This window comes from Alnus glutinosa, chromosome 5 (genome assembly GCF_958979055.1).
Source record: "Alnus glutinosa chromosome 5, dhAlnGlut1.1, whole genome shotgun sequence".
Classification (NCBI taxonomy): Eukaryota; Viridiplantae; Streptophyta; class Magnoliopsida; order Fagales; family Betulaceae; genus Alnus; species Alnus glutinosa.
In genome coordinates, this window is record NC_084890.1 from 10,142,981 (window position 1) to 10,287,159 (window position 144,179).

Genomic DNA, 144,179 nt, shown 5'->3' on the forward strand with positions numbered 1-144,179 from the left:
TTTTTATTTATTATATATACATAATAAATAAAATGATTGATTGATGACCTCATCAAACTAGTCATCCATCGATCCCTAGACCGTCGAGGGGTAGGAGTATTTTTTGGGACAATCAAACATTGAGTGTCGGTACCAAACGTACAATCACAAGGAGATAAAGAGTACGGAGTTCAACATCTAAAAGTGGATGGTGAAGATCCCTCTGGCTGAGTATCACTTGCAGAACATTATTTTCAATTTTCACTAGACACCAGAAATATCAAAGGTTGAGATAGCAATTGATACTCTTGAAGGGAAGGCATTATAGTTGTTTGATAATTGGTTGGTAGTGTGCCATGGAGAACCAACTTGGAAGGAATTTGTGGAATGGCTCCTTGTTTGATTTGGTTATTTAACATATGAAGATATGGATGGCAAGCAAGTAAGAATTTGGCAAACATCAATAGTTTAGGAATACATAAATCGTTTTGAGCAGTTATATGATCACACACATAATTGGTTCGAAGTATAGCTAGTGAGGACATTCATTGAAGGACTTCGGCCGAAAATTTGAGGAGAAGTCACGACTCAGTGACCTCAAACAATGGTAGTTGTTGTTTTACTTGCAAGAAGAGATGATGAGTAACTCAAGGAGGAAAGCTGTCAAATAGTTAAGGTGGTAGATCAACCAACAACAAGAAAAGAAACTCATTTTCTACCTTGCAAATTAAACTCCCAAAATGCAAGAAGAGTGAATAGTGACATGTGAATGTAAAAGTTTCAGAGTTGAAATTTATTTTATCAGAAGTTTTAGATGTCTCCGATATTGATAATTGTTATATTTTTGAGGAGGTCATGAATCTCGTGATGGATGAGGGAGAGTAAATTGTTAACCTTAGTAAGTGCAGGGTATACAGTGGATAAATAACTTGTTGAAATATAATCTCTACAATCTTAGGAAGAAACCAGTTATGATCAAATTTAGCAAAGCTTTATTAGAAGGGAATCGATTCTACTAAGTCAAACGAGTGTAGAGATAGTTGTTTGCTCCAAGTTCTGAGGTTCAATTATATGGTGGGTAATATTGATTTCGTGTTATGAATGCATTCATGCATTTGGTGGATGACCATTTAGTTTCATCTATTGGAATTCTACACATTCATGTCATCTTTTAGAATTCCATAACATTCATGTAATACATTGATGTAGCCTTTTAATTCATCCTATCCTTTCCTATTCCTTAACCTCCCACTATGATTCTATGTCTATAAAAGGGAGTATTGGGTACTTTGTAAAACACACAATTATAGAGAAGAATCATACATAGTTCCTAAAGAACTAGTTTCATATTTACAATCTCTTTATCTTGTCTTGTTATTTTCATTAATTTTACAACACGTTATCAGCACGAAGCTCTAGCCAGTTGTTGTGTTCTTTTGATCTTCAACACCAAAAGCTATCCGTGGGATATTCTTCAATCATTGTAAGTCTCTTTAAGATTTAGTAATCTTATTATCTATTTTGTTAATTAACATTCTAACATATGCTTAGAAATTTTTATTGTTTTAAGAATCATATTAAAACATATGAATCTTATGATCCATGTGCGATTAATATGAACTAAAATGTTATCATTTTATAATGCTATGAATATTGATGTTACGAATCTTGGAAATACACTATTAAGAATAAAAATCAAGCATCCTAGCAGGATCGTGATAAAGCAATGAATGAAAATCAAGCATCCCAGCAGGATCGCGCTAAAGCAATAATTTTTCTTCGCCATCATCTACATGATGAATTAAATAAAAATGAGTACCTTATAATAAAAGATCCATTGACCTTGTGGAATAATTTGAGGGAGAGATACAAGTACCAGAATATAGTTATCCTCCCAAAAAGCTCATTATTGTTGGATGCACCTGAAGTTGCACTCTTTAAAATCAACTCACAGTTAAAACTGTGCACTTATGATGATATATACCATATTTCATGCCTCGAATGTGCTCCTGCAGCAGCAATATCGAGAGCGTAATTTTACAAGATATTCTGAACTAATATCTTGTCTTCTAGTGGCTGAGCAAAACAACAAGCTATTAATGAAAAATCACCAATCTCGTCCAACGAGTTCTACACCATTTCCTGAAGCAAATGGAACCTCATTTTGTGGTAATAAAGGAAACCATTATCGTGGACGTGGATGTGGACGTGGTAGAAAATATATATATATATATATATATATATATATATATATATATATATATTATAGAGGTCAATGGGAACGTACTCATAATTCTTACAAAAGAAATGTTCATTTCCACCAGAAGTGGAACTACACTGAGGCGAAAGAATATAAAAACAAAGGTTTACAGAATAAACCTACAAAGAACTATGAAGATCGATAATTGTTACAGGTGTAATATGAAAAGACATTTGTCGTGTACCTGCCGTACGCCTAAACATCTGATCGACCTATATCAAGCATCCATAAAAGAGAAAGAAAAGTGGATTAAAATGAATTTTGTTAATCACAGTAATCTTGTAGTAATATATATATGTTTTCATTATGTTGTCAATTTTAATTTTATTTTGTTATTTTATTTTGATTAATGAAATTTAATATTTATTTTATTATGTATGGAGGTATGGGTCATATTGATGGAATGATTAATTCCAAAATGATTGGTGAAGATTTGTGTCTAGCAGACAGTTGTACAACGCACACAATTCTTAGAGATAAGAAATATTTTCAATACTTAATATTAAACAAAGCTAGTGTCAATACAATATCAGGTTCATCAAACCTAATTGAAAGCTCTGGAAGAGCAAATATTATATTGCCAAAAGGAACAAAATTTTGTATTGATGATGCTTTGTATTCTTCTAAATCTAGAAGAAATTTAATCAATTTTAAAGATATTCGTCTAAATGGTTATCATGTTGAAACCACTAATGAAGGCAATGACGAATATCTTTATATTACTTCAATAATTTCGGGCCAGAAACTCATATTGGAAAAACTGCCTGCTTTCTCTTCCGGGTTGTATTATACAACAATAAGAACAATTGAATCACATGTTGTGATGCACCAGAAGTGCTCTAATCCAAAAATGTTTATGCTTTGGCATGATCGTCTTGGACATCCGGGAACAATTATGATGCGTCGAATAATTGAGAACTCTCATGGGCATCCCTTAAAGAACCAGAAGATTCTTTTACAAAGTGATTATCCGTGTGCTGCATGTTCTCAAGGTAAACTTGTAATAAAACCATCCCCTTCTAAGGTAATTCTTGAATCTCCATCATTTTTACAAATAATTCAAGGGGATATATGTGGGCCAATTCACCCTCCATGTGAGCCATTTTGATATTTTATGGTTTTAATAGATGCATCAACTAGATGGTCACATGTTTGCCTACTTTCTACTCGTAATGTTGCATTTGCTAGACTTCTTGCCCAAATAATTAGATTACAGGCACAATTCCCTGATTATCCAATTCAATCTATTCGGATGGATAATGCGGGTGAATTTACATCTCAAGCATTTTATGATTATTGCATGTCAATCGGTATTAATGTTGAGCATCCTGTTGCTCATACACATACTCAAAATGGTTTAGCTGAATCGTTTATTAAACGAATTCAGTTAATTGCTCGACCTTTGCTTATGAAATCAAAACTGCCTGTTTCTGCTTGGGGTCATGCAATATTACATGCTGCATCATTAGTTCGGATCAGACCAACATCTTACCAAAAATATTCCCCTTTACAACTTGCATTTGGTCAACCACCAAATATTTTTCATTTTCGCATTTTTGGTTGTACTGTATATGTTCCAATTGCTCCACCTCAGCGCACTAAGATGGGACCTCAACGTAGACTTGGGATTTATATTGGTTTTGATTCTCCATCTATTATTAGATATCTTGAACCTTTAACTGGTGATATTTTTAAAGCACGTTTTGAAGATTGTCATTTTGATGAAAATATATTTCCATCACTAGGGAAAGAAAAGTCGTTGCCAGAAGCACGACAAGAAATCACTTGGAATAATTCGACGTTATCTCATTTTGATCCTCGTACAAATCAGTGTGAACTAGAAGTTCAGAGGATCATTCATTTGCAGAGTATTGCAAATCAATTGCCGGATGCATTTACTGACAACAAGAAAATAATTAAGTCTCACATTCCAGCTGCTAATACTCCAGCAAAGATAGAAGTCCCTGTAGGACAATTAACTAATACAGCAGCAAATGAGTCTAAGGCACGCCTGAAGCGTGGAAGACCTATTGGTGCAAAGGATAAGATTCCCCGGAAGAGAAAAGCACAAGGAAATGAAATCGGCGCTCCTGAAGAGGCCTTACCCACAAAACAGGCAACAGAAATTGATCCATCCAAACTTTCTGTACAAAATTCTCCTGGAAAGAAATCCCCTGAAGATGAACCTCTTGAAGAGGAATCTCCTGAAGAGTTACCCCCTAAAGAGGAACAGGTACCTGAAAATAATGAGATCTCAATAAATTATATAAGTACAGAAGAAATATTGGATAGAAACAAAATTGTTATCGACAACATATTCTCATTTAAAGTTGCATTTGACATTACCAGAAGTAATGATGATATTGAACCACAATCCGTCGAAGAATGTCGACGTAGAAATGATTGGCCAATGTGGAAGGAAGCAATTCAGGCAGAATTAAACTCACTAGCAAAACGTGAAGTATTTGGACTTGTAGTCCAAACACCAGAAGGTGTGTCGCCTGTTGGATACAAGTGGGTATTTGTACGAAAACGTAATGAGAAAAATGACATTGTGAGATACAAATCAAGACTTGTTGCACAAGGTTTCATGCAGAAACCAGATATTGATTATGAAGAAACATATTCCCCTGTAGTGGATGCAATTACATTTAGATTTTTGATTAGCTTGGTAGTTACAGAAAGTTTGGATATGCGTTTAATGGATGTGGTTACAACATATTTATATGGATCACTTGATAATGATATATACATGAAAATCCCTAAAGGATACAAAATGCCTGAAGCATATAATTCAAAATCCCGAAGTATTTATTCTATCAAGCTACAAAGATCTTTATACGGGTTAAAGCAATCCAGACGCATGTGGTACAATTGTCTTAGTGAATATCTATTGAAAGAAAAATTTAAGAATAATCCAATTTGTCCATGCGTTTTCATTAAGAAATCAGAATCTGGATTTGCTATCATTGCAGTTTATGTAGATGATTTAAATCTTGTCGGGACTCCAGAAGAGCTCACAAAAACTGCCACTTATCTAAAAAATGAGTTTGAGATGAAAGATCTTGGGAAGACAAAATTTTGTCTTGGCTTACAGATTGAACATTTTCAAAATGAAATTCTTGTTCATCAATCAACATACACAGAAAAAGTCATGAAGCACTTTTACATGGAGAAAGCTCATCCTTTGAGCACTCCAATGGTTGTTCGTTCACTTGATGTGAAAAAGGACCCTTTTCGTCCTCGAGAAGATGACGAAGAAATTCTTGGTCCTGAAGTACCATATCTTAGTGCAATTGGCGCACTCATGTATCTTGCAATTTGCACACGACTTGATATAGCATTTTCAGTTAATTTACTAGCAAGATACAGTTCTGCACCAACTCGAAGGCATTGGAATGGGGTAAAACATGTTCTACGTTATCTTCGTGGAACATCTGACATGGGATTATTTTATCCAAGAGGTTCAAATTCACAGTTAGTTGGATATGCAGATGTGGGTTTTCTTTCTGATCCGCATAAAGGTAGATCTCAAACAGGATATCTATTTACATGTGGAAGTACTGCTATTTCATGGAGATCTGTCAAGCAAACACTTGTTGCTACTTCTTCAAATCACTCAGAAATTATTGCAATTCATGAAGCAAGTCGGGAATGCATATAGCTAAGATCACTAATTCAACACATTCAAGAAAAGTGTGGTTTATCCACAATCAAAGACAGCCCGACAATATTATATGAAGATAATGCTGCTTGTATCACACAGATCAAAGGAGGATACATTAAAGGTGATAGAACAAAACATATTTCACCAAAATTCTTTTATACACATGAGCTCCAGAAGAGTGGTGATATTGATGTGAAGCAGATACGATCAAGTGACAATTTAACAGATTTATTTACCAAAACATTACCAACAGCAACATTTAAGAAGTTGGTGAATAACATTGGAATGCGCCGACTCAAGGATCTTTCATCATAAACAATTGAAGCTATTCATGCTAATGAGGGGGAGTAAAATGATTATGCTGATTGTACTCTTTTTCCTTCGCTAAGGTTTTTTCCACTGGGTTTTCCTTTGCAAGGTTTTAATGAGGCAATCCTAAAGCATATGACGACACACAAGAATAATGTACTCTTTTTCCTTCGCCACAGGTTTTTCCCACTAGGTTTTCCTTGGCAAGGTTTTAATGAGGCATATTCTTAGTGTATGGTCATCCAAGGGGGAGTGTTATGAATGCATTCATGCATTTGGTGGATGACCATTTAGTTTCATCTATTGGAATTCTACACATTCATGTCATCTTTTAGAATTCCATAACATTCATGTAATACATTGATGTAGCCTTTTAATTCATGTCCTATCCTTTCTTATTCCTTAACCTCCCACTATGATTCTAAGTCTATAAAATGGAGTATTGGGTACTTTGTAAAACACACAATTATAGAGAAGAATCATACATAGTTCCTGAAGAACTAGTTTCATATTTACAATCTCTTTATCTTGTCTTGTTATTTTCATTAATTTTACAACATTTCGGAATTTTTTATTTTTTATTTTTTTTTGGTGATATTTTCGATAAAATAGCGATATGGAAAAATATTTCTCTTTGCTGCACGCCAATTTTGAGACGTTACCTTAATGAAGACATGGTGGCCGCCATTACACTAAGGGACTATTACCTTGAGGCCAATATCCCTCGTTGCTGATAACTTAATAATGTTATGATGGACTAGTCCTCAAGATATGATCAAGCATTCTCTCACAACTAAAGTGACTATTATCTCACGGCAGGCATACATGTTAAGTAAAAAGATATCTTAGATAGTCATCGGGAACCGTTTCCGAGAGTGATATGAGAAAGAAAGAATGGAAGAAAAAAATACATTACCCCACCCTAAAAAAACAAAAAAAAAAAAAAGAAAGTTGTATTATCTTTTCACTTTTGCATTCAATGTTTAAAAATTGACAATATATCCCAATCAAGTCTTTGAAATTTTTAATATTGCCCATTCATTACTTAAGTATGTCTTTTATGATGAAAATGGATTCACGTGCAATACATGTGACTTTAAAAATTGGCCATGTACCTTAATAAACCATTGAATCGATCATTGTTTAAAAAAATAAAAAATAATATTGATTAAAATTACCGCATCAATCAACGTTATAAAATAATTATAAGATAAAAATAGTTTCTACCTTTGCTCTTTCTAACGATGGTGGATATTAGAGGGGTGAGTTGAGTTTTAGTTTTGACCGGGCTGAGTTATTTTGAGGGGGGAATGGGAAAGCTGCGGCCTTTACAGTCAAGTCAAAGAATCAATTAATCAAAGATACCAACCAAAATATCCCAAATTCCACGCTGACATTTCCTACACGCGGTCCAAACTCCAAAGAGAGAACAACCATGTCCATATATAATAAGTGTTGGAGCCTAGCTTGTGTATTTATTTATTTATTTATTGTTTTATTCTTTTGTGTACACAATTATCAAATACCAAAATGGGTTTTTTTTTCATTACGGCCAGTAACGACTTAGTTCTAAAGCTTTGCAACCTCTTTCCCCTTGTCATCTCTTTTCTTCTCTTAATCTCCGATGGAGGTCAAGCTGCTTCTGCAACCAAAATTACAAATATCGGTGGAATCATTGATGTCACGTCCCGAATCGGGAAAGAACAGAAAATAGCCATTGAAATTGCCGCCGAAAACTTCAACCGCTATTCAAAGTCTAACAACCTGTCCCTCCATTTCCAGGACTCCGGCGGATTAGACCCCCTTCAAGTTGCTTCAGCTGGTCAGTAAATTTTACGATGATATATATCATATATCTATTGCATTTATAGAATTAATCTCCTACTTTTACTGCAGCTGAAGAGCTCATTAAGGAGAAGAAAGTGGATGTAATTATTGGCATGAACAAATGGGAGGAAGCCGCGTTCGTAGCAGCTGTTGGAAACAAGGAAAAGGTTCCGATTATTTCATTTGCGGCTCCTGCCATAACCCCCCCGCTGATGGAACGCCGTTGGCCTTTCTTGATACAAATGGCTAACGACGGTTCTGCCCAAATCAAATGCATTGCAGATATTGTTAAGGCGTACAAATGGAAAAGGGTTGTGGTGATATATGAAGATGACGTGTATGACAGTGACTGGGGGATGTCAGCTCTTCTTCTATCCAAGGCTCTTCAGGATGTTGATTCAGAGATCGAGTATCGTTTAGTTCTTCCACCATCTTCTCCAGAAGAGTTTGTTCTGGGCGAGCTGCTGAAGCTACGGAAAGCAACCAAATCTCGGGTATTCATCGTTCTTCAGTCATCGTTGTCGACGGTGACTCATTTGTTCGGAGAAGCTGATAAAGTTGGACTTATAGAGAGAGACTCGGCTTGGATTATGACCGACAGTGTAACAAGTTTGCTGGACTCGGTTGACGACTCTGTTTTTTCCTCTATGCAAGGTGCTTTAGGGATCAAGACCTACTATTCTAATGCTACTGATTCTTATAAAGATTTCTATGCCCAGTTCTCAAAAAAAATCCAACTCCAGTATCCAAAGCCGGGAATTCATGCTCTACGAGCATATGATAGCATTAGGGCCATTTCACAGGCCATAGAGACAAGGACGAGTAACAGCAGTAGCGCAGAGATGCTGTTAAGGAATATAGTATCAAGCAGTTTCTCTGGTTTAAGTGGCGAAATACGTTTCGAAGCAGGAAAGCCGTTGCAAACTCCCCCATTGAGGATTGTAAATGTGGTAGACCAGACAGATAAGAGGTATGAAGAATTTGGCCCGGGAAGTTACGCAGAAGGTAGAGAGAAAACTGCACAACTTTTGGATGGCGCCTCAATAATTTGGCCCGGGAACTTAAGAAGAGGGTCACCAAAAGGGTGGGTAATGCCTACTGGCGAGAATCCATTGAAAATTGTTGTTCCCAGTAGAACTTCATTCCAGAAGTTTGTGAAGGTAAATGACAGCAACAAAGATGATATCAAATATGGTGGTTGGTGCATTGAAGTTTTCAAGACGGTGCTATCTAATTTGAGTTATATTTTGCCGTATGAATTTATGCCGCCCTTCCACGGCACCTACGACGAATTGGTTTACAGCGTCTCTAACAAGGTATAGACTTTGAAACTCTTTTTATTATCTTTTTATGCTTCATCCTTTATACGTTCCACCCAGCAACATGTGCCTTCTAGATATGACATATATTTTGGACAAATGAAATCAAATTTGATAGAGCTAGCGCCAATGGCGCCAACAATCAATTTGATAGAGCTGCTGGTTTATCTCTGTCTTGAATTTGAAATGTTGTTTTCATCTGCTGCATTATCTGCTCTTGCACTTGGAACTTGCAGGACGAGCAGCAAATATATGACCAAAACTAAAACCATTTGTATATAACCTGGAATTTTCTCATTTGATGATTGCTATGTTTTTTCAATTTTCCGAATACAATTTCTTGTTTCTGATAAAGACTAGCTACCCTTGTCATGTGGATCAAAAACAATGGAAGACATATGATGCTGTCGTTGGTGACGTGACCATATTAGCTGACAGATTGGAATACGTGGACTTTACTCAGCCATACACCGAGTCAGGGTTGTCCATGATAGTTCCTGCAAAACCTGAAGGGACAGCATGGATGTTTTTGAAGCCTTTCACGTGGGAAATGTGGGTGGTGACTGGTGCCATTATGCTTTACACAATGCTTATAATTTGGTTCTTGGAGCATCGATTCAATCAAGAATTTGGTGGCCCATGGAAGAATCAGATTGGCACCACATTTTGGTTCATATTCTCCTCTCTGTTCTTCGCTCACAGTAAGTACCAAATTTCTAGAATTATGACAAGAAATATTCTATGATGCTCACCACAAAAACATATGACTTGCATTCAATAATGTTATCTAAACAACTCAATATTGTTATTAATTAGTGTGGATGTCATTCAACTAAATTAGTAAAGTTTCTTGTTATTGGACAAAAGGGCATAGTACCTTAACAACACAAACTTGTTACTGCTCTATATAAGACAGTACTTCAGAGAAATTAGTCGGAGTTTAAGGGTTAATTAGGATGCTAGAATACTACAAAAATTACAAGGTTGCAGCCCTGAGTTTGTATGCATAGACACCGAGTTCAAATCGTATCTGACTTGAAAATTTACTTGTTTGTGAATCAAACACTGCATTATTTGAAGCAAGAATTTGCTGACCACATTGACCCCTGCAGGATTATGCTAAATCTAATATGATAAGGCTTTATAATCAACAGGAGCCCCAGATATGGACTTTACTAACGTAATGCTTCATCATATTTATTCATTTCTTTATTTAGTCTAAGATTTCTTATTTACCACTCGTAGCCTCTCGATCTATAAATATAGACCATTATAATACAGTTCGTCATAGTTCAATATATTCAAGATGTAGCCTTAATGCTTCATCTGTCTCTTTCTCTCTCATATTATATGATGTCCCATTATATATTTATATGATGACCAATTTGAAATATCTAATTAATGCTTGTGATCGAATCAAATCGTCGCCTTTTTTTGCTAAGTAATTAGAACTGCCGGTCATGAACTCCATGTTTTATCTTTGCAGAAGAGAAAATTAATAGCAACTTAACTCGAGTGGTGGTGGCAGTATGGCTTTTTGTTGTGTTGATCTTAACCTCGAGCTACACTGCTAGTCTGTCTTCTTTGCTCACCGTGCAACGACCACAAACAGATAATATAGATATCGAGTGGCTAAAGAGCAGCAACTCAAAAGTTGGTTGTGATAATGATTCATTTGTCAGGAATTACCTGGAGGATGTGATTGGATTCAATTCAGAGAACATCATCACAGTTTCCAACGAATCTGAGTACACAGGTCTATTTGAGAAGAAGAACATAACTGCTGCCTTTCTTGAACTTCCATACAAGAAAGTTTTTATCAACAAGCATTGCAAGGGATACATTACCACCACCACACCTACTACCTATAAATTTGGAGGATTTGGATTTGTGAGTAGTTACTACAACTTTGCTGTTTCAATTTTCAAGTTGATCGATTGATCATCCCAAATTTCCATAGTAAATATTGCCAAAAAAGATTTAAAATACACCACTTGAAGATGGTAAGCTAGCTCCCCAATAGCCACTTAAAAGAATCTTTTTCTCTAATAGGTATCGATTCTTATCTTTCATGCAGGCATTCCAGAAAGGCTCTCCAATAGCTAGGGATTTTTCAGAATCAATTTTAAGGCTATTAGAAGACGGTAAGCTCACACCACTTGAAGATGAATGGTTGACTCCTTCAAATGAGTGTTCAGTCAATGTAACATCCAATAGGACAGAACATTTGAGCCTCCAGAGCTTCTGGGGTCTCTATCTTATATATGGTGTAATTTCTACATTTTGTTTTCTACTATCATTAATCCGGCCACTAACTAATTAAAGAGGTATCAGAGGCATACGAAGGCAATGCAACTTCAAGCAATAGGGTTGCAAGATATGTACTTAATTTTACAATGGAGAGATCAATATTCCAGGGAGATCTTCTTTTTTGCTCCGGACAATATTCATGCCTCCGCACCTACTGAAATTGAAATATATGCCATAGAACTCAATATGTATATATTGAATGCACCAAGTACGAAAGCTAGGTATTAGATGAAAAATGTACGAGCTTCTTGTCGTATTTGTTATAAATACATTTCAATTTTATTTTATTTTTTCTTTTTTGATGAATAAGCATTTGTGCAAACTTCTTATACCGTTCGATCTAAATTAATGAGCTCCTTTCGTTTAGCTTGTGTCGAACTTCTTGTACGTACCGTTGGATCTAAATGTTTTGAATGTCCTCAATATCCAGTACTCAACCAAAGAACTAGGGTTGAGCAAAACAAATAATTAGTACATAGAAAAGAGCTCTTACAAGAGGATCGAGCTAGGGCATCGGCGTGGAATTTTGTATCTTTGAATTGGTCAGCTGAGAAGAAGCTAGTCGACTGAAATACGTACCTTAGACTAAGTCACCAACGAAAAGGTTATAATTAAGTACTGAAATAGGATTTGACAACATAACTTTCATCACTTGCGGAGTTACCGTGAAGTCTCTAACGCTTTGTTTGTTTCAACATTAACTGTTTTTCATTGTAAATTATTTTTAATGAAAATAAAAAATAATAATAATTTTTTTAAAATATTTTTTTAACATTTGATTATTACGAAAAAATCACTAACAACGAAAAATCATCGGTAACGAAATCTTGTCACTGGTCAACAGAATTCCAGCTACTTTTGTTAGATTCCGAACATAAAGGCTGGAATCTAGCGATAATGACCAGATTCCGGCCAATTTCTACAGAATATGGTTGCTGAAATTTGGCAACAGTGACTAGACGTAGTCGGATTCCAGCAAACCAGTGCCAGATTCCAGCACCTGTACGTCGGATGCCAAAATTCGAGGACCTTCGTCGATAGATTCGAACCACCAACAAACTTCAATGTCCTATAGTGGCAGATTTCCACAAACGACCTACAACAACGAAGAGTTTAAATCCAAAAAACTATTTACGGTTTTTAAAACTGATTTTTGTTGACCGTTATTTTCAGTTACACTAAACATTAATATATATATATATATATATATATATATATATATATATATATATATATATATATATATATATATATATATATATATATATTTTATGCCCTAACAAACGGGAAGGAGCATAAGTCAGAATTTTTTGGGAAATGGAAATTATTGTTTGAATGAGAGGAAACTTAATACTCGGCTGAGATTTTTCAATGTCATGCAACAGAATGTTTTGGATTTTTCAATGTCAAACGTCTCGAATCTTTGAAAATCAAAACTTACGATCCGAATAGAAAATGAGTGGTTTGCACGGAACTGCGGGCACAGAAGCAGTAGATGGTAAGATTGAAAACGAAAAGAGGGGAAAGCAAAATAGAAAATGATATTAGATAAATGTTACATACCTAGCTAATGTCACAACAGTACTATATCTTTTCTTTATTTTTATTTTTATTTTTTTTTTATGAAATAACATCCGATTGTCAGCTTCTCCTAAATTATCAATTACGTAAATATTCTACTCAAACTATCAAAAATTGTTAATCTACTAAATACCAAAAAAAAAATTTAATGCCCTAAAGACACTATATCTTGTGGTCTACTCTTTATAGAATGAGATGGTAGGTGATTACACCTAGCATCTCCCAAGATGGTGGCTGGAAATCCCTAGGATTGGTGGTGGCTGGCGAATGTAATTGGAGTTAATAGCAGCAACGATGATTGAAGATGCCCTTTAACAACCATAGGCCAAAAAGGGCCAAAATGAGAGCCAACAAGAGCTAAAATGAGGCCAATTATGGGATTTAAATGGTCATGAGTCATCAAACAATACAACAAAAGCCAAAAGATGAGTCTAGGTCAACAACAGGACCAACAATATACCAAATAAATGGGCCAACAAATTAAAGAGCCAAAATATGGGTAACTTTAATTGCCTCTCCTTTTTATTAACCGATTTATTTTTCTCGGGTTTCTCTTTTTTAAAAAAAATTAAATAAAAATTAAAAATAAAATAAAATAAAGATCATTATTACATAGCACTATACATCATAGAAAACCCTAGGAGAGCTCACACCCATTGAGCGACAATAGACATACAAACCCAATATGACAGACAAACCCGATATGACATCCCACAAAAATACTTCCCATGAAAAACAAGCTGAATGTTGTCAACGTGCATGCCACTACAATAGCAAATCCTGTAGATCCTCACTAGCGTAATTCGAGGGAGCTCAACGTCATGAACTCAATCGGGCTACAGCAACATATCCTCACCAAAGAAATTAAGGGATCTCAACATAAATAAAATCACTCACTCATTCAATGGCCACATACCTTAAGAGGATGAGGACTTGCACAGCACGACCTGAATGCGGTAGCAGTCTAGGCAACATCAATCTGTCTGGTAAGGAAGAAAATGACAATCTCATTTGAGCAGGATTTGATCTCCATAAGCGCATTGAAGCAAGGAACAATGTGTTAAACATAATGATGCAGCTGACACGGCAACAACATTTGTTGAAGATAGCTAGTTGCAAGACAGCATCTTGGAGAAATTGCAGCGGCCACAAATTTGTTAGACTAAATGCTTCAGCTGGTGATGACTCTACACCAGCTGACCAATCTGCCCCTGCCATAGCGTGCGGCTCACACTCAAATGGAGACAAATCCCCACAAATCAAGCTACTACCATACAGAGGCTAATATGTGCTGCCAACCGAAAATAATGACAGATGGCAAATCAAGCTATTGCCATACAGAAAAGCTAATATGTGCTGCCAGCCAAATAGAATGACAGATGTCAAATATCAATGTATAAAGGGAAAGAAGCTGCACACCAATCTCCATAAACCAGTCAAGCAATCACAAAGGCAAAGGAAAGGGAAATCACAATCACGATGATAAAGGAATGAAGGAATCAGTCTACAAGCCTTGTTTGGAAATATATTGACAATCACTTGTAATCAGGAAATCAGCACTTTAGTTTCTATGTCAGCATACTCTGCGTGTGTGTATATAAGGCCATTTGCTTCACCTGTAATATTATTGGATACAAAATATATTTCTCCATCTTTCTTTTCATGGTATCAGAGCTGTTACAGCCAACGCTTAACTCTCGATCCTTCATGGCTTCCTCTAGCAACACCCAATCCAACAATGTTTTCTCCCTTGCTAGTCCTGCTCCAACAGTTCAAGTCAAATTTGACAACCACAACTATCCAAGCTGGTTGTCTCAATTCATGCCGATTCTTCGTACTCATGAGTTCACGGGCATAGTTGACGGTTCAGAGCCTTGCCCTCCACAATATGTTCCTGATGATAAAGGTAAGGAAATACTCAATCCAGAATATGTTAATTGGACAAAGAATGATCAATGTCTTCTTAACATGATCCTTGTAACTTTGTCTGAAAATGTTTTGTCCACTGTGTTTGGACTTAACACATCTCGGGAAGCTTGGACTTCCTTGGCAAACCGATTTGCCTCACAATCTAAGTCCCGGATTACTCAGTTGAAACGATAGCTTCAGACTATTCGACAGGATACTAAGACCTGTGCTGAATACCTGCAAATTGCCAAAGGTTTTGCTGATTAGTTGGCCATTGTTGGTAACCCTATTGATGATGCAGATCTTATTTCTTTTCTAATTGGGGGTTTGAATCCTTCCTTTAATCCATTTATTACCTCATATTCCTTGGCTACTCGTGACAAAATGAAGTTTGATGATTTTCGTGATGAATTACTCAACCATGAAACTCTCTTACAGCAGCAGACAAGTGCTGCAGATTCTGCAACATTTGCACTATTTTCTACCAAACCTGCAGGAGACCGAAACTGGCAGCAAAGGAACAAGCCACACAAAACATGAAGTTCTCAACAAGGAGTCCCCACCAGAACTATCATCAGAAATTTTTCTCCACGACAGCATTCATTTTCCATGGCTCCAAGATCCCACAACTTTCATCCTCGGCAACACTCATACTCTCCAGACTTGGGGCACTCCAACTCTCCCATGCAGACATACCGCAACAGAGGACCTAACCACACCTCAAATCCAAGTCCAAATGGCACTCATTTTGGTCACAGCAGCAGGCCACCATGTCAAATCTATGGAAAGACTAGTCACTTGGCTCTGGACTGTTTTCACTGTATGGATTATGCATACTAAGGCAAACATCCACCACCTCAGTTGGCAGCAATGGCTGCCCAAACCAATGCTACAATTGATGATCAGCCATGGTTCGCTGATAGTAGGGCTAATGCCCACATAACCAATGATCTGGACAACTTGAGCAATCAACAACCCTTCCAGGCTGATGACACTGTCGCTGTCGGTAATGGTGCTGGGCTCCTAATCAAAAACATTGGTTTTTCTACACTTCACTCTTTGTCTAACTCTACTTTTCACCTTAAACAAATTCTGTCCACAAGCCACTGCAAATCTCTTATCTATTCAACGTTTCTGCATTGATAATGATTGTTATTTTATTCTCATTGCCGATTATTTTTATGTGAAGGATTGTCAGACTCATGCGGTGCTTCTGGAGGGCAGAAGTGAGAATGGCCTCTATCCCATTAGGCTGCGCAAAACATCTCTCAGAGATCACCACTCTTTTACTGCATTTCTTGGAATAAAAACCTCTTCAATGGGGTGGCACTTTAGACTAGGACACCCTGCCTATGATCTTGTTTCCCGAATTGTTAAGAACTTTGATTTACCTTTGTCTCTCAAAAATATGAATAAAGATGTTATTTGCATTTCATGTCAACAAGGCAAAAGAAAAAGACTACCTTTTACTCCATCTCAGCGTGTCTCAACTCAACCTCTCCAATTAATTCACACAGATGTGTGGACATCACCGGTTTTCTTTGTAAGTGGCTACAAATATTATGTAGTCTTTATTGATGATTTCTCCCGATTCTCTTGGATTTATCCACTTCATGCAAAATCTGGTGTCTTTGACCAATTTGTCAAATTTAAACTCATGGTTGAAAATCAATTCTCACTCACCATCAAACAAGTTCAATCCGATGGTGGAGGTGAATATAATTCTCTCCAATTTCAATCCTTTTTCACAAAATTTGGGATAATTCACAGAAAATCATGTCCTCACACATCTCAACAAAACGGTCTTGTAGAGAGAAAATTGAGACACATCTTAGAAACAGGTTTAACCCTCCTTGCTCATGCTTATCTCTCCAATAAATATTGGGTAGATGCCTTCCTCACTTCTGTTTACATCATTAACCGGTTACCTACTCCTCTTCTAGATTTCTTTAACGCCCCGCTTTTAATACCACTCTGTAAAAACTTGCATGAAATTGCAGTTATCACCACAATCTCATGTTGTGGTCAAGTGAGTCAACAGTCCTTGACCCAGTGAAATACTGCATTATTTAAAAGTACACTAAGCAATCAAATGATGACAGTTATATAAATACACAACCTTGTATACTTCTTACTTTAACCTTAATTGAACCTATGTTCCATCAATTTGAAGCCTATGCTTTGCTTATTATGAGCTTATGCTCCGTTAGATTGAAGCCTATGCTTCTTTCATTATGAGCCTATGCTCAATGCTTACAAATGGAAGCCTATGCTTCATTAAATCTCTCAGGGGCCTATGCTCCTTCTGGTGGCCTATGCTCACCCGCTTTGTTATTAATCCTTCAACCTTTGGTTTATCCGTCGGTCTTATCAGTGAATTGATGCCTTGGTACCTAAACTTCGTTTTACCCGCTGGTCTAGTCAATTACTTGACGCCTTGGTTTGTAAACCTCAGTTCATCCGTTGGTCTCCTCAATCACTGACGCCTTGGTACCTAAACCTCTAGTCTTTTTATTAACCCATTTATAACTCAGATTATGCAAACATCATATACATAATTCCAACCAGAGCATGTTAAACATATAAAATGTCAAACCATATGCATACAATTAAATAAAGCAGACTTCAACACATAATAAAAAACCACAATACGTATCATCCTCAGTGAGTAAGAAATACTCACAGCAATTCTTCTGGCTTCAAGAAATGTTTATAGATATAATCACTGCAATATAATTTAATACAGACAATAGTAAATTAGCATAATTCACTAAACATACATTTTAATCCTATTTAAATTTTATCTCCTATTTTCACTTGAACATTACCACGACATATAAAATTGATTAATTATAATGCCACATATTTCATGTGGGCATTATAACATTATTCATAGATAATGACCAAAACACCAATTTTAGTTAAAATGGCTTTATAAAAGCTTTAATATTAAAAATCATATATATTTATTTTTATATCAAATAAACATAAAAACCTTATTTTATTCTTATAAAATCCGGACAAAATAACAGCACTAGTATTAATAACGCCTAAAATACTTTAAAATATTTTAAAACAATTGGGCGGCATAACGATGCTTTTATAAAAATATTTATTTATTAATTAAATACTCCGCTTGAACCTGATTTAAAACCAATATTAAAATGTTAGATACTTAAAATAATAAGAACTGTAAAATCACAAAACATTAAAACAAGACTAATAAATCAAAGTCTTTCCAAATATCTCAAAATACAATTTTGAGATATTAAAGAGTCCCTTTATTCCATTACTTAGACAAAAAGTAGTGATAGATTTATATATCATCTAGCCTTATTTTCCTTATAAGTGACAAGAGAGTAATTAAGAAAAGACAAAAGAATAAAGAGGGAAAAGAGAAAGAGATAGGTCCACGTATAATGTAGAGAGTTCCAGTTAAAAACCTTATTTTATTCTTATAAAATCCGGGCAGAATAACGGCACTAGTATTAATGCACAAAAATATTTTAAAACAATTGGGCGGCGTAACGATGCTTTTATAAAAATATTTATATATGCTTTTTAATGTTAAAGCTTTTATAATGCCATTTTAACTAAAATTGGTGTTTTGGTCATTATCTATAAATGATGTTATAATGCCCACATAAAATATGTGGCATTATAATTAATCAATTTTATATGTCGCGGTAATGTTCAAGCGAAAATAGGAGATAATATTTAAATAGGATTAAAATGTATGTTTAGTGAATTATGCTAATTTACTATTGTCTGTATTAAATTATATTGCAGTGATTATATCTGTGAACATTTCTTGAAGCCAGAAGAATTGCTGTGAGTATTTCTTACTCACTGAGGATGATACGTGTGTGGGTTTTTGATTATGTGTTGAAGTCTGCTTTATTTAATTGTATGCATATGGTTTGACATTTTATATGTTTAACATGCTTTGGTTGGAATTATGTATATGATGTTTGCATAATCTGAGTTATGAATGGGTTAATAAAAAGACTGGAGGTTTAGGTACCAAGGCGTCAGTGATTGAGGAGACCAACAGATGAACTGAGGTTTACAAACCAAGGCGTCAAGTAATTGACTAGACCAGCGGGTAAACCGAAGTTTAGGTACCAAGGCATCAATTCACTGATAAGACCGACGGATAAACCAAAGGTTGAAGGATTAATAACAATACGGGTGAGCATAGGCCACCAGTAGGAGCATAAGCCCCTGAGAGATTTAATGAAGCATAGGCTTCCATTAGTAAGCATTGAGCATAGGCTCATAATGAAAGAAGCATAGGCTTCAATCTAACGGAGCACAGGCTCATAATAAGCAAAGCATAGGCTTCAAATGGATAGAACATAGGTTCTTAGTAAGTTTAATGCAAGAAGTATAAAAGGTTGTGCATGTATTTATATAACTGTCATCATTTGATTGCTTAATATACTTTTAAATAATGTTGTATTTCACTGTGGTCAAGGACTGTTGACTCACTTGACCACAGCATGAGATTGTGGTGATAACTGCAATCTCATGCAAGTTTTTGCAGGGTGAATCGAAGGTCAAGACTATTGGAATAATTATTTTAATATGAAATATTTGTTATGTTGGAGAAGACAATAATTATGTATTTATTAAGTGCCGCTTGTGGCACATATGTTATTATTTTGGATGTAATTATTATATCAGAACAAAAGGTTATTATATTTTTATATATTGATGTTATTTAGTCAGCTCTGATGTGTCATTGTTAAAGAAAAATTATATTCCGCTGCTAATTTATAACTCTGATGAGTTAGTAATGTCACGTGGAAATCGAAAAAATTTCACTTACGGTTTTTGTAAAAGCGGGGCGTTACAATTTCCAGTCTCCCTTTTCCAAGTTATACAACAAGGCACCTGATTATCAAGGCCTTCGGGTCTTCGGGTGCAAGTGTTATCCTCTTGTCCGGCCTCATGGGTTACACAAGTTGGAATATAGGTCCAAGCCATGCATCTTTCTTGGTTATCATCATGCTGGCTACAAGTGTATGGATCCTATAACAAATAAAGTTTACCTATCTAGACATGTGGTGTTTGATGAGAGTACTTTTCCAGCCAAAGAACAGGACACTCAGCTGCTGCCTTCCAAGATCACTGCACAGAATGATCAACCTTGGTCTCTTCCAGTAAGTTTTTCCTTTCCTTCTCATACTCATTTGACATATGCACCTCGTGATTCCCACATATCCAGCATGTCCCATCCCCCTACTGACCAATCTGCTCCTCCAGCCTTTCCTTGTTTACACATTACTTCTGACCCTCTGCCTCCACCTGACAGTATGCCTCAACCAGCCCCTATGCCTCTCCCTACTCCCCAACCCCCTCAAGTTCCTACTCCCGAACCTCCTTCATCACCTCCACCCTCCATTTCATTTGCTTCCGACAGTATCTATGCATCTCCTTCTCCATCTCATCTTCCTTCCCCTCTTGTCCCTGCACCATTACCTCCCACCCTTCCCCACATCCTTACCAGATCCCAAACCGGTTCCCTTAAACCCAAAACCTTCCCTGACTTCAAGCTTTTTAACTCAACCAAGCACCCCTTTCAATCTTTTCATACTATTCTTTCCGAGAAGGAGCCCAACAGCTTTACTAAAGCTGCCACTGATTCTAGATGGAGGGACGCTATGCTTCAAGAGTTTCAGGCCTTGGTCTCCAATAGCACTTCGACCTTGTGTCCTCGCCCGTTGCATCACAACATTATTCACAACAAGTGGGTGTATAAGATCAAACAAAAACCTGATGGTTCTGTTGAGCGGTTTAAGGCGCGACTTGTGGCAAGAGGCTTTGAACAACGGTGTGGTATCGACTATAATGAGACTTTTAGCCCAGTGATTAAACCTGCCACCATCCGGATTCTTCTTTGCTTGGCCATTCAATTTGATTGGTCTATCCGTCAATTGGATATATCCAATGCTTTTTTACATGGTTATCTTGGCGAAGAGGTGTTCATGGAACAACTTCAGGGGTTTGTGGACAAGGCTCATCCTGACTATGTTTGTAAACTCCATAAATCATTATATGGTCTAAAGCAAGCTCCAAGGGCCTGGTTTAATCGCCTTTCCTCCTTTCTGCTGGAACTTGGCTTTGTAGCTTCCTTGGTGGATCCCTCATTATTTATCTTCACCCATGATAATATTCGGTTGTTTATGCTTATCTATGTCGATGAAATAATCTTAACAGGTTCCCATGCTACTGCCATTCGGTCCCTCATCTCCACACTTCAGCAGGAGTTCCCTTTGAAGGACCTTGGCCCTCTTGGGTTTTTCCATGGCATCCAAGCCACCCGAACTGCTGCTGGTCTCCACCTCTGCCAGGCCAAATACATTTCAGATTTACTCCATCGTGTTCAGATGCAAGGCGCGAAACCATCCACCTCCCCGTGCTCTTCCAGCACCAAACTCTCCAAGTTTGATGGGGTTACTCTCTCCGATCCCTCCGAATACCGACATGTTGTTGGTTCCCTCCAGTATTGCACCCTCACAAGGCCTGAGATTGCTTTTGCCGTTAACCAACTTTGCCAACATCTCCACTCTCCCACGACAGCCCACTGGACAGCGGCTAAGAGAGTCCTCCACTACTTGAAAAATTTTGTTGACCATGGTTTACTCTACACCAAGGGACCTCGTACATTATCTGCCTATTGTGATGCGGATTAGGCATGCAGCACTGATGACCGTAAGTCTACCTTAGGTTCTGCTATCTTTCTTGGTAATTGTCTAGTTGCTTGGAGTGCAAAGAAACAGGCCATTGTCTCTCGCTCGAGCACGGAGGCCGAATATCAGGCATTGGCCCTTACCACTGCTGATTTGTTTTGAATAAGAATGTTGTTCAAAGACCTTGGCATCTCCCTCCCTTCTGTGCCTGTCTTATGGTGTGATAATGTAAGTGCCATTGCCTTGGCCTCCAATCTAGTATTCCATGCAAGGACCAAACACATAGAGGTTCATTACCATTTTGTTCGCGAGAAAGTTGTAAACCGTGACATCTGTGTTAAGTTCATTTCCTCCGGTGATCAGATAGCAGATGTCTTTACTAAAGGACTTGCTTCGCCTCAGTTCCTAGTTTTTAAATCCAAGCTCATGGTGGTCCCCGCCATTAGCTTGCGGGGGGCTGTTAGACTAAATGCTTCAGCTGGTGATGACTCTACACCAGCTGACCAATCTGCCCCTGCCATAGCATGCGGCTCACACTCAAATGGAGACAAATCCCCACAAATCAAGCTACTACCATACAGAGGCTAATATGTGCTGCCAACCGAAAATAATGACAGATGGCAAATCAAGCTATTGCCATACAGAGAAGCTAATATGTGCTGCTAGCCAAATAGAATGACAGATGTCAAATATCAAAGTATAAAGGGAAAGAAGCTGCACACCAATCTCCATAAACCAGTCAAGCAATCACAAAGGCAAAGGAAAGCGAAATCACAATCACGATGATAAAGGAATGAAGGAATCAGTCTACAAGCCTTGTTTGGAAATATATTGACAATCACTTGTAATCAGGAAATCAGCACTTTAGTTTCTATGTCAGCATACTCTGCGTGTGTGTGTGTATAAGGCCATTGGCTTCACCTGTAATATTATTGGATACAAAATATATTTCTCCATCTTTCTTTTCAAAATTCTGCAATATCAACCTCCACATACCACTCTATGATGCGTGACACCAAAGGAAAGCAACAAGGTCAATATATGGAAGCAATCAAGCCAACCCAATATGGATGCAATCAGACCAATATGGAATCCAACAGAGACGTGACACTAAAGGCAAACCAACAAAACCAATATGGATACAATTAACCAGCAAATCACTGCCTGCCTTGCTGATCAAGCATTTTGAGACACAGCCGTAGCGCACACATTATGAACTTGGAAAAACCTATAAGGAAGGAAAGTTTGGAGGAGACAAATCTCATATAGCAACGTTCAGGGATCATGCATTAATCAAATTAGCCGCAGCAGAATATGTACCGATTCTAGAAAAAAAAATTTCTTCAAGATAAACAAAGTTAAGTTATTTAAGTTAACATGTTCAGAGTACTTACAATGGAAATCGGCCTCCCCTAGGCTACTAGGGCCAGTTGACTTTGAAGCTTACATGTTGAATGTTGACTTTGACGCGTGAGTGTGGACTCACAACTTGAAGTAATAAAACTGTCTAACAATTGTATTTAATACTTCACTATAGCCATCTATTTATAGACTTGGGTTTACTTCTTCTGATAGAATTAGGAGATAATCTAAAGATGTAGTTAAGATAGCATAGGAGTCATTGGAGGAGTATAATTCCTCCTCCTAGCTACTAGGATACATAGCCAAGGTGTAACGATCCACCCCCAATGACACAATATTGTCCGCTTTTGGCTCCCCAAATCAGACTTCCCAGGAGGTCACCCATCCTGGTACTACTCTCGCAGAAGCACGCTTAACTGCGGAGTTCTGATAGGTTCATGGCCATCATTATGATGTCCCACATCGCCTGGGAATGAAGATGTGCTTATATGTATAAATGTACCCTTTTATGACACAACGCGTTTTAAAGCTGCGATGGTCATGAACCTATCAGAACTCTGCAGTTAAGCGTGCTTCTGCGAGAGCAATCCCAGGATGGGTAACCTCTTGGGAGGTCTGGTATGGGGAGCCAAAAGCGGACAATATTGTGTCATTGGGGGTGGGTCGTTACAAATGGTATCAGAGCCATTGCCCAGCCTGAGATGGTGGGAGCATGCACAAGCCCAATGAGGGACGCCAGAAGGGACGCTGGATCCAAAAAGGGGGTGATTGTGATGTCCCACATCGCCTGGGAATGAGGATGTGCTTATATGTATAAATGTACCCTTTATGACACAACACGTTTTAAAGCCGTGATGGTCATGAACCTATCAGAACTCTGCAGTTAAGCGTGCTTCTGCGAGAGCAATCCCAGGATGGGTGACCTCCTGGGAGGTCTGGTATGGGAAGCCAAAAGCGAACAATATTGTGTCATTGGGGGTGGGTCGTTACACAAGGAATATCTCCCATTGGCCATGCATTAACTAGCTAATGGGGAGATAATATCTTCACATGCATCTAGGGCTAGGTTTTTAACCCTAACACATTGCTACATATTTTTCAGCATGGGCTTGGGTTTTATACCTGAGGCCCAATGCTTATTTATCTCTTCTTAAGCCCATAGGAGTTAATTCCTAAGCCCATAACAATTAAATTGCTTAAGCCCATGGAAATTAATTACTAAGCCCAATCATCTCAAAGTAATAAGCCACTTAGGAATTATATTCTTTTAGCTCATGTTTTATTAAATAAAACAATCCAACATAAATAAATATATAACAGAGAAGCTTATAGTATCTGGTCAATTTACATCAGCTCAAAGAATGACCTAAAGAAAAAATACAATTAGCTATAAATAGGTCTGTGAGAATTTCACATGACCCATTTAATCACAATTGATTCCACTAAACAAATGTGATTGCACTCTAATATTTATTTTCAAATTAATGAATCAATCCCCGTGACATACTTATTTATTACATACTACTCTTCCATAGAATCATTTTGTAGTCGAACCAAAGCCAATACACTGTTACTTAGTTCACTACCTCTTTTCCTTGATAATCCTAATTTAATTATATGATATATCATTTTTTGTACCTTGTGAGTTTTTTATCTCACATTGCACAAAATGAAGTTTCAGTAAATATCACCAAAACACTCAAACCCGAATTTTAGAATAATTAACCTCATTAAATCTACATCAAGGGGAATATTCCTTATTGCTTTGTTCTTTATGACAAAGGATTTGGATTCTTTCTTGAAGAAAGTATTCCCACAATGCTACATGCGATCATTTGATCTCATTCTTGTACAGTAAAGTGACATACACTTCACATCTGAGTTTGCAATCTTTTCAGGATTTAGAGTAACTGTTATAAGTTGTCGTACACGTACATCATTCTTAATCACAGTGTTGAAAGAATGATAACTCACGTGGTCACCGTTTGGTGCATTGCACTACCTTGCGCTTACACCAACATATCAACCCGAAGCCGTATCTGTTTCTCCTAATCAAGATAAATCATTAAGGTTGACGTGTTATAGTTTAAATGGATTTTCCAGTTCTATTTATGACTACGAACAATCTTTTCTGAACTATAGGGTTAAATAGCCTATACACCCCTGTGCTTTACGACCTTTATTTTTTGCCCCCTCAGTTTTTTTTTTTTTTTTTACCAAATTTGGTACTTGTGGTATGAGAAAAGACGGAAATGATACCTCCGTCCAAATTTCCGTACAAAACTAACGTCTAGCCATGTCATTCTACAGGTGTCGGCGTGCATGCACGACACCTGTCCCCCTGGTACACCTCAGCGCTGAAGTGGGTATCATTTTTTTATTATTATTATTTTAATGATTTCTTTTATATATATATATATATATATATATATATATATATATATATATATATATATATAAATTAAAAAAAAAATTCTGGGGTGGCCCAGCCACCCCCAAGGCCATTTTTGGGGATGGCCGAACCACCCCTATGGCCCTTGGGGGTGGTTCGGCCACCCCCAGACCGGCCGGTCTTGAGTTGGCCAAGCCCTCCCTAGAAATTTTTTTTTAAAAAAAAAAAAACCTTAAAATTAAAAACCACAATTTTTTTTTCTAATATATACCCTTGTGGTTTTATACATTTCATAATGTGTCCCATGTGATTTTAATAAGTACCAGAAACGGTACTTTAGTTTTGTAATTATATTACAAATGGTACTTTATACACAAATAATATTTGGTATGCCTCTTTTGAACTAAAAGTAACATGAATGCCTGTCGTGTATCAAAATAATATGTTGACAAGAATTGAACCCTTAATAAAAAAATAAAAAAATAAAAAACAAAAAACAAAACACAATCGGTCATGTGTAACAATTGGAAACACAAAATTATATGTGTGGCCAATTGATATAACCCAAAAAATGACAAAATGTTTGTTACTTAAATACAAATTTTTCTAATATATACCCCTGTGGTTTTATAAATTTCATGATGTGCTCCTTGTGGTTTGAATAAGTATCAGAAATGGTACCTTGAAAATGGCTCAGCTACCCCCTTAGCCAAAATAGGGGTGGCAGCCACCGCAGATATATATATATATATATATATATATATATATATATATATATATATATATATATATATATATATATATATATATATATATATATATATATATATATATAAAAGAAATCATTAAAATAAAATAAAAAATGGTAGCCACGTCAGCGCTGAGGTGTGCCATGGGGATAGGTGTTGCACATGTACACCGACACATGTAGGATGACGTGGCTGGACGTTAGTTTTGGACGGGAAACTGGACGGAAGTTCCATTTTCGTCTTTTCATATACCACATGTACCAAATTTGATAAAAAGTAAAACTGATCGGGCAAAAAATAAAGGTCGTAAAGCACAGGGGGCAAATAGGTATTTAACCCTAAACTTTAAAGACCTATGACTATGATATTGTGTATGATAATCTCATTACTCCCACATAAGTCAAATACAATATAACTTAGGGACTTTACATGTATATCATATAATAAATTCAAATATATATATATATATATATATATATATATATATATATATATATATATATATATAATGTTCAATATTATATAATTTTGGAAAAACAACTTAATGCAATTGGAGTTTTGGACACCAGTTCCAACATAATCTTGTACCAATTCTGATTGATTGTTAATCAGAATTATTTGTCCCTTACTTAGTCTTATGTAAACTAGTATATAATGTTGTAAACTTGACTTGGAATATATTGAAGAACATTTCCACACATTACATCTTTTACAATGACTTAATAAAGATATTGTGCAAATATCCACCTAAATAATAAACGAATAAATGTACGTTTTACTCGCAAGTGCATAAGATCAAAACGATAGTATAGAGAGCAAGTATGAGATCATTCCCACGATGATTGGTAAATTGTGTTCAAAGAGAATTTCCTAAGATAAATATTTTGAATGAAGTAAAATATGATTGCAATGCAATAAAGTAAACAACATAATTGAAAACAATAAATAAAATGGTAGGATTCTGATATCACCACTAATCATACTCTTTTTAGAAAACGATATGCACAATGCTACAGGATTCGGGGTTCTTTCATTACTCTATTATGCTCAGGATTTGGCCATCCAAATTGACATAAATAACAAATCCATACTATATGTATATGATCATAGACAGAGCTAGAAATTTATCCTAGTAGGGGCAAAATTAGAATAACAAAATAAATTTTTATTCTCCTTATATATTCATTTATATTATATATAAAATTATGGTGAACACAATTCAAAATACGAATAATAACACAATATGTATATGTGAATCATAATCTATCAAACTTCATAAATATGTCATAATTAATATATTAATAAGTTGTCATGTAGGCAATAGTACATAATTAAACAAAAATACGAAGTGTCTAAAATTGCATCCTCCTCTTTTTCAGAGAAACAAAATCATCAAGTATCAAAACTGAATTGAAGTTCTCAGAAATTTCCTCTCATTAATATAGACAGCTAAAATATTTGGAAGAAACTCATCATCCATTTGTTACGAAGTCTTGTTTTAACGACTTTCATAGCTGCAAATGCTCGTTCGGTAGTTGTTGTAGACATTGGAAGAGTCAAAACAAGACGAATCAATCTGTCAATAAGATGATATCTCTTTTTGTCTTTATCAATCCTCGACATAATTCTGCAATGGAAGACAAATTTTTTAATTTCGGATCATTAAGCATATCAAGTTGAAAATGCTTCAACTGAAATCTCAAATTAATTTTCTCCTACTTTGAAAAATCAAGAGGATAATACTTCGCTGCAAGCATACATATATCATCAATGCTAAAAGATTTATAGGCATCATTTGGATCCAAAGCTCAACGAAATGTCAAGAGTTCTATTGCCCCTTCACTAAACCTATTATCAAGCTCTTGCAACCGAAAGTCTATGGTAGCATTAAATATGTCAAAATGATAATGATGTTCCACTGTGATGTGATCTTGTTGATGACGACCTTGACGTTGAACATAACTGTTAGTTTGTAATTGGCTGCATTCTGTTGGATAAAATCACTTCTATGTAATATTACTTATTAATCAGGGATACTGTTATATTCAGAGTCTACACTTCAATTATGTGCTTCAAGAAGACTCTGTGCAGAATTCAAGACAGTGAAGTTCAAGTCCCTTGCATCCGTCCGGACGACGTGGTATTTTGTCCCGACGCTCTTCAGTCAAGTAACATCCATCCAGACGACGAGATCTTTAATTCCAGACTCCCATCTGTGTCCAAAAGCTTCAAATTGTTCCAGGTTGCATCCGTTTGGATGCTCAGCAACACGTTCGGATGCTATTCAGTGTTCGACAAGTAAAAGTATTTCCTTTCCAAACACAAATATGAGAAGACAGCTGCAACCGCCGGACGACGTGGTTATTCCGTCCGGACGCTATCCTTGATAAGGCAAGATGTGCAGAAGATTTGCAATCGTCCAGACGTCAATCTACACTGTCCGAACGCTCAGTCCTTATTATGAAAATTGCGTGTAGCAGAAGTGCAACTGTTCGGATGCTACGACAACACTGTCCGGACGCAGCCCTATTCAGGAAAGAATATTAGCGAATTCGAAAAGTCGGTTGCACAATTAGTCGTCCGGATGCTGTCAGCTATCGTCTAGACGCCGCATAGAGAAAATCGATTCATACTCGATTTAGGTCTTCTGTAGCCTATAAATAGAGGCATCTAGGCATGTACAATTTACAGAATTCAGTATTGAATTCTTTAGAGCTTAGAGAGTATTTTTTGGAATTGTTGTACTGATCTACTCGCTCTCAAGCCGTTGCCATTGTGTATTGTTGCTGCGCTACAATTGAAGTCTATCTTAGGGAGAAACCCTAAGGTAAAGAATTTAATTGGAGACCTCTTCAAGTAGGTGACTTGGTTGAGAGGCGTTCGCATTGGGTTATGCGTCAGAGTTCAAGGTACCACTACTGCATCAGGGGTATGTGATTGCTAATGCTTTGTAACTAGCTTTGTCTTCTGAATAGTGGATATCCTGGGTTTGGCTGCTCCAGAGTGATTTTTCTCTTTATTGAGTTTCCACTTCGTTAACAAAATACTTGTGTCATTTAAATCCCACTTATACATTATTTTGTTACACATTGTGCACACACAAACGGTTAATTAGAAGTCATCTATTTTTCAATAACGAGCACCCAAATCTGGAATGTCAATTTTAAATTTATTGCAGAAAGAAACTACTTCCTCAAGCAAACTATCTCAATCTTCATCTCTCAACTTTTGGATGAGTTTTTTTTGTATTAGCAACCAATTGCATATCAGTCAAGATATCTTGAGATTTTTGTTGCAAATGTTGACAAAGACCATCAGTAATACCCATGATTTCCTTCATCAAATGTAAAATAAATATGAATTGAAATGAAGTAATCATTTTATAAGCAGCATTAGTATCCCCACGTTAGGAGTAAGTGAATCCTTCACTTATAATATTTTCAAGCGCTGAACAAGTAGCATTAAACATTCTTACTAAGCTACAAATAGATTGAAAATGAGAACTCTAGCGAGTATCACCAACTCGTTTCAAAGTGCCAATTTGGTTAGCTCATTTTCCAGTTTCAAGATTATCAATAGCTAACAAATGTGCAATTTCTGCTGCTTGAGTAGCTTACAGTTCATCATGACGTTTACATGAAGAACCAACAACATTGATAATGAAATTCAAATTTGAGAAGAACTAATGAACATAAACTACCTATCTAGATGTAGTAACTAATGCTAATTGTAATCGATGAGTGAAACAATGAACATAGTATGAACAAGGACAATCATTAAGAAATAATGCTTCATCATTTTCATTCACCACACATATTACTAGCATCATCATACCCTTGTCCACGAATATTTTGAATATCAAGACGGTGTTGAGAAAGAACAACATATATTTCATTTTTTAAAGTCGATGCCGATGTATCTTTAACATGAACAATTTCAAAGAAACGTTCTTGTATAAAATCATCTTTGTCAACAAATCTTAAAGCAATAGCCATTTGTTCTTTTTTATACTCATCTCGTGCTTCATTTACAATAATGCAAAATTTTGAATCACCAATTTCTCTACGAATTGCATTTCGTACCCTTTTTTCCAAGACATGTAAAAATATCTTTTTGAATATGATGTGAAGTATATTTAGCATTTTGTGGAGCATTTTCTAAGACAATCTTAGTAACTTTCCCATTGTACATGGATACAAGTTCTATAAACTCAAGGAAATTACAGCAATTTTTTGAATCTAGACACTCATCATGACCTCTAAAAGCATATCATTGGGATGTTAAATAACAAATACAATCGTTTGAAGTCTTCAATTGCAATCAATTGTTCAATTTTTGTTGCGAAGTATGCTTATCAACTGCCTTTTCAATATGTTGAAATTGATTCTTCAAAGTATCACAATACTTAACAGCATTATTATGAGGTGAACACAGATCCTTTCCCATATGGACTGAAAAAGCACAATTTATACTATTATTAACCTTTTTTCCAATTACAAAATCCTTCAATAATAAATGCATTAGCTCCGGGTCATCTCATTGACTTTTTTACCAAAGAGATAGCAGGGCAAACAATAAGCATCATCTTTTGTAGAAGAGTATTCTAACAAATTAAACATCTTATACCAAGATGATTGAAATTTTCGATGATTTTTTTAAGTTCCTGAAAACGGATATTTAGAATTGTTAGAAGGATATGGACCATCTTTAAGATAAGGACATCTAATTTCATCTTGTTGATTAATTGGATATTCTGATATTTGAGGACGTAACCCTAGATCATGTTATATAGTAGAAATGTCAACTAACTCAATTTGAGGATTAGATGTGGAAGAAAACATTTTAGAATTGGAATCTGCATCTTTTTTCTTAAAATATGCATTAGTTTTTTTTTGGCTTGCCCATGGTGTAATCTAAGATTTTTCAGAAACTTGAAAATTTATTTAGGGGAAAAGACACTTTGCCCCCCCTGATTTATCCACGTTGTGGTAATATACCCCCCCAATGTACCAAAATTTAGATATGACCCCCCCAAACTTGCCAACGCGTGGCAAAAAATACAATCCGTTCATTCGCCCATCTCTTTGGACTGAAAATCGGTCACATGCGTTGCACATGACCGTTTAAGACATATCTCCTACCCAAAATACCCCCGCCTCATCCCTTCATCCCGTGCGTGCATGTCTTTTTCCCTTTGTCTCATGCGTGCATTTGGTCCCCACTTAGCACTGTCGAACATTCTACACGAAGGCTAACCCACCGAGACTTTGTCGCCGAACTCCACACCGACAACAGGGAATCTTTTGGAACCTATCAATTCCAAAAGGCGTTCAATAAAGGTCAGTGCCTTTTTTTAAATGGTTAAAGTTTTTTTTTTTTTTTTTTGTAGGCGATTTGGGGGGTTTTGTTAATCTAGGCTTTCGGATTTGGAAGTTTTTGTTAGTTAATGGTTGTCAGATTTGGTGTTTTTGTTAATGTTGTTTGTTAAGTCTCATGTTTTTATATATAAATTGACTGCGACTTAGGTATAAAAAAATATTAGGGTTTGTCGGGATTTGTGGGTTTTGGTCTATGGGTTTTATATTCATTCATAGTGGTACCGATATGTCATTTTTTCAATATTTTGATATGCTTGGACTGAGACAGTGATCGAAATAAAGTGGTCCTGATCTGTAATTTTTTCACCAAAAGTGCTTTGCACTATGGTTTGTCAGGATTTTGGGGTTTATATGAAGTGATGTATATGCTACTTTATAGCATCTACTTTATAGTAGTTTGCATTTAAAATAACGCATTTTTAAAAGTATACCCCCTTACAATTTAAAAACATAGATTTTTTCATGTTCTAAAAAACAAGACGATTTTCGTCATTTTGTCTAAAAATGTACTTTCAACCTAGAAAATCACAAGGCCAAATGGACTCTAATTATCCCAATATTGCCAATAACATTAATGCATAAAGACTTTTCAGATTTTTGTTATATCAAACACTTTTTCAGACCAGAAACAAAAATCATTCTCCCAAAACACATTAACGAACATATCCCACAAGTTAAGTCTTTGAGATTACAAAATATCAATGACAGAATTTTCTTTGAGATTGCAACACCCCGAAAAAGTTAAGTCTCACATTTTATATATATATATATATCACATTACATGGATGAATTGTATAGATACTATATAAGTGCTAATTATCACATTGGGTTTTTAGTAATGCTTTGTTTATTTCGGCGTAAAATAATTTTTGGAAAATGATTTCGGTATTTTCCGGTGTTTGGTAGGGGCGAAAATAACAGTCAACCGGAAAATGATTTATGTTTGACCAAAAATGCTTAGTAAATTTCGGAAAATGATTTATGCTTTTTAAAAGCGTAAATCATTGCAGGTATCGGATTCCGACAACATCCGGTTAATGTCGCCGGAATCCGGCGTTGGAATCCGGCCACCTTCGCCGGAATCCGGTTAGCTCAGATTCCGGCCACCAATCTGGCTGGGATCCGGCCAGATTGGCCGGATTTCGGCGATCTGGCCAGACCGGCCGAATCCCGGCGATCTGGCCAGACTGGCTGGATCCGGGCGATCTGGCCAGATCGGCCGGATTCTGGCCATCTAGCCAGAGAGCAGAGATGCCGGATCCCGACCGGCCTTGGCCAGTTCCAGGCCGGCTCTGGCCAGAGAGGCCGGATTCCGGCCAGATGCCGGACGGATCTTGCCAGATCTGGCCTGTTGGCCGGAATCCGGCCATCCCAGATTTTGACGAAACTGTCCGGATTCCGGCCATTATCTCAAATTCTGGTTGTATTAGCTGGAATCACGTAAAAATGGTCAGAATCTTGTCGGTCAATGACGAAATCTCGCCATCGATGATTTTTATATTATTTTATATTAATATTTATATGTTTTGAATAAAAATTAATTTTTATAGGTTAATATGATTGAATAAAAATATAAAAAATATTTGTGATTTTCTGTACGCGCCAAACACCGAAAAATGCTTTCGGCGAAAAATATTTTTCAGAAAAATGACTTCCCTGAAACCATTTTACGACGGAAAGTATTTTACGTCGAAACAAACGGAGCATAAATGAGAATTATTTTCATGTTGTACTAATGTTGGAGCATTATGTAGAACCATTATTTTGATGTTGTACTGTACATTGGGCCCTGATGCTATTGACATGTATTGTGTATATTAGTTGCAGTGACTTATTTATTATAGTGGTCCCCTTGTCCCATTGATAATGTATTTTGTTGTGTGCATTTGTAGGATGAAGTTGGTGTTTGAGATAAACTATGGGGATAGGTTTGACAGAAAATGTGGATGCATTTATGTGGGGGGTCAAGTGGATGTTCATCCAGAACATGTGGATCTGGATAATATGACATTTGTCTTGATTGAGTCTATTTTGGGACAATATGGGTACAGTCCAGGTGATTTGATTTACGTTAGGGACCCTACCAAATATCTAGTGGATGGTTTACAACTAGTTTCCTCATATTATGATGTGGCTTATTTGGTTGCCAAACATGTGGATACTCCTATTGTAGAGCGTTATATTGTTTCTTTCCAAAGTAATGTAGGTGAGGATGGGGAAGATTGGGAAAATGATGAAAATGGAGATGATGGAGGTAGGGTTGATTATAACGACACATGGTGGGATGATAAAATAAATGATGATGAAGATGTTTTTGATTGTCTGGTGGATAGTGGTGGCCCCCCAACAATGCCAGAAACAGATGAGGGTGTGGAGGGTGATCGGGAGGATGGGGATGAGGATGGGGATGGGAATGGGAATGGGGATGAGGATGGTGATGATAGTGCTGATGTAGAGGGTGGGGGTGAGAGTGAGGATATTTTGGGTGATGGTAATGGCGAGAGTGGGCCATCTGGTAACATCAAAATGACATCATTTGAAGATGTTGAGGTTGATGAAAGAGACTCTGACATTGGTAGAAGTGACATTCTATTGTCACTAACTGTTAGTGAAGATGAGGATGGTGGGATTTCATTTCACCATGGTGTGGAGTTCCAGGAAATTGACCTAGGCAATCCAGAATTGAAGCTTAAAATGAAGTTCTCTAGCATACAACTTTTTAGAGAAGCTGTTAAGCAGTACAATGTTAGAAGGGGAAAGGACATAAAGTTTTGTGAAAAATGAAAGAGCAAAGTGTGTAGTAGTATGTAGAGATCCATCTTGTTAGTATAGAGTTTACGGTAGACATATGGCGACTGAGGCATCAATTGAATTGAGGTCTTTAAGACCTAAACATACTTGTTCTCGAGTATACAAGAGCTCAATTGTCAATTCAAGGTGGATATTAGATAAACTATATGATAAGTTTAAAATTCAGCCGGACATGCCACTGCAAGTGATACAAGATGAAGTGAAGAGGAAATGGAATGTTGAAGTAAGTAGGAGTCAAATGTATAGAGGTAGGAAGAAGGCAGGGAAGAGGTTGTACGATTGTTTGGGTGAGCAGTATGGCAGGCTATGGGATTACTGTGAGACTTTAAGGCATATTAATCCGGGCAGCTGTGTAATGATTAAGGTTGAAAAAACAAACCCTAATTTGCCTGCTAAGTTTCATAGACTCTACATGTCCCTTGCAGCCATGAAGAAAGGGTTCTTGGAAGGTTGTAGGCCTGTCATAGGCCTAGACGGGTGCTTTTTGAAAGGACCCTACAAGGGAATATTATTGGTTGCGGTTGGTCGAGATGCCAACAACAACATGTACCCGATTGCAATTGCCGTTGTAAAATTTGAGACAAAAGATAGTTGGACTTAGCTCTTAGAATGCCTAGTTTCAAATCTTGGTTCACATGAGAGGCACACTTCTTCTATATTCATTTCTGATCGGCAAAAGGTTAGTTAAATTAATTACTTACATAGTTTTATATATTATGATTTCCTGAATTTTTTTTTTCTACATGTAAACTTACCCTTTTGTACATTGGAATGATGCAGGGTCTTATTCCAAGTTTTGATATTGTTATTCCAATGGCAGATCACCGAATATGTGTACGGCATTTATATGCCAACTTTCGAGATAATGGGTTTCGAGGGGTGGCCTTGAAGGAATTGTTGTGGAAGGCAGCATCGTCTTACACTGAGGTTGGCTTCAGAATACATATGGAAGAAATTAAGAGAATCAATCCTGATGCATTTGACTACCTAGACAAGGTTGACCCCAGTGGATGGTCACGAGCATGGTTCAACGAATCTCCCAAATATGACCTCCTTGTCAACAATATCTCCGAATGCTTCAATTCATATATCTTGAAGGCTCGTGACAAGCCTATTCTAACAATGCTTGAGATGATTAGGAAGAAGCTAATGAGAAGGTACCAACTGAAAAGAGATGGCATCAGCAAATTGAAAGGTAAGTTATGCCCTAAAATTGTTAAAAAGCTTGAGGCCGTTGGTGAAGCGGCATTGGACTGCCTTTCCTGTTTTTTTGGTGATGGTATGTTTGAAGTGGAGGAAGGAAGAAGGCAATATGTTGTTGATATCCGAAATAGGAAATGTGGCTACAGGAGGTGGCAGATGACTGGGATCCTATGTGCACATGCACAATCTGCCACAACCTTTCATGGACATCATCTTGAGGATTATGCGAATCCATGCTATACCATTGAGACGTACAAAAAGGCCTATGCTCCACTCATATATCCAATGCCTAGTAACGAACAATAGATTCGGACTGAGCATGATATTTTGGATCTGCCAAGATCAAGATTGATGTCAGGCAGACCTCTGAAGGCTAGAGTAAGAGGTCCTGATGAGTCAAGAGTTCCTCAGAATCCTTATAGGATGAGAAAGTTCGGATTGAAGGGTAGGTGTGGGCTTTACAAGGTGGTTGGACACAACACCAGGATTTGTCCAAAGAAGAAGGAGCAAGCATCTAATTATATGCAACCCACAGCAGAAGTTTATTTGCCTACTCCATCCGGAGCAAGTTTGCCTACTCCACCCACACCAAGTGTTAGTTTCACTAAGCAATATGTTTATATTATATTTGATGTGTTATTTGATTTGTAACTTCAATATTTAATGTGTTATTTGATATGTTATTAATGTTGGCCTTCAGACCCAAAGCATTGGATGTAGCAGTAGTACAAGGGGAAGTGCACAAATAGCAACCAACAATCGAAAGGGAATGGCACAAGCAGCAGCTAACAGTCAAAAGGGAGTGGCACCAGCAGCAATCAACAATCAAAAGGGTGGTGCACAACCATCAACCAAAAAAGTATGTGGGATTCAATTTTTGACCTAAAATGCATCTTTAATTACTTGGGGATGATATTGATTAATCACATGTGTTTTGGTTCTTAGAAGAGTTTAAGGACAATTACTGGTGATATACATCAACCCACTGCCCCACCTACTGCAACAGTTAAGAGAAATTTGGTACTTATCTTACTTTAGTTTAGTATTTAAAATACATCTTACCTACCAGCTTATTTATCAATCTTCTTTGGAGTAAACTTATGGCAGGAAAGTGACCTTGTTGGACTTAGATTGCCAAGTTGGAACAGGCAACCGGCAGCACCCAGACCACCACCACCACTACTCAGGAGAGAATCTAGCAAAATCAAGAACATGTTTCGGACAGTTCCAATTAATCCTCAACCTCTTGTTTTTATTGACCTGATTGCTAGGTCTATTGCTGCTGGAGACACAGGAGGGAAAGTAGTTGGATTGACTCCAAGAACCCCACAAGTTGCTGACAGTGGTGTAGTGGCAACATCCTCAACAGCGGCCAAAGGAAAAAAGGATGGTACACTCCATTGAAAAAGGATTACAAATTATAGAGTCAAAGCAGAAAAAGAAAAGGCCAGAATGGAGGCTTCGATTTTTTTTTTTTACATGCTTTTTATTTTTTGGAATGTAATGATTGGTATGTAATCGGTGTTGTAATGGTTTGTTTTTGGATTGGTTTGTTTTTTGGGAGGTTTGTTTTTTGGACTATATAGTTTTTTTGGGAAGTTTGTATGTGACTGGTGTTGGACTTTTGGTTTGTGTGAAGTAGTTTATGGACATATTTAGACAGATTTGGATAGACTTCGACAAATTTGGATCATGTAAGTTTGACTTGCAAATGTTGAAATGTTGTTTATGTAAATGGTCGTGTATGTTTGTTAATGATAGTGGTTTTGGATGTATATTTGACAGATTTTTGGACAAGTTTTGGACAAGTTTTGGTATACATGTTTGGACACTTTTGGTGCAATTTTTGATACCAATTTTTTTTTTCAACCATTTTGATTATTTTTGGACAGGTTTTGGTATGCATATTTGGACACTTTTGGTGCAATTTTTTATACCAAAAAAAACTTTCAACCATTTGGATTATTTTTTGACAGATTTGTTTATGCATGTTTGAACAGATTTGGACGGGTTTTGGTATGCATGTCTTAAAACACTTTTGTGGACACATTTGTTTATGCATTTTTGGTGAAATTTATGATACAAAAAATTGCAACTACAAGTGAATATATGTTGACAAATTGGTTATTTGCTTCCTAATTTAAACCTTACATCATTGGTGCATTCAGGTTGTCCATTTTAGCTCCCACCATGCATTCCATACAAATTTGTCTACGCAAACAACATCATAAACACATACAAAAAAAATGGATGATGTTTACAAAACAAAAGCACCCTAAACATCAACATAAACACATCACCATAAACACATACAAAAAATGGATTATGTGTACTAAACAAAGCCACCCTAAACATCACCATAAACACATCACCCTAAACCCTAGACAAAAGCATCATTGTCTTCATGGTAACAACATACGATTACGACTGGAATTGAACACACTTTTCAATTCTGATCCAGCCATAAACAAATATACAATCATCAATATCCATGTACATACAATTACTATCTTACAAATCTTCTTCAATGCTTTGTATTTGATCTTCCAAATCTCGATTTCTTTATGAAGGGCGGCAATTTCACACTCCATATTTGCCCTCAACTTTGCAACTTCTGCTTCAACTACAAATTGACATCGTTCGGCTTCTTCTGTCTCCATCTTTGCTTTCAACTTTTCAACTTCAGTTTCCACCATTGCACGACATCGTGCAGCTTCTTGAATCAAACTTATATGCCATTCCGCAAACGATGTACCACCCTCTTTCCATGTGAACACATTTTGGGATCAACTCACTCCCAAAAATGACAAGCCCGATTAATCTGCAACACCAAAACAAAAAAAAAAAAAAAAAAAAAAAAAAAAAAAAAAAGAAGAAGAAGAAGAAGAAGAAAGATCCACAAAAGGTACTCAAATTTCAACCCACATACCCGAGCTTATATTATCAACCCACGAATAAATTTCCTCGGATGTATTCAAATTTCTTCAACTCTTAATTTTTTTTTTCATCATTAAACAAAAAAAAAAAAAATTAAACTCAAAAAGGTACTCAAATTTCAACCCACACAAACCGTACTTTTACTGAACTATCATTATATAATCAACTCATACCCGAGCTTACAACACAGAAAGATTCAAACATTATTTCCTCAAATGTCAAGCTTTAGATTTTTTTTGTCTAATTAATATGCAATATACGACATACCCAGCATTAAATTACCTAAATGCACCATATATGCGACATACCCAGCATAAAATATATACTTAAAAATCTAAACCCTAAATTACCTTGTACTTTTCGCATTTTATAAATCTTCTACCAAAATTTCGTTCGGTGTAGGAGGTTAACGTACAAACCGGTGCCCCGCAATAACATAGCCGTTTTGCATTCGAAGTTGCCCCACTCCTTGAAGACTCCGAGTCCGTTGAAGCAGTGCCCGATGGTTGGGTAGAAGCAGTGCCCAATGGTTGCATCTTCGAGGAATGGTGCGAAAACAAGTCAGCAATGTCGAAAACCAAAAGCCCACTTGGAAAACCCTAGTTCTTGCAGAGCTGTTGGTGAAGGAGATGAGAAAAATGGTTGCAAAAACTGGGGAGTGGGGACCAAATGCACGTTCGGGACTAATAAAAAAAAAAACAAAGGGAAAAAGACACGCACGCACAGGATGAAGGCTGGATGAGGCGGGGGTATTTTGGGTAGGAGATATGTCTTAAATGGTCACGCGCAACGCATGTGACCTATTTTCCGTCCAAAGAGACGAGCGAATGGACGGATTGTATTTCTTGCCATGCGTTGGCAAGTTCGGGGGGGTCATATCTAAATTTTGGTACATTGGGGGGTATATTACCACAACGTGAATAAATCAGGGGGGCAAAGTGTCTTTTCCCCATTTATTTATCTATTAGTTTTAAGTGTTTTTACACTAAAAAAAATCATGACTTATAACACACATTCCAATGATATTATAATTAAATTATTACAATATTATGATCACTATTAATCTAACCAATCTTTAAAAAATATCTTAATAAAATGACCAAACAATAACAAATAACGTACTTAAAAGTGGTAAAAATTTACTGACATTTGTTGACACTAGCAAAATCCCAAAGTATGAAGAAAACCTTCTCAAAATATGTCAATGTTGTTCTTATCTGAATAAGAAAACAATTATAATAAAAAATAATAGTCAATAAACTTATTTCTAATCACGTAAATGTAAAGTAAATAATCCAAAAAATTGTTAGCATAAAAATATTTCTAAATTTATGACACACCACAAGTGGATAACACATCAACACTAAGATTATTCAAATAGTCAAATCTGATAAGTGAAAGAGACAAATAAAATAAATAAAGGATGGAAAAAGAAAAAAGAAAGAAAAAACCAAAACATTTCTTGATCTAGCTTTCGATTCCTCTCCAAAAGCTTGTTTGTTTCTTCTTTGTTCAGAAGCTTATTTATAGGTATTAAGAGAACCCTAAAAGCCATAAAAACTCAAAAAATCAGAAGTCAGTCTTTTAGTTCAAGTAGGAGACTAAAAACCCAATCCGAGAAGGAAAAAGATTCCAAATTCGTCCAAATTTTTAGTTTTATATTGCAGAGAGATTTTGGCATAATAAACGTCTGAATTAGAAAAAACCTATTTTAGACATATTTGTTGCATTTGTATTAGTTGTCCAACGCCGCTAATTTTATCACAATTTGATACTTGAACAGAAAGTTATGATTAAAATACAGAGACGTGCTCATTTTAGATCTTTCAAAAAATAACAGATTTTGCCGACTTCTATTTTCTACAGCAAACAAATACAAAATTGAATTGGATTTAGATATTTCCAAAGAAAACAGGTTTGCCGACTTCAATATTTTGCAACAATCAAATTCAAAATTGATTTGGAGTTGGATCTTGCCAAAAAGTGAGTTTGTCAATTTCAATATTCTGCAGCAATCGGTTCTAAGCTTGGAACTTGATGGATTTTAAGTGTTTTTCTTCCAAATCCTGCAAAATGCAAAAAAACACAAAAACAACACAAAACATTAACCTATAACAAGACTAAGAGATTAACAAAACTCCTAAGTAAAGTAAAGAATATGTTTTTCGGATTATGAATATATGTATTGTCCTATGAGCATGTTTGATTTAAATGTTAGTACACATTATTATCTGCTAGTAAGTGAATTGAAAATGTATACTATGATATGATATTAAAAATGAAAATTCTTAAGGATTTCCAATTTTAGTATTTAATATGAAAAAAAAGTCTCTCGCTAATTTTTATATTTAGAAAATAGTTTTACACTAATATTTCTGTAAAGGAGCATTGTTGTGACAATTTTCAAAAACAAAGCGCTTTGGATTTGAATTAATGATGTAATTATAATTAATGATGTATGGAATTTAGGTTTTATGTTTTTTTCATTTTAAGTATGTATTTATTTTGACTGTTGTTGTAATAGTTAAAATTTCCAAATATTTTTGGACTTGAATTTGTATTGACTTTGGAGATGAATTTAGGATTTTGGAAATAGATTTGATATTTTGTTGTATTAGGTATTTTTTTTTTCAGAAATTAAATATATGTATTGGGAAAAAAAATTAAAAAAAAAATTCTGGACGGTTTGGGCCCAAACCGTCCAGATTTTTTTTGGTTTATACAATCTGAATTGCAGACGGTTTGGGCTCAAACCGTCTGGAATTTTACAGACGGTTTGAGCCCAAACCGTCTGGAATTTTACAGACGGTTTGGGCCCAAACCGTCTGGAATTTTACAGACGGTTTAAATAAAACCGTCCGCAATAGTTTCTAGACGGTTTGTAAAAAACCGTCTGTAATTGCGGACGGTTTTACTAAAACCGTCTGCAATTTTAAATGCCGACGCATTTTCATGGACGGTTTTAAACCGTCTAGAAAAAACCGTCTGGACCCTTTTCCAGACGGTTTTATCCAATTTCTGGACGGTTTAAAACCGTCTAGAAACTGGGTTTTTTTAGTAGTGAGCGTCTATTGTGAGAGAAAGTGTTGCTTTGATTTTTAGAGCCAACTTGTGTTTAAATAACTTGACAAACAAAAGGGAGAGAAGTTATTAAAATAAAGGTAAATGTCTAATAAATTCCTGAGTCGGAGCGCCATTTGAAATCGATCCCTCACCTTTTAAAAATCAACATTCGCTCCTTAACTTTTTCGCGAATTTGAAATCTATCATTTTAAAAATCAACATCCCTCACATATCATATCATACTATGATATGATTTTTCTAGCCATTTTTGCAACAACTGTTAGTGTCACGTTAACATTTTCGCCACATCATATTAAAATATATTTTTTTATTATATTATAAATTTAAAAACTTAAAATTTTATTTATTTATTTTTTTAAAAAAAAGGAAAATAGAGGGTGGCTCACGGCCACCCCCTAGGGCCAGGGGTATCAGTCGAAGGTATTTTGCCTAATGAGTAGTAGATTCACTTTATTCACTTGTAAAATTGTCTAATCTTACAAATATAACTGTGGTAGGCAAGGAGAAATCCGACAATCATTTTGACTACTACCCCTAGAGTTTGAGGCAGGTTGGATTTGGTGGATGGCCAGCCAAGTTTGGGGTTTAGTCGTTAGCGACGTCCTTTTTGAGTTGTGTAGAGTAATAGTTATTTAATGATCAATATGATGTACTTAATGATTGTATATGGAACAATTATTAAGTTATAAATGAATGAAATAATGTTTATATTAGAGCTAGGGTGTTCTATTTTATAGTTTATAAAATGATTTTGTGGTTTCAAAAAAATATATATGGCAAATTACCTTGCATATTTATGGTAATTGTATTATTATGAGAAATTACGGCATTATATGTTTAGTGGAGTACTGTTACATCAGCTTATCACTCAAAGACTAAAAATAGGAAAATGAAATAGAAAAAAAAGGAAGGACGTCCCACAGCACAAGTGGGTCGCAACCTGCGACCCATCCTCTTTCACAATTTTTTTTTTTTTTTTTTTTTTTTTTTTTTTTTTTTTTTTTTGAGATGTCCATACAAGAGGGGAGAGGAGATTCGAACTAGTGACTTTCGCTTTATGAGACGTGATCCCTAACCGATTGAGCTACCCCTTAAAAATCTCATATCCCACTGTTGGGTGGTGGGGAATGTCTCACCCTGCAGGTGGGTTATAACCGACAACCTTTCCTCTTCCACAACCACAGGTGTGTCGCAGGAGACGTGCTGTCAATCTAAACAACATCTACAAAATGTCTAAGAAACCCGCAGTTCTTGTTGTATAGTGCAAAACGATGAGGAAAATCCATATAATTTGTTTAGATCTGCACGTTTTCAACTTATCTTCAAGCAAGGATGAGTTTAAGATAAGCGATAAGAGGCTTAAGAAGCCTAAATGATTCGTTAGTGAAATCAATCTTCCTCTTGTTATGAAAAAAAGCACGTACTGAGAGTTCTTCTCATGATAGTAAAGTTGAAGCCAAAGGGGTGAGACATCGATCCCTTGCGACTCACCTGCGGGAAGGAGGGGTCACAGACCATGACCCACCCGCGTGAAGGGATACCCTTCGTCCCTTCCTTTTTCTTCTATTTTTATTTCTTTTTATTTAATTTTTTAAGTGACAGACTGATATGGCAAGAATGAACACATGACAGTGTTTGAGTGGTCTTATGTGATGGTCTAAGCACATGGCACAAAATCCATTAGCATTTTTATTAAAGGAATATGAATGGAATGGGTAAAACGATAAACAATGAAAGCACAATAACCATTTATGTTAAAGGAGTTTTGTAAAAACACAAAGCACATTGATCAAAAAGCAATTTAGCTTTTAAAAAAAATGGTTAACTACCTTTAACCTCTATTCATTTACACATTGCTCACATTGCCCACATTGCCGCTTGACACACTTAACCTATTTCAGCCACTAATCATTAGCTAAAGAGCATGCTTCATTAGCCGAAATCTTTAAACAAACAAAAGAAATAAAGAGGAGCAGTCGGCAAACCACCATAGGGGTGGTTGATCCACCCCTTTAGAGGGTTGATCAACCACCATTCCCACACCATGCTTGGGGTGACTGATTCACCCTCATGTGATTCAGGGTGATTTGGCCACCTCAAATTAATGGGAGTGATTCAGCCACCTATAACTTTTATTTTATTTTATTTTAAATTTTTTAAAGGGTATTCATTTCTAAACTAAGGGTATTTTGTCATTTCATATTAAAAATAGTATGTACATTGTACATGTCAAAAGTGCTGTTTTCTATTTGATATAGGGTGTATTTGTGATTGTGATTGTGATTTCATAAATAAAAAGTGTAATTTTAAACTAAATTGAAGAAAATGAATCATTTGAAAATTGCATTTTTGAAAAATTATGATTTGAAAACTCATAAATCTGCATTTTCAAATCACATGCAATATGATTTTTTTTGAAAATGTAAAATTTTAAAGGCTAATTTGTGATTTTAAAGGCTAAATTGTGATTATGTCAAACGCTTAACTGTATTTTTTAAAAATCAAATTTTCAAATCACACATTTAAAAGCGTTATTTTTAAATTACATTTTTTTAAATCACAAATCCAAATAAATCATAACTTTTCAGGTTTTTTTTTTTTTTTTTTTGAAATCCTTCAAAAAATAAAAAAAAATCTTGGGCTTCTGACTTGTCTTAAGGTTTTCAGCCTCTCAGGCTGTCAACCCGGGCTGACGTTTGTTCTCACATCCGCTCCATCTCGGGACAGCCCACAATTCTCTTTATCCCGAAAACCCCGATCTTTCGCCTACAGTGCGAGCTGGCTAAAAGCTTCTACGAGCAGCAGCGAACCAAAACGAAGGCGTAGAAGCAAAGCACGACCAACAATGTCGCAGTTCTGGAAGCCAGGCACCGAGAAGCCTCGCATAGTCGACGACGAAGAAGGCGGAATCCTCTTCCTCTCGGCCTCTGCCTCTTCATCTTCCTCTTCCAGGTGTTCTTCTTCTTCTTCATTATGATTCTGATTTACATTTTTTTGGTGTTTTTCGCTTATTTAAATTTGTTTTTGAATGTTATATTTGAGTCGTAGATTCGGGTATGCGAGTGTGGAGAAGCAGAGACAGAGGCTCCCTGTGTACAAGTACCGCACATCCATTCTCTACTTGGTTGAGACTCACGCCACTACCATTATTGTTGGCGAGACCGGTAGCGGCAAGACCACCCAGATTCCTCAGGTTCGCTTTCCTTAGCTTTATACTCAAATGGGTTTGTTTGTTTCCTGGGGAAAAAAACAGAGAAATCTAGGGCGGTAAATGTACAAGTCCGTTCCACAGCCTGATACTGCTAGTAGAAACTCGACTGGAATTCAGCTCGTTTAATAAACGAGTCATTGTGAACACAAAATAAGACTCGATTATTAAATGAGCTATACTTGTATAAACTCGGCTTGAGTCATATAAACTCAAAGAAACTCGTATAATTTCATTTTTATTATTTTTATAGTATTATTTTAATTTCGTAAATAAAACATTTTAAGTAAAAAGGAATTCTCCTATAGCTTGAATTATTGTTATTGTGAGTCTTAATGTAAATATATGTGTTTGTGTGTGCATAAGTGTGTTTGTGTATGTATAAATCTATATGTGTGCATAATGAATTTATATACATACTATAAAACATACATATAAACTCGAACTAGGATTATTTAAGATTCAAGCTTATTTGTTTAATTAATTCAAATGATAAAATCTTAACAATAATTAATTTGTATGGATTTCCGAAAAAAATAAGCAATCGTGATATTTATTTTATATAAGAAATGAATAAGTTAATTGAATAGTTTGTGAACAAGCTCAAGTCTGCTAAAAAAATAAATGAGCTAAGCTTCGACAAATTTTCTAGATCGGTGATTAGCTCAAGCTCGGCTTGTATTCGAAATAAAATAAAATGAATAGAGTTTGGACATTCAAAACTCGGCTCGATTACAGCCCAAGAGAAATCCATTGAAAATTGTTGTTTTTGTGTGTGTGTGTGTGTGTGTGTCTATTTTATGCTCCTTCTTGTATCAAGTGAAGTTGTAATCTATGTTTAGAGAAGGTATTTGTTTTATATGCATGACTTGAGGATATTGGTTTTTGTTTGGTTGCTGAGAAACCCTAGGATAATAACAGAAAATGGAAGTTAAAACTATATAATTGTCAATTTTTTGTTTTCCACCCAATTTTTAGGAATTCTTTACAGCTCATTTATTTTACATTTCATTATCTTTCATCTGTTTGTTTACGGAACTAGGTGTTGGGGGTGTGTTTGATGCCTTGGAAGTTGGGTTATTTCGATGTCTTTTATGTAGGTACTCGAAGTGGGCGTTGAATTCTTTGATTATAACATTTCTAATTATCATATTTAGAATTTCATGAAATGACTTTAGGGATTTGTGCTTTTTCAATCGCACGGAATACAAATAATTGGTTGGTTGATTTTCATCAAATGACTCCAAGATCCCTAACCTTTTAATATCAAATGTTTTGCATGTTCTTTTTTAACTCTACAGTTAAAAATATTAGTTGGGCATTTTGAAATTCTTCCAATGGATTAATATACTGATAAATTTGAATGCTAACCTATATTTTCTCAAACTGCAGTACCTCAAAGAAGCAGGTTGGGCTGATGGTGGGCGGGTAATAGCATGCACTCAACCAAGACGATTGGCTGTCCAGGTGAATTTCAGTTTGTGCTACTGCTTTAAATGCTATCTCATCATATGTACAGAATAACTTGTTTACTTCTTTTAATTGAGTTCTATTTTCAGTTGCTTCTAATGCTTTTAAAATGGATGGTTGTTAAATATTGTCAAACTAGCTCAATCTGGTTGTAGTTCAGAAATTAAAATCTTTAGATTCGCTAATTTAATTTTTTTAGACTGTGACTTGTTAGTCCCATGGTTTCCTGGAGGCATCATTTCTGGCTGTGGAAAGAAACCTTTATTGAGGATGATAGTACTTCATTTTCTTGGGCCATACCGTCCGCAACGCCCTCACAAATAGGGGTGGGCATTGACTCTGATGGAGTCGGATATGCCCTCTTTGACTTTGGTGGAGGCGAACTTCCCCCGAAGTAGGAAGCATTGGAAAACCTTATACACCACGTCTAATAGAGGTAATTTTGGTTCAGAAAGTCAGTGGCCTTTGAACGTGGGTGGCCACCACAGATCAAGTGGTGGCCGTTGCACATAAAGCAGTGGTCGCCATCATCAAGTGGCCCAAACTCAAGCGCGGGGGGGGGGGGGGGGGGGGGGGGGTAAGCGCCTGCCATAGTTGTGGCTTATCTTCTTTCTTCTCTCGTTAGTATTTCATTGAAAGAGGTAGAGCGTTGTGGGGGCTGTGTTGTGGTAATCAATGAAGGAATATGGCTTATTTGGCTGAATTAGCCGTTGAGTTTGAGCGAGCGCAGAAGGTGAAGATTGTAATTGTTGATACAAAAAAATCCTAACCGTTTGTTGTGCACTTAGCTTTTTATGCACTGGAATGATTGACATATGTAAATCATTAATGAAGGTAAGTTGTGTACAGTTATTGGCAAGTTATGCTCGTGCCAACCGCTCAGATTATTTATTTATTTTCTTTTTTTAAGGTCGGGTTGGGTTAGAATTATTCGGATATCTTATTCTCATTATGACTTCTAACCCGACTTGGGTCGGAAATCAAAGAAGGATTCCGACATCCAACCCCACCCTCCATCAGAAATTGACCCGAGTGGGTTGGAATCGGGTTGGATGTCGGATTTTTGAGGATTTGAACACCCCGTACTCACAAGTAGGGGATATTTGGACCTAAATGCCACATTGTGGCCACAAGGCCACTTTTTTTATTTATTTATTTTTATTTTTATTTTATAAGCATATAGAGTTCATTAAAAACTAAAGGGCACACTCAAGTACACAAGAAGTATATAAGAGAAATACCTAACCAGAAAAAGAAAAGAAATAAAGAAAAGTCATGAAAACTAGAAATATCTATCCATTGAAAAAGGGTATGGAAAAAGAAGGCATTTAGCTTTGCCATTGTCCTCTTACTGTCTTCAAAGCTCATGTTATTTCTTTCTCTCCAAATGCACATCAAACAGAGCGGAATCATCTTCCACATAGCTTCACTTTGAGAATTACCAAATTGCCATCTCCAACAAATAATGAGATCTCTTATCTGACGAGGCATGACCCACGCTAAACCGAATAACTTGAAAATAGAGTACCATAAGTCAACAAGGCCACTAGTAGGAATAGATATCAAGTTTCTCTTCCCCTCTCCTATACTTTCTTAGTCTCTTTATTTGACAGTTTTCTTCATAATGGGAACTCTTTTTTTTTTTTTTTTTGATAAGTAATAGAATTCATTTTTTTTTTTTAAGTGTAAGGTGCCTCTACATACACAGGCAGTATACAACGTGAACATCTAACAAGAACTAGCAAAAGAAAGAACCAAACAAACCCAACACCAGAAAGAACCCACCCAAAAGTCAAAAGAGGGAACTCTTGATGCTTTCTAGATTAATAAAAGTCAAAAGAGGTTAGGAATTTTTGGCTTAAATTAATGTTTAATCATTTTAGAATCACATTCCTAGGTAATAGTAATGAGCATATTTCATAAATTACTTTGCATATTCTTACTTATCTGATACATAAGATTGGACACTTTGATTTAAACCTTTTTTTTTGATAGGTAATAAAACTTTTATTAAAACAAAGTGTAAGACGCTCTTAAGTACACAAGAAGTATACACTGGAACCACCAAATCAGCTCCCCCCCCCCCCCCCCCCCTCCCCTAAAAAAAAAGAAAAAAGAAAAAAAGAAACCCTCAAACCCACTAGACCCTAAAACCTCAAGACCCACAAAAGGCACACTTTGATCTTTAAACCTTTTTCTATGGCATCTAACTAATTGAAGAGTGATGGGGGCATACTACAAGTATTTTCTCTTTTTTAGAGGAGGACAATTGTACTTTTTGTCAAGCTAAAGGATCGGTGAAGTTCAGTATTTTGTTTGCAGTTATGGTTAGGGCTGCCACGACCCAAGATAATCGCTAGCTACATCTAAGCTATTACCTTGGAAGGGTTAGTCAAGTTACAATTGGAGTTCCCTAGAGTTATTTATAAATCCTAGTCTCACCTAGTAAGGAACCAATGTGAGTTTTAGTATCCATGCAACACCTTCATAAGCCGCCTACCCAATGTGGGACTAACTTCCTACGGTGTCACAAGGGCTACTAGTATGGTGGTCTTGCTTGTGGTTGATTTAGTTTAAATCAATAATTAGATAAGCTAAGATGAGTTGCATTGGGATGGTTGTGCTGCACCTAGGGTTCTAAGATAGGCCTAGATTTGTCGTGGGGGATGGCTCCAAGATCTGCTTTTGGCATGATTTGCCGTGGGGAGACACGACTCTCAAAGTAGCTTTTCCAGCTTTATTTGGTATTGCCTATGTAAAGGATGCTGCTGTTGCGGATAATTTTGAGCATTTGGGCGACTCAATCCAGTGGAACATGAGCTTCACTAGGGAGGCTCACGATTGGGAGGTGGATGTCTTTGTGTCTTTCTTTCAAGTGTTGCACTCAATCAAAGTGAGCAGAGACAGTGAAGACAAATTGTGGTGGGTCTCCTCCAAAAAAGGAGTGTTCAAAGTTAAGTCCTTCTTTTACTCCTTAGCTAGCTCCGGTAGTAGCCGCTTTTCCTAGAAAAGTGTTTGGCGCACTCAAGCTCCCTCAAGGACTGCCGCCTTTGTGTGGACCGCGGCTCTTGGCAAGATTCTCACCCTGGACAACCTTAGGAAACCACATGTTATCGTGATAAACAGATGCTATATGTGTAAGAAGACTGGGGAGTCCGTAGATCATCTCCTTCTCTACTGCGATGTGGCTTCTTTTTTGTGGAGTTCCCTCTTCAGTCATTTCGGGATGTCTTGGGTTATGCCCAGACGAGTTATCGATTTGCTTGCATGTTGGTGGTCCTCTGGAAGATCTAATACACTCCATTACGCTATCTTATAAAAACTACTAGCAAGGACGATGACGCTACGCTCCACCTTCAAGGCCCTAACGGTCCTTTACGGTGCCCCCAGTGTTGTCGGACAACCCTGGGCTGCGCGAGCCTATCGCCTCGCTTGTCGTCAGGGGGGCTAGTAGTTTTTATAAGCTAGCTCCATTCCGCTTCTTATAGCTCTCCTCGCGAGTTTGCTTTCACTGGAATCGCGTAAGTGATCACTGATCCTTCCTCAGTTTCGGATTAGCCAGGAAAGTATTGCATTCTGTGATCCTTCCTGTGTGCTAAAGAATGTCGAAGACAAGACGGCAGTGGTTGTTTCTGTTCAATACAGGAACTAGGCTATTAGTAGCAGAGATCACTTCATGAGAGCGCTGTACGCAGAGGCTTGGGGTAGGCTACGAAGAGTAGACCTGCCTGTGGTGAATCCTACTTCTGGTAGCCTAATGCTATACTATGAACGACGTGGCTCCATACGGTAACGCTGGCATGGAGTTCTCTTTAAAAAATTAAAGAGAGCTCCATACAGTTACCGGAGGTGAACGGAGTGAGTAGGCAGCCCTCGTAGGAAGAAAGAACAAATAAGTACGGGTGTACACGCGCGCGCGGACTATTACGCGCGCATGCGAGTACGCTCGTACACGCGCGCACGCGCGCCACGCTTCATCTTAAACGGACGTTTTGGACCCCTCATGATAGATTGTTCATGAGGGGCCCCAAACTCTCGTTTTTCTTAAACAAAAATGCCATTTCCGTTCGCCTTTAGGTGTTTGTGAAATACCTTTTTTGCGATGTTTGATGTTAGATGTAAGGATCGTTACCCCCCTTCGCTACGCTCTTCCCCCTCGGGTGGATATTGCTCAGCTGCCAGAGTGCGGGTTGAGCTTCTTTCTTATTTATTTCCTAACTCTAACTCATAACTCAAAGATTGAATAAGCTCAATAATACTTTCAGACCAATGAGCAGAAGGAATCAACTTCCTCAAGAGTTCATTTCGAGTTCCTCATGCAATCTGCTTATGCTTAACACATGTGTTTTCGAAGTTCTTTTGCTAGATACAATCTATCGACGGCTACCTTCCTAACGGTTTTATTACAGAAAAATGCCATTTCCCTTGATCCTTGGGTTTTGATGAAAGTTGTTTTTCTTGGTTAAACTATTTATTTGCTTTATCCGCTTTCAGTGGGGGAAGCCCGTGCATACACGCTATGTCTCTCGCGCGCGTAAGAGTAAACCCCTTCCCCCCCTTCGCTTGGTATAACTCATGCCTCCTACCCAGGAGTCCTGAGCAATACCTGCACTCGTCCCCCCAAGGGGGGAGTATGATACGTTCACTCAGTATGCTACCTGTCTTGGATGCCCTCCTCGCCTCTGCTTTTATGGGCGACGGCGGGAGGGCTCGGGGGACAGGTAGCTAGTTCGCTCACTCATTAAACAAATAGCTACGCTGTATATTAATTAGTTACTCTGTTTAGTATTAATAATTTTATCCTTTTATTAACTATACTAATACACTCCATTACGCTATCTTATAAAAACTACTAGCAAGGACGATGACGCTACGCTCCACCTTCAAGGCCCTAACGGTCCTTTACGGTGCCCCCAGTGTTGTCGGACAACCCTGGGCTGCGCGAGCCTATCGCCTCGCTTGTCGTCAGGGGGGCTAGTAGTTTTTATAAGCTAGCTCCATTCCGCTTCTTATAGCTCTCCTCGCGAGTTTGCTTTCAGTGGAATCGCGTAAGTGATCACTGATCTTTGTAAAGTCTCTATTCCTTGGTAATCGAATCCCAAAGAGCTATGAACTAGCCCATGTTTGACGAGCCAAGCAGACAAACGACCCTGCATCTTTTTTATTTCTCCCGCATTTTTATTTGTATAAAATTTTTATTTGTCTATTTAAGTATTTCACATTTACGATGAAATTTATGAAAATTATTGACCGGTTGTTTTGTTATTATGTAAAACAAAAATGTAAAAAAAAAATCCTGCCTAATTCACTAATTCGTGGGAAGAGACTGAACTCTTGTTGTATTTGAAAAATGTTCCAAGAGGGATCCCCGAAGTAGATGGTGGTTGATAGAGTAATCCTCGATCATAATTTCCAGTATGAGTACTTCGCCCAATATGAAACTTGTGGCTGATAGTAAAACACCGCCTCCCCTGTTGAGACCTAATTTGATCTTCATAGATTTCTCGAGATAGTTTTTTACGAAGTTTTGTTATAGCATCTATAACTGCTTCCGGTTTAGGTGGACAGCCTGGCAAATAGACATCTACAGGAATTAGCTTATCGACTCCCCGAACAGTACTATAAGAATCGGTACTGAACATCCCCCCTGTAATTGTACATGCTCCCATAGCAAGTTATGATATGAATATACCACACTAATTCGTTATGTATGGATGATGAGATTCCATTGATACAGAGCCAATTCCAATAGACGTATTGGAGGGTCCCATTGGCGTGCATCCAGTAGGAATTGAACCTACGAATTCGCCAATTATGAGTTGGGCGCTTTAACCATTCAGCCATGGATGCTTAGCGGGGATCCTCGTACATGGTGAATAACCAAATTCCAATTGAAATGAAATCTTTAGGATAAATCAATGCAATTTAGGAGGACTCAATGAAAGGCTGGGGCTATTTACAACTAGCCAATTAAGAATTCTCAGATGTAATAGTACTAGCAAGTACATCTTTGATGCAGTCATCGATTCTCTCAAGTCCCGAGGGCTTGTGTCCGCCGAAAGCTGCCTTTTTTCTTGTTTGCCTTTCCTTGCAATGAACCGAAAGGTGAGAGGCAGGGCTCGGTCTCAAGGTTCAAAGTCACTAGTCAGTCCAACTGCACGAGTGAAAGGCGAAAGTCAAGATTACGTGCAACCAGGTGTAACGTGTCAAAGGTCACCGAGTTGTCGGAAAGGGGAATAGGTTGTTTTGCGCATCCAACAACTGAAAGAGTTTGCGGAGAAGGGTTGAGTTGCGTAATAGCAGATTCGTAGGTAAATAAATCGTTGGATTTGAGTTCAGACCAGATTAACCCCTTTGAATTAGCCGATCTTACAAAATCGATCGGGCGGGCTGGTTGGGAAGGGGTTATTAGCGGAGAAAAGAATCGCTGAGAGATAGATTCTACTATTTGGTCAGGACGAATGAGTGGCTGTGCAGCATGCTCCAGAGGAGATTGACCCTTCCCCGAGTCAGTCCAGTCAGAAAGGGGAGGGCCCGCTGTCTAGACTGCATTTCGGGAGTTTGAACACCATCCCATTTCAACCAAAAATACAACCCTGTCAAAGGTATCTAACCTTCCTTCCTTATGAGTGGAAATCCAATCCCGTTTTGTCTTTTTTGCATAAAAAGAGCGCTGCGGTTTGGAAAATGACGCGTATTTGCCTCTTTTGGTGCTTATGGAGGGAAAGAAACAATAGGAGCTTTGAGGACTTGGAAAGTTCCTTAAAAGAGATTCTTTCCTCGTTCTACCATTCCTTGTATTTTTAGACTATGGCTTATGTCCATTCTTTGTCTTTTTCTTTTCTTGACTCTCTCACTCGCTTTTCTCTCTCTAGCTAGGTGTTTTCCTTGTATACTTCCAGTGTACTAAGGGGTGCCTTACACTTTTTTAATAAGATTGGTTTCTTACTTTATCAAAGAAAAAAGATAGGCCTGGTTATTCATTTGAGTCCTGCATATCCTACCTAGTGCTTGGCTTAAATGTCTTGGCAGGAACTTATGATCATTGTGCATATGTTCATATTATTAATTTGCATCCATGTGGCATCATAACCTTTATGGAGTCAAGGATTTCTCAATCCTTGTGATTAATTTAATTCTGACTGAAATTTGACTTATCGAACATGTAGAGACACATACATTGAAACACCAAAAGTGTAAGCAATTCATGTATGTTGGGAGTATACAAGAGAAAAGCTCCATCAGTAAGGCTTAATTCCCAAAGATTGAAGCATCTGAATAATCTAAGAGGGATTTTCCTTAAGCTTATATTATTTACACCAAACAACCAGAATGAGAATGAGAAAAGTTATTCATCTTGGAAACATCTTGTGTTGAGAGGACCTCAGGTATTGCCAGGTGTATCAAGCATTTAAATTCTATTAATTGAAACGAATGCCCATCAATGACAATAATCATCATATCATAGATTCTGTTGATTGAACTTATATTATTTGTGGGTGAATATCAAGGACAAAGAGGCATAGTGGGTATAATTCATGATAACATCCTAGCTCATTTGTGAACAGGGGAAGTATGCGTATGCCACTAATTCTATTGTTCTTGTGCATCCTTTCATCTTTTTCTTCAGTTGGTGGGATATAAAAAAGTAACTTTGATGGGCTAAATGGGATAGAATAGGTGATGCTTACTGCAATCCCTTCACTTAAAGGCCTTCAGGGAGAAGAGTGTATCTTTGTAAAATATAAAGGCATTCAAGGATAATTTGTTCTTTGTTAACAAATTGGAACTTCCAAGGTTGAACATATAGCATTAACACAAAATCCTCTCACTTTTCACTTCGGGTACTCAATCAATCCCTGTATGTCTAAATGATGGTGAAAACATTTTGGATTTATCATTTTTACCATGTGGGAGGGATTCGTATAATTTCAAATGAATCAAGAGGGATGTAAACATATGGGGTTACTGATTTTTTCTTGTGACTATAAAATATCAGATGTATTCCTTTTTTGGATTGAAAAATTAAGCCCCCAATGGTGCTGTTGGTTCTGTTGTAAATCTCAAATGCGTAATTTTAATTTTCTTATCAGCTGCAGAAACAATTTTAATGTTTTCATTATAAATCTCTTATAAATATTAGCTGTATTGCTACTTAGGCAGTTGCTGCAAGGGTGGCCGAAGAAATGGGGGTCAAGCTTGGAGAGGAAGTTGGCTACACAATTCGATTTGAAGATCTTACGAATCCAGTGAGACCTTTTACTTTCTTTTCAAGCTGTCAATAATTCTTTTATTGGATTATCTTGTAATGTTTTAAGGGCGTAATCTACACCAGAATACTGCATCATGCATTGATATATCATCTGATTATTTGGAAAGTTCTGGTCTATAAGCTTGGCTTTGTGCAATATCATTTGTTGCTCTTAGTTCCTTACTGAATGCTGAGAATTTTGCTGTTATGGCAGCACAGGGTACAACTATGATAAAGTTTCTAACAGATGGGGTGTTACTCAGGGAAATGATGGATGATCCTCTTTTGACCAAGTATAGGTATTAGTTACAACTCTAAATTTTATGCTCTTTGATTTTGTAAGCCTATCGTTTAACTCTATCTACTTTCCTTTCTTTGTTTCTTCTGTATTGCTGCTGTGAGAAATTCATGGTTTTAAAAACTAACTTACTACCTGATATGCTTGTTGGTTAGTTTTAGCTGGTCTGCATTGGCAGATGCATGTCCATAGATAAGTTTACATGTAAAACAAAATATTAACATTAGAAAAAGAGAAAAATTCTTTGATTGAGTTTAACTTGGTAGTCTGGAAAGCAATGCCTCTTATTTTATTATTTTTTCTCGTTTTTGTTTTAGAGAGTCAATATGATTCAACCAAAACTTTGATTTGTCTTATATTATTATTAATACTGTTACTATTATTGTTATTGTTATTTTTGTTACCATAACATTTTCCCCTTAAAATTTGACTACTGTTTCAGTGTCATAATGGTAGATGAAGCTCATGAAAGGTCTATTTCAACTGACATATTACTTGGTCTACTGAAAAAGGTAACCAGGACATATTTTAGATGGTTTAGGAAACTAAAGTGTGTAATTTTTTTTTCCTTTCCCTATTTTTGATTTGGTTCCTACCTTTTTATACATTTGCTTATTGCTGAATTTCCAGATTCAACGGCGTCGACCTGACTTGCGTCTGATTATCTCATCCGCTACAATCGAAGCGAAATCAATGTCTACTTTCTTCCAAATCAGGTTCCCTTTTTATTTCCCCCTCAAAGCTGTTCAGCGAAGTTACATTCTGTACTTTCTTTGTTTGGTTGCTTGTGCCATGCTTTTGGTTTTGGCATACTGACTGATGTTGAGTCACCTGTAATAATCAAATTCTTTTTTTCTTAAAGAAGAAACCAGATTTCTTTTACAGAATTGGGAAGTTTGCACTTTACATTGCACCTCTTGTACATTATAATTGATTTATGTAGCCTGGTGTTTGATTAAAAGAACATAATTAATCCGACTGGTTCATCTCCTTGGCACTTTGATATATCTTAAGGGAAGTTATAGAATTCTTTATATATATATATGTTAGTTTCAAAAGTCATAGATTTGAAGTCATAGAATAAATTTGAATTGGAATTATATTTACCTTTGTATATAGTTTACTTTTGGATGTGCCATTTTTTGACCTTCCGTCAAAAGCATTGGTACAAGTTAGGTATGTTAAGGTTATGGTGTGCCTTTCATCATCGACCTGTCTCTTTTTGTATATTACATGTTTGAACATTTATTCGCAATTTTACTTTCTTAAATTTTATGTAAATTCTAGCTGTATTTAGTTCTCCTGAACTTTCAGCAAAACTATTCTGCACTTTCCTTGTCTATCTAATTGATGATTTCCTGAGTTTATTTTCCTGTATGTTTTCTTCATCCATTGAAGCAGATGGAATTGTCCTTTGTGTATTTGGATAGGTGTGCTTGACTCATTGCTTTTGGCTTTTAGTCATTTATTAATAAGCCTATTGTTCATTTATAAGTTCCAATATATATGCATGCTCCTTAAAACTAGCATATTGACCGATTTGGTGCTTTTATGGCTGGGTTCGTGGTATTTTCGGCCGTTTCTTCTTTTTAAACCAATTTAATGGTGTTTTACCCTGCAAACAAGTGTTTACAAAGTGTTTGTGTTAATAAGAGTTCATTTGTTCCAAGCTGGGCTTATATAATATATAAGCTCCAGCTTGTGTGGAAGTGTTAGAAAGAAAGGGATAAGTGTCTCTATTCTAGAAGGTAGTGAGTTGTCCTATGGTGAGGCGTCCATTTGAGGTGTTCCCTATGAGTTGTTCTATGGTGAGGTGTCCCCTATTAGTTGTCTAGTGTGAGGTGTCCTAAATCTAGAACATAGTATTTACTCCTATAAGAATTAGAGTATGAATGAAATGTAAATATGTGAATATTTTTTCGGTGAAATACACAAATCTATGTCATAGATAATGCTAGCAAGCTCTTGGGTGTTGGTAAGGACTGATGGCTATAAATACTATAGATTTGGTTCTGGTTAGTCCTTTCATGGGCATGATTGACCTTTTATCCTTTTCTCCTGCATATACTGGACAAAAAGATCTTAACTAGTTATCAGTACATATCATTTTGGCAAAATAATTGTACATATTAGCATTAAGAGCTTGTAGGCTATATCCTGCAGCAGGTTGATCTAGATAACAAATATTTATACTTATTTACTTGCTCCTGCATGCAAGAGATGAAAGCTGATAGTGAGGAGAGGAGAGAAAGGCTGGATGTTTAATCTGCTAGGAAGACAGTTTACATGTTGGTTTAGTAGCGATCTCATATGTTAAGTAAATTTGGAGGAAAGCCATCTATGATCATTGTAAAGAGGATAAGTGCAAAAGAAAGAGAAATTGTAACAAAAGATGGGTGCACAAAATCAATAATGTTGCCAACCACAGATAGTGCAAAAGTTGTTCTGGGAGTTGCTTGTTATCCCACCAGTGGCTTACACCCATGAAAGGGAAAAATAGAAGCCTTCTTCGAAACCAAAATTAAGACTTTTTTTATTTGGGGTAAGTGACTTCAATTATTATCTCTCTCATTTTTTCTTTTTCTTTTTTCGGGATAAGCAAACGAGATATCATTGAAAAGTGCAAAAGGCGCAATTCAAGTACTTATGATGTATACAAGAGAAACTCTTAGCTATAGAGAGATAGAAGGTTGAAAAAAATCATGAAAACTAAGCACATTAAGATCTAGAGCAGCAGTCATGTGGAAAAGAGTTTTGAAAAAGAAAGAAATTAGTTCCACCACTGGTCTCTCGTGGTCCTCAAAACATCTATCATTTCTATCTCTCCAAAGACACCAAAAATGACAGGACGAAACCATTTTCCAGACAGCTGCATCCTGAGGATTGCCGCACATCCCTCTCCAACAAGTGAGAAGATCTACTACTCTTTTAGGCATAACCCAAGCTAACCCAACACGGCTAAAAATAGCATTCCATAATTATTTCTAAAAGTTGAAAATTCATTCTGGACTGTACCTCTTTCTTTTGTTTTTATGAAATATACAAGTTCCTGTTAACCTTAGAATTATTATTATTATTTTTAAAATTTTAGCGGCTGTTGGCTTGCACAAAAGTTATTAAGTGAAAATAAAAATCTTGCACGTTGTTACTACCAAATCATGGCTTTGCTATTGTCATTGTTCATATGTTTTCATCAACTTCACATTATCACTTCCAATTTTTGCCTAGGTGTGTAGCTTTTCATTTATGAATCTGGAAAGCTATCTTGATTTTCCTTTGGCTGGCATCTCATGTTATGTTGACCAACATTTATTTTTTACTTAGTAGGTTGCCAACAACTTTACTGTCTTTCAGTAGCCGAAGTCGATACTAGTTTAAATCTCTCTTTTTTGTTGTAAATAAAAAGGCGTCGAGCATTGGAAGCTGAGGAGAGTGGACCAAGGATGGAGCCTGCAATCCTATCAGTTGAGGTATGTTGTGCTGGCAATTCTCTCTCTCTTCCCCCATCCCTTCAAACAGTGTTTCTAAGTTTATGAGGTAGCTTCATTATTTTGTAAGTAAAGTTATCTTCAGGTAACATTATCATATAACATGAATATTACAAAATTGAGGTATCATTGAAATCTCTTTACTTTCAGGGTAGAGGCTTTAATGTACAAATTCATTTTGTCGAGGAGCCTGTCCAGGACTATATTCGGCATACTGTTTCAACAGTATTGTCAATCCATGATCAGGTACTTGTAATTCTTAAGGGATCTCTTGTAGACTACCTTTGAACCAGAGGATCTCAATTTAATAATAAAATTTTTCTAAGATAACAAAACAAAGAACATGTCCAATTCAGATGTCTAACCAGCTCTATTTCTTCTATAGATTTCCTTGATTCTTTACATTTTTTTTTTAACTCCCAATGTCTTAGGCCCACCTTTCTTTATGCTTCTTGCGTTGTTAGATGGTCTGTACTTGGCATATTTCTTAATAAATCTCTAACCTGTCAAATGACGTGTGGCATAGCCCCTTGCTTCTTATTCATTAACTTTGTAACATTGATTTGATCTATCATGACATCTCATATGCAGTTGGATGTACACTGCACCTATGCTTAGGGTGATGCTCCTATAGCAGGGAACTTTTGAAGAAAGTTTATAACTAAAATATAAAGTAGAGGAACTAAACAGTTTTCTCCCCGTCAAGTGTTAAGTCTTTTAGTTTTAGAAGTGAAATGTGGAGTAAACCCCCTTGCCAAGGAGTCACGAGTTCTTTGATTTACCTTTTTGGCCATTGTTAAATTATTGAATGAAGCATACATTGAGGTGTTATGTCATCTTTCTTGAAAGCTTGTTTTCTTGTTTCTTGACCATAGGTATTTGTGAGTGTTTGTGTGTTCTGCGACCATATGGCATTTAACCAAATGGTTTAATGCTATGTGCTTTTACATCCCTTAGATCTTGAACAAAACGTGTTAATTTTTTTACAAACTTTGATGTAAAACTTGCTTTTCTCCATTTTGAAGATTACCTAATTGTTTTCTAAGTTGTGAAATGCAAAAAAGGCCCTCTCTCTCTCTCTCTCTCTCTCTCTCTCTCTCTCTTCTGCGCGTGAAGGTGCGTTCCAGCGTCTTTCACTGGTCTATTTTGGCATAGGCGTTATTTTAGCTTTTCCATTTTTGGTGGTTTGCTATGGGTTTTGCGAGTTTTTTTTACGCCAAAACAAAAACATTCGAGCTTTCAATAGGAGAGGGGACTTTAGTTTTACATTTTGTAGAAAGGAGCAAACGGGTATCTTAAGCGGTGTTTTTGGGCAATTCTAGCGTGGCGTGGTTGTTGACCACTATAGAGGAGATGCTTAAAGGGGAGAATTTGAGGGATTTTATAAGGCCATCGAGGGTTGGTAGCGAAGCTTATATTGCGTCTTCATGCAGGGGAAAAGTGGGTTTTTCAGAGGATGGAATATTGAGGGGTACAGATGGAAGGGGTGAGGCTCGTGCATTACCTGGAAGTCTCGGGTTCTCTTTGCTCTCTCTCTCAGTTCAGACAAACGAAAGGGGAAGAAATAACTTCCCCTTCAAGTCTCTCTCTCTCCCTCCCTCCCTCCCTTAGATCTTGAACAAAGCGTTTTAATTTTTTTACAAACTTTGATGTAAAACTTGCTTTTTCTCCATTTTGAAGATTACCTAATTGTTTTTGAAGTTGTGAAATGCAAAAAAGGTCTCTCTCTCTCTCTCTCTCTCTTCTGCGCAAGAAGGTGCGTTCTGGCATCTTTCTCAAGAATTTGCGTCTTCATGCAGGGGAAAAGTGGGTTTTTCAGAAGATGGAACATTGAGGGGTACAGATGGTTCTGGAGGGGGTGAGGCTCGTACATTACTTGGAAGTCTCCGGTTCTCTTTGCTCTCTCTCTCGGTTCAGACAAACGAAAGGGGAAGAAATAACTTCCCCTTCAACTCTCTCTCTCACCCTCCCCCCCCCCCCCCCCCCCCCCCCTCCTCTCAAACTTTGATGTAAAACTTGCTTTTTCTCCATTTTGAAGATTACCTAATTGTTTTCTAAGTTGTTAAATGCAAAAAAGCTCTCTCTCTCCCTCAAACTTTGATGTAAAACTTGCTTTTTCTCCATTTTGAAGATTACCTATTTGTTTTCTAAGTTGTGAAATGCAAAAAAGGTCTCTCTCTCTCTCTCTCTCTCTCTCTCTCTCTCTCTCTCTCTCTCTCTCTCTCTCTCTAGAAAATAACTTCCTCTTCAAGTCTATGTTTTGAAGTCCCATTTTACGCTTGGAAAAGTGATCTTATTCGATTGATATTTTATGTCGTTCGAATGCGATGCGCTAAACCGCATTAAATGCGCATCGAATCTCACCTAACTCGCACGTGCAATCATTCCTGGCTGTTGATCTTCACCTACCGGTCACGTGCATGATGAGACGTGGAGATGCCATCTCGTTCGAACGGGGCGCTTTGTGTGTTTGAACGTGGTTGATCCAACTCAGTGACACATGGAGATTCCTTCCATTCGAACGAGCTCCAATCTCGTTTAAACAAGACACCTCAAATCCGACATTTCTATACTTTTCTTAGAAATTTTATCCCTTTTTGATCAAATGCCTATGAGCCTCACCAAGAACATTTTTTTTTAATCTATTTACATGATTTAGGGAGAAGGATGAATGGTAAGCCAATTTTTGTTGCTCAAGAAAGAAGAAAAAAAGAAATACTGAATAAAGTATGGTGAAAACATAAAAAATTAGAAAAGAAATGATATGAATGACTGCAACCTTCTACATTTCTCCATGAAATAATCATAGTGAACAGCCCTTTATTAATCTACATATCTTCCAGCTTTTTATGACATAAACCTTCCTATATTTACTAGAGTAACTTTGGGGAAGATTGAGTAAAAATTAAACTGTTTGGGCAATGCAGTGAGATTGGCTGAGTAATACATCCACCACCTATTAGGAATGTCGCCATCATTGAATGCTGTCAAACATAGCTTTCCAATCAGTAGTCATTCTGCTATTCAGATAACAACTCATCCTAACTATGTTAAAAATTAGTGGAAATTGACAGATTGATTGGCTTATTTCTATACAACCTTAAGTAGAACTAGAAGCTAACTTTCTTTTTCAAGGAATTTTGTTTTCTAGGTGTGTGTGTGTATATATATATATATATATAAGCTTTGAATGAGTTCAAAATGAGTCTACTTGACTTCTTATACAAGCAGTTCCTGAGCCTAAATCGATTAGAGCCAAGCTTATAGAAGTTTGGTTTGTTTAATAATTGAGCCATAATTTTTGTTTAAACTGGGCTCATTTATAAACAAATAGAACTTGAGTCGTGCTTGAACTGTTCATGAACAGCTCAATTTTGTAGTCCTACTAATATGAGTACGGAATTGCATTTCTTTGATTACTCAAATATGTAACAATTGTTTCATGAACAAGTCTTGTATATGTTATGTTTGTTGCTTATAGGAACCCATGGGCGATATTCTGGTATTTCTTACTGGTCAAGATGATATTGATGCTGCTATTCAGTTACTAAATGAAGAAGCTCAAAGCAATGGAAAGAACTCTTCAGGTTTGAATGACAAAGCAATTCTATCTTGACTAGTGGTTTTCTACATTTGTACATCTCAAAGTAGTTTCGATTTGCTAAAACACATTTATTCTGACACACATGTATGTGTTACATGTGTATGTTTATATCTATATGCATTCATATAGCCATACGTGTTTGTGTTTGTTGATGTATATTAGGTGCTCCATGTTCCATAGATGGTTTGGTATTTGACATTAGACATAATCATGAGTATACCTTCATTTTCAGGATTGATTATTTTGCCTCTGTACTCGGGACTTCCACGTGCAGAACAGGTTAGTGATATATTAATGTGTTATCTGGGTGCAGTGAAGTGATTTTTGTGGAGAATTGGTTCATCCATTTGTGATTTATTGACTACCTTTTCGCTTTCTTTTTAGGAGCTGATTTTTTCTCCTACTCCTAGAGGGAAGAGGAAAGTAGTGATAGCAACAAATATAGCAGAGACATCGTTGACTTTGGAGGTAACATATCTGCACTCTAGAGAAATTTTTTGTTGGATGTGACTAGTTAAAAGCAACCAGACAGTGTGTTGTCATACAACCTTATTCTTCTGATATGTACAGGGAATTGTGTATGTTGTCGATAGTGGATTCTCAAAACAGCGATTCTACAATCCGGTAAGGAATTAGTCATTTGAATGTTCAAATTTATTTGGTGGAATGATTAGTTCCCATTCTCATATGGTATTATGAATGTTTTTACCAGACTAAATTGTTTCTTATAACTATATTGATCTTGAATAAAGAACTTATCCAAAAAAAAAAAAAAAAAACAGAGATCTTGTCTAAAGTTATTCATGACTTCAAATATTCATGACTTCAAATTACTACCTGAACATCTATGGTTTATTTAGTTATGGAGTTCTCCTAACAATTTTTCTGGGAATATAAACTGCTATGCATTACTAGCTTTATCTGATTTCGTTTTGTATTCTTAGTTGTTTTCTAAAGTGGTTGATCAAAGTGTTGATTGTTGTTCTTCGATTTGGATGGGCATTGGGATAATTTCATATTTTTTTTGAATTGTTTATAAGCATGCTATGCTGTCATTTTTTTTTTTTTTGATAAGTAAATAGATTTATTAAAAGCGTAAGGCGCCTCTTAGTACATTGGGAGAATACAAAAGGAAACACCTAACAAGAAAAAGAAAAACGAACAAGAAAATCAGAATAGCTAATCGACACGGGTGACAAAAATGCCACCGTCCAAAGATACAGCGTATGAAAAAAACGAAGCTAAAACGTGCTCCATAGAATTCTCCTGATCTTCGAAACACCTAAGATTTATTTCCTTCCAAACACACCAGAAAATGCAGATAGGCACCATCTTCCAAACCGTAGCACTTCTTGGCCTTCCAGACTTCCACCAAGCAGCAAATAAATTGATAACTCTTCTAGGCATAACCCAAGACATACCAAACCGAGTAAAAACGTGAATCCACAGAGTGGAAGCCACATCACAGTGAACAAGAAGGTGATCCACAGTTTCCCCATCTCTCTTACACAAGTAGCATCTATTCACAATGATGTTATTCCTCTTCCTGAGATTGTTCACCGTAAGTATCTTGCCTAGGGCTGCAGACCATAAAAAAAAAAGCCGCCCTCGAAGGACCCTGAGTCCGCCACACACTCTTCCAAGGAAAGCGTCTACCTACAGTGCCAACCAAGGAGTTGAAGAAGGGGTGGATCACACGTTTCCCTCTCTCCTGTTGTGGAAATGCCAGCTGGAAAAGTTGAAGGAGGACGTGGACCAGGCTCTTAACAGAGTTTGTGAGGGGCTTTATTCGTTTGGGCCTGGCTGTAAGTCCAAGCGGTTTGGGCGGAAGAACAGCAACAAGAATAAGAAGAGGAGGTTGCGTTGGGCTCCGGTAGCTCAGAAGCCCAGAGATGACCCGTTAGTTGCAGTGCGTCCTGACGTGGGTCCTTCGTCGGCGTCGGGTGATGGTGGGTCAGAGACAGTTCCGGCCGTTTCTGAGCTTTCCGGTGGGGTGTGTCCTGCAGTGCGTCCTGACGTGGGTCCTTCGTCGGCGTCGGGTGATGGTGGGTCAGAGACAGTTCCGGCCGTTTCTGAGCTTTCCGGTGGGGTGTGTCCTGACGTGGGTCCTTCATCGGCGTCGGGTTATGGTGGGTCAGAGACAGTTCCAGCCGTTTCTGAGCTTTCCGGTGGCGTGTGTCCGTCGTTATTCTCGTCTGTTCCTTCTGTTTCGGAATTTCAGTCCCCCAAACCTGGGCGAAATCCTCTGCCTGATTTCGGGACAACGGCTCAGGAGGTTGGAGTGGGTTCGCATGGGTCGATGGCCTTTTCTTCGGTGAGTCCAGGGCCTTTCGTTGGCTCGGCTTCTTCCAGTGATATGGCTAGCTTGGCATCTCAACCAGAACTGAATACTGGGTTTGCGCAGTCAGTGCCCAGTATGGAGACCAACCTTGCTGTGTTTGAATCTTCAATGCATGTAGATGGTGAGCAGGCTGTCGGGGCTGGTTTAGACCATTCGGACACCTTGGTTGCTGCGGTGCTTTCTCCCTCTAAATCTGCGCTGGTTTCTGACCCATTTCCTCATAAGTCTGCTGCTTTGAGGGTTTGGAAGGGGCTGGATATGGTCCCGGTTTTGGAGGCTGAGGGAGCTTTTTCTGGGGGTATTCCTTGTGAGCAGGAGGGTTCAATTGAGCTTGTCGTTGCTCAATTTGCGCTCTGTTTTGCTTTTGTGGAGGGTGGTGTAGGCGATGAGGTGGAGGATTTGGGCCCGATATCGGTTTTGCCTTTGGCAGTGGAGATGGACGAGGATTCCAGTTCGATTGTGTCTCCTAGATGGGTGATGGAGAAGGTGAAGGGTTACTACAAACTAATAGGAGTGTCATGTGATCAATTTGAAGACAAACTGTTGGCTTTGTTCGAACTAATCGAAGCCAAGCGGGACCAATCGTTGGCAAGGGTTTCCTCAGTATCAGGAGTGAAAGGTCAAAGAGAAATTAAGCGGCTGGATTGTTCCATAAACTATGACAAGAAAGGGGTTCAATCGTATAGTAGGAGAGGAAAGGGAAGGGGCTTGTTTTGTGTTAATGATGCTTAAAATTCTATCTTGGAATGTTAGGGGATTAAATGAGCTAGACAAGAGATTGCGTATTAAAGGGCTCATCAGAGATTGGAAGGCTGATTTGGTGTGTTTGATGGAGACAAAAATGGAAGTCATTTCTAGAGAGGTGGTTCGAAGTTTATGGGGTTGTCAACATGTGGATTGGTGTTATATGAGGGCTTGTGGGGCGTCAGGTGGGATTCTAATTATGTGGGACAGGAGGGTTGTGGAGAAGGTGGATGAATGCGTGGGGCGGTATACTTTAGCTGTTTCGTTGCGTAACGTTAATGATAACTTTTTGTGGGCGTTTGGGGGTGTGTATGGGCCTAATGATGATGGGGAGAGGAGGGTGCTGTGGGATGAGATGGCTGGTTTGATGAGTTGGTGGGATAGGCCGTGGTGTTTTGGGGGAGATTTCAATGTGGTGCGGTTTCCAAGTGAGCGTTCTGGAGTTGGTGGTTTTTCTGTTGCTATGGAAGAGTTCTCGGAGTTCATTCAGGGGCAGTGTTTGGTGGATCTTCCTCTCAAAGGAGGGCAGTTCACCTGGTCCAATAATCAGGTTTGGTCTAAAATTGATAGGTTTCTGTTATCACCGGAGTGGGAAGAACATTTCCCGGATGTGTCACAAAGTCGTTTGCCTCGGCTTTTTTCGGACCATTTTCCCTTGATGTTGGATTGTGGAGTGCATAGAGAAGGGAAAGGATATTTCAAATTTGAAAACATGTGGCTCAAATCTGATGGTTTTGTAGATCTTGTGCATCGTTGGTGGGAGTCTTATGATTTTCAAGGTCTACCAAGTTTTGTGTTGGCTAATAAGTTGAAAGCTTTAAAGGTAGATTTGAAGAAATGGAATGCGGAGGTTTTTGGTGATGTGAGGAAGAAGAAGAAGGAACTATTGGAAGGTATTAAAGAGTTGGAGTGTTTTGAAGAAGATCGGGGGTTAGTGGAGGAGGAGAGGGTTCAGAAGTCAGACATGATCAGAGAGATGGATAAAACACTCCTGTGCGAGGAGATTAATTGGAGGCAAAAATCTCGGGCTCTGTGGCTAAAGGAAGGGGATAATAATACTAAATTTTTTCATAGGGTGGCTAATTCCCATCGGAGGCACAATCATGTGGGAGTCTTGAGGATAAATGGGGCTCTGTCTTCTGATCCGTTGGAAATTAAGGAGCATATTGTGAATTATTATGACTCTCTTTACACCGAGCAGAGTTCGTGGCGGCCTAGGGTGGATGGGATTTCTTTCTCCTCCATTGATGCGGATGAGTGCCTCTGGTTAGAACGAGGCTTTGAGGAGCAGGAGGTGTGGGAGGTGGTGCGAGAGATGAATGGGGATAAGGCTCCGGGTCCAGATGGTTTTTCTATGGCGTTCTTTCAGCAATGTTGGGGGGTTCTCAAAAAAGATATTTGGGGGTTTTTTCAGAATTTCATAATAGTTGCCAGTTCGAGAAGAGCTTGAATGCTACTTTTGTTTCCCTTATTCCTAAGAAGGCTGATGCGATGGAAGTTAAGGATTTTAGGCCTATTAGTTTGGTGGGAGGGGTCTATAAAATTATCTCTAAGGTCCTTGCTAACAGGCTTAAATCAGTGTTGGGAAAAATTATCTCGAGTTCTCAGAATGCTTTTATTGGTGGAAGGCAAATCTTAGACTCAGTTCTTATTGCCAATGAATGTTTGGATAGTCAGATACGGTCAGGGGAGGCTGGGTTATTATGCAAACTGGATTTGGAGAAAGCTTATGATCACGTGAATTGGGATTTCCTTCTTTACATGCTTCAGAGATGTGGGTTTAGGGAGAGGTGGAGGGATTGGATTAAATGTTGCATTTCTACAGTAAAATTTTCCATATTGATTAATGGTACCCCTCATGGTTTCTTTCAGAGTTCGCGGGGGATTAGGCAAGGTGATCCTCTTTCTCCTTTGCTGTTTGTGGTGGTTATGGAAGCGCTTAGCAGGATGTTGTATGCGTCTATGCATCAAGGCTTGCTGTCAGGTTTCTCTGTGGGCATTAGGGGTAATGAAGCTTTAGTGGTGAATCACTTATTGTTTGCGGATGATACCTTAATTTTCTGTGGAGCACAAGCCGAGCACGTTCGAAATTTGAGGTGTACCTTCTTATGTTTCGAAGCGGTGTCAGGGTTGAGGATCAATTTAGGCAAATCCGAATTGGTCCCTGTTGGCGAGGTGGAAGATGTGGAGTCTTTGGCACATATTCTGGGGTGTAGAATTGGGTCTTTGCCGATGACCTATTTGGGTATGCCGTTGGGAGCGTCTTTCAAATCTATTTCTATTTGGAATGGGGTTATTGAGAAGGTGGAACGAAGGTTGGCTAGTTGGAAGAAACTTTATTTATCCAAGGGAGGTAGGATGACTTTGATTCACAGTACTCTTTCTAGCATTCCTTCTTATTATTTATCTTTGTTCCCTATTCCTGTGAGTGTAGCTAAAAAGCTGGAGCAGCTTCAAAGGAATTTTCTCTGGAATGGTATGGGTGATGAGACTAAATTTCATTTAGTCAATTGGCATCGTATTTGTCTTCCAATTAAGGCTGGTGGACTAGGAGTTCGTAATGTTATTAATTTCAATCAAGCCTTATTGGGGAAATGGATCTGGAGGTTTTCTCAGGAGCGCGATGCTTTGTGGAGATCGGTTATTGAGGTGAAGTATGGGAGTGTGAGGGGAGGTTGGTGTTCTTTACCGGTGACAGGGCCTTATGGTGTCAGTGTTTGGAAGTTTATTCGTAAGGGGTGGGATAATGTTGCCAAGTTTTTGCGTTATGAGGTGGGTGATGGGTCCCATATTCGCTTTTGGCATGATCTATGGTGTGGGGACAGGCCTCTCAAGCTCTGTTTTCCAACTTTGTTTACCATTGCGCGTTCTCCTGATGCTTGGGTGGTGGATAATTTGTCTATGGTTCGAGGTGTGGCTCATTGGAATGTTCTCTTTACGCGCAATGCTCAGGATTGGGAGTTGGAGATGGTGATGTCCTTTTTCGAACAGTTATACTCTACTCGGGTTCGGCATGGGGAGGTTGATAGGGCGGTGTGGATTCTTTCCAAGAGGAGGAATTTTGAAGTGAAGACCTTCTATAAAGCTTTAGTTTGTCACGAGACGGCTTCTTTTCCTTGGAAGGGTATATGGCGTGTTAAAGCTCCGAAGCGGGTTGCGTTCTTTGTATGGACAGCAGCTTTAGGGAAGATTTTAACTCATGACAACTTACGAAGGCGTGGAATTGTGGTGGTCGAGTGGTGTGTTATGTGTAAAAAGCATGGGGAATCCGTTGATCACCTTCTTCTCCATTGTGACGTGGCTCGAGTTGTTTGGAGTTTTTTTTATGGTTTGTTTGGGGTGGAGTGGGTTATGCCTAGGAGCGTCTTGGACTTATTGAGTGCTTGGGGTACTTTGCTGGGTCGTGGTCCTGCTCACCGTGTTTGGAAGCAGGTTCCTCTTTGTGTTTTGTGGGGCTTGTGGCGGGAGAGAAATTCTAGGCTTTTTGAGGATGTGGAGGTTCAGGCTGGGGCTCTTTGTAGAATTATGCTTAATATGTTGTTTTTTTGGGTGTCGGCGAATGGCATGGGTAGTATGTCGTACGCTGATTTTTTACTTTCTTGTTCGTTTCGGTCCTCTAATTAGGGGCTCCTTTGTATACTCCCTGTGTACTAGGGTTGCGCACCTCTGCGCTCTTTAATGAATTCTTACTTATCAAAAAAAAAAAGGTCTTAACCTTGAACACACCTTTCTTGGAAGGGACCCACCAAAGCCTATCTGCACGATCTCTATTCACTGAGTGTAGCACCTGGAAAAAGGAGGCAAAGACACCTACTTTCCAATCATGTGCCTCTCTAACAAAGCTCACGTTCCACTGAATAGAACCGCCCGAAATCTCCATATTATCCACTACGGAGGCATCCTGCACCCGAGCAATACCAAAAAGAACAGGAAAAGCTTCATTCAAAACCATATCCCCGCACACAGATCATGCCAAAATTTTGTCCATCCCCCACCTCAAATCTAGTAAAACCAGAGAAAGTCTCCCACCCTTTCCTAATATTCTTCCACAAACCCATCCCAAAGGCACCAACAGGCTCGCGTGAGCACCACCCACCCCATAAACTGCCAAACTTGGATTCCACCGCAACTCTCCACCAAGCATCTCTCTCTATACCAAGCCGTTACAACCATTTGCCTAACAAAGCGTGGTTGAACTTCAATAAATTTTGAAAACCCAGCCCCCCTTCTGAAATTGGGGTACAAACCTATGCTGTCATTTTAATATCATATTTATTTTTCCTTATGCCCTCTATATAAAAGTTTGCATTTAATTATATTTTGATCGACTCTAATCGCATCATTATATCACTATAGTCTATCATGTATATTCTTTTTAATTATATAATCTTCTTCTTCTTCTTCTTTTTCTTCTTCTTCTTTTTTTTTTTTTTTTTTTTTCTGGGTTTACTTCACTACAGATTTCAGATATTGAGAATCTGGTGGTGGCACCTATATCCAAGGCATCTGCTAGACAAAGGGCTGGTAGGGCTGGAAGAGTTCGACCTGGGAAGTGTTACAGGTGCGTTTTCTACAGGAACTTACTTAATACCAGGGTCAATCGGTTTCTTTTAACTTGTATGATGCGACATGTCATTTATGTCACTATTGCTGATTATTTCTTTCTTTCTTGCTTAGACCTGTGGCATTCATGTCATTATAAATGCACCAGTCAAGCATTCAATCAAATTTTACATGTTGATTAGTATGTTTTCCTACTAAAGCATTAAGAACAAGGCACCTCTATGTTCTTATCTTGCTTTGATTCTGTTATGCAGTCAGGCATTCCTGAAGCATATAACCAATCAATGCACCTTCACCAAAAAAATTTCCTCTAGCCGATGCTATACATGTACCTCCAACTAACATTTTTTAGGAAAACAATGGTGCACTTTTAAATGAAGAAATATTTCTACTTGTTAATTGTACAATAGTCCGCAAAAGGTACAAAGGGTTTTGTGTGAAATGAGTCTGGAAAAAGCCATGTTAGTTGCAGGTTTGGTTTGTAGAAACTGCTGTATTTGAGTGTGTTTATGTCAAAAAAAATTCTTTCTCATTATCTTTCTCTCACTGTTTCTTGTAGTGATGTTTATTTTTAAATGATTTCTATTATTTTGATGTACCTTGTTATTTTTTCTCAAACACCTAAGTCCAAATGGTACTGTGGTTAATGCTGAACTTTCATTTTGCAAAGTTTTAGCACAGTGATATGTGTCTGATTGCCAGTTCTATTGTGGTCTTCGTTGCTGAATAACAGCATAACTGAACTCTTAGAACACGCTTTATAATATATTCGTAATAATATGGGTGTACTCTTATTCTTAGGTGCAAATTATAATGAACTGTACATGGTCATGAATGTTCAGGAATTCAATCATATCTTTGATATCATCAGTTTCTTTAATTAGTGTTTGTAAACTGCCGATGAAACATTGTCAACCCTTTTTCCATGTAATCTTTTAGGCCCATCGTTTCTTCCTTTCTTTCAAATCTTTTATGCCCTTTTTTTTGTCCTGCATTGTGCCCAAGTCTATAAGTTGCTATTCGAAGTTGTAGAGATGATAAGCTAATTGTACATATCTTTGGCTGCCATTCATTGTTTCCTCAAAATAAATCGTATAAAAAACTTCTATGTGCACATTCCCACTGGTTTTCCGGTTATTTATGACAAAGTTATATCTTGACCTTTTCATCTTGTGGCTGCAAGGCTATATACTGAAGAGTATTTTGTCAATGAAATGTCTGCTGAGGGTGTTCCGGAGATGCAAAGATCAAACCTTGTTTCCTGTGTGATTCAGGTGTGAAGTTTTTGTGTGCTCACTTGCCCTTGTCTTCCACTTTATTGGTTCCAAAATGATTGGGTTGATGAACTGTTGTTTCTGCAATAATTGCTCGTCTTTGAAGAATGCATTTTTCACATTTCTTAAAATGATAATCTTCTAATTTATTGTAGTGGTTATAAATTGCAGTGGCATAAAAAATGGAGTGACATAGCTCAAACTAGGGTTGCCTTCTGTTTTTATAATGAGTTACCCGTAGCACTCCTCTATATCCTTCATGCATAAACTGTTACAGGGATTCATATTTCCTGAAGCTACTTGCGATAATGTTCATTGGTTCTCTAGATTGTCATTGTCATCTCGTTTGTGGAACACTTGTGATAGGAAAAAGATTAGGGTGAGATAGGTTGAGTTGGAATTCTATTCCAACTCATTAGGATTAGATTATTTAAATTAGGTTTAGTTTATTTGAAATTAAGATTATGTTATTTGAAATTAGGATTAGGATTAATGAGTTTTATCAATTTAGGTATTATCTTATTGTATTTCTGCTTAAAGATCATTTTGTTGTTAATGAGAAATCAGAGAAAGGATTAGTCAAATGGTGGTATTCTCATACCCGGAATGGAGTATTCTGGTGTTTTCCTACCCTAAGTGGAGAATTGTAGTCTCTCTTATCCGAAAGAAGCTACTCAAATCCCATCTCAACCTCGGGTACTCATCAATTGGTATTAGAGCCAACCAATCCTATAATGGCAGAAAGAATCCGTATTTTACAATTGTTTTGACAAGCAATTCAACAAGTGCATGAGCTATCTGTCAATTTTAACAAGTACGCATGCTAGCCCGAGCCCATAACACCACTTATCCCAAAGACCTGCCCAGATCAAGATCCAGTAGCCTCATCTGGAAAGGCGCCGAAGCCACAAAAAACCAGCAAAACAAACCGTTCCACACTCGTACCAGCAACCCAAACCGGCACAAACCCAGCTATCCACCGGCCTTCCATGGCAGCCGCCCCACAGTTTTCCCGTCAACCACAGAAAAACTAACCCAAAATCACCCAGAAACACCGAAAACCACCCCAACCAACCCATTGGCGCCAACCCAAAACGACCTAGAGTTGCCGGCTTCCTAACCCACACATAGACCAGCTGGAAGCACCGCCATGTGCGGCCGCTTCGGCGCACGACAAAGGCTCCATACCCACACACTGAAGGCTCTAGCTCCGGCACAGATCTGACTGTTCCGTTCGAAAGAATCGCTGTGTGTGGAGATCTGCCATCGAAGATTGCCTCCCAAACCTCCAGACCTTGCGACTCCAGACCTGAATTTGTATAGAGGAGGAGGCCGAGAAGCTTCAAGCAAAGAAGACCAATGAAAGTTGCTGGGAGCAACAAGAAAAAGAAGGGTTGCTTCTCGGGGAGAAAAAAAAATAACAAAATAAATAAAAGTCAAACTTGCGTAGAAAAGAAGCAAAAGGACATTATGTATGCTCTTTTCAAGTTTATGTCAGCTCTTTTTTTTTTTTTTAGTTTGAATTTGTAATTTCGTTTTGACCGGACCTTGGGGACAAGGTCCTTTTAAGGGGGAAGGAATGATAGGAATAAGATTAGGGTGAGATAGGTTGAGTTGGAATTCTATTCCGACTCATTAGGACTAGATTATTTAAATTAGGATTAGTTTATTTGAAATTAAGATTATGTTATTTGAAATTAGGATTAGAATTAATGAGTTCTGTTCAATTTAGGTATTATCTTATTGTATTTCTATATAAAGATCATTTTGTTGCTAATGAGAAATCAGAGAAAGAATTAGTCAAATTGTGGTATTCTCCTGCCGTGAGTGGAATATTGTGGTGTTCTCCTACCATAAGTGGAGAATTGTGGTCTCTCCTACCCGAAAGGAGCTACTCAAATCCCATCCCACGTCGCATCCCAACCTCGGTTACCCATCAACTTGTTAACATCGCCAACAATGCTACTTATCAATAAAAACATCACCAACAATGCTTTAAGCTTCAAAGCTATGTAGTGAGAAGTATAAACATTATTCTTGTCAGTGAGGGAACTCCAATTATTTTCAACCCCAACAAACTAGCTACCCTTTCCTTGTGTTACTTGTACTTACCAAATTGATTGTTCCACCAAGACTTGTAAAAAATGTTCTATGGATTTTCTTATTTACTAGTGGTTGAAATAAGTAAAGTATTATGATGGCTTTAAATAGTTTTTTATATGTTATAATTTTCTGTGAACTTTTTTGTGCTTCTCCACAAGCAAGAACTTAATACTATAATGATTAATCACAAATTCTTCCCTTGGAAGAGTATTTTTTTCTTCTTCGTAACAATAAATGAGATGCTAATTATTTTGTCCTAATCCTCAGTTAAAAGCCTTGGGCATAGATAATATCCTGGGCTTTGATTGGCCGGCATCTCCATCTCCTGAAGCAATGATTCGAGCACTTGAAATACTTTATTCACTTGGAGTCTTGGATGATGATGCCAAACTTACTTCACCAGCTGGATTTCAAGTAGCAGAGATTCCATTAGTATGTTTCAATATACTATTGTATCATAATTGACTCATATTATTGCTCCTCTATTTAATGATTTAAATCGTGTTAGTGTTTTCTGAGCCTGCTGGAAGTGGGAAACAGATGTTACAGCGAGTCTAAATGCTGGCACACCTAGTGTTCTACCCCCCCCCCCCCCCCCCCCCCCCCGGGGGGGTCCAAACACCCACTCTCCAAGCAAACCAGAAAAAAAAAAAAAAAAAAAAAAAAAAAAGAAAAAAAAAAGAAAAGAAAAACCCAAACCTATTTCAGAAGCTCTTTCCTTTTATTTTTTGGTTGCTTTGTTCTTTATTTCCTTATGTTCGGTGAGCCTATTCATTTGTTTATATTCTAGGTTCTTTATTTTTTAAGATCTGTATTTGTTAATCAGTTTGAAATCAACATTTATGGAAGCCCGAGGCCTTGAAAATATATTGTTTATATGCATCATACATCTGGATGTCGTTAGTCATTCTGTCATTCTTTTTTTTTTTTTTAACCTAACATTTTCTTGGTGTGCATTGATTATTAGCTGGGATGTGTTTGTTGTATTAGGTTTGTTTGAGACAGGGTTGATCTTTTACCCTATTATGTTTCGCATTCTAACTAAATAATGTTGAAAACTTGTACTTTGTAGGAACCAATGGTCTCAAAAATGATCCTTTCTTCGAGCGAACTTGGGTGTTCAGAGGAGATTATTACTATTGCTGCTATTCTCTCCGTCCAAGTAATTTTTTTTTTTTTTTTTAATATATTATCAGTTTCTCAGGTTCAACAAGTATGAATAGCAAACACTGAATTTTTAAACTAAAAAAGCATGTGAAAAAAATACTCTTAAGTGAGAAAGTCATGTTTGGCCTTATTTGCTCTTCTACTTCTCTAATTACTTAACAAAATAATAAAAAAGAGGGAAAAAAAAAATTATTTCCTGTGTGCATTATCCCATATTACTAAGGTGGGAGTTGAGTAATGGCTTTATTAAGTGCCTAAGCTATCTTGTAAATTAGGGTACTCTCTCTTGGGTGAGTTTGAGGCTTATGCTTAATGGCCTCATCTACTTCTCTTCTTCCTCTAATTACTTAAAAATAAATAGAAGGAAAAAAAAAGTATAGGGAAGATTTCCGTTCAAACTATCATACAACTTATACAGCAACAGAATTAATGTGCAAGTAAGTTTTGTTTCATATCTAACATGTTTTTTGGCAGTCCATTTGGGTGTCTGGGAGGGGAGTAAAAAAGGATATGGATGAAGCCAAGTTGAGATTTGCTGCTTCTGAGGTACTTGATTTATATTTTTAACTCTCTTGGATAACTTTAAGAATTCCTGGTAGATTTACTTTACCTTTTGGGCGTCAATATTTTATCAAAAGAATATTACATTAATGTGGTGTTTGGTTTGAGGAATCTAATATATGTTTCGCAAAATATCCTTATTGTTTTTCTCTTCAAGTTTATAAGGCTGTTTGATACAAAAGTGAATCTAATAGGATTTTTGTTTTTGTAGAATAAAACAATTCCTGACTTTCATATACAGATTTTACAGAATAGTAAGAATTTAATAATTCATACTTATTAAAGGTCAACTACTCTACCATATGAAGCATATTATCATTACTTTGTGGTTTCTACAAATCATAAATAAGAAAAATAATGAGTCATGAAATCAATGACTTTTTTTTTTTTTAATAAAACATGGAATGAATGAGTAAAACATCTGAACGGGAATTTTCAATTATTAATGCATTCACAAACATTGTTTATGCGGAGACAAAGACTTGCAAGAACGTGACGTAGATGAAACTAAAAACATAAACTAGCAGCACCTTACATCATCAAATGGTCACTATCAAACTCAAAAGGCAGCATTAAAAAAATAACTACAACAAAATTCTCACATGGCAACTTTTTTTATACAACCATAAGAATATCTAATAAAAGATAGAAAACCAAATAGTAACATCAAAAAGTTAAAAACTTCGTTAAGTAGAGACCAATGTCACCTAGTACACAGCCTAGAGAGTACGAGGATTATTAATAAATAATAGCCTAGGGAGTACAGGGATTGAGAATGCCTAGTTGTTTAGCTTGCTTATTAAAAAAATATGGGTAATGTTTTTCGTTTAGAGGGAAAAAAACTTTTCCAGGATGAGGGGAATGTGGATTCTACAAGGGAATCCACATTCCCAAAGGGAGTTTGTGGGGGAGTAGAGATTACCCTAAAAAATGGATATATTTATGGTCACTTACTGCTGCAAGTTTATTCCAACTTTTGAGTTCCCCCACACAGATGTTTCCACCTTCTGAGTGATCAAATTTGAATTCAAATTGCATGTTAAAGAAATGCTTTGGTTTCATAATCATTGAGCATTCATAATCTGAAATTTATTATCTTCATGTGAGTTTTAGATCTGTTAAATATCATTGCTTTTTGTACTTTGGCATGTGTACTTTGCCTTTTGGTGTTATATATGATATCTTTCTCTGCTGGATAATCATTGTGTAATAAATGCAGGGTGACCATGTGACATTCCTAAATGTTTACAAAGGGTTTCTTCAATCTGGCAAATCTTCTCAATGGTGTCATAAGAACTATGTGAACTACCAAGCCATGGTGCGTAGCTGCTTTAAAATATTTAAGAATGTATTTTATAGGTAAATGTAACTCATGCATCTAATAAATATTTGATCGTTGACATCACACGTCCCATGTATTCGAGGAGACACCATTTGGTCACCGATGGCCAATTTATGAAATGGTTTACCTTCTGTTCTTTTCAGTTCCTACACCTTAATGGCTGTAAATTTAATTGCTTTGAAATATTGTCACCTTGTGCACTTCCTGTGTATAGTGGCTATGTTGATATTGGTGTAAATATTGTGCAGAAAAAGGTTATTGAAACTAGAGAACAACTCAGAAGAATAGCACAGAGATTAGGCATAGTCTTGAAATCTTCTGAAAGAGATATGCAGGTAAGTTTATAGGCCAGTTACTGAGATGATAATACTGCCCTCTAAAAGATTTATTCTCATCTTAAAATCAAGCATTAGAACCAACAAATATATCCATCCGTGGACCACTATGTGAAATCTTACAGTTTTTTCCTTTCTCTGCCCCTATCCCATTTGTCACTGAAAGATGCCATGCTATTTTTACCTGTAAACAATTAGAAGCTATGTAGTGTTTTTAAACCATTACAATATAAGGATATGTTGGCCTATATATATATATATATATATATAACCTGCATAAGATTATATGTATACATATAAATGGTTAAAGATATTTGGTCAGGTTTGAGGATCTCTAAGGCTAATTGCTCCATTCTTCATTGGCTTGTCCTCATTTCCAGAACATTTGTGCCTTGGAACTTTGAATTAGTTATTGATTTTAGAGCAAGCAACCTTGTGTTGTTAATATTCTGAACAATTTGAGATGGTTAATGTTCTATTGTTTTTAATCTCTTCCAGGTGGTAAGAAAGGCAGTTACTGCTGGCTTTTTCGCTAATGCGTGTCGTATAGAAGTGAGTATTTTCCTTATCTTGAATGATCACTAGTATTCTTTTTGGAATATAAATTTATCTTCATCTTCTGGACAAATCCATTTATTCTCACACTTTCGCTTTAACAATTTTCTAGTGAATGTCCCAATAAATTTTTGTTTTTTATTTTGTCAAAGGCATTCACCCACAATGGGATGTACAAGACTGTCAGAGGGTCTCAAGAAGTGTATATTCACCCATCATCTGTGTTATTCAGGTTCGTACAGAAATTGGACTGATATTTGACTCGATCTGTGATCAAGGAACTTTAAGTATTTTATTTTTTTTTGGATAAATTACAACTTCCCCCAAAACTATGACACTATTTGCGTTTACACCTCCAAAAAACTATGACTCTGCAACTTGGATCTATAAACTATCAAAATGTTTCGAGTTGCCCCTTGTGTCAGATGTGCATGTGCCTTACATTTTTGTCTCTAACAGTTTCTCTGTTTTCTCTCCTTAGATATTGCTACTGTTTCCAATATAGGGTATTCATTTCACATTTTTGTGTACCAAGGTGCATCAATTCTAGGAGGCCTGTGCACCCCCGATGTTTTCTTTTGTTTAATCAGTCTAGTACATTTTTGTATATGTCTGTATTCTCGTTTGTTTTTCCTACCTGATCCACTCTGCAGCCTTATGGCTGTTTCTCCTTTTTTGTGCTCCATTCACAATGTCTTATTGTTTGGTCGGTATGTGGTTGGTGGTGCGCATGCAATAGCTTTTCTTATTTCGTCTAAAAATATATTTATCATGCAGAGTTAACCCAAAATGGATTATATACCATTCTATTGTCTCAACTGATCGGCAGTACATGCGCAATGTGATCTCCATAGATCCTTCTTGGCTAAGAGAGGCTGCTCCACATTTTTACCAGAACCATCGTCATAATGCTACTGGCCACTGACCTTGCTATTGAGGGAAGCAATTCCTATGGCCTAGATCAGTTAGGTTAGGAATTTTCTTGTAATTATATGTATTAATCTTGAGAACTGTGCAGTCATGGATGAGCTGCTTGCATTATTTATTTCTCGTGTTGAAATATAGGATACGAAATTTTACGCTGGATTCATTTACACTCTAATTTTTATTTTTATTTTTTTAAAAAAAAATATTTTTTCTTTAATAATTCTGCAGCAGTGAGATCTTGATTAGCTGTTGCATGAGATTTGTACGACATAGTGGTTGATTGAATGTTAACCATATGTTAGAGATTTCTAGCAAATATGAGAGATCTCTTATGGAGATCACTTGTTCAAGCAGGTCTCGGGTAGCCTGCTCTTTTGTTGGGGCAAGAGACTTCTCATTGATGCTCTCTTACATTTGTTATTCGAATCGCTAGCAATCCGAACAGTAAATTACTGAGTATCCAAATCCTCATTTGATTTGATCCCTTTTATTTTTCCGAGAGGGAGAAAAAAGTATTGCATCGAGCACATGTTTATATAACTGAAAATGGGGGGGTAGATGGAAGCCACATGCAAATTGAGATCTTCCATTGTCAGCTCATCTTGAAAAATTAAACTAAGTTTAATCTGCTTACATCCCACATGTAGTGTTTTGTCATTACTCGAGAATTTCTCTTCATTTGTTTAGAGCCCTGCATTGGCTCTCCACTTTCATATAATATTTATTCAACACCTACTAAATAATATAAATATATATATATATATATATATACCTTGGAAAATTCCTCGTGCACCCATCTACTCACCCAATGGACTGTTAGCTCATTTTGTTACGCATTCAATATGATATCAAAATCTTATTAAACTCAATTATTTCTGTGTCTGTGGGTTATAAGAAATAAGATCATGTGCAATGGCTGAATATTCACGTCTTGTGCCTCTGTCCTGTAAGGATCCATGACCCATTTATGCAGTCTAATTTAAGCAATCTGGCTTAGATGTAAAAAAAAAAATAAAAAAAAATAAAAAAAAATTGTATTATGTTTTGTTTTTTTAACGGTCAAGATTTAATTTCAAGCTTTCATGAAAAAAAAAAAAATGAAAAGAAGAAAAGAAAGATTAATTCTGAACTGTTAAAAAAAATCACAGAACCTAAGCCAAATTCAAAGAAATGTAAATTGAATCAAATAAGTTATAATTATTATTATTATTATTATTATTGATAAGTAATTTTACTAAAATCGTACACTTCTAAAAGGGAAGTGGAGGCAAGGATAATGTGAAATCGTTTTCAAAAGTTTTGGTACACACAAGATCAAGATGTCCTCAAAACCAGATAGCTATGAGATGGAATTTTTCTTAGCCTTCAAAGTCATATGTTGAAAGCTGTAATACAGTGTGTTTTTGACCGAGTATTGTGAAACGACAAATTCAAACTCTCATTGCTCCAATTCCCATGAAAAAATGCTCATGCTTCAATTAAGACCGTTAAAGTCAATTTGTAATACTACAGTTCCATATTGAGAAGATGATTAGTCCGTATAGAATGAATGAATGAATTGTAAATAAGTTAATGAGTGTTAGGTCAATTGAACTAGCTTTATAAACGATTTTAGAGAGTTCTAATTACAACTTAACTAATCATTTTTAGAATGATAATGCAAATGTAGCAAGCGTTTTACCTTGATTATTACAAATGGCATTACCACACCCGCATGACGTGGTTAATTAGTTGACCTTTGGTTACAAATGCTCGTTATCCAAATCTGAATGCTTGCACGCTACCTCAATTATATATATATATATATTAACTACACGTAGCTTTCCTTTTGTTTTGTTTTTTTTTTTAATTTTATTTCATTTGAAAACTAGGGGGGAAAGCCGAGGAGGACTGCTCTCTGTAGACTTTACAAGTTGTGCGTCCAAAAACCTTTTTAAATTGGCCAAAGTTGCTACCAATTAAGTCCATCTTCAGCTTTTCTTCTTCTTCTTCTTCTTCTTCTTCTTCTTCTTCTTCAAGAGCTACAATGTCAAGAGTCTCTCAAATCCTTCTCTTAACCCTACTAATAATAACGACCCATTTAGGAGAGAGCCGTTCGTTGAGCAATAATTCGAGCAGCAGCCTGATATCCGATGGCATGCAGCATGTAATTAGCCTGCAGTCTGATCATCCAATCATTGAATTGGAATTCAAAGCAACAACAGTGACTTGCGAGCCCATCTATGGCTTCCTGCCTTGCACAACAGAGGTTTGGGGGCAGCTGTTCATGATAGTGGTATACGAGGTCTTGCTGTCCATGGCAGGGACGTATGTTTCGAATGGGTCTAACCTTTTCTTTCAAATGTTTGAAACTGGTGTCTTCGGTGCCAGCGTATTCCAAATCCTTGGCACTATCCCGCAGGTCGTTTTGATACTAGGTAATCAATTAAGCTTCCACCTCGATCACTCTCTCACCATTTTTTTATATGTTAACCCTTTAATTTCTTCTACAAAGGGTGCAGATTTTAATCTTTGATTCAAAGTACAATGAACTAATACAGATGACCAATGATCTATTTGCAAGCAATCAACTTAATTCTTAGGAAACATATATAATTAGAGAGATCTAGGATTACTCTCTAAAGTGATCCCATTACTTAGATCTATATCTGAAAATGGTGTTAAATATTATAGATTGCTTTATATCGCTTTAGGTTGAATATAATTAAAGAAAGAAAATATACCCTTTAAAATATGATATATTATATATATATATATCCACATGCAATGTACGTACGTGAGAAGATTATGTCTGCTGATCTCTTATCTCGATCTCTCTCTTTGAAAATTGCAAAATGGACACATTAAGTCAACTAAAACAATGATAATTAAGAGTTGGGAAAAAAAAAATTAGAATATTAAATTACCATATTGATTGGTCATGCTTTTTCCTTATCTTTTTGGTTCTAGTCTTTTATGTTATATATTATTATTTTTCTTTACTTCCTCTTCCTCAATGGGGGGCGAAGTACTTTCTTCTTAGCAAAGAAATCAATCTGTATAGACGAATGTACTGGAAAGTAAATCAATTGAAAATTATAGAAGTTGGCTCAGAATGATCTCTCATTTTTTAATCAATTAGGTCCTCTTTTCTTAAAGAAATTTAGACTCGTTTCGGTGTGCAATTTTTTCATATTATATTATATTATTTTTTATTATAATAAAAATTACAAATATCAAGAAAATTTACTTTTTGAAATTATATTTGGATGGTTTAGAGAACGTAAGACAAGATTGAAAAAAATTGGATAAAATTTAAGTAGAATTTGAATTTTTTTTTTTTTTTTAAAAAAAAACATATTTTTGAAAAAAAAAAAAAAAAAAAAGAAACAAGTATTACCCAAACATGGCGTTAGAAATGGAAACTACTACAAGCAAAATTTTGCGTTCCTAATTAAACATTCTACATCCACCAATTAAGTTCACTTTCTTCCGTGGAAAAGAAAACTCTTTGGATAATAATTAATTATGCTATTATGAAAACTATTTGGGGGTATTACAATCTTTTACAATAATTTTATTACAAATTTAGTAGTCTTTAATTGGTGAAATGATTAAGAGTATATAATTTACAAGTCAACTACTAACTAATTAAATTGACAAGTCAGATTTTTTACTTAATCATTTAACTAAGAGTAATGTTATTAGTAGACTGTTATACAATGCATATAACCTGATGATATAATTGTGAAAGTCTACCTTAGATCAACAATTTTAAAAGAAAAAGTTAATTTTTGCTGTCATATCATTCTAATTGTATAGACAATTTTTGTATAGCAATCTATTAAATAGTATTACTCTTTTACCGTTATAGACTCTCACATTAATTTGTAAAGAAATTTATAGTAAAAATCATAGTATCCCTAACCGTACTTATTCTGTTATTTCTGACTTTATTCTTAAAGAACTTGTTAGTACATCCTCAAGGCATTGGAATAGACAAATTTGAAGCACCTCTTTTCCAGTAGCACGCGCGTAGAGGATTTGCTATTTTCCTAACATATATATATATATATATATATTAGTTATAGTTATTAATAGTTCTGGACAAAAATTGCTCAACATTTATATCTCTAGCTAGCTAATAAGTTCTCATTTTTACTCTTTGGAACATCTAAATTGTTAAATTACATTATTATTAATTAGTATGATATAGAGCTATAACTTTCCTGGGTTCAGAACCAAACACTACTGTAATCTCATTAAGTGCTTGTTTGTTTGAAGTGACTGGAGTGACAGCTAGTACAGATACGGTTGAAACACTGGTAACAATGGGAATGGGCTTACTTACAGGATCAACAGTCATGCTTCTTACTTTAATCTGGGGTTCTGTTGTTGCTTTTGGAAGCTATGATCTTTCACAGCCTTCAGCTGCTGATTCATCAGATGTGGAGGAAAATAAGACACCATTCAGTTTAACTGGTTTTTTTCTTTACCCTTGTGAATTGCATAAACTAGAATTGAGATCCATAGAAATTAGCTATGTGCGAATATATTGTTAGCAATTTGAGCGATTAATATGAAATAACTTATATGAGATTCACCTGCTTAAATAAATTTTAAATTTTTCAACCACTTATCCAGTCAGGTGAATTTTATATGAACTTTCTCACATTAACCGCTAAAATTACCGATACAAACAGTTAATTATCATCGATCCTTATTCAAATAAAACATCCTTATCACTGTATTGATGCCTCTCTCTCTCTCTCTCTCTCTCTCTCTCTCTCTCTCTTGTGCAGGTTATGGTGTAAGCATTGATATTGAGACCTACTATACTTCAAGAATAATGATTGTATCGATGATCCCATTTCTCATTCTACAAATGGCAAAAGTTCTCAATTCATCTTCAGGGACACGAATAGTAGTCTTAGTTGCACTCCTTGTTACGCTTTCTTTCCTCTTCGTTTACTTCACCTATCAGGTAACACAAAATTCCATTAGCGTGAGAATTGTTCCCCAGCGGATATATATATATATATATGTGTGTGTGTGTGTGTGTGTGTGAAACTGTAATGGTTATGCTGATCATTTATCTAGTTAACTCGTTGACTTTCATATTTGTAAGATGCATATCTATATTGATTACCTTTTTCTTAGAAAATGGACGACAATATTGGTGCAGGTATTCCAGCCATGGATTCAGAGTAGAAGACTTGAATACTCCTTGCGTAAGCATGTTCAGAAAAACCTACTTCCGAGCCTTCTCACTGCTGGTGGCAGACCTAGCCTAACACTTATAAGAGAGTAAGCTTCCTAAATTCTACTCAAAGGTCCTTTACTCATTGGGATTTTCAAGGATTGCTGTTCTCTCATAGTTAGCTAGAGTTAAATCACCACTTATTTAATCATTCAATATTCTTACACTCACCGTCATGTATAAATTCAAATTCTCATTTAATAAGTGAGATCCAACACGTAAAATATTCAACTGAAATAAGATGAATTGTAGAGTTATGATTTGAACTAAATGATTTGACTCTAATATCACGTTATATCACCATTTATATATCCTAAAAACTTAGATTGATAAGAGGATACGATCAATTTAATCATCTAATATTCTAACGGTTAGTCACTTCATATATTTGTAGGCTTTTTCAGAAAATTGACAAGAATAATGACAAATATATATCTCCTAAGGAACTGAGAGCTTTAATCTTGGGACTACAAATAAAAGGAGGTTTAAAAGAGGTTGACCTCGAAGGAAAGGTGATGGAGGAGTTTGACATATCTGGTGATTCTAATATCATTGAAACTGAGTTCGTCAAAGGAATCTCAAACTGGCTTTCTGCTTCTCAACAATCTGCCAGCAATCAAGATCATGACAGGCCAAAGTTTTCTGGCAGCACATCCAAGGTAAAGATTGACCAATAGCAACGTCTGTTTTACACTAAACATAACAATATATATATATATATATATTATCGCCATGATCGTTGAGTCTCTGTCGTTGCAGAAAACAAGTGAAGAACAGGTGAGTCTAGTGGCTCAGAAAAAGGAGAGTACTAAGGGAACTGATAAAGGTTGGTTGAATTATGTTAAGGCAGCTTTTCTGATTGTTCTAGGAACTGCTATCATGATTCTGCTTGCACAACCCCTTCTGGAAACTCTCCAGGAGTTCTCCAGTGCTGTAAACATCTCCTCTTTCGGGGTATCATATGTTGTCATACCCTTAGCTATGAACTACAGACAGGCACTGAACGCAATTACTTCTGCCAGAGAGAAGACAGGAAAAGCTATCTCCTTAACCTTTTCTGAGGTTTTTTTTCTCTCTCTCAAACTCATATTTGATCATTTGATTATCTCTAATATATATGTATAGCACCTAAAAGAGACTCAAGATTTTGGCTCAGGAGAAAGATTAAAAGAAAGAGCTAAAATAAAATTGTTTGTCAAAAATATTAAATAATATAAATATAAAATTAAATATTATTTAATTATCATTTAAAACATATAAATGTAGTTTGTAATTTATTTTTTACATTAATTTATTTAGTTTTTTTTTTCTAACATAGTTTTTCATATTTTGAAACGTTTATATATTCATCAACACATTAACTACAAGTATATATTTTGTAAAATTAAAATATATAAAGAATGTCTATAAATTCATCAACACATTATACCTTAAAAGAAAAATCCAAATATAAAAATTTCGAAAGATAATTTGACTACTTAAGAGTAAATTGAGAAAGTAAATTCTCATGTGAAAGTTTGACAACATATCTGAAAATTTTCAAGAAGCAACATATATAGAAATTCCAAAAAAATTAAATAAAATGTAGTAGCATTGATGATCAGAGGTTTATTTTTTTAAAAAAAAAAAGAAAAAAAAATCAAATAGAAAAAGTTAGATGCCTTTTTTGGCGGTATGATCGATCCAAATAACTATACCAATTTGAATTATTATTATTTTTTTTTTTTACTTTCTAACCAAATACCCTAATATTAAATATTTTTTGAATGTGTTTTTGGAGGGGGCCACTATTCAAGCGACACTAAATAATATTTTTTTTAGTCAAATTATGAAAAAATATAATTTTATTTTAATTTTTTTTTTATTTATTTATATGTATGTTTTGGAGGGAAAACTAAATGGGGGAAAAAAAAGAGAAAAAAGTAGTTGACCTAAGTAGAGAGGCATTAATATTATGAATTGGGAGGGAGAGGGAGGGGCCACTTTGATTTACATAAAGTTAATAAGTTTATTTATTTATTTGTGTTTTGAAAAGGAGACAAATAAATAGTGGAAAAATAATAATTCTAAGTGAGACACGTTATTTTGAATTAGAGGATCAGCAAGACATTTTTATTCATTGTTTTCTTAATTTGGTAGCATATATTAATTTTAGGTCAGTAACTTGTAAGTTGTCTTCAACATTTGTTTATATTGATCGATTCATTCTTTTTGAACAGTAATTATAAGATAATATTATTTGACAGTTGGAAAGGTTTTTTGGCAGATTTATAATGGAGTATTCATGAACAACATGATGGGCTTAGCCACTTTCTTGGCTCTTGTTTACATACGGGATTTGTCGTGGGATGTCTCAGCTGAAGTTCTTGTTGTTCTACTTGTATGCACTGGGATGAGTCTCTTTACCAGCTTCTGCCCCAAATTCCCATTCTGGACTGGAATTATAGCATATCTTCTCTACCCCTTATCTCTGCTGCTCATTTATATTCTCACCACTCTTTTGGGATGGTCCTAAATATTAGAGCTTCCGTATATGCAAATAATCCATATATTATGGGAAGAAATATGTATTTGCATGAAAAATCCACAAAATTAGGATGAGCATCTTTAATTTCAACCTTCTCTTTGTATTTCTTCGTGCTTTTTTCAATTAAGCTACAATGTACTTAATTATATCCACGTTTTAGATTTCAAACCGTTCACTCTGCACAGCAAAATTGGAAATGTTGCAATCCAAGGCAGAGGCAGAAAGTGACTTCTGCCATTTTGATTAAGCAATTCAAATATAGACATATACAAAATTAATAATAATAATAATAATAAAAGGCAATTAATTAGCTACTAGCCCGACCTTTTCCTCATTTCTTCCAACAAGCAACCTATGTGAAAGTAACATTAAATTAGGGATAACTTCACTTAGTCCCTGATGTTTTGGCATTTTTGTAATAATAGATTTAAAGTTTAAAAAGTTGCAATGTTGAATTCTCATGTTTTAGAATTTTTTAATGTTATTCTTGCCGTTAGAGTTTACCGTTAAATCAAACGGTAAACATGTGAAATATTCTTTATAACTCTGTAAAATTTATAAAAATAAAAATGTACTCTTTAAGAAAAATTATTTAGAAAAAATAAAAAAAATAAAAAATTAACAAAACAAAACAAAACTTAAGTCATTGGAATGATGCCGAAGTATATGGTCGCATGCCTGGTCCAAAGCCTGGTCATGGGTCATCCGCAGCAAAAAAATATTAAAAATTAAAAATAAAGGTATATATTTTGGATATTCTTGGAACTTTCATTAAGATTTAACAGAAAATCATAACGAATATGTGACAATATAAAATTTTTAAGCATGAAGACCGAATATTACAATTTTTAAACTTTTAGTATATAATTACGTGAGGTAAGTGAAGGTTCTCCATTAAATTTCTTTGCCAACAAGAACCTATGTAGGTTAACGAGAGACTAAACCTAAGAAATGTCAATAAAGGCAATAGTACTATTATGAGCCTCGAAATCTGATGGATGATAATTTGTAAATAAAGAACACTATGGCACTTCACGTGCCAATCCCAGCCTCCTCTCTCTAGCTCACGGGCTAGGAGATATCCAACATTTATTTGAAGAGGAGTCGGTCTTTTATATATAAGGGCAGAATTATAATTTTAATATATAGAGGACCGGCTCCATTCCAACTGAAAGCAATTGAAGAGAATCTTGGTCCAACTTTTTGGATACATACTTCGTTAATCTGAAATGCTGACTTAAATACCACAAAGATGCGTAAAATTATAACTAGCTAACGTACAGCCCACTAAGTTAGTTACAGACACACTACTGGCATAAAGATAACTGACCCAGTCACTACCTTTAATAACCTACTTTTACTGATCCATTACATAAGTAGTTAACCACCCAGTTCATGTCTCACAAAGTTAGCCCATTTCTTTACCAACTTACACCCACACGTACGTCTACTCCTATGCTTAGAAAGGTTGCGTTGAAACATGAAGATACGTGGTATACTGGTATCCATCCAGGCAGATAACAAATAGTTCATTAATTTCAAACCAAGTAGATATTTCAAAGCCTTAATTAAGGTTTTGTCGTATGCGAAAGCAATATTAAGTTACTTTTCGTACAAGAACTTATGTAGGTTAACGAACGAGAGATCATGTTTGTGGACACCGACAGAACCATTTAACCAGGGGTCCCCCCCTGATGTAATCATTATCGATTACATCTCGCCATGAGTAGTTTTATCTAAATAAGAGTTTATTTCTTATCTTAAGAGACAGGCAGTTGATTAGTAGTAGAAGGAGTCTTTTAATAAGAATATCTAGATTAGTATGTTATCTGATTTAGTAGCAGTCCTATTTAATAGTTATCTAAGTAGATGATGAGTATGTTAATAAGAAGTCTTATCTCTTAGGATAAGAGTAGACGATCAGATCATTGTCGATTGAAACCAACTGAGTCTCTTCCTTGTATTCTAGTAGGTCTCTAGTCATGTAGAATGACACTTCTACTTCAGTTGGGTTACCTAATTGTATATAAGGAACAAGTCAGTAATTATATGGGGAAGTTGAATTATTATTTGATAAATACAGTTTACTGTGTTTTGGGAGTTTCTGTTTCACTCGAAACAGCCAACCTACCTATTTCCTGTGTTCTTTGTCAATTGGTTCACACCAATTGGTATTAGAGCCAGGTTTTTCCTCTTGAATAGCAAGAAGTGGTTACCCAAGAGGACCGGTTTCCCTCAAAAGAAACCAGATATTAGAAAACATAGGAAAATCAAAGAACAAGAGTTGGGCAATTCATGATTTTGCATTACAAACCCGTCCAGCAACACGTTCAGTAACAAAAGAGAGACAAGAAGAAGAGATGGATCAACGACTGGGAAACATCGAGCAATTAATAAAGAGCTTATCGGATAGCCATGAGGAATTCCGTAAGAGTCAACAGATCGACTATGCAAGATCGCATGACAGAAATCTACGAGATGCTTGCCAAACTATCCAATGGTGAGAATTCACGTGGAAGAAATCATGAATTCGAAGGAGAAAATTCTTTTCAGGGAGGACGTCAACCAACAATCACCACACGGCATGTGAAGTTAGATTTCCCACGATTTAACGGAGATGAAGACCCCACGATGTGGATTTACCGAGCTGAACAATTCTTTTGGTTTCAGGGAACATTGGAGGGCGAGAAGACATCCCTAGCTTCCTTCCACCTAGAAGGAGAGGCTTAGATGTGGTTCCAAATCTTAATCAGGGAAGAACGAGAAATTGGGTGGCCAGAATTCATTGCAAGTTTACTTACCCGCGTTGGACCCAATCAATTTTACGATCCTTTTGGAGAATTGACAAAGTTACAACATGAAGGAATTGTACGAGAATACCACGGGAAATTCGAGTCTTTACTCTCCAAAACTGGGGTGCTATCCCAAACTTGTCAGGTTAGTTGCTTTATAAGTGGCTTGCGAGAAGTGCTCATGGTTGATGTCACTGCAGGAAAACCTGAGACGTTGACATCTGTAATCGGGCTGGCTAGACTTTACGAAGCACGACACAGTGCTATCACAAGAAGCAACCAAGTGGAAGAAAGCAAAGTAGATATGGGAAACTAGCAAACCTCAAACCTGCCATTCCTACCCATCAAGAGGTTGACGCCGGAGGAGTTAAAGGAAAGACAAGCAATGAGTTGTATTTTAAATGCAACGATAAATATGTACCAGGACACCGATGCAAAAAATTGTTCATGATTGAAGCTTACCTAGGGGAAGATGAAGATGGAGACATGGAAGAAGTAGTGAAAACTCAATTTTCTTGTTTTTCCCTTGAGGACAAGGGAAATGATTAGAGTGGGGTAATGATGTAATCATTATTGATTACATCTCTAGCCATGAGTAGTATTATCTAAATAAGAGTTTATCTCTTATCTTAAGAGATAGGCTGTTGATTAGTAGTAGAAGTAGTCTTTTAATAAGAATATCTAGATTAGTATGTTATTTGATTTAGTACCAGTCCTATTTAATAGTTATCTAAGTAGAGGAGTATGTTAATAAGAAGTCTTATCTCTTAGGATAAGAGTAGACGATCAGATCATGGTTGGTTGAAACCAACTGAGTCTCTTCCTTGTATTCCACTAGGTCTCTAGCCATGTAGAATGACACTTCTACTTCAGTTGGGTTACCTAATTGTATATAAGGAAAATGTTAGTAATTATAAGGGGCAGTTGAATTATTATTTGATAAATACAGTTTACTGTGTTTTGGGAGTTCCTGGCTCACTCAAAATAGCCAACCTATCTATTTCCTGTGTTCTTTGTCAATTGCTTCGCATCACCTCCTGTTTGTCTCATTGTGGATCATGACCTTTCCTTTTTTTTCTTATAATTTATAATTGGTTTTCAAATTTCACTTAAATAGTGATTGACAATTAAACGTTCAATCTCGCACTCTACATTAAAGAGTTCATGAAAATAGACTAAGAAGAATAAGGGTAGATCAAGTGCCAAATTAGCTAGAGGTGAAAATGCGGGCAGATAATAACCGTTCGCATTCGCTATCCGCATATGTGAATGCGGATGCATTTATGTTAGGTTTTTTTCACTATCACTTTAAAGTCATACATCACTACATTTTTTTTTCTTTTCTTTGGATAATCCAAATCCTGATTACTCTAAGAGACAATTATCATCTATGGTTGATAATCATTAATTGTGTAACAAGTGAAATATTAATTTTATTTATGCTTGCATTTAATAATAACCGCATTATTTAATTTGCACATAGATTTAGATAGTAATCCAAAATGTATAGTACCTCATATGCGGATAGCGGATAATTACCGCACTAACTACGCGGATAGTAATCGCATGATACGGATGCTGATGCGGATACCTAAAAATGATAATTGCATTATGCGGATGTGAATATGGATATTGCTAATAACTGCATCCGCATTCACATTTTCACCTGTAGGCCAATTGATGCTTTCTCTATTGCTAATTCCTTAAATAAGGAATCAATAACTAATTCTTAGAATATTATTTAAATGATTAAATTAATCATTTCTTATAAACTTAATTAAGTTTTGAGAATAAATAGTAATTTAATATTTATCATAATGTTACAAGGTTTTGAGTTTGAATCTTGTTTCCATCGTTCACCTTCCATTTCAATTAAAGAATTAATGAAAATGGACTGCGAAGAATAAGAGTAGAGTGCCAAATGATGCTTTCTCTATTGTTAATTAATCAAATATGAAATAAATTCTTATTCCTTAGAATATTAATTAAATGATTAAATTAATATTTTTTTTTTATATAAATTTAGGGTTCGTTTTTGGATTTACGATTTCAAAAAGTGAGATTTAAAAATAGCGATTTTAAAATGTGCGATTTGAAAAGAAAATGCAGTTAAGGATTTGGCAAAATCACAGTTTGACATTTAAAAATTAGTATTTTCAAAAAAACACATTTTTACCTGGGATTTGAAAATGCAAATTTTCTACTTTTCAAATCGCATTTTTTTTTTTTAAAAAAAAAATACAACTCCAAACGATTTATTTTCTTCAATTTGGTTTACAATCGCACTTTTTATTTACAACATCGCAATTTCAAACGTACCCTTAAGCTTTTAGAATAATTGATGATTTAAAATTTATCAGAATATATATTATAAGGTCTTCAATTTGAACCATGTTTCTGTCATTTCAATTAAATCTTTTAAGTATTAAACTTTTTTATTAAGGGAGAGTTTAAATTCACACATGAAAAAGAAGTGTTAAAATAGGATATAATGCAGTGACATTAGTTGATGACCGTTTTTCTCACCGTTACATGTGAAATCGACTTCATTGGAAGAATTGGCTGAGTCAAGGTCCACATGAATATTACATTATTCATCAGGATTTATATCGGTCCATTAATAATTAGCAAGTACCTTTGTTTTGTGCCCTAGCTCCTAAGCCAAATGCAGACATGGTACCTTATTTGGACTAAGAAAAAATAGATTTGAATCTGTAAAAAAATTGTAGTATATATGCTATAATTTTTTCAACCGGCCCAAAAGAAATTAAAAAAAAAAAACGAAAAAAGAAAAAGAAAAAGAGAAGATAATAGCTTTCAGTATCCTTCATTTGCACCATAATGATAATATTTAATTATATATAAAAAATTAAAAAGAAAAGAAAAGAAAGAGAAAGAAAGAAAGTAATGCTAGCTAAGCCCACAAGTGATGGGAGTCACATGTGTCATCACAAAAACAAATTAACACCAAGCAATCATGTCAACAAATTGTAAAAGTGTTTTAAGAGAATTATAGCTCTAAGCTTGTTTCTGATAAGAATAAATACATAAAAAGCAACCAAGGTCCAAAGAAAAGTGGGTCCTACTTGTCGGATTTACGTTCATCGATCAAAGATATGTTGAAAATTATTTCATGAAAATTTAAGTTTATCTTAAATTTGAATATTTCATTTTTTCCTTTATTTCTTTTATTACTCTTTGTCCCACATCGAAAAGCTATGAGTATTTTGTGTGCTTTATAAGCATTTATCATGCTCTTATACTAGATAAGATTTTTGAGAATACATGTGCTAGTTGTGCTAGTTGCGTCACCGACCAATGCGTCGCACGCACGCATGTCGCTTTGACGCTTTAGATGCACTTAGCACTTCACATCGTAACACACGAGATTATTAATTGTTTTTCTAACAATAATATTTTTGAATACTTAACTGTTTTTCTAAATTGTCAGAAACTATATTTTCTAATTGCTTTTTCAGCAATCAGAAACTGTGTTTTCAACAGTTAGAAACTGTATTAAAACTGCTATAAACTGTTTCTGAAATTTAGATAAAACTGTATTTTTCCAGCATATTTTCGGTATCTTTTTTCTTCTCTTCTTTTTCATCTTCTCTGCTGTTACATAATTTATGAATTTAGAGTAGTGTTCAGAATTTGCAATCTGTACACTACATTCGGGCAGTATTGTATCCTGATGACAAAATTGTTATATTCTCCTTTGCAAAACTTATTGTTAAAGTGAGAGGCAATATTTGTCTAAGAGACAGATTAACATTCGCTTTACTGTCTAGTTTTCTTTCTATACAGTTTTTATTTTTTATTTTCTGCTTTCTTCAATTTTCTGTAGTTCCATATCTTTATTTTCCAACAATTCTTAGACAAATATTCTGCATTTTTTTTTTTTTATGGCACATTCAGCTATGAATTCTATGATTACTTCTTTGAATGTGATGCCACAAGACCTTTCCAAACTGGATCGTTTTAATGGCAACAACTACAAACACTGGAAGGAGAAAGTGGAGTTTTTGCTTACAACACTGAAAGTTCGTTATGTGCTCGACACACCCTCTCTTGTCGTGCCTAATGAAGGAGCCATTGTTGAACAAATTGATGTAAAGTTCAAATGGGAGGAAGACAACTACACATGCCGTGGGAATATTGGTAGTCAACTCGACTACGTGAATTTTAAATTTATTTGTTTTACCACTTGCAATAGTACGAATCAATTGGGGGTTGTTTACTTAAAAATAAAAACAAAGTAAATGTTGTAGAATTGAAGCTACAACGAGTAAAGTAAAGGAAAGCGAAAAATGAAAACAAACTTAAAAGAAAACTTAGGGTAGTGATCTTATCAAATCCTCAACCAATGGAATATTTCACGTCTATATGGATCTTCCTAATGTGCATGATATGAGCGCGTAATGGGCGTCAACCATTACGACGACCTCGACATGAAAATACTTTCGTTATGACGTAGTTATAAAGCACCTAGTTTCACATCAAACACTTACCACGTAAATATTAATCTATAATTGAAAAACGTTTATACTACCAAAGGTGTGGGGGATTGATGCCCCCTAGATTACTACTTTATAAAACATCCTAATAACCATATACGATACATGAAAACCCTAATTAGGCCACAATGATAAGGTATTTAGTTTCACAGTGATCTATTCCATGTAAAGATTATACTACAATAGAAAGACGTTTTACACTACCAAAGGTATGAAATGACCGGTGTTCCCTAGCATACCATATAAAGTGACTCTAATAAGTAAACACATATCATGTCAAATAGAACCATTGCAAAAGACATCGTTCTCTTTCAAGAACGTTGGTTTTATTCAAGAAATCAAGAAAACTCATAGACAAGTATAACTCTTTTTCATGAGTAAATGGATTGGAATATTGAAGACAAAACTTTTTAGCATGAGTTTTGAAATCCTCTAACCTTACACAATCATCAAACATATCAAGAAAAACTCAAGAACATCAAGAACGCTCCATGGCTTTTGGAAAAGATTTGATCAAACCCTAAGATGAGATTTAGCTAGACATGAAATAAACTAATCCAAGCATGAAATCAAAGGAAAACAATAAAGAAAACAAGATTTAAATAAACTAAGAACACTATATTAATCTAAGAGAATTCGGACTACAAAAGGAAATGAAAAGCACTAAAGTTAACTAAGAAGATATACCTGAGAAAATAGAACCCCCAAAAGATGCATAATTGAATCTAATCTAATCATGAAATCTATGGAAAACAGGAAATAAACAAGAAGAAAATGAACTAGAATAGTAGATTAAAACTTAAGAAATTCGGATTACAAGAAAGACAAGAAAAGAAAAAACAAAACTAAACTAGAACATGAAATTTAAAGGAAGAACAACAAAGGAATTAAGCTCTCTGGATTTCGGTCCAGAGAGTTGCATCAAAGGAAACTAAAAATACAAGAAATTAAGCTGATACACCTGAGCAAATCCGAAATCCCCAAAAGATGCATGTTCAAACCCTAAATCCTAATCTCATAGATATAGAGATTTAATTTACAAAGGTGACATCAAAGATCGATTTTTGGCCGCACAAAATAGTGTCGACATCCTCTGTGAACCGCCCAAATTGGATTAATTTCATCCACAAAAAGCATGTCGACATCCGAAGATTTTCTCGGAAAATATCTAGGTTCGATCAATCGACTTCGTGGCTGCATAAATAATCAATCGATCGACTTTGGATCGATTGATTTTCTTCGATTGATAATGCGATCGATTGATTTGCCTTGGTCAATTTTTCATCTTTTCAGGATCAGCCTCAAAATCTAGAAATGACCAAATTGCCCTTGATGTATTTTCAGGTCTAATTTAAGTATTTTGAACTAGATTTCAACTAAGACCTGAAAATAAGACATAAAACAAAACTACAACAAAACGTTATATATACAACACAAACTAGGTCTAACAAATGCAAATTAAGGGGTCTTGAATCGAATTATTCAAGACTTATCAAATATCCTCAACACCCTCATTGATCCTCTATTCAACATGTATACACCAAAGAAATATGCAAGGGAGATATGGGAGGCGTTGGAGAACAAATACAAGACTGAAGATTTTGGAAATAAAAGCTACCTGGTAAGTAATTATTTTGATTTTAAAATGGTGGACAATAAACCTATTTTGAATCAGGTTTATGAAATTCAACTGATTGTCCAACAACTTAATTCTGAGGGCATTCCTATTGATGAAAAACTTCAAGTGGGTGTTATTATTGCCAAACTTTCACCAACCTGGAAGGACTACCGTAAGTCATTGAAGAGGAAAGTTGATGATCTGACTCTAGAAGGTCTTCAAAGACAACTTCGAATTGAAGAAGAGTCAAGGCTTCGAGACAAACTCGAAGATAAGGCTGAAATGAACAAATCTACCCATGTTGTTGAAATAAACAACAAAAAAGGGAAAAATCCCAAATATGTCCTAGCAAAACTGGTCCAAAGAAAAAGAACAACAACTTCAAGAAGAATGTGATTTGTCATTACTGTAAGAAGCCTGGGCACTTCATCAAGGATTGTAGAGTTCTGACGAAGAAAGAACAAGCCAACAATGTTGAAGAAAATCTTATTGCTGTTATTTCTGAAGTGAATATGGTAGTCAATGCTTCTGGTTGGTGGGTGGACACAGGTGCAACTCGTCACATTTGTGGAGAGAAGAATCTCTTCAAAACATATGAGAAAGTTGGTAACGAGATTGAACTATACATGAGAAATTCAACTACCACCAAAGTAGTTGGGAAAGGTACCGTGGAGTTGAAGTTTACTTCTGGCAAAGTAGTTACTCTAGTTGATGTATTTTATGCACCAGAAATTCGAAAGAATCTGGTTTATGGCAGTATTTTGTCTGAACATGGCTATAAGCTTTGTATTTGAGTCAGACAAATTTGTCTTGACCAAAAATAACAAGTTTGTGGGGGAAGGGCTATGCTGAAAATGGAATTTTAAACTTAATTTAATAAAGGAGAATGCTTCTGTTTATATTGTTCACTCTTTTTCATTATGGCATGCTAGATTAGGTCATGGGAATTAGGATTCTGTTAATCGCATGGTTAAATTAGGCTTGTTGCCTTCTAATTTGCATGATGATAGAAACAAATGTGAAACTTGTGTTAAAACAAAATTAACTAGAAAACTATTTTCAAGTGTTAATAGATCATCTTCGAATTTACTTGAATTAATTCACTCTGATGTATGTGATTTAAGTGGTAAAATAACAAAGAGGTGGTAAAAGATATTTTATTACTTTTATAGATGACTTGTCTAAATGCGCATATCTATTTTTACTTAGAACAAAAGATGAAGCTTTAGATAGATTTTTAAACTGTTTAAAACCGAAGTTGAAAATTTACTTAATTGGAAGATTAAATCATTTAGAAGTGATTGAGGTGGAGAATATTTTAATAATGATTTTGACTATTTTTGTGAGGATAATGGTATAATACATGAACGCACAACACCTTATACACCACAACAGAATGATGTAGCAGAAAGAAAAAATAAAACACTCATGGATATGGTTAATGCATTGCTTAACCCTTCTGGATTACCCAAAAATATATGGGGCGGAGCTATTTTTTTTCTGCAATTCACATTTTAAATAGAGTGTCTTCTGAAAGAAATCATATGTTCCCATATGAGTTATGGTTTAAACGTAAACTAAATTTGAATTATTTAAAATTGTGGAGATGCATAGTTTATGTAAGGTTGCCTGATCTTAAAAGATTTAAATTAGGACCAAGAACTTCTAAATATGTTTTTATTGGTTATGCTTCACATGTAAAGCTTATCGTTTTCTAGAATTTGATTATAATATTATTATCGAGTCAAGAGATGCTGAATTTTTTGAATCCAATACTATTAAAAACTCTAAGTTTTCTGAAGTAAGTACTTCTAATAATGAAAATGTTTTGAAAATGTTGTTTCAAAAAATGAAGAGAATTTTGAAATTAGAAAATAAAAAAGTTTTGGTTCTGATTTTTTGACATACTTTATAGAAGGCAACTCTCAAGTAATTGTGAATGAAGTTGGTGTGTATTGTAATCTGGAATATGAACCTTCTAATATTAAAGAAGCTATGAAATCTAGGGATGCCACATTTTGGAAGGAAGCTATTAATGATAAAATGGAATCTATTATGTTTAATAAAACATGGATCCTTGTAGACTTACCTTCAGGTTCCAAACCCATTGGATGTAAATGGATCTTTAAGAAAAAGATGAAACCTAATGGATCTATTGACAAGTTTAATGCTAGATTAGTAGCCAAAGGGTTTAGACAGTCTAAGGGTATTGATTATTTTGATAGTTTTGCTCTATAACTAGGATTTCATCAATTAGAACTTTCGTATCTTTGGCTTCCATATATAACCTTGAAATCCACCAAATAGATGTGAAAACAACATTCTTAAATGGTTATTTGGATGAAGAGGTATATACGGAACAACCTGAAGGATTTCATAATTCCAGGACAAGAAAACAAAGTTTGTAAATTAGCTAAATCATTATATGGTTTAAAACAAGCTCCAAAACAATGGCATGAAAGATTTGGCAATATAATTAGTTCTTATGGTTTTCGTTTGAGTGAAGGTGGTAAATGTATTTATTTTAAAATATTTGATAATGATATTGAGCTTGTTTGGCAAAGCTTTCCACTATTCTTATTTGTCTTTTTTGCCCATCAAACTACAGTAAACAAGGACATTAAAGTCAAAAAGGCCCTGCAATCCCTCTTATTTTAATATTTTTTTTAACATCATCCATTTCAAACCTACGTTTACTGTAGAAGAAACCAGAGGCGTGCGACCGATACGCGGCCGAGATCGTAGATCGGTGGAAGAAAACCAGGGTCTGCCTCGGGACGTTCGACTCGGTGGAGAAAGCAAAACTACCCTACGACGCCGTGACAGTGTGGTTGCGGGGGCCCACGGCGAAGATCAATTTTCAGGTGACCGCCGCTCAAATGGCCGATTTTTGGGTCCGAGACGGGGTGAGAGTTTCGGTTCAGCAACACGTGGCGAGGCCGAAGACGAGTAGTATGAGCAGCACGGTGGAGTCCTTCAGTGGGCCACGAGTGGCAGTGGTGGGCCCCCCGGGCCAAGGGTGGTGGTGGTGGCCCCCCCAGTGGTGGGCACCAGTACCACCTGTGCACCCAGCCTTACCCGATGAATTGTGTAGCGATTGTGACTCCTCGTCTTCGGTCATCGACGACAACGATGAAAGAAACTCGTAGGAGGGAAGTGCCTCATAGGAGGGAAAGGCACTTCATCTTCCATCTCAACGAATGCGTTCAGATGGATGGGTTTAAAATAATATTAAAATAAGAGAGATTACAGACTTTGAAGTGCCTTTTTTGACTTTAGTGTCCTTGTTTACTGTAGCTTGATGGGCAAAAAAGGCAAATACAAATAGTGGAAAGCTTTGCCAAACATGCTCATTGTCATTATATCTTTATATGTAGACGACATGCTAATTTTTAGTAATAATATGTTTTGTATTAAAGATACAAAATATTTTCTTTCATCACATTTTGATATGAAAGATATGAGTGTTGCTAATACCACTACAAAAAACTCTACATTTAGTGGCGTGTCTACAGTAAAGTACTTTTTGACACCGGTGGCGTGTTAAAAAAAAACACTTTACTAAAATAATTAGTGGCGTGTTTGGCAGACACGCCACAAAATAAGACCTCATTTCCCGTGGTTGGCCCCTCCCCCTCCAAAAATTTTTGACTCTCTCTCACTACTCTCTCTCTCATTGACTCTATCTCTCTCTCATCTCTCGCTCCGCCCACACCTAAGTTCGGCCAACTCCGGCCACACCCAAGTCCGGCTAGCTCTGCCTGCGGTTAGTGCATTTCCCTTTTTTTTTTTCTTTTTTTTTTTTTTTCTTTTTCAGGTAGTGAATGTGGCTTTTAAGTTTGACTCCTTTTCAGTACCATTTTTTACTGAAAAGTAGATGCATTTTCCATCCACGCAAGTTTCTACCCCTTTTTTTTTTTTTTAAAAAAAAAGGGATAATTGCACCGCTCCTTAAACCCGTTTTCCGTCCACCAAGTAAACAAAGTCCGTTAGTAGATTACAATACAAATAATATTTAGAGATTGTCTCACTATTTATATCACCATGGAATTTCTCAATTCATTTGGCTAAGATTCATAATTACTATAATCGCAACTCTGTAGCCAAAGCAACTTAGACTCATCACTAAGGCTAAGCATCAAATTAAAATCACTATGAATCGAAATAAATGCTAACTCATTCTCAAATTTATCATAACTAAAATTTGGGGAATCGAGAGTTCCAAAATTAAACCAATTTCATAGCTCAATATATTTCAAAAGTCTTGGTGAGTACTAACTTTAAATGAATCATGCTAATACTGCACTTCTTAGGGATATAAATTCTTAATCCAAAAAGTTGAGTACTAGTTCTACTCAATTTTAAATATAACCAAGAGGGTTTATGTACTTACCTTGTACGTTTAACTGATAGCAAACTTGTCTCGTATTAACTCTTGGTCTTCTCGGTGTGAGCATAGGTACTCGTATTAAGGATGCGTGATTCTGATTTTGTTGACCCTTGCTTCCTTTCGGTGTTTCTTTAGGCTAGTCTCTAACCCAGTGGTTTGTGTGTTTACGAAGATTAAGATAAGATTACCTTTTTCAAGGCACGGCTTATCAAGACGTAAGAGTTTCCGTTATCTTTCAATGATGTGGGAAATCTTTCTTGGCTTTGAACGTTGCATACCTTTGTCGACGTTGTTCTCCTTGTCATCGTTGTTCAATTGTGGCGAAGAACAATCAATCAGTGAATCAAACAAACACAGTGGCAAGGATAATTAATCAACCATTCAAGGGATAGGAAAGAAAACAATGAATCTAATGTCAGTTATAAAATGAGACCTATCATCTTACTATTTTGTATGACTTAGGACTAAAAGTAAATCAATCTTAGTCATCATATGCCACGTATATCAATCTATACCTCAAAAGGAAAGGTTTGGATATCAATATCTCTTCAAATAATTAATTCCTTAATTATCACAAAATTCTTATTTCAAAAATTAAATCAGCAACCCATTACCTTTATAACTTCAAAATTCGCAAATCCAAATATCCTCCTGGGTATCATATACCATTATTCTTATCAGAACTTTAGCAATGTAAATCTAAAATGCCCGAATGATCAATAATCCATACCTCAAAGTATTGCGGCCCTCTTTGTGAGTTCATTACATTACCCAAATCACATTTAATCAATCTTATCAAAGATGTGCGAGGAAATAACATGGTCTCATAAAATCATCCTAAAAAATCACTAGATTAAATACTTAATATTACTCCAATTTAGTTATGCAGTCAATCAATACTCAAATTTGATAATTAAAACACATATCCATCAAGCAAGGATTTCTAAGAGAATAAATGAATCACGTATTCAAAATTTTATTTAACCTAAGCTCTAGAAAACCTCAACAATTCATCAATTAATAGATTCAAACTTCTCCAAAGTTTATCAGACGCATAGGAAGGTAATCCCTTCAAATATCATCAAATTATTAAATCAACTAATTTCCTCAAATATATATATATATAAATCAGTACTCTACAATTTATGCACATATCTTCAAAAGATACCAGATTTGGAATACTTGATACTCATTAGTCATAACATATATTTTCTTACATTCTAGGGTTAATCGGATAAACCTCAAAGCCTCAATATTTATCTTTTGATCCTCAAGTTATCCTTATTATGGTCATAGAAAATATTATCACTAAGCACATGAAATATTTATAGAGTGCTTAATAAATTTATCAACTTAATATCCATAAATTCTGTCAAGGTATTAAGTATCTGGATTCTGTAATCTATATCTCCATAGAGCATTTCATGACTATACCTCAAAATAATACTAGATATCAGATTATTCTAATCATGAAATTACTTCTATTCACATACCTCAAGTGTCTTATCCATCTTACACTCGGATCGTCATCAGGGTGGGAGGTCTCTGCACTAAGATATCTAAATCTATTAGACATTGATAATATAATGTTTACTCTACACTAATGCTTATCAAATGTTAATACAATCATCTATCTAGTAGCTTTGTAGATAGATCAAATAAACTCTCAGTATCCATTCAATATCTATAAAATTTCTAGATTTTAAACTCGAGGTCATATACGAAAAACTGATGACATTTATTTATAAATAGAATCAAAGTGGCACTATGTGCCATATATATTTTAAAAGCTTCTACTTATTAATCCTTTGTTTTCATAAAACTCCATTGTGTTCCAAAATCTTTTTTAAGCATATTTCAAAATCTTTTTGAACCATATTAGTAGTACATGAAAGAGTGTTTCTTATCCAGATACAAATATTTAATTCTTAAACAAAAATACAAATATGCATATTTTTATTATTTTCACAAAACTTTTTAAGATGTTTTTATCACATCTAAACCTTATTTTTGCAACCAAGGTAACAAATATTGAAAGTTTATTCTTAAAATATTTTCCTCATTTCAAAATCATTTTTTTTAGTACAATTTTCATTTAGTATGCAAATCAAATTAATATGTTTTCTAATATATAGCAAAACATTGAGATGCACACATTCATGACTCATCCAAGAATGGAAGCATAAATATGCATACATCACACAACATCAAAATTCACACAAAGTATTTTTTCAGAAAATTGGTTTATACCTACAGCTCTTGTGTCATTTTTAAACTTCTAAGGTCAAGTCCATCAGTCCTCAGAGCAAACTGCTCTGATACCAAACTGTAACACCCCGCCTTTTACAAAAAGGCGTAAGTGAATTTTTTTTTTTTTCTATTTTCACGTGACATTACTACAATCATTATCAAAGTTAAGATTTGGCAGTGAAATATAATATATCCAACTGACTTGAAATTAAATAACACATCAAAGCTTCTAACTAAAATACCTCTAGACATCCATTAGAGAATACTTAGAACAAATACATGGAAACATGTGTCAATAGTGATACAAGAGAATACATGGAAATTATTAGCAATCTTGTCAACATAAAATGTTATAAACACAGAAAACTTTAAACAAAAAACAATCTATGCATCCTTAGCTTTAAAACCTCTTCGGCACTAATCTTTGTCTATAAACCTGCACCAATATATATATATATATATATATAGAAACAAAAAACACAAAATACTAAAGTGAGTCCAATGTTTCCAATAATAATATGAATACTGATTTATTTAATAAATGCAACATAATGTAGATATATGTATATGCAATATATAATAATAATAATATGAGAGTTTTATATGCAATGTCTTAATTATTTTCTTTTGCACTCCTTTCATAATGGAACCTATGGTCCGTATTAGCATGTTGTGGGAACCTACGGTCCCAGCTGGCAATACCTTCACCCCCGTTGTATTAGCCAACTCTCACTTAAAGCTTATTTTATCTGGGGCTAGGAACCTAAGGTCCCAGCTGGCCTGTAAACCTATGGTTACAGCATTTGATTATTATTATCTTTACGGGAATCTGCGGTCCCACTGGCAATACCTTCGCCCCCCGCTGCATTCACTAGCTTTGTTATTAATCTGTTTAATTAAAATATAAAACATGTAAATTTCACATGCACAAACAAATTAAATAAAGCAGTAAACACAATATTATGAAAAAATCACCCAGCTTTGTCCTCAATAAGTATAGAGATACTTACAGCCTTTTGGTGCAGTTCTCATAATAGTTCATTCTTTGCAATAAATATATATTTACATACAAAGTGTTAACATCATTACTCAGGGATATTACTTATTTTCACTTAACATGCTATATTCCAGCCTTAATAATAATCTTAGTAATAAGATCTAAACTCTTTTTCAGTAAAAATACCATTTAACTAGAAATTCCTACTGCAGTCCTAAAACCTTTTTCCTCATATTAGAAATACCAGTAAAACTAGCATATTCAAATCTCTAATTCATCTGGTAAAAATACACAAGATAAGTTCACACAAATTTGACCCATAAATTAAAGTAGATAACATCTTTTTCACATTTTCATTCCTAGATGCTCGGCCAACATAGGCATTCAACCCAAAAAGAACTTGCTTACCACAACTACCTCTACTGCCAGAACTTTAAACTATTTACAACATAGTTACACATGAATTTACCACAATCACACAGATACACCCAATCGGATCCTCAAAACAGGGTAGATCATCATTGACCAAAAACCCATTAAATCGGCTAAAGATCAGTAAAACAGAGCATCAAAATTTGATCAAAAGTCTATCAATAATCACCCACAGTAAATCAAATACAAATCCATCCAAAATATCCACAATAAATCAAATAGAAATCACAAGAAATCATAAGGAATTTCTGTTTAAGGCTATAGAAATTCACAGGAAAACATCTCTAGGCTTCACTGGAAAATCACCATTGGCGGTCGCCGGATTTCGTGTCCCACGTTCCACCGGAGTCGACCCATCAGAAATTGGCCGGAAATCGTCACTGGGACCGGCCGGAATCGCACCTCTGGGTCTTGTCGGAGCGTCTTGTTTCTGTTGGGTTTTTGGTTTCGGATCCTTCTAGGTCCGTCGGGTCCTCTGGCTCCACCGGAAGACCGGCCTCCGATCGGGTTCTTGTGGGTTTTTGGGTCACACGGGTTCTCTCTCTCGGCGATCTCCCTCTCTGTTTCTCTCTCTCTCTGGCTTTCCCACGGTCTCTCTCTCCCTCAGTCGACTTCTCTCTCTCTCGGGTCCCTCTTTATCTCTCTTCTCAATTTCTTTTGATCTCTCTCTCTCCCGCACTCTCTGTTTCACTTCTCATCTCTCACTCTCTTTGTTTCATTCAGACAGTATCAAGAAAGAGCGATGAAGAAAGAAAGAAAGAAGAAAGAGATGTGATGAAATTGAAGGAGGAAGTATCTGTTATATGAGTAATGATTCAATGCCACCCAAATATACAACTTTTCACCACCTTGCATATGTGGCAAGGTGGTCCCCCACTACCTTTTGAGTTTTTTTATTGGAAAATGATTAAAACACTCACACTACACAACAATGACACAACACCAAGGCACAATGGAGTGGGACCCACACATGGGCCCCACTCCATTATGCCTTGGTGTTGTGTCGTTGTTGTGCATTGTGAGTGTAAGGATCACTCCCCTTTTTTATTTTTTTAAATGAAAAATGATCCCTACACTCATTTCTCACAACAGCCCCACAACAAGCTGATGTGGCTGGTAATATTTTATTACTTTTTTTGTTTTGTTTTGTTTTCTTTTTGTAAAAAAATAATAAAATACTATCAGCCACGTCAGCTTGTTGTGGGGCTGTTGTGAGAAATGAATGTAGGAATCATTTCTCTTTTAAAAATAAATTAAGGTGATGGACCACCTTTCCACATAGGCAAGGTGGTGAAAAGTTGTATATTTAGGTGGTAATGAATCATTACTCCTGTTATATAGGCGTGAGAAACTAAGACCAGGTGTGGGCAACAAGTTGTAGGAGACTAGGAGTGAGCTGTAGAGGGTGAGTCACTAGTGATGCAAGGGGATGACTCAGAGTTTAGGACAGCTGGTTCATGAATCTGCCTATTTGCACGTTATGATCATGATACATATTAAGTTAATCCACGAGTATTTTTAGATTAGGTCTTTATCATTTTAATTTCTTATTAGGGTATAATTTTAAACCCGTTTTGAGTCCAGTTCATTTCATAATTAATATTATTTTCTGAATAATATTGTTTTACTGATAACATTATGATACCGAATAATATTAGACCAAAAAATATTATGTACAATAAATATTAGGGTTAAGTACTCTTCTAATCCCTGAAATTTGGAAACTTTATTTTTTAGTCCCTGAGTTTCAATTTGCATCACAGATGATACCTCAGTTTTGGGAAATGACCGAATAAGTATCTCGGTTAACTTCTCCGTCCAAAAACTAATGGACCGCCATGTGTCAACCTTAGATGTTGACACGTGGCACTATATAAAAAAATTAAAAATCTTAAAAAATTAAAAATCTTTAAAAATGAATTAAAAAATAATAATATTAAAAAAAATTAAAAAAAATTGAAAAAAGAAAAAAAAAGAAAAAAAAAAGGGTGGCTGAGCCACCCCCTTGGCCAGTATGAGGTGGCCGAACCACCCCATGGGGGGTGGTTCGGCCACCCCCAAGGGCCAAAACCGATCTTGAATTTTTATTTTTATTTATTTATTTTTTTTATTTGTCAAGGGGTTGCCAGCCACCCCCATGGTTGCCAAGGGGGGTGGCAGCCACCCCTTGTTATTTATTTATTTTTTTTCAAATTTTTTTTAAATTCATTTTTAAAGATTTTTAATTTTTAATTTTTTTTATATAGTGCCATGTGTCAACCTCTGAGGTTGACACATGGCGGTCTGTTAGTTTTTGGACGGAGAAGTTAACCAAGGTACTTATTCGGTCATTTCTCAAAATTGAGGTATCATCTGTGATGCAAATTGAAATTCAGGGACTAAAAAATAAAGTTTCTAAACTCAGGGACTAAAAATGTGTTTAACCCTAAATATTACACAAAAATATTATGTATCAATAATATTATTCCAATATAATAATATTAAGAATACTATTATCCCATCTAATTTAGGTTTGTCTATTAATTATTAAGCAATATCGTTAGCGCCTAATAATAATTCACTTTTTATTAAAACAGAGTTTATAAAATAATAAGACTGACAAATTTTTGTTTTCATAAATATCCATAAATATCTAAGTCATTTTACTTAGTCTTAAATTCTAATTTAAGACACTATATTCCAGGGTTTAAAATCTGGTGCGCTACACTTATTGTCCATACTAAGGAGCATTAATCATTCATGTATAGATGTTAGTTGGATGACTATTGTGTAATTAGATGGATTATCATTACCTTTTAACTAAAGTAATTTCATGTTGGGTTTGTCGTGTGATTGACAATTATTACGCGCTCGTATTATCCGTGTTAATGAAATCCGAGATAGACATAATATGCCATGTGTATGAGGATTGAGTGAAATCAATTCCCTATACTTTTCATTTTCTCAAATCTCTCCATTTTTAATTGTTTTTAGTTCATGTTAGCTTAGTGATAAAAAAAAAATTATATATATATATATATATATATATATATATATATATCTTTTTCAAATTAAATTGAATAACGTCTTAGGTATTTCATAACAAAACAACCCCCAATCCTTGTGGTTCGATACCCTCCTTAGTCCTATTCTGCAAAGTCTTGTACTATTGTGAGTGGTTACAAATATTAAAATCCACGTAGTTGTGACAACCGATAAAGTTCCAAAACCAAAATTCATTATTTTTAATCATCGTTTGGAAGGCTACCAATTTTTGGCGCCGTTTTCGGGGATTGCAACGGTTGTTTATGAAGTATTTAGGATTTCATCTAGTTTGATTATGTTCATATTGTATATTCTGTGCATAAGGGGTTTTGGTTCTGTCTAAAAATTGATTTTGGGTTTTAAAAAATTGTTTCTATTCTGTTTCTGCAGAATTATATTTTTTGCAGAAGAAAATCGATCGATCGATTTATCAAAAGCTAAAGGAATCGATCGATCTAAAGTCAATCGATCTCGTTATTAATCGATCGATCGAGTTTGCTCAGTAGCATCCCAACTGCTGTTTCAAGGCAGAAACAAACTTTTTCTGAAATTTCCTTTTTTTATTCTATCCATATTACTTCTCTGTGAATATTTCATGTTTTCATTTTTGTGCAAATATGATTCTTTTAGGTTTTATTAGAATTTGCTTTCTGCAGAGGTGATTCGATCGTACGATACAGGGCCTTGATCGATCAAAAATCGATTGATCTATTTTTAAATCGATCGAGCGATTTTGTTTGTGGTCAGAACAATTTTCTCGGGACTACGCTTCCTTATCTTCCGCTTTTGAGTACACAAATCTTTTAAAAATTTAGCGTAAGGTGGGACCTGCCGGATAGCATCAAGAAATTGTAAATTAATTTGTACCTGTTTAAAAATGTCCATCATCTCTTGATATCTTTCTCCTTACTTTCTAGTACTAGGAGACTCTTTGAAACGTTCGGGGAATGGAGCTCTAAGCTCATAAGGTGTCCCAAGAGTGGTCTTCAACTTCTCATTTGGATTCTCAAGGGGTAAAGTTGGTTTTGGCTCGGATCTATCCTCTTCAGTGGCTTCTTGTCTAACCTTATTATCAACTATCCTTCCACTCCTTAAGGTTGTAACTGCTTGGACTTGTTCATGGGTGGTGCTGCCAAAAGCACTCTCATTGACCATGTATTGTCCCTTGGGGTTGGCTTCTGGTTGGGAGGGAAGTTTCCCTTCTCTTCTCTAGTTAAGTGCTTTGCCAGCTGCCCAAATTGACCTTCTAACTTGTCAATCAATAAGGAATGAGAATTCAGCATTTGAGTATTTGCTTCCAAGTTGCCAAGTGCAGTCAATACTTTCTCCTCAAAAGCAGAATTTCTAGGAGGAGGAGGAGCTGACTGGTACTGATATTGAGGGGGCCGATAATTTAGGTTATAGGTTGATTTGGAGGCAACATGTGTGCCTACTTATGCAATCCTACAAAAGGTCCTGAGTTCCCTGGAGCTTGAGCTTGCCAAGAGAAATTCAGGTGATTTCTCCATCCCGGGTTATATGAATGAGAATATGGATCATTAACCGGTTTGGAGAAGGCTGCATTCACTTGCTCATGAGGAACTTCATAAAATTGTCCAATGATGGAACAATCTTTCGCCTGATACGATGGATTTGAGCAAAATGAGCATGCTTCTTGTGGAGGAGGGATGTGAGGGGCAGTCATAGGTGCGAAACCAGCGGCTATAATTTGATCTAATTTTCTTGATAAAGCATCTACCTTAGTAGTCATATCTAAGGGATGGCTTACTTCAAAAAATTTCTCACTTCTTTGGTTCTTAGACGCAGGTGCCATATGACTGGATGATGAATGGTGTAAAGAATTCTCAACAAGATTTTCAAAAATGATCAATACATCATCTTCACTCTTTAACATGAAAGTACCTCCACAGGAGGCATCTACCATTTGTCTATGAGGCTCAGTTAAGCCATCATAGAAACATTGAATAAGCTGCCACTTAGGAACAGCATGATGTGGACACTTCTGTAGAAGGTTCTTCATCCTTTCCCTAGTTTCATGAAAAGGTTCTCCTTCTATTTGTGAAAAACCAGTTATGGCTTTTTGTATTTGGTTTGTTTTCCCTATGGTGAGGTACTTCTTAAGGAACACGTGTTGCATCTGAGCCTAGGAAGTGATGGAGTTAGTCTCTAGGGAATTCAACCAATATTTTTCCTTATCCTTTAGAGAGAACGGAAACAGGCGCATCCGTAAAGCATCTTCAGAGATGTTTTGCAATCTCATGGTTAAGCAGATCTCAAAGAATTCATCGAGATGCTTATTGGGGTCCTCGTTATTAAGCCCATAAAAAGATGGAAGCATTTCAATAATGCTAGGCTTAATTTCATAATGAGCTACCGTGATGTTTGGCAACTGAAGGCTTGAAGAGGGTGTGTATGTAGTGGGAACATAATGGTCCCTCAACAACACGAGCTTTGGTTCTTCATCCATAGGTGTATTATAGTGGGCTTTTCGATGTGAGTTCCATTCGGATCTATGATGTCTAGGAATCCGCTATAGGTCTAGGTTGTATGGAATAATAGGCAATAATAACGACCGGCGACCAAACATAAACAAACAAGGATGAAAAAATATATATAGAACAAGAAATAAACAAACTGAAAGAATAATTCAGAAAAAAAAAATACCTGTTTCTGTAAAATTCAGTTGCTGCAGCAGTTTCTGTCGCAAGTAAGTTCATTGATCCAACACACTGTTGCCCCCAAAATTAAGGATCCTGGTGCCCCCACTATTTCTTGTATTATTGGAGACCATACCATTGATAAGGCACTCCTTGATTTAGGTGCAAGTGTTAATTTGTTACCTTACTTGATCTATGAACAATTAGGACTAGGATAATTGAAGCCCACGATGGTTGTCTTACAACTTACAGACAGATCCATTAAGAAACCTCGTGGTGTCATTGAAGATGTGATTATTAGAGTGGACAACTTCTACTTCCCAGTAGACTTCATTGTTGTTGATACAGAACCAGTCCCAGATCCCGCAAGGCTTATCCTTGTCATCCTTGGACGTCCTTTCTCAGTTACGGCTAACACTTGTATAAATTATAGGACTTGAGAAATGTAGATAACCTTTGGGAACATGAAAGTAAGAATGAACATTTTCAAAGCTTTTCAGCATCCGTCGGATACAAGTGAGTGTGTCTTATTGGACATGATTGAAGAAACTGTTGAAGACACACTCCCCCACCTTTTGATTAAAGATCCATTAGAGGCGTGCCTGTCTCATTTTGACTTTGAAGACTTCAACACGGAGCATTATGTTGGCAAAGTTGATTCTTTGCTTGACACTACGGCTGTAATAGACTTTCCTCCTTGGATAGTACCAAAAGAGCCTTTACCGTAACGTTAGACATTCTTTATGTTCCTTCCGTTATCTCCCCACCAAAATTTGAGTTAAAGCAGCTTCATGCAATGCTCAAGTATGCTTTCTTAGGTACAAATCACACTTTCCCAGTCATTATTGCGTCTGATTTGTAAGATGACCAAGAGAGTAGTTTACTGGATGTTCTTAAGAAACACAAAGAAGTGATTGGTTGGAGTGTAGGAGATTTGAAAGGGATTGATCCCTCCATTTACATGCACTGCATTCATCTAGAAGATAATGTTAAGCCCTCCCGTGAGGCACAAAGGAGATTAAATCCCAACATGAAGGAAGTAGTTATGAAAGAGGAGGTGAAATTGTTAGATGCAGGTATCATTTACGCCATCTTAGATAGCACATGGTTGAGTCCCATACAAGTGGTACCCAAGAAATCTGGTATCACTATGGTTGAGAGTTCTTCTGGTGACCTAATTCTGCAATGCATGACCACTGGATGGCGTGTGTGCATAGATTATAGGAAACTCAACTCCATAACTAAGAAGGATCATTTATTGATCAAATCGTAGAGCGGCTTGTTGACCAAAGTTATTATTGTTTCCTGGATGGTTATTCAGGATATAATCAAGTGGCCGTTGATCCTCAGGATCAAGAAAAGACAACTTTTACCTGTCCCTTTGGTACCTTTGCTTATAGATGCATGCCCTTTGGGTTATGTAATGCACCTGCAACATTTCAAAGGTGTATGATGTCTATCTCTTCGGACATGGTAGAAAAATTCCCTGAAGTGTTCGTGGACAATTTTTCAGTCTTTGGACCCACTTTTAATGAATGTCTCCATAACCTTTCTCTTGTTCTTCAACGATGCAAGGAGACAAATTTGATATTAAGTTGGGAAAAAAGCCATTTTATGGTTCAAGAAGGAATAGTTTTGGGGCACATAGTGTCCAAAAGAGGGATAGAAGTAGACAAAGCGAAAGTGGAGTTAATTTCTAAACTTCCACCGCCTACCACGATAATGCAAATTTGTTCATTTCTCAGACATGCTGGCTTTTATCGCCGCTTCATTAAGGATTTTAGAAAAATTTATTGACCTTTATGCAACCAAGGAGACTGCGTTTAATTTTGATGAAGCGTGTCTAGAGGCATTCAAGAAACTTCGCTCTCTTTTATCCTCTCCTCCAATTATGAAGACTCCCAACTGGTCTCTTCCTTTTGAGATCATGTGTGACGCATCCGATTATGCAGTGGGTGCCGTCTTAGGTCAACGTGAGAGCAAGCTCCCTCACATGATTTATTATGCCAGTAAAACTCTGTTAGAAGCTCAAGTAAATTATACACAACAGAGAATGAGTTATTAGCAGTTGTTTTCGCCTTGGACAAATTTTGTTCTTATCTTTTGGGATCCAAGGTGATTATATACTCTGATCATGCAACTCTGAGGCATTTAATGGCAAAGAAGGAAACGAAGCCCCGTTTGATTAGATGGATACTCTTATTGCAAGAGTTTGATTTAGAGATACAGGATAAGAAAGGATCTGATAATGTTGTAGCTGACCATCTTTCTCAAATATTTCTTGAGTCCTCTCTCATTCTAGTTCATGATTCCTTCCCGAATGAGCAACTGTTTGAGATCACACCTCAAAAAATACCTTGGTATGCTGATATTGTTAATTACCTAGCTACAGGTAAGGTTCCTTTTTATTGGTCTAAGCAAAAAAAAAAACCATTTCTTCAAGCAGATCCGATCCTACTTTTGGGAGGATCCTGAACCTTTTAAGTATTGTGCTAATCAAATTATTTGCCGTTGTGTACCCCAGAGCAAAATTCATAGTATCCACACGTTTTGGCATATTCTGCCATGTGGAGGACATGTTAGTGCTCAAAAGACCACGGCGAAGGTTTTTCTTCTGGCCATCCTTATTTAAGGATGCTTTCAAGTTTTGTCAGGTGTGTGATCGATGTCAACGCCTTGGAACAATGTCCCGAAGGGACATGATGCCTCTAAACCCGATCTTAATTGTGGAAATTTTTTATGTGTGGGGGATAGACTTCATGGGACCTTTCCCGCCCTCTTTCAGATTCAAATATATTTTAGTGGCAGTGGACTATGTATCAAAATGGATAGAGGTTGTGGCAACCAGAACCAATGATCGTAAAATTGTTGTGAAGTTCATTCAGGCAAATATCTTTAGTAGATTTGGTACACCTCGAGCAATTATCAGTGACGGAGGAAAACGTTTTTGTAATAGATTTATGAAAACTTTACTTGTCAAATACTCTGTCACTCATAAGGTTGCTACACCCTACCATCCTCAGACAAGTGGCCAGGTAGAATTATCCAATAGGGAAGTTAAGCGAATTTTAGAGAAAACGGTTCGGCCGGATCGCAATGATTGGTCCTTGCAACTCAATGATGCATTATGGGCCTACTGTTCAGCTTTCAAGACACCGATTGGCATGTCGCCATATCGGTTTGTTTATGGCAAGGCATGCCATCTCCCTTTTGAGTTAGTGCCCAAGGTTTGGTGGGCAATCAAGACCTTTAATTTTGATATGAGTCTACAGGATCCCACAGAAGATTACAATTGAGTGAACTTGAAGAGTTGCGCAATGATGCTTATGAAAGTGCACGGATGTACAAGGAGAGAACTAAAGCATTTCACGATAAACACATCCGGCCTAAGACTTTCATTCCGGATCAAAAGGTATGGCTTTATAATTCTAGACTTAGCATGTTTCTTGGTAAGCTTCGATCAAGATGGGATGGACCTTTTATAGTCACATTTGTATCCCCTCACAGAGCTGTTGAATTAAGATATCTAAAATCCGGCCAAATTTTTAAAGTTAATGGTCAGAGATTGAAACCCTACATTCAGGGTATTGAGCATAACGATTATGTGGAATCCATTGATCTAACGGATCCCATCTATTTTTCATAAATATAGCATAGTGTTGTAAATAAATTGCATCAATATATTATGTTTTGTGTTTGTTTTGCGTAAGTAGCATAGACTTTTATTTTTATCTCATAGCCATGTATTTTTATTGTTCTTTTGTTTTCATTTTTGCTCTTAAGTTAAAAAATTAAAAAAAAAATTAAAAAAAAACTATCGAACTCTTTATATTCGATCTGGCGAAAATCGATCGATCGATTTAATACTCAATCGATCGACATCGCCTAGTAGGCCACGTGACCAGTTTTAAAACTGACCTACTCTTCATTTCTCTTTTTATTTTTCTTTTTCTTTTTTTTTTTTTTCTTTTTTCTGAGGCACCTGAGAGCTTCCTCCCCCACCCATCACAACCCTCTTCCCAACTCCCCCATTTTCTCATTTCTTCTTTATTTTTCCTTTTTTGTTTTAAATCTCTTCTTCTCCCTTGTCTTTACATTCCCTACCGTTTAGAAAGCCAAAAATTTGCTCTCCTTTGCAAGTTTTATTTGGCACACCAAGTGTTTGTCAAAAGTCCTAAAAGAGAGCTCTTCATGGAACCGGCCCAACCGTCCTCTCTTAACAGTCCCGGACTCCCCGGTGAGTTTCTACAAAGAGAATGGTAGCAAAGACCGTTGAATGTTGAAGCCTGTTTCGACATTGTCCGTGAATTCAAGGAAAAAAAACCGGTACAATGGGCATATCGTCAATTCAAAAGGCATAACTTATTGCCACTTTTGAAGCCTGCAAATGCTTTTTGCTATCCTCCGCTTGTTCATATATTCTATCAAAATCTGACAATTGATACGGACAATCCCGCCTACTTATCTTCCATTGTTTTGGGCCAACTAGTTTATGTGAGCATTGCTGACATTGCCACTGCACTTGATTGCCCTTCCGATGACTCATGAGGTCGATTTGGTGAGTATCCTCCACACCGAAAGTCGGTATAAAAGGCTGAGAAGTTGAAGTCTGAGGAGCAGTCTGAAAGTAGGTATAAAAGGCTTCGACAGAAGTACAACCACTACAAAAACAAGTCGAAGCATCTTTTGCAGTAACCTGCCTTTGTTCCTAAGCTTGGGGATTTCACTTGGGGTCGGGGCTTCAATTGGGGATTCGAAAACTATCGAACCCTGGAATTGAATTCAGAAATTTATACTTATGACAAGGCAACCGTTAGCCCTTTATTGGTTGGGATACCAGAAGAGGCAATAACCAAGGTTGAGGAATTAGGCAAGAGTTTTCTTCCGGATGTTCCCGATTGGAGTGATGATGCTCCCGAGAAGTCTGGTGATCTCTGAGCCTACTATTGAAGAAGACCAAGAGACAGCCTCAGAAGACTTACCTTTTACGCTGTAATTTTTTATTTTTTATTTATTTATTTTTTTTTGTAATGAATGTTTTTGTACTTAATGAGAAGTTTTGAATGAATGAATCTTGACTTTATCTTTGATTAGTTCTTTGATTGCTTTGGTTTGAGTCTAGCCGAGCTACCCCCTAATGACTTAGACAAATTTTTGATTTGTTTGAGTCATTTCCGAGAGAGATATTCGGAGTGACTTAATTGTCATTCCGAGCTGGCTACTTTTTCAAATCGAGGAAGACAACTTTGATTTGATTTGATTTGATTTGATTTGTATTGGGTCTGACCGAGCTACACCCCAATGACTTAGGTGAATTCTTTATTTGTTTGAGTCATTTATGAGGGAGATATTTGGAGTGGCTTAGTTGTCTTTCCGAGCCGGACAACTTTGATTTGATTTGATTTGATCCGGATTAGGTCTGACCAAGCTACCCCCCAATGACTTATACAAATTTTTCATTTGTTTGAGTCATTTCCGAGGGAGATATTAGGAGTGATGTTGTGCAAATTATAATACTCGCAAGTGCACGAATCGTTTGCAATATAGCGTTATGCAAGTGCGAGGTCGATCCCACAAGGAAATGGTCAAATATTGGTGTCTTGTTTAATCAACCTCATTTTAGCCTAGTTCCAAAGGTTTGAGGATTGATTCAAGAACAAAAGACTAAATAAAAGAGATGAAATGAAATATGCAAATTAAAAGGAACTAAGGCTAAGGAATCTACCAAACCAAATCCAACAACTCACACTCTTGGTTTCCACTTGAACACCCAAAGAACATTAAGCTTTGGATGTCATTCAAGTGTCTTAACCACAAACTCTAGAACCATTAAATGAATCCAACTCAAAGATAAATCACAAAGAGTACCCATTTGAAATCAAATCATCCAATGTATCCATTCAATGAACAAATCACAATGGATATCATCATTCAAATCGATAAAATAATGTATCCATCGGTTGAAACACATTAAATGTCATATATCTACTAACAACCACATTCATTGCAAAAGATAAAGCATTTAAATGAATGGAACTTGAACAACAAATATGATATATCATCAAATGTGCAAGTAGTACAACAAGAGTGTGAGTGTCATCAATGGAAAGGTTTCATCCTCAACCTTAGTTGAGGTTACTAGCCTTCCATGACTAAGAACACCACAAGAAAATGAAGAACAAACATGGAAATAAAAGAAAAGTTTTACAAAGATAAAGTGTCTAAGAACAAAAGCTACTGAAATACACTATGAAATGAACGAAATTAAACCTATCTACTGTTCTCTGAACTCTTAAACAAGGAGGCATGGCTTTGGCTTTTATAGAAGGAAATTAGGGCTAGAAACCCATGTAAAATGACTCCTCTAACCCCTTCTAGGGTTCCTCTCTTGCTAGAGACAACCAAGGTCACGAAACCAGCGTGTTCTGCTGTGAAAATCAGAGGGAGAACTGCTTTTTGTCGTGGAGAAGCTCCTGATTGGGTGTTCTGGCACGCTTCTGCAAAAGTAAGTTCTGGGAAATTTTGATCGATTGATCGACTTCGGGCAAAATTCGATCGATCGAATTTAAGTTCGATCGATCGAGTTTTTCAGAACTTCCGAATTTTCCAAGCAATTCCTCATGAATTTTGCCATTCCTCACTTATTGACCTACAAAACATAAAAACACAAAAACTAACCAAAGCATCAAAAAATAATAAGGCTAAAGGTCTAACTAATGTAAATCAAGGGGTCCAAATACACAATATTTGGCACTCATCAAATACCCCCAAACTCACATTTTGCTAGTCCCTTAGCAAAAACAAAATGGAAAACAAAATCAAAGCATGAAACATAAATCCTCTTTCGTGGGAGAAACGATTGCATTTAGCATATGCAACAAGTCTTTTAAACCCCTAGGACTCCCTAGTGGACGAGTGAAGTCTCGTGAGGGTTTGTTAGAAATGATACCCACAAACATTGAAGTACTGAATTATCAATTGAGCAAAAATCATCATTCAAACACATGGTTCACACATCATGAGTATTTTTAATAAAATGAATATCATATTATCATGTTATCAAAAATCGATCAACTCATAGATGGAAAATACACATGTTCAAAAGTGTAAGGTGTGAATAACATAGAGTCATGGGGTTTCGATTTTCCTCAAAGCACATATATCCAAAAATTCGCAGGACTTCCATCAAATAACCAAGGCTCATCTTACATTTATTAGTATTTATTTATTATTTTTGTGTCGGCTGTGCAATGCTTGACTCCATTAAGCTTTCTAATTGACCCATGTAACGAGTGTTGGGCCAGTGACTCCCAAACCAGATGGTTTTAGGGCACTAGATGTAAAAACATCCCTAAGGGCTTAATTACTCAAGTAAAAAAGGCTGCGAAGTCAAACTAGCCAAACAATCATCCAAGCTGAAATTCTCATCTTTTTACGTGAACACCCAATGCTTAATGAGGCAAGGGGCCCGGTTACTCAATGAGAAGTCAAATTGGTGATATTATTCTAAGTAGATTTTATATATATATATATATATATATATATATATATATATATATATATATATATATATATATATATATATATATATATATATATATATATAACAATAAGCCAAGGTTTCATCAACAAGTCATCCTACAAATCTCCAGACACATAATTTTTAATTCAAATCTCATATCCCATAGAAACAATGCTAATGTGCTTGTGATAAACAATTTAAACGTGTCAAGTCTCTCTAATCCAAAGATGAGTCAAAAGATCTCAGATTTTAATGATATGCAAAATTCAACATGTTAAACAAACCAATGATATGCAGACCATAGTAAGATGTAACCATGCTCAACTAACAATAAGGTATATATATTAACAAGTATTAACAAAGCAAACATTAAATGAAAACAGACAGAAATGTCTACCCCACCCCCAAACTAGAATGACACATTGTCCCCAATGTGGCTAGAGATACAATACCGAAATGGTGATGCAAGTTGGGCACACTGCAAGAGAAGCGCTTTCCTAAACTTGAATGGCAGACACTGTCCCGAAAATCACAACTAAAACACAAGAAATAAAATCAAATGATAAGGAAAAATGATGAGGGTTGCCTCCCACAAGCGCTAAGTTTTTAGTCTTCAGTCAGACTTTCCATCCTGACGACAATCACTCCGAGTAACTCGGATCCTCTAAAAGGGTCGTCTCAACCTCCGAGCTCTGTAAGTCCAAAAATGGCTTCAGTCGTTGCCCGTTCACCTTGAACGTGCTGCCATTTTTTGGATCCTCAATCTCAATAGCCCCATAAGAAAACACTGATCGAACTATGAAAGGGCCTGTCCATCGAGATCGGAGCTTCCCTAGAAACAGATGCAGACGTGAATTGTAAAGAAGGACTTTCTAACCGGGCTCAAAGAATCTCCTCAATATGCTCTGTGCTCCAACTCCACAGGCAAGTGGCATGCTTTCCGGTACACAATACGGTAAGGTGACATGCCAATCTGTGTCTTGAAAGCTGTCCGGTATGCCCATAATGCATCGTTCAACCGGAGAGATCAATCTTTCCTTGATGGGTTCACCATCTTCTCTAAAATCCTCTTGATCTCTCTGTTTGAAACCTCCACTTGTCCACTCGTCTGAGGGTGATAGGGAGTGGCAACCTTATGCATGATGCAATATTTCTTCATCAGCTGCTCGAAGACCCGGTTGTAGAAATGCTTTCCACCATCACTAATAATTACTCGAGGAGTACCAAAATGAGCAAATATAGTGTCTTTTAAAAACTGAACCACAACTCTGTGGTCATTGGTCTTGCAGGCAACCGCCTCCACCCATTTGGACACGTAGTCCACTGCAACCAGAATGTACAGATAGCCAAAGGAGAGTGGGAAAGGTTCCATGAAATCGATGCCCCACACATCAAAGATCTGGACAATAAGAATGGGGTTGAAGGGCATCATATTTCGGCGTGAAATACTCCCTAGCTTCTGACAGTGCTTGCATGAAACACAATAAGTGTGAGCATCTTGAAAGATGGTAGGCCAATAAAAACTGCACTGCAAAATCTTTACAGCGGTCTTCTTTGCATTGAAGTGGCCTCCACAGGCATGATCATGACAGAAGGAGATGACACTAGATTGGTCAGGCTCGGTAATGCATCTCATAATGATCTGATCGGGACAATACTTGAACAAGTAAGGATCATCCCAGAAAAAATTCTTCACCACGGACATGAATTTGGACTTATCTTGCTGCCCCCAATGTAAAGGCATTTGACCGGTGACAAGATAGTTCACTATGTCAGCAAACCATGGTGAGTGAGCATGAGCAATATGCATCAACTGCTCATCGGGGAAGGTCTCAGAGATGGGGATGGCTTCTTCCGTGAAGTCCACGGTAATCCTCGAGAGATGATCAGCCACCACGTTTTCGGAACCCTTCTTGTCCCGAATCTCAATGTCGAACTCTTGTAAGAGCAAAATCCACTGGATGAGGCGAGATTTAGCATCCTTTTTGGAGTAAAGATACTTCAATGCCACGTGATCCGAGTAGATGATGACTTTCGATCCTAGTAGGTAGGATCGAAACTTATCCAGAGCAAATACGACTGCCAGCAGCTCCTTCTCAATGGTCGAATAATTCAGCTGGGCGTCGTTCAGAGTTCGACTGGCATAATAAATGACGTGGGGAAGTTTGTCAATGCCCTGCCCCAACACGGCTCCAACGGCATAATCGGACGCGTCACACATGATCTCGAAAGGTGTACCCCAACTCGGGGGCCGAATGATGGGTATGGACGTCAGAATTGCCTTCAAGGCCCCAAATGCTTTCTTGCAGTCCTCGTCAAAAATGAAAGGGGCCTCCTTCACCAAGAGTTTGCACAAGGGCCAGGCGATCTTGCTGAAGTCTTGGATGAATCGCCGATAAAATCTTGCATGGCCCAGAAAAGAGCGAACCTCTTTCACCGTCCGTGGGGGCGGAAGGTTGGATATCAGGTCTACCTTCGCCTTGTCTACCTCTATCCCCCGACGAGAGATGACATGCCCGAGCACAATTCCTTGCTGTACCATAAAATGGCACTTCTCCCAATTGAGTACCAGGTTCTTCTTTTTACACCTCACCAAGACTAACGTGAGGTGGTGCAAACACTCCTCAAAAGATGACCCGAAAACCGAGAAGTTGTCCATAAATACCTCTAGGAAACGCTCCACCATGTCAGAAAAGATGCTGATCATGCACCTCTGAAAAGTAGCGGGTACGTTGCATAAGCCAAAGGGCATACGTCGGTAGGCGAACATCCCGAACGGACAAGTGAAGGTCGTCTTCTCTTGGTCTTCAGAGTCCACAGGGACCTGGTTATATCTAGAATAACCATCCAAAAAATAGTAATACTTGTGCCCGGCCAACCGCTCCACCATTTGATCAATGAACGGAAGAGGAAAATGATCTTTCCTGGTGGCGGTGTTCAGCTTGCGGTAGTCGATGCAGACTCTCCATCCAGACTGTACTCGAGTTGGGACCAACTCGCCTTCCTTGTTCTGCACGACCGTTACTCCAGCTCGCTTGGGCACTACATGAATGGGGCTCACCCATTTGCTGTCAGAGATTGGGTAGATGACTCCTGCATCCAACAACTTGATTACTTCTCCTCTGACGACTTCCTGCATGGTCGGGTTGAGCCTTCTCTGTGGCTCCCTCAATGGTTTGGTGTCCTCCTCCAGATGTATCTTGTGCATAACCACCGAGGGGCTGATTCCTTTAATATCTTATATGGTCCAGCCTATAGCTTCCTTATGCTCTCTCAACACGTCTAACAATTTCTCCTCCTGAGAAGTATGTAGATCCGAAGCTATGATTACAGGCAGAGTTTCGGCTGGACCTAGGAACTTATACTTAAGATTGTCCGGCAGGGGCTTAAGTTCCTTCTTAGGAGGCTCAGGTACTGTTGCCTCCTCTTCTTCCTTGCTCACCAGAGGAGCAAACTCTAAAATGGCATTTGCTTGCTCTAGTAACTCATCCAAGTCCAGATCCTCTCCAAACTGAGCAAAGCATGCCTCTAGGGGGTCTTTAGTGCTTGATTCTTCCTCTATGATCTCCTCAATCAAGCAGGCACTTCCGATCTCATTACATTCCCTCGGCCTCTTGCTGATATCAAAGATGTTCAGCTCCACTGTCATATTGCCGAAGGAGATCTTCATTACCCCCGTCCTACAGTTGATCAAGGCGTTAGCCGTAGCTAAGAATGGTCACCTGAGGATCATCGGTATTTGAACTCCAACATTCTGTACCAGCTCAGTATCTAGCACTATAAAATCCACGGGGAAATAAAATTTGTCCACCTTAATCAAAACATCCTCCACTATTCCCCGTGGTATCTTAACTGACCGGTCAGCCAGTTGCAGTGTCATGGAGGTGGGCTTCAATTCTCCTAACCCCAATTGCAGGCAAACTAAATAGGGTAGGAGATTGACACTGGCTCCAAGGTCAAGCAGCGCCTTCTCAATGTGGCTGATGCCAATTGTGCAGGAAATAGTAGGACATCCGGGGTCCTTATACTTGATAGGCAGCCTACACTGGAGGATTGAGCTGACTTGCTCGGTCAAACAAACTTTTTTCAGGACATTGGTTTTCCGTTTTACAGTTACCAAATCCTTCAAGAACTTAGCGTAAGACGGCACTTACTGAATGGCATCCAAGAATGGGATGTTGATCTGCACTTGTTTGAACACGTCCAGAATGTCCTCGAACTTTCCTCCCTTCTTTGGCGCGAGAAGTCTATCAGGGAATGGCGTCTTAGGTATGAACGACCTAGGAGGAGTCTCTATGGTCGGAGCTAATGTAGATGGCTCGGCATCTCTCTTCTCTACGCTTTTGCTTCCTTGTCCTTCTTGTGCAGCAGGGTTCTCCTCAGGGTGAACGACTTGGTTGTCAACTTGTTTCCCTGACCTCAGTGTGACAACGACTTGCACATGCTCCAGCCCATGCACTGCATTTGATGAACTTTCCTTATGGAACTGCAACTTTGGGTTTGGCACAGGCTGACTAGGGAGCTTTCCCTTCTCTCTCTCCCCCAAGTGACTAGCAATTTGCCCGATCTGGGTCTCCATCTTGGCAATAGCTTGAGTGTTCACCATGGTAGCATTCTTCACATCATTGATGGATTGGCTTGTAAGCTGGATGAAAGCCTTAAGAGTGTCTTCCAAAGAAGACTGTGAAGAAAAGACAGGGGCTTGAGTAGGGGCCTGGTATGTGGTGCTAGCTGGGATGGACGGCTTTGATGGTGAACCAGCTGATGAAATCCAGGGGGGTATTGAATATGGGATTGGTGAGGAACTCCCCATTGAGTCATAGGCTGGTTCTGCTTCCAAGAAAAGTTAGGGTGGTTCCACCACCCTGGATTGTATGATTCGGAGAAAGGTCCACTGGATTGTTTCTGATAATCGTTGAAAGCGTTCACTTGCTCCATTAGTGACTCGACAAAAGCTGGCAATGATGGGCAAGTCTATGCTAAGTGCATGGGACTAGCACAGATGGAACAACAGTCAACATGGAATGGATTGGAAGCATTCATGGATTTGCTAACAACTAGGGCTTCGACCTTTTTGGTGAGGGCATCTATCTTCATTTTTAATTCTATATCCTCCTTAACCTCATAGATGCCTCCCTTCTTTTGAATGCGAGCAACCTTATCTCGATAGCTTAAAAAATCCCACTGTTGGGAATTGTCGGATAACTGATCTAAGGTCCTATACGCCTCCTCTCCCTTCAAACTCAGAAATGCGCCTCCGTTCATCGACTCGATCATGCTACGGTTGGATTGAGTTAATCCTTGATAGAAAAATTGCACGAGTCTCCACTTCTCGTATCCATGTGGAGGGCACTTAATCAGCATATCTTGAAATCTTTCCCAACTCTCAGAAAATTTCTCATCTTTTTCTTGAGTAAATGAGCTTATCTCCTTCCTACACTCATTGACTTTGGACATGGGGAAGAATTTGTTGTAAAACTTGTTTACCAAGTTCTCCCAAGAAGTGATGGAACCAGGCATGTTTGAATCCAACCATGCCTTGGCTCTATCATGGAGTGAGAAAGGAAAAATCCTAAGATGCACAGACTCTTCAGAAAAATTTTGAAATTTGAAGGTGGCACAGATGTCTTTGAATTTCTTCACATGGCTATAAGGATTTTCGAGGTCCAAGCCATGGAATGCGGGTAGGAGTTGGATGACATGAGGCTTGAGGTCAAAGTGAGTGGCATTGGTTGGGGGTAACACTATACATGAAGGAGAATTTGTTGCAACGGGTGCAAACAAATCCCTAAGTGTCCTAGTATGATCGACGTTTTCTCCCCGATTCCTCTCATTCTCATTCGCATGCATGTTATCTCCCATCTCAACAGAATTTCTAAGACTTCTCCTAAGAGTTCTTTCAATTTCGGGATCTAAAAATGTCAAGTTTAGGTTCAAAGATCTTCTACCAAGCATACACCAAGCATACACAAATGTTTAACCAAAAGACAAACAAAAATAAAGAAAAGAATTTGCTAATGGGGAACAAAGTTCTCCAAAGTACAATCTAGGCTAGTTCCCAGGTAGGTGAGGGGGGTCACATTGGACACACTTAAATCCCAAGACCTGTCCTTGCCAGAATTTGCCTTGTCATTGCCCTTAGATAGCTAAGTAGACCCACACTAGCAAGAAATGTTTTTTTTTTTTTCTTAAATCAAAAGAAAAACAACACAACTAAGATAAAAAGGTAAAGACTAACAAAAATGCATACAATTTACACAAAGATAGGAGCAAAAGTAAAAATAAGAATACTTACAAATTGGGACCAAAAAGAATTTTTGGTAAAAATTTCTGCTACTGATCTTATCCAGGAGCTGCCTTCTGAGTTGAGGTCGATCGATCGAATATAAAGTCGATCGATCAAAAATCGATCGAATATAAAGTCGATCGATCAAAAATCGATCAATCGAAATTGTAGTAGATCAATCGAATATTTGAAATTGGGCAGGAACAAAAACAGAACAGAAACTCTTTTTTTTTTTTTTTTTTTTGTTAGAACAAAATAAAACAAATTGAGGGTAATATGAAACACACACTACACAGAATTTGAGCTAAATTATAATGAACTAAAAGAAAATTAAACAAACAGCAAAATACTATTTAAACAGAAACAAATTATGAACAAAATGAACAAAATGGACTAAAAGAAGTATTGGAACAGAGATACTCACCTTGTTCCGAGCTGCTGCTGTGCAAAAATTCGTTCGATCGATCGAAACTAGATCGATCGAATATATTTTCGATCGATCGACTTTATATTCGGCAGATGCTAACTTGATCGATCGATACTCGATCGATCGATCGATTCTTCAGGGCACCCAGTGAGTTGAAGAAGCTGCAGAACAGATTCGGGATAAACAAAGAAAAAACTTAGAATGCAGAACAGAAGCTAAACAACAGAAAAATGAAACAAAAATCTATCTAACTAGTAGAAAAACAAAATCAATCAAACAAAAACCAATTTTTGAACCGATTTCCCCGGCAACGGCGCCAAAAACTTGTTGTGAAAATTATAATACTCGCAAGTGCACGAATTGTTTGCAATATAGCGTTATGCAAGTGCGAAGTCGATCCCACAAGGAAATGGTCAAATATTGGTGTCTTGTTTAATCAACCTCATTTTAACCTAGTTCCAAAGGTTTGAGGATTGATTCAAGAACAAAAGACTAAATAAAAGAGATGAAATGAAATATGCAAATTAAAAGGAACTAAGGCTAAGGAATCTACCAAACCAAATCCAACAACTCACACTCTTGGTTTCCACTTGAACACCCAAAGAACATTAAGCTTTGGATGTCATTCAAATGTCTTAACCACAAACTCTAGAACCATTAAATGAATCCAACTCAAAGATAAATCATAAAGAGTACCAATTTGAAATCAAATCATCCAATGTATTCATTCAATGAACAAATCACAATGGATATCATCATTCAAATCGATAAAACAATGTATCCATCGGTTGAAACGCATTAAATGTCATATATCTACTAACAACCACATTCATTGCAAAAGATAAAGCATTTAAATGAATGGAACTTGAACAACAAATATGATATATCATTAAATGTGCAAGTAGTACAACAAGAGTGTGAGTGTCATCAATGGAAAGGTTTCATCCTCAACCTTTGTTGAAGTTACTAGCCTTCCATGACTAAGAACACCACAAGAAAATGAAGAACAAATATGGAAATAAAAGAAAAGTTTTACAAAGAGAAAGTGTCTAAGAACAAAAGCTACTAAAATACACTATGAAATGAATGAAATTAAACGTAGCTACTGTTCTCTGAACTCTCCAACAAGGAGGCATGGCTATGGCTTTTATAGAAGGAAATTAGGGCTAGAAACCCATGTAAAATGACTCCTCTAACCCCTTCTAGGGTTCCTCTCTTGCTAAAGACAACCAAGGTCACGAAACCAGCGTGTTCTGCTGTGAAAATCAGAGGGAGAACTGCTTTTTGTAGTGGAGAAGCTCCTGATTCGGTGTTCTGGCGCGCTTCTGCAAAAGTAAGTTCTGGGAAATTTTGATTGATCGATTAATATTCGATCGATCGACTTCGGGCAAAATTCGATCGATCGAATTTAAGTTCGATCGATCGAGTTCTTCAGAACTTTCGAATTTTTCAAGCAATTCCTCATGAATTTTGCTATTCCTCACTTATTGACCTACAAAACATAAAAACACAAAAACTAACCAAAGCATCAGAAAATAACAAGGCTAAAGGTCTAACTAATGTAAATTAAGGGGTCCAAATACACAATATTTGGCACTCATCAAGTGACTTAAGTGTCTTTCCGAGCCGGCTACTTTTTCAAAACGAGGAAGCCAACTTTGATTTGATTTGATTTGGATTGGGTCTAATTGGGCTACCCCCCAATGACTTAGACAAATTTTTAATTTGTTTGAGTCATTTTTTAGGGAGATATTCGGAGTGACTTAGTTGTCTTTCCAAGCTGGTTAATTTTTCAAACTGAGGAAGACAACTTTCATTTGATTTGATCTTGATTGAGTCTAACCGAGCTACCCCCCAATGACTTAGAAATTTTTTTGATTTGTTTGAGTCATTTCCGAGGGAGATATTCGGAGTGACATAGTTGTCTTTCTGAGCCGGTTACTTTTTCAAACCAAGGAAGACAACTTTGATTTGATTTGATCTGGATTGGATCTGACCGAGCTACCCCCCAATGACTTAGAAAAATTTTGGATTTGTTTGAGTCATTTCTGAGGGAGATATTCGGAGTGACTTAGTTGTCTTTCCGAGCCGGTTACTTTCTCAAACCGAGGAAGACAACTTTGATTTGATTTGATCTGGATTGAGTCTGACCGAGCTACCCCCCAATGACTTAGACAAATTTTTTATTTATTTGAGTCATTTGCGAGGGAGATATTCACAAAAATCTGAATGAGTTCCCAAGCACTTCACTTTATTGAAATAGAATCCGGTTACATGTCTTCCACATAAAGTACTTCTTCAGATGCTTGGCGTTCTAGGCTCTCAGTAGTGTCTTGCCCTTTATATCGATTAGATGGTATGCTCCTTTGTCATGACATTTGATTCCTTTGTTGGGACCTTCCCATTGAGGTCTGAGTTTCCCTTCATTTGGATCCCTAGTGATTGGACTTACTTTCCTTAGGACCAATCTCCGAGTTGAAACTTCCAAGGATTCACAACTTTGTTGAAGTAGCGGGCCACTCGGTCTTGGTATGCAGCCCACGTGACTTGTGCTTCATCTCTTCTTTCTTGTAGCAAGTCCAGATGGAATTTGATTCCTTCGTCATTGAGTCCTGGATTGTAGTGTGACACACGAAAGCTCAGGGATCCGACTTCTACATGAATGACTGCCTCGGTACCATAGGTTAGAGAAAATGGGGTTGCTCCGGTCGGAGTTCGAGTTGTGTTGCGATAGGCCCATAGTACTTCAGGGATATAATCAACCCAAGCTCCCTTCTTCTTGCCAAGCTTATTTTTTAGTGTCTTTAATAGGGCCTTGTTTGTTGCTTCGACCTATCAGTTTGCCAGGGGGTAGATCGGAGTAGAATAGTAATTCCATATTCGAAGTTCGGTACACCAATTGCAAAATAGTCCACAGTCAAACTCTTTTCCGTTGTCAGTGACAAAGGCATGTGGGATGCTGAACCAACATATGACTAAGTTCCATAAGAACTATGTCACGTTCTCAGTTGTAATGGCAGCTACGGCTTCGGCTTCGGCTTCGGCTTCGGCTTCAACCCAATTGGTAAAATAGTCTACTGCAACAATAAGAAATTTTTGACTCCCTTTGCCTAGGGGCATTGGGCCGACGACCCTCCATTTCGCGAATGGCCACGGCAAAGTGATCGGACTGAGCTTTTTGGAAGGATTCTTCATTACTCGAGCAAATCTCTGGCACTTATCGCATTTTTGAACCAACTCAATGAAATCTTTATTTATTGTGGGCCAATAATAACTGGCCTGCATTGCCTTGTGTGCCAGCATCCGAGATCCTGAATGGTTTCCGCAAACCCCTTCATGTATCTCCCTGAGTACGTATTTGGCTTCAAAATTTTTGGGGCAATTTCAGGAGCAGCTTGGTGTGCCCTCTTCGATACAGTTTTCCTCCTATTAGTTTGTACCGAGCCTAGTGTATCTTCACCCTGCGAGACAACAACTTGTCTTCAGGAAGTGATCCGTTCTGAAGGTATTGAATGACTTCCACTGCCCACTCAAGATCGATTGATTCTTCTTCAATCTCCATCATTTCTTGCTTTGGAACGATGGACTATTCATTCTGCACTATCACTTCATGGGCGGAGGTTTTGATCTTGGGCCTAGTCCTGGAACCCATTTTTGAGAGGGTGTCGGCTCGGATGTTGTCCTCCTGAGGAATCTTTGTCAGCGTAACCCTGCCAAAGTTAGATTGATATTCATGTACCTTGTTGTGGTATCAGATCATCTTTTCACCATGAGCCTTGAATTGTCCCTGGATATGACCAACCACCACTTGCGAATCGCTTCTGACTTCCAGGTTTCTGGCCCCCATTTCTTAAGCTATGGAGAGCCTAGCCAAAACAGCTCGTATTCTGCTTCGTTGTTTGTAGTGACAAAGTCTAACTTGATTGTGTACTGGAATTTTTCTCCCTCCGGGCCGGTAAGCATGACACCGACCCTGCTTTTCCAATTAGCCATGATCTATCTACATAGGCTACCCATGTGTCTTCTTTAGGTAATTCTTCACTCTCTGGAGTGTTGCTGAGCTCTATGAGGAAGTCGGCTAGGGCTATCCTTTGATTGCAGTCCGAGGGTGGAACTCTATGTCAAATTGCCCTAGCTCAATTTCCCAATTTACTAGCCTGCTCGAGAGGTCCGATTTCTGTAATATTTTCTTCATAGGATATTCGGTCAATACCCTATTGCATGAGCTTGGAAGTACGATCGTAGCCTTCGCCCCAAGGTGATCAACGTAAAGGCTAACTTTTCGATCTGGGGATATCTCTCTTCAGCTCCATGGAGCACCCTGCTTGTGAAATACACCGGTCTCTAGATTCCCGAATCTTCTCGGACTAAGGCCGAGCTGATAGCCGAGGGAGATAATACAAAGTAGAGATAGAGTATTTCACCTTCTTCTGTACGGCTCAAGAGTGGCGGATTCGTCAGATATTCTTTCAATTTATCGAAGGCTTCCTCGTATTCGTTACTCCATGTGAACGCTTTCGTCAAAATTTTGAAGAAGAGGAGGCATATGTCAGTAGACCGAGAGATGAATCGATTCAAAGCCGCTATCCTTCCGGTCAATTGCTACAACTATTTGATGGTCCTAGGTGATTGCATTTCTAAGATAGCTTTTACCTTCTTGGGATTAACCTCAATACCTCTCTGTGAGACCATGAATCCTATAAACTTCTCGGAAGAGACTCCGAAAGCACACTTGGCAGTATTCAGTTTCATTCTGTGGTCCCTCGGTGTCTTGAAGGTTTCCCTTAAGTCAGCAATGTAGCTCAGGGCTCGAGCGCTTTTTGTTGTGAATTTTAAATGTACTCACAAGCGCATAAATTGTTTGCAATATAGTGTATGTACAAGTGCGAGGTCGAATCCACAAAAATTTATGTTGCAGAGATTAATTTCTATTTCAACTAATTCTATCTTAATCTAGTTCCAATTTTTGGGGTTTTATCATGCATAATAATAAACTAAATTAAAAATAATTAATAAAAAGCACTAAGGTTTTAGAATCCACATTGCCAAATCAAAGCACATATTCTCATGTTGTTCATACATCCTATGAATGTTCTAATTTTCATAAAATTACTTATTGAAAGATGCAATGAATCCATCATTTCTATAAAATCACAATGAATACCCAATTTAATTCAAAACTATCCAATGTATCCGTTTAATTAACAAATCACAATGGATATTCAAATTAAATCAAAAGATTCAATGTATCCGTTGGATGAAACATATTGAATATCCAACGTTTGTACATATATTAATCTAAACAATTAATTAAAAGAGTTTTAATCCTTTAATTGAATTGAAATGAACACTATGACGACCCTTTTTTTTTTTTTGAAAACATACAAACGGATCTTCACAGTGGCACGACTACATGTCGCTCAGCCAACATATGGCACATGCCCCATAACATGCACCTGATAATTAGAGTTAAATCTAACAGCGGAAAATCATAATCAATGTACAGCAGAACACATATCATATGTGGAAATACATCTAATACATAACAGTTAATTATAACAAGAGCCATTTACAAGTCTATCTACTTAAGGCTTATAAAACATATTACACTATTTACATACTAAAATACAGGCTCAACAAATACATGTGCCACGTAGAACATGAGCCATAAATAAAATACCCAAAATACAGACTACCCTTGAGTCCGTGACTTATGACTGTCGCGATATACTCCAATCATAGCATCCCATACGCTAGGTGGACGTGTCAATATCTATATCTGCATAACCTGCAACCAAAGCATCAATGTCTGCACAGTTGTGGGGGTTGCCGCAGCCGCACAGATGGAATTATGAGCCCACCGTCTTAGTATAAATAATTACACTAAGACCTCAGAGGTATACTATTCACTGAGTTTTCGCAAAGAACGAACTTTTCTTTTCTAGTCATGCGTACACTATATCAGCCACCAATTTTATAAACTTTTATTTGAAAACCCCCATAGCTGATATAGCAAACACCGACTAATAGAAAACATTTAAAGCATACTACGCAGTTGAGCTTATACGTAGAAGTTCCATTGTTGGAAACAACTACATACATTCTCATTCTCACCTACTATATTACCTTTGATTTAGTAAGACTAAAAAAACAATGGCATTTAAATCATGCAATCATCCGATAAAAATATACATAAGTTCTTTTCCATTGAAATTCTTATGCATACTAATACGTCTAGCATAAAACTACTATATATCATAACGTGAAAACAATTCATTTATCATAAAACAAATGCTATGCATGCTTGTCGTTCGTTTGCCTAAGGGAATTGAACCCCGGTCTTATTCGTTTGCCTAAGGGAATTGAACCCCTGTCTTGTTCGATGCCTAAGGGAATTGAACCCCAGTCTTATTCGTATGCCTAAGGGAATTGAACCCCGGTCTTGTTCGATGCCTAAGGGAATTGAACCCCGATCTTATTCGTATGCCTAAGGGAATTGAACCCCGGTCTTGTTCGTTTGCCTAAAGGAATTGAACCCCGGTCTTGTTTGATGCCTAAGGGAATTGAACCCCGGTCTTGTTCGATGCCTAAGGGAATTGAACCCCAGTCTTATTCGTTTGCCTAAGGGAATTGAACCCCGGTCTTGTTTGTGTCATGCTCAATGCTCATGCTCAAATACTATACATTTAATTTCATGGACATGACTTTAACACATGCTTTATTCATAAAACATAAACAGTTCAACATGTCATTTTCTCAAACAATTTGCATAACTTAAATTTTCAGCCGCAATAGACAATAACTCTTCAAATCATATCTCAATACGTCAAAGATATTTCATACTCATATCTCAAATCATCTTAAATCACATAAACATTATTGTCATATTTCAACATAATTAAAACTACTCAAAACATCCAAAACATATAATTAACATATTGTCGGTTCGGTAAGAAAACACATTATTTGCATTTCTATAAAATACATAAATAGTAACTTTTCTCAGTGAGTAGAATACTCACCTTGACTGCACGGATATTAAGCACTAGGTCTCATAGACACCACCTTGCAATGTATCACTGTGAACATACACATTGCACATTATTTGACATTTCTAACATTAGACCAACATTTAACTCTTAAATTGCTCAAGAGCTAACCCTTGGAAAACCCATAATATTTTAAAGGTCCTAATTACACACCCATAAATCTAGACACTAACTAAACTGAATTAACACCAACCCAAAGTATTTACTTGGGGTTAGACATTAAAATCACCATCTAAAATAATTGCCTATAACATCAAATACTAATCCCAAATTATATTCACTAATCTATAAATTATTTTCACTAATATTATTAACCCTAAAATTATTTTCATTAATCTTTTACAATAATTATTTACTTATTAACATAATTCATTAACACATTTAAAATAACATTAACCCATAAGAAAGTCTTAGGGTTAACCTCGAAAATACTATTTAAACTAAATACCCATAATTATTTAATTTTACTAGTATTAGAACATAACTCATAAATACTTATTTTTACAAATTAACAATCTAGGTTCTAACACTTAAAAACCTTAAATTAATTTAACCCATCAAATTAGAGTTTCTAAACTTAAACCATAATTTATTTTACTAACCCATAACATAATATTGCTATTTAAACACTAATAACATTAACTCATAAGGTTTACTTAGGATTAGACACAAGAAATCGCAATTAAAATACATAACCCAAAAGTTAGGGTTTAAGGAAACTCACCAAAATTCACCAAACCAAAACTCATGGTTTGGGTAGTCTCAAGCAAGTTCCAAGTAACGTATTACCTAAAGAAAACACTAGATTAAACTCACATTTCAATATTTTAACTCAAAATTACGAAATCATAAATTTAGTGTTTTACATCAAAACGATAAATTAAAACGTAGATCGGGCTTCATAGATCACGTTACAAAAATCGGATTTAAATTTGGACGGTTAGATCTTTATAGATCAAGAAAAAACCAAAGAGAAGAGTTGAAAAAAAAAAAACCTCAAAAATCTTGAACTTTTGAAAACAAATGGGTTTCTGCCCCTTTTAATAAAAGAGGCTCCCGCCTCTGTGTAATTTAGAAAGGCCATTTGGCCTTTTAGTTTTAGGTGGTCATCATGCCCCCCTTTGGCTTTTAAAAATGCCACCCATGTCCCCCTTTTTCCTTAATGGCAGGGACGGAGCCAGAAAGTATTTTGAGCAGGGGCCAAGGCATTTTTGAACCAAAAAAAAAAAAACTAAACAAAAGTAATTATAGAAAATAAGGGTTTCATAATACATCAAATTTAATCCAAAACACTTATCAAAATGGAACCCGCCGTTTTTTTAAATCCCGAAAATCATCTATGATTGAATCTATGCTAATTGTTGCAGCAATTTCTCTTTCAATGTACACCATTAAAGAATCCGTCAGAAACTCGTCTTCAATTTTGTTGCGAAGCCTAGTTTTGACAATATTCATGGCTGAAAATGCTCGTTCTGTAGTTGCGGTAGAAACGGGAAGAGTAAGCACAAGTACAATAACTCGAAAAACAAGTTGGTAGATAGTTGATTTTCCGGTACTAACCAACCATTGGCACAATTCAGAAATATTTGACAATGCTTGAAAACTCGAATGTAGGACTACATTATGCTTATAATGGTTAAGTTCTGTTTCCAACTGTTCCTTTTCAAGATCGGTAAAATCTTGAGGATAAAACTTGTTTACCAACTGACAAATATCATCAATTCTAAAAGATTCACGTGCAGCTCGAGGATCAAGAGCTGAGCTGAGAATAAGCAACTCCACTGCATGCTCACTAAATCGGCGATTTAATTCTTGCAATTGAGAATCTATAGAGGCACAAAAAAATCCACTCGATAATGTTGCTCGATTGTAAAGTCAGCTTGTTGATGGCGAGCTCGACCTCGCCTCTCAACATAACGGGCATTCATATCTGGGATATCTATATTGCGTTTCTCGCAAAATGACTTCACATTGGTAAGTAAATCATCCCATTTATCATCTCTATATTGTTGGATATATGCTTTGGTAAATGAAACAAGATTCATGGCACTTAAAATGTCTTGAGATTTTGATTGCAATTCTTGACATAGATGATCAGTAATCTGCATCGTTTCTTTCATGAGATGCAAGATGAAAACAAATTCAAATGAAGTCATTACTTGATAAACTGGATCTGCTTCTGCTCGTTGGGAAGAAGTAGTTCCCACATCAATGATTTTAAGAATAACTTCACAAACTGGACTAAAAATTTTGATCAAGCTAGAAACTGATCTCAAGTGAGAACTCCAACGAGTATCTCCAGCCCGTTGTAAAGTACTAATTTGATTAAGTCCCCTTCCACTCTCAATCTCATTAATTTCAATCAGGTAAGCAATTTCAGCAGTTTGAGAAATCCGCAATTCTTCAAATCGATTGCATGAGGCACAAACAATATTGACAATAGAATTCAAATTAGTAAAAAATTGATGAACAAGAATAACTTCTTTTGATGCCGCTACTAATGCCAATTGCAAACGATGTGCGAAACAATGAATGTAGTAGGCATATGGACAATCATTTGAAATCAAAGCTTGCAACCCATTCCACTCACCTCGCATGTTGCTTGCGCCGTCATATCCTTGCCCTCGAATATTTTCAATGGCTAACTTATGTTGAGACAATACAAAATATATACCCTTTTGTAGGGTTAGTGCCGCAGTATTAGCGACATGAACAAGCCCAAAAAAAGGTTCCCGCACAAAACTATCTTTGTCGACAAATCTTAAAACTATAGCCATTTGCTCTTTCATTGACTCATCACGAGCTTCATCAACCATTATGCAAAACTTTGCATTACTAATTTCTTTGCGAATTGCCTCCTTCACTCTGGTTGAAAAAATATGTAAAATTTCTTTTTGTATCATTGGTGATGTATAAGAGGCATTTTTTGGAGCTTTAGCTATCACTTCAGCAATCTGTTCATTATATGAAACCATTAAATTCAATATTTCAAGAAAATTTCCACGATTCGTTGAATCCACACTTTCATCCCGACCTCTAAAAGCAACACCTTGAAATGCAAGCACTCGAACAACATCAATCGAGGCTTTTAACTGCAGTCGATTGTTTGCAATTTGTTTAGAAGTGAAATTTTCAAACACATTTTGTATATGTTGAGATTGGTTCTTCAAGTCTTCGTATGACCTCTCAGCAATTCTGTGAAATGAATTAGGATCTTTTCCTATATGATTGAGAAAAGCACAATTTTTTCCATCTCTAACTTTCTTCCAATTCTTGAATCCATCTATAGTGAAAACACGTTGCGTAGGATGTCCAGATGGCTTATTAAAGAGAAAGCATGGTAGACAAAATGCTGCATCTGTTTCGCGCGAATATTCAAGCCATGAAGGAAATAGATTGAACCACGAAGGTTGAAAAATACGAAGATGATTTCGATCTCCGGATTTTGGGTAGTCTGGGTGGATAAATTGGTACGGACCAGCTTTAATGTAAGCTCGTCGAATTTCATCCCGTTGATTAACATTATACTCCCATATCTGACGACGCAATCCAGGATCAAACTCCAATGAACTAATATTAAATTCATTGACGTCAACTCTTCGAGATTTTTTAGAAGAATTTTCAGAAATTACGATATCAGAAGTTGGCGAAGATGCATCACCAACATTGGCATTTGAACTTTGTGTATTTTTTCTTTTGAAAAAGTCAAATATTGTATTTGGCTTTCCCATTATCTACAAATAAATTTACATGGTTATATTAGAGTCTTTAGAAAAGCAATAAAAAATATTTGTAAGATAGCAATTAACAAACTCAAATAAAAAACAAATTGAATACAATAGTTTTTATGTGTTAAATTCTCTAATTAATTGTTTTGACTTATCAACTATAATAACCAATATTCTCAATATTTAATAACCATAATATCCAAATTATAATACCATTTATATTAGGAATTGAGCTTAGAAAACTAACCTTAAAAAGTGCGACTTGCGTAGAGTGGTTTCGCACTGCTTCTGTGTTGCGAATTAATTGTTGTTCTGTGTCGTAAAAATCAAATTAAATCAACAATTTCCAAAATCAAAATTTTATAATATTGTAAAGTAAAAACTAATAATAATAATAATAATAAAATTGTCAACGAGGCATTCAATAATCACTAAACAAACTATTTAAGCTATTTAATAATTCTCACCCTTACCAATTTTTCATTTTAATCAACCTATTAACTTTACTTGGACTACTTTTCTGATCCCCAACTTTAAACATTATTATAATTTATCAATAACACAAAGTAATCTCACAAATGACACAAATAATCAGTCTCACTCTCACTGTTCTCAACTTCTCATGGTAAAAGTAGCGGTTTTGAATTTTTGATTTTTCCTAATTCTCTTATTGTAGATGTGAGATTTAAATTTTTTTGGGTAAATAAATTGTTTGAGCAATGCAAACATTTGTCCTAATTCTCCTAATTTTTTGACTTGCTCAGTTGCTTGTCCTGTTGTCCATCGATGCAGATGGAAAAAAATTGAAAAGACAAATACAAATTATGCATGACCCTTTTTTTTCTTTTAAACACAAATTATATTTGTACATCAATACATGACTTGCTGTTGTCCATCCGTTCACTGTAGTAGATGGAGAAAAGTTGAAAAGGCAAACACAAATTATTATTATACAATTACATTTTTTTTGTTTGACTTCCTTGCCTTTTCCTGACCTCTTCTTTTTCTTTTTTTGAGTTATCCTGACTTCTTCTCTTTCTTTAGTCTAGAGACTCTAGACTCTTCTAAATAGACTAAACAGTAAACTCTTCTTGTCTTCCTCTTCAACGTTAAGTTTTCTTTCTTCTTTTTTTCAGTTCTTCACGGTTTCACCATATATGACTGGAAAAAATGATTTTTTTTTTTTTTAGGGATTTCAGATTTGAGAACTTACAAAGCGATATTGTACTGGCTGGGCGATGGGTCTGTTGGCTTCGTGACTCTGGCAGTCCGTCCCTGAAATTTCCGGTGCAGTGATCGGTCGAATGGTCGCTTCTTACGTAGGAGAAAGATGGTGAATCTAGAAGTGGTGATAGGCGAATTTGGTGGGTGTGGGTCGGCTAACAAAACTGTTAGGATCTGGAGGAGAGGGGTGGAGAAGACTAGAAGAGGTATTTTTGTTTGATGTTTCAGTTTTTTTTTTTTTTTTATTAAATAATAAATATTTTTGTTTGAAGTTGTTTGGTTTGGCTGTGTTGGAATTTGGAAGGGCACCGACGCCCTGTTAAGTGCTTGACGGCGCTGTTGATATCTATAGCAATTTAGCAAATTTGTGGATTGTAGACTTGTAGTGGGTTTCTTTTTAGGTTTATTTGGTTAAGTCAAAAAAATTTAATTGGGTAAGGGCCAACAAAATTTGTTGAGTAGGGGCCAATGGGCTTGAATTTTTTTTTTTTTTTTTTACAATTTTTTTTTTCATCTGTATAAATTTTATTTTTCAAAAAATTGGGGGGGGGGGGGGGGGGGCCATGGCCCCGGCCCCCCCCCCCCCCCCCCTCCTCCGTCTCTGCTTAATGGCCATTCGGCCTTCATGTTTTAAATGGAGAGCTTCTACACATCCTCCCCTCATCCCCCTCTTATCACCCTTTTATAATAAAAAAAATTGATTTTTATTAAAAAGTTCTCTCTAATATCACATAAGAAACAACTTTTTAATAAAAATCAATTTTTTTAAAGAAAAATAGGTGATAAGGGGAGGATCTTTAGCATTTCTCTTTTAAATGACCCACGTGACCATTTCGTTAAATGGCCATGTAAAATGGCCATCAGGCTCAGGCCACTTCTTTTTCTTTTTCTGTTTCTTTTTCTTTCTTTAAATTTTTCTTTTGACTTTTCTTTTACTTTTCCTTTTCCTTTTTCTTTTCTTTTCTTTTCTTTTATTCATTAATTTCTTTTATATATATATATTTTTTCTAATTTCATTTCTATTATTTCTATTTTTTTTTTACTTTAAAAATATTCCCTAGCATTTTTAAGGACACTAAATTAGCTTTAATCACTTATTTACTCAAATTTTATACTTTAATTATTAAATAATGTCTCGAATATTACAAACACACATTCAGATTATACTAACAAAACATGAAAATACGAAATCTAATCGATGGCAAGACTTTATCTTCAACCTTAGTTGAAGAATTAGTCATTCATAACTACAAACAAAATACTAACTTTTATTAAGAACATAAAAATAAAAGACTTACTAAAAGATGAGGTTGCAGAAAAATAAAAGCCAAAGAACCCAACGTACAAAAGTGAGGCTCACGTCTCAGCCCCCCTCCTCCAAGCAAAGACAACACACATATATATAGCAATCTCCTAGGGTTTTTGGGTGCTGCTGGGTCAAGACAAAAACATATCTCTCTATCTCTAAGGCGCCGCACGTACACACGTGTTTCTCTTCAATCTCTGCTGCCAATTTGGAAGGAAAATAAGTCTTTTGGTTCGGTGCATTGCAGATTTGGAGTAAAACTGACGTGTTTGTCGGTGTTAATTTAAAGCATTGCCCATGATTTGTGCCGCACGTTAATTAATTCAGCTTTCCAAGTCTGTTTGTTCTGTTCGGTTCTCCCACCTCAAGGCACCGCACGATCACGTCCTTGGAAAGAATTTGTTGCTGCCAGCTGGTAAGGAAAATAACGTGCATGCATGGCTTGCTGGTTTTGGAAGAATTTTGGTGCTGCCAAAATTGGAGAGAAACACGTACCTTTTTCTTGGAGTGAATCACTCTGTGATATTCCAGCTATGGAGAGAAATCAAGTCAAGCAAAAGAGGACCCGTCACCGTGTCTTGGTCTGCCAGGTATGGAGAGAAAAATCGGCTGCCTCTTTTTGCTTCCAGCTCAAGGGTCCAACGTGGGTCTCCTCCCTTTTGTCTTTCCTATAATGTTTTTTTTTTTTTTTTCGGCCAAAACAGATTCTCTCCAACACTTGCGCCGCACGCCCGAAACAGGTCAAGCCAGCATTTTCTCCGCACGCCTGAAGTAGATCTTGTGTGTCTCACGTCTCTTTTCTGTTTTGGAAAGAATCTTGAGAAGCCAACTCACACACGACTTCAACGTGCAAAAATCTGCTGTGACGCCTCCCACATACTCATGTACTGCCTTGTGTCTTCTTTTGCTCTTTCGGTGCTGCATCCAAAAAAAAAAAAAAAAAACGTGTTTTCTATTCAGCCTGCCAGTTATGCGTGTCCTGCATGGGTTCAGTGCTCCAATCAGGAAAGAATCGTGCATGTGATACGTCTTAGTTCAATGCTGCAGGGCATCGGCTCTTCTACGTCCAGTGATTGAAAATAAAGGCCCACGGCCCAGGTGGAATATATGATATATTCTTATCCCCAAGTGATCTTATCCCATGCTTAACAAAGAAAATTGAAACACTTTGCAATTTAACAAAAAGACCGTCATTTTCCCTTAATAACCTGCGAAATAGTAAAACACCAAAACTAACCCAAAACATTAAAAAATAACAAAGTTAAAGGTTTAAAAAAAAACAAATTAAGGGGCTCAAATATACAATATTTGACACTCATCACTTTTTACCAGCATGTCGTCGACATAGACTTCTACGTTTCGACTAATTTGGTCACGAAACATTTTGTTGACCAATATCTGGTAAGTGGCCCCCTAGCATTCTTCAAGCTAAACAACATCATTTTATAGCAATATAAGCCTCAATCGGTGATGAAGGATGTCTTCTCCTGGTTGGCCTCGTCCATGTGTATCTGATTGTATCCCGATAAGGAGTCCATGAAGCTGAGGAGTTTGTGCCAGAACATGGAATCTACGAGAAGGTCCAGCTGAGGCAATAGAGAGCTATTCTTGGGACATGCTTTATTGAGGTCGGGGAAGTCGACTCACATTCTCCATTTTCCGCTCAACTTTTTAACCAGAAGAACATTAGACAACCACTCTGGATAGTCTACTTCTCGAATAAATTCGGCTTGCTACAACTTCTGCACCTCCTCGGCTATGGCTTGGTTTCATTCCGGGGCACAGCTCCATCTTTGTTGTTTTATCGGCCTGTGACTCAGGTCGGCCATTAGTTTGTGGACTATTACCAAGGGTGGTATTCCTGGCATATCCTCGTGACCCCAAGCGAACACATCTTTATTCTGCTTTAGAAATGCCACTAGCATTTCCTTCATTTCCTGAGGGAGTTGTGAGCCTACTCGGATCTTCTTTGGATCGCCAATCTCAAAATCCTCCAAATCTTCGACTGGCTCCCTAGCTGTGATTGCTACCTTTCGTCCTCCTTTATTTTCTCACAAAGGCAGACGGCCTCGGGTAGCTTTTTCAAGCTCATGTTATAGCATTCTCAAGCCATTCTCTGGTCACCTTTCTCGACACCAACTCCTTCTTAGGTGGGGAACGTCATGCTCAGATGGGGTGTCGATGTTACGGCTTTGGTTTTATTCAGAGCCGTCCTTCCGAGAATGGTGTTGTAAATCGAGGTCCAATCTATTATCAGGAACTTTACCATGATTGGTCTTTGCCTCAAGTATGTTCCTAACATGACCGGGAGCTCAATAAACCCGAGCGGGAGCACCTGTTTTCTAAAGAAACCCATTAGGGAGTGTCTAGCTGGGACAACTTTGCTCTGATCAATCTTCATAAGTTCAATGGCTGACTTATAAAGGGTATCAGTTGAGCTCCCTGTATCTATGAAGATTCAGTGTATCTAGTGATTAGCAATGGCCAAGCTTAACACCAAAGCATCAATATGCAGGAGAGACACTCCTGCATAATCATCATTCGAGAACCTGACGATCTGGGTCTCGCACTTCCTCGATTTCGGAGGTTTTTGCACTGAGTACACCTCAAAATCCTGTATTTGCCTAGCATAGGCTTTCCGAGCAGAGATGGACTCTCCTCCTCCTCCGAAACCCCTTGAGATTGTGTGAATTTTTGGGAGGTTTTCTTGTGGTGCCTGCTGTGCCTGGCTTCTGCTCCTTCCTCTTCTTTCCCGATCGTCCCGATGATTCGGCTCCCTGGCCCTATTAGGGCACCTTTCCCGATCATTCGGGGACGATTGTCTTGATTCTGGTGGACTCGGTGGCGGTCTTCTCGGGGACGATTGTCATGCTCAAGATTCGTTTGGTTCCTCTAATTGGCAAGGAATTGGACGAGCTTACCGTTCTCAATAAAACATTCGATCAGAATCGTTAGGGAGATGCAAGCCTCGGTTCTATGTCCGGTGGTATCATGGAATGCACAATACTAGTCTGCGTATTGAGAATTCAGCTAACCAAGTATCGGCCTCAGCTTTCGGTACATCGGATCTCTCTTTATTTCCAAGAGAACATCTATAATTGGAGCATTGTGCGCTTGGATCTGGAGCCTTCTCCCTCCTGATTATCCCTACGTTCTTCCTTTCGGGACTCCCTTTTCTTCTTCTAAGGCTCGAATGTCGAGGTGCGAGGTTGCTTAGATCCCAAGAGAGCTCGGAGTGTTTCTTCTTAGTTAATGTACTTCTCGGCTTTGCTCATGAAGCCGTCGAGATTCTAAGGTGGCATCCGAGCTATGTCAGCCATGAGAGCCCCATCCTTCCTGATCCCCTGAAAGAGGGTACCATAGATAAAATCATCGATCGCGCTCTCGACGCCGAGCCTAGCCTGATTGAACCTCATGAAGAAGTTCTTCAGAGACTCCTCAGGACCTTGATGCAATGACATCGAAGATCCGGATGGCTTCCTCCTTACCCTACCAGCCATGAATTGCATCAGGAACATTTTTTCGAGTTCATCGAAGTTGCTAATAGAGTTTGGTGGGAGCTTTCTAAACCAATCTCGGGCATTGCCAGAAAGGGTGAGAGAAAAAGCTCTGCAGGCCACCTTCTCTGGTGTCCTGTGGAGGTCAATGTGAGCATGAAAATTCTCCAGGTACTCAAGAAGATCTTCAAGACCTGTGTAGAAAGGAATATCTAGTACTTTGAACTTCTCAGGTATACGAAAATTGGCTATCTCCTCGGTAAAGGGGTATGTAGTCTTCTGCAAGAGATTTTCGACTAAGGAAGCTTTCCCTTTGTCGTTGTGCTAGATCGTCGTGGTTAGAACGTTACATCTCTATTCTAGCCTATTGATCATACCATGCATTGCTCTCTCCGCATCGGTTTGTGGAGGAGGAAGATTCCAGGGAATGGGTTCTCGGTTACCATGCCTCTCTCCAGTTCCTTTGACTCGACTGCTTTCATATGCTTCTTCTTCCTGTCGCTCGCCCACATCACTATTGTGAGCTTCTCGATTTTCCGTAGCTGCCCGAATGTTCAGGAATCCGAGCCTGAAGAATAGCGTTCATGTTTGCCAAAATCTCAATGCTCTTTGCCATTTGCTCCATCCTCTCATTCAAGAGAGTGAGTTGGGGATCGTTAGAGTTGCCCTCATCCTAGACATTACGATCGTTCTGAGGCCCTCTATTGACTTCTGATCTCGCAGTCACCATATCGTATTTTGTTGATGGAAAAAACAATACAATTCGTTTCCCATAGACAACGCCAAACTATTGATACAGATTTTCGATTGATGACGTGTCACCCTACGATTCGTTTGAACTTTCCTTCTCTTGGGATTTGAAAAAATAAGAATTGCGTCGAGGGATGCCACTCTGATGCTTAAGTCAGCACATGATTCGAGAGAGAATATTTAGAGTAATTTTTAGGAGATCAAGTGTGTTTAATACCTGCAAAACCTTTGTATTTATAGAGGTTCTAGAGGTAGTTGAATAACTCTGCACGTCCCAAATTTTTAGGGATCTACAGTTGGTGGTGACGTGGGCTTAAATATGAAGATCATTCGAGGTTCGTGGTGCAGTCTTGGTTGCACATCTGGGGTCGAAATATCAGGGACCTTTCGAGGTTCCTTGGGTGATTCTGAGATATTCGGGAATTTAGGTCATCCAAGATATCCGGAGTGGTTTGACCCGAGTTCTAGGGCATCGGGGTGCTGTGTGTTTGTGGAGTTTCAATTCCGAGATACTTCAACCCCGAGACTGGCTTTCGTCTGAGGCTTTATAGTCCCAAGGGGTCTTGTCACATAAGGTCTTGGTAAACTTCGAGGTGGTTTATGACCAAGGTGACCTGGTCAGGTTGATCCTTCGGGTTAGGCCCCTAGACCCAACTTTGGGCCCAGGTGTCCTCGGAGTTAATTATTTCCCCAATAGCAACTTTCATGGCTATTTTCCATCTTTGCCAATACGGGTTTTAACATCAATGATAACATGTATACCGTAACTTCATTATTGTTGGCTTCAACTCCATAGAAGACAGCGAGAAGATAACTTGCATTTGACAGTGCATGGGGGGCAGGTGGCTGAGACGTCAAGTACTACTATTTAGGCTTAAGAAATAGATCAGTCAACCTTATCAACATCTTACGTATGCATGCATCATTTGAGAAGGAAGAAGAAACGCGTTATCAGTGTGGAATATATTTTTGTATCTTTGACTTTTATGAAGTTGACTTTTCAATCTTGGCAATGACTCGAGGGAATCTGCCAACATTAGTCATTGTTATAGTGAAAATCTCCAAACATCAATTTGGATATAGAATTAAGGGAAAAATCATATTTAGTACTTAGGTATTTATTTTATTTGAATTTAGTCGTTGGTTGATTACTATGCACTTAAATTGATCATGATCATGCATGCATTGTTCATCGATCGTCTTGTTCCTGTAAATAAAGTGTAGAAATTTGATGTGCAAATTTTACTCGCAAGGGCACAAGTCGTATGTAGTATAGGACATGCAAGTGCGAAATCGTATCCACAAGGAAGTGTGTGCAAACAAAATAAAATCAATTTCTATTTAGATTAATTCTATTTTAACCTAGAGTTGTGTTTTGGATTTTTCTAAGAACAAAGAAATAAAAAATGAGTAAACAAACACAAAGAAGAAAAAACACTAAGGTATCGGAATCCACCAAACTAAATCAAACACCATACTCTTGCATTCTGTTCATAAATTCGATTCAAAAGAGCTCGATATTCAAGTTCTTAAACAACAAAGCATGAAACCATTTGATGAATCCAACTCAAAAACAAATCACAACGATTATCCCTTAGAGTAGAAATCATACATTGTATCTGTTTGTCAAACAAATCACAATGGATATCCCAATCTCAAAGAAATCAATCGATGTATCCATCGGTTGAAACACAACAAATATCCACTTAAAATAAAATTCTCAATCTAAAGAAATAAATACATAAATTGAAATAGAACTTGAATATAAAATGATAAAAAAAAAATAAAAATAAAATAAAAATAAAAAATCAAATCTACGAACATCATGACAAGTATATAGGTGTTATCATTGATGAGGTTTCATCCTCAACCTTAGTTGAGGATTTTAGCCTCTCATAACTAAAGACACCGAACAATCTTGAAATGAAAACATAAAGAAATAAGTAAAATGATGAAGAAAGAAAGAAGAATAGAGACTAAATAACTTTAAATAAATTAAAGGAAATACAAAAGAAGTTTAAACTTACTAAAGAAAGAACAAGACAAGAGTTAAAACAATGCTCTGAAAAGAAAATGTGTACATAGAATGATCGATATACAGAGGTGCATACCAAGATGATTCAAAAGTGGTGCCTAGCATGAGGTTTTTATAGCAAAACATTAGACTAAACCCCATATTTTCAAATTGACACATCTACCGTTCAAAACCCTAATAAGAGAAAAGAATGCTAGGGTTTGGAGCCATATTTTAAAAATGGCACCTCTGTCCCTCAAAACCCTAATAAGAGAAAAGAAGGTTTGGAGTGTCTGTAGTCGCTTGGAGTAAGAAAATTTGTGTTCTTATATTGCAGGGCCCTCAAACATAGCAGACATTCGAATTAGAAAAATTTTATTACACAATGATTTGTAGTATTTTGAATTAGCTTTCTAACACCCCTGATTTCGCCTTAATACAATACTTAAGCTGAAAGTTATGGTCAAAATACTATGACTTGTGCAGAATGTGAAATTTAATCCAATCCGATTTTGACTTTGTACTTCCTTCCAAACTTTGCATTTTTCACTTTAAAACTATCGTTTTCTCTCAATGATTTGAAAATACCAAAATACAAAAACTAACCAAAAACATTAAAAAATAACAAAGCTAAAGGATTAACAAATATGAATTAAGGAGTCCACATATACAATATTTGGCGCTCACCAAAATTTATGGGGAAATAATGATATATGGAGAGGAAAAGTGATGAGTGTTAAATATTGGATATTTAAACCCTTTAATTTACATTAGCTAATTCTTTAGCTGTATTTTAATCTACTATTTTGTGTTAGATTTGTGTTTTTAATATTTTGTAGGTTGTTAAAGGAAAACGGCAGCTTTAAGATGAAAAATGCAAAGTTTGGAAGAAAACACACTTTAAGAAGACCTAGATGATGTGGTTATATTTAACCAAATTAATGAAAGGATTAAATCGAAATTTCTCTAATTGGAGTCAAAATTGGATTGGATTAAATTTCAGATTCTGCACTTGTCATAGTATTTTAGCAATAACTTTCTGTTCAAGTATCAGATTAAGGTGAAACTAGTAGCGTTCGAAAGCTAACTCAAAATAATACAAATCATTTAGAAATAGGATTTTCCTAATTCGGAGGTCTGCTATTCTAAATTTGACTAGGAGATTGAAGTATGATTTTTCTAGGATTTCTTGGGTTTTTAGGGTTTGTTTGCTCCCTATAAATAGATTGCTAAGTCTAAAAAGAAGAAGAAAGGAGAAACTAGAGACCATAAATATTTTCCTTTTAGTTTTGTTTTTCTTTAGGTTAGGTTTTATTTTTCATAATCATGTATAGCTAATTTCTCAACTAATTTTGAGGATGAAGCCTCATCGATGAAAAACAACAATACTTTCATGTAAGTCTTTATTATCCGATTTTATTTGGTTTAATTTTTTCAATGTTTTACTTCTTTTTAATGTGTGGAATGATTCTTGAATATCTTTTGTGATTCAATGATATATTTGATGATTTGAGATAATTTCACATAATTGGTTGCTTGGTTTTTATTTATAAAACAATTGGATATCCCTTGTGATTTGTTCTACGGATACAATTGATGTTTTGATTTAAATTGGATATCTTGTTGTGATTTACGGATACACTTGATGATTTGATTTAAATTGGATTTCTTTTGTGATTTGTGTAAAGAATGGATACATGGGATGATTCTGATTAAATGTTTGAAGCATAGTAAAACATACCTAAGATTTTAATTGTGAGAACTTCGGATGAATATTTATGAACATGGAGTATTTTGTTATGATTCGGTGGGTGTGGATTCCAAAACCTTAGTACATTTTCTTTTGTTTTGTTTTAGTTTATTTAGTTTATGTTTTCTTTTTATCAAAAATCAAACCTTTTTTGGAACTAGGTTAAGATTTAATTAGTTTA

At 36.7% G+C, this 144,179-nt stretch overlaps 5 protein-coding genes, 2 non-coding genes and 1 pseudogene across 10 annotated transcripts; 5 read left to right on the plus strand and 3 right to left on the minus strand.

The window, feature by feature from the left end:
• Positions 1-7,715: 7,715 nt before the first annotated feature.
• Positions 7,716-11,958, plus strand: LOC133869876 (glutamate receptor 2.7-like; annotated as a pseudogene).
• Positions 11,959-34,584: 22,626 nt separating this feature from the next.
• On the plus strand, positions 34,585-36,056 carry LOC133868944 (uncharacterized). Its single transcript, XM_062305935.1, has 2 exons — positions 34,585-35,115; positions 35,328-36,056. The coding sequence occupies exons 1-2, from the start codon at positions 34,585-34,587 to the stop codon at positions 36,054-36,056; spliced, it is 1,260 nt and encodes a 419-aa protein (XP_062161919.1).
• Positions 36,057-44,451: 8,395 nt separating this feature from the next.
• Positions 44,452-78,222, plus strand: LOC133868649 (probable pre-mRNA-splicing factor ATP-dependent RNA helicase DEAH9). 4 transcript variants are annotated; one of them, XM_062305580.1, is made up of 23 exons: positions 44,452-44,723; positions 44,820-44,964; positions 46,372-46,446; positions 54,609-54,698; positions 54,920-54,999; positions 55,441-55,510; positions 55,629-55,714; positions 58,405-58,468; positions 58,637-58,732; positions 61,968-62,073; positions 62,323-62,369; positions 62,475-62,558; positions 62,661-62,714; positions 69,636-69,736; positions 70,922-71,012; positions 73,383-73,547; positions 74,188-74,277; positions 74,757-74,828; positions 76,063-76,161; positions 76,434-76,520; positions 77,019-77,072; positions 77,228-77,307; positions 77,853-78,222. In XM_062305580.1, the coding sequence occupies exons 1-23, from the start codon at positions 44,617-44,619 to the stop codon at positions 77,998-78,000; spliced, it is 2,091 nt and encodes a 696-aa protein (XP_062161564.1). In that variant the 5' UTR covers positions 44,452-44,616; the 3' UTR covers positions 78,001-78,222. The 4 variants fall into 4 exon arrangements, with proteins under 4 accessions (XP_062161564.1, XP_062161567.1, XP_062161565.1 ...); XM_062305583.1 differs by lacking the exon at positions 73,383-73,547; XM_062305581.1 differs by lacking the exon at positions 58,637-58,732.
• Positions 52,226-52,299, minus strand: TRNAM-CAU (transfer RNA methionine (anticodon CAU)). The gene has a single exon. It is a non-coding gene; the product is annotated as a tRNA-Met (tRNA).
• A 1,725-nt stretch (positions 78,223-79,947) lies between the features above and the next one.
• LOC133867592 (sodium/calcium exchanger NCL2-like) lies at positions 79,948-86,019 on the plus strand. Its single transcript, XM_062304337.1, has 7 exons — positions 79,948-80,419; positions 82,266-82,463; positions 82,784-82,965; positions 83,167-83,288; positions 83,636-83,900; positions 84,001-84,303; positions 85,508-86,019. Exons 1-7 carry the CDS (start codon positions 80,029-80,031, stop codon positions 85,754-85,756), a joined length of 1,710 nt encoding a protein of 569 aa, XP_062160321.1. The 5' UTR covers positions 79,948-80,028; the 3' UTR covers positions 85,757-86,019.
• Positions 86,020-106,879: 20,860 nt separating this feature from the next.
• LOC133868945 (uncharacterized) lies at positions 106,880-107,925 on the minus strand. The gene is made up of 2 exons (XM_062305936.1): positions 107,236-107,925; positions 106,880-107,158 (listed from the first exon to the last, which is right to left on the minus strand). Exons 1-2 carry the CDS (start codon positions 107,923-107,925, stop codon positions 106,880-106,882), a joined length of 969 nt encoding a protein of 322 aa, XP_062161920.1.
• On the plus strand, positions 107,771-107,876 carry LOC133869969 (small nucleolar RNA R71). Its single transcript, XR_009900596.1, has one exon. It is a non-coding gene; the product is annotated as a small nucleolar RNA R71 (small nucleolar RNA).
• Positions 107,926-131,025: 23,100 nt separating the features above from the next.
• LOC133868946 (uncharacterized) lies at positions 131,026-133,460 on the minus strand. Its single transcript, XM_062305937.1, has 4 exons — positions 132,990-133,460; positions 132,320-132,821; positions 131,630-132,130; positions 131,026-131,555 (listed from the first exon to the last, which is right to left on the minus strand). The coding sequence occupies exons 1-4, from the start codon at positions 133,458-133,460 to the stop codon at positions 131,026-131,028; spliced, it is 2,004 nt and encodes a 667-aa protein (XP_062161921.1).
• Positions 133,461-144,179: the final 10,719 nt, after the last annotated feature.

Excerpts from the sequence above, each read along its gene's own strand:
- LOC133867592 (XM_062304337.1), top strand. The coding sequence starts at position 80,029 with ATGTCAAGAGTCTCTCAAATCCTTCTCTTAACCCTACTAATAATAACG. Across the intron at positions 82,464-82,783 it reads GACACCATTCAGTTTAACTG|GTTATGGTGTAAGCATTGAT; the intron begins GTTTTTTTCTTT and ends TCTCTTGTGCAG. Across the intron at positions 83,901-84,000 it reads TTTCTGGCAGCACATCCAAG|AAAACAAGTGAAGAACAGGT; the intron begins GTAAAGATTGAC and ends CTGTCGTTGCAG.
- LOC133868649 (XM_062305580.1), top strand. The coding sequence starts at position 44,617 with ATGTCGCAGTTCTGGAAGCCAGGCACCGAGAAGCCTCGCATAGTCGAC. Across the intron at positions 62,074-62,322 it reads CAATGGAAAGAACTCTTCAG|GATTGATTATTTTGCCTCTG; the intron begins GTTTGAATGACA and ends CTTCATTTTCAG. Across the intron at positions 76,521-77,018 it reads CTTCTGAAAGAGATATGCAG|GTGGTAAGAAAGGCAGTTAC; the intron begins GTAAGTTTATAG and ends AATCTCTTCCAG.
- LOC133868946 (XM_062305937.1), bottom strand. The coding sequence starts at position 133,460 with ATGGGAAAGCCAAATACAATATTTGACTTTTTCAAAAGAAAAAATACA. Across the intron at positions 132,131-132,319 it reads CGGCGCAAGCAACATGCGAG|AATTGCGGATTTCTCAAACT; the intron begins GTGAGTGGAATG and ends ATCGATTTGAAG. Across the intron at positions 131,556-131,629 it reads CCGTTATGTTGAGAGGCGAG|ATTCTCAATTGCAAGAATTA; the intron begins GTCGAGCTCGCC and ends GTGCCTCTATAG.
- LOC133868944 (XM_062305935.1), top strand. The coding sequence starts at position 34,585 with ATGGCGACTGAGGCATCAATTGAATTGAGGTCTTTAAGACCTAAACAT. Across the intron at positions 35,116-35,327 it reads ACCCGATTGCAATTGCCGTT|GGTCTTATTCCAAGTTTTGA; the intron begins GTAAAATTTGAG and ends GGAATGATGCAG.
- LOC133868945 (XM_062305936.1), bottom strand. The coding sequence starts at position 107,925 with ATGCAACACGTGTTCCTTAAGAAGTACCTCACCATAGGGAAAACAAAC. Across the intron at positions 107,159-107,235 it reads CAGGGAACTCAGGACCTTTT|TACCAGTCAGCTCCTCCTCC; the intron begins GTAGGATTGCAT and ends CCTCAATATCAG.